We start from the raw sequence: 142734 nt of genomic DNA on the forward strand, positions 1-142734 counted from the left end.
AAAAAATCTTCAACTTGAGGAAGCCGATCTCTTTAGATGGTCTTTAGGAGTGCATGGCTCAACAAGCTTTTTCTTCAAGGAGTATGATTGCACCATAGTCGTACTTGAACAGGAGGTCTCCATCCTTTTTGAGTGAGATATCCTTGCATCAAATACTCGTTAGATATATGGCAAAACATATCCAGTCATTATATAACATTTTTCAAGAAGACATATTATCATATCATATGAAATCAAATAAGACAGTGTATCATATTATGTGACATCAAAACAGAGTTTCTCAACAAAAACAATTTTCCTAATCTTGGAATTTGAGATCAGAAGGTAATTTGGAAACTCATGAATTGGATTTGGAAAATTCTTGAAAGTTCTTGGAAAATTGAAAGGGATTTTGAGAAATTGATTTCTAAATATTCTTGAGAATATATATTTTCTGAGAATTCCAACTTTGAAAATCAGTTTTAAACTTTGGAAAATAGTTGAAAATTCTTGGAAAAAACCCCTTTTGAGAATGAAGAATTTAAATTCCTGGAAAGTTTTGAAGGAAGGGTATCCTTGAGAAATCGATTTTCTTTGAAAAAGATTTTATTGAGAAAATCAGAATGCACATAATTTCATGATATGACGTAACTTAAATGGATGAATGCACTTTTATGAAAATATTCATGAAAATTTTGAGGGATTCACTGGAAAATGTGCATTTTGGAGTTAAGTCAAGGTAAATCCTTCACATATTCCGACTATGGCCGTAAATATGTTTGGAATTTAACTTAATTAAATCCAAAACATTTTGAAAATTGGGAAATATGCTATGACTTTTAAAGGTAGCCTAATAGTGTAGGCTCAGTGTGACTAATAGGAAGATGCTGAATCTGGGTCTCATCCATATTCTGACTATGGCCGTAAATATGGACTTCACCGAGTTCATCAACTCCCTAAGAGTTGGTGCACGTGCCATTCATGTTCATTCATGGTGGTTTTCAAAGGAAAGTGCATGATTCACATATCAAGATATTACAGAAAAATAAACTATATGATATGCATCATATTCTAAGCATAAAAATAACTCTTATTCCAATATTTGTTTTACATTTACATTACTAAAAATAAAAGGAATAAAATGAGAAATACAACTCCTCTTTTTGAATATCCCTGCAAAACTGGAAGTTGGATTAGTATAGCCATATAGGTTTTTCCAGAATTTTCCAATAATATCCAAAAATTATCGGATTTACCTAGATATAAACCCAATCTGATGCTTCCTTGATATACATATGATTTGAAATCAGGAAAATGTTAGAAAATAGGGTAGTAAAGATTGAAAATTCAGAATTGTGGTCAAAATGACCAAAATGCCCATAATAACGAGGTTATATCTTTTGAAATCAGGATTTTTGAAGGGATTTTTGATAAAATTTGGGGATTCTGAAATTCAGATTGAACCAAACGATGATGAAATGAAGGCAGAGATATGATGGCATGCTGCTAAACATGATGGGACTATAAAATCAGAAATAAACTCAAAAAATTGGCCATAATAGTGAATTTCACTTGTTTTTGCCTAGGTCAGAGTCCTACGAGAGCCCTGTTCTGATGATACGGTTAAACCGAGTATCAAATGATTTTCAAATCATGCCAAATTCGACATGGAACATCCCTTTACTCTTAAGAACAGAATGGAATAAAAAAATGCATGAAATGGTATCATCTAAATGCATAAAGTCCTAAAACTTGCAAATTTCGCTTGCGGGTGTGAACCAAATATGATATTCAAATATAAAAGCAAAAAAATCCATCATAGAAATGTCTGATATTTTGCAAGCTGCTGACAGACATAAAAATGAACAACTTTAGCTTTTACAGCCCCTAGATTTGACCTATAATGAGTTTGGTAGCAGGGATCTAATTCTGGTAGGCATGAAATTAATAGGATCCTATATAAAAATAAATAAGAGATAGTAAGATGCCACCAAAATTTCTGAAATTTTAAGAGGATACTCCTAACATTCATATAAACAACTTTCATGTTCACATATTTGGCATTTGACTTGCTGATAGAAATTTTAAATACGATAAGAAGTACATAAATCAGAGAGACAGGTATAAGCACCCAAACAATAGACTGACATTAAAATTATAGAAAGAACATCAAAGCTATTCCAAAAATTACGAAAATTCAGACTCAAATAGTAGACATCCCTAACATGAAATTCCTTTTTTATAGACCTAGATTTCAAGTTATACCCAGAGAGCAACAGTTGACTCAAGTTGATCCAGAGTCTCAGAAGCTTCTATCAGGCTATGACACATGTCCTGTGGTATCGAATTTTTTACAGGCAATGAAATATTTTGGAAAAAATAATAAAATCAAATTAAATACTAAATTCAATTCTAAGCCTACTGAATTTTTTGAATCAGGAATCGGATCTCCCATGATGGAGATCTCGATTTTATAAATCGGGTTTGGTTTTATTCAGCGTTTTTCTGACTCTAAAACACAATTCGAAATTTCAGACTTTTAAAAAAGCTAACATTTTCGAATGGTTCTGATTTTTTTGCAGAATATCAGGAACAACTATCCTCATAATATATGATTTTTTTAGGATTTTTAGAATAAAATACAAGCGTGAGATAATGAGTGGACTGACTGCTAAAAACAGAGAGCTACAGAAATGAAACAGAAGTATGTAAAATGCATGATACATCAAATTAAATCATGAAGAACTATTACTAACGAAATGAAATATGCATCTAACCTAAAAATGTATGCTTATAATGAGATTCTATAGAAATTGAATCAAGAAAGTTGATTGACCCTTTGCTATGTGCCATTTATGAGAAGGATTTGATCCATCGATCGAACAAATTGTTTCTTTAAAATGGTGATATAATACGATTACATGGCATTCTCAGAATCATAATACAAATATAAACATGATTTCACCTTGTATATAAGATTTCAAATGACATGATAAAGCTAGTTCATGTAAAGACCCACCTTGTAATCTTCTGACGATTCTGGAGCTCTGGGACTTGCAATTTTGAGGATGCTACGAAGTGGCTTCACTTGATCCTTGAGTGGCTCCTCGAGAACGTGGCTGGAGGTGCAGGGTGAAGGATGAAAGATGAGGGAACCAAGGATGTATGGCGCAGATAGATGGACTGAGGGAGAGAGTGAGAGAAAAATAGGGTACTTCAGAGAGGCGTAGAGGAGAAGGCTTCAGAAAGGGAGTCGACGGATGTTCAAGTGGGGCGTCTGGAGAGTCTTCAAACTTAGAGTACTTGCCTCCCTAGGTGGCGTGTGAGGTGAGTTTTTAAAGAGAGAGACTTGAGGGTTAGGAAAAGCAAGAGGCAATCTTGCTTTTCTTATTTTTTAGGAAAAACAAAGGGGGACGTCTCTTAGGTTGGAAGGCATTTCAAAAAATTTCAAAATGTTGTTTTGTTTTTTCCAAAATGGGGTCCAAATGTGGCGCCACCTCATGGTGGGCCACATCTGGTTATTTTACAAAATGAAAATAAAAAAATAAAGTAAAAAAGGGGAAGGCTCTGAATGGCGCCACCTTAGAGGGGAGTTTGAAATTTTTTGAAAGTTTGGTTATGTTCTTTTCCTAAAATCAAGCCACAGTGCCTACTCTTGAGGACCTTCCAGAGTGGCGCCACCTCAGGGTGGGACGCCCCTCCTTCTTCCTAGGTGATTTGAAATTCAAATGCATTTGCTTTTTCTGCAAGGAGGCATATGTGGCGCCACCTCAAGGTGGCCCCACTTTGCCACGTGGCTAATGAAGGAGAGAAAGCACCAGATGGCGCCACCTTAGGGGCAAGGCTATTTTTTTTATTTTCAAAAAGCTTAAATAAAATAAATGTTTCATTTTTGTGTGGCGCCACCTCAGAGTGGACCCCACGTGAATAATAAAAAAAAGAAAATAAAAATAAATTCATGTGTGGTGCCACCTCAGGGTGGACCCCACATCACTTTTTATTGAATAAAAGGCAAAATTGAAGTCTTAAAAGTGAAAAAGTAAAACCTCTTTTTGGAATTTTTATAAAACCTATACTAACTGGTAAATAAAAAATAAAACTTGGCCTAATTATGAAAATTTTGCAAGGAAGGTGGCCCTTCAGAGCAATTTTGTGAAAACGATATTGAAATTTGTTGATAAAAGGGTAAAATAAGGAGACTTTGTAAAATTCAAAGTCTTTTTGTAGAATTTCTAAATTTGAAGCTTCGTCCCCTTCTTCAGGTAGAGCCGGTCCAGCTGACTAAATTTGAAAATCAATATTGGAAACTATCCAGATTGTTTTCCAGAGAAAACTTTTTGAAATCTAGGGTCCTGAGGGTTAAAATGAGAGAAATTGCCAATTTGAAGACCCAGGGTTTGAAATCAATTTCAAAAGAGTTAAAATTTGAATCTGGATTGAGAATTTTGAAAATCAAGAATTCTGGACCTCGAAATGACATGTGCAGTGAAATGATATGAAATGCTCTATGATGCTATGCAATGACATGTCTCGAGAAATGCAATTTTGAACCAAGAATTGGAGATTCCTGTTTCCTGTTATGAATAAGACTTTGAAAATTCTCAACTGGAAGTGAAGATTTGAGCCAAAACTGAGAAATTTTGAGAATTGTAGGTGAGATTTGAACTTTTACAGGGTCCAAACTCAGAAATTGACCATTTTGCCCTTTAAAGATTTCAGAGGACAAGTTGTGGTGACTGCTGGAAGTATTGTGGAGGTGAGTGAAAATTTGGGGTGTTTATAGTTACAGGGTGAACAACATAAAGAAACATATTATTTATTACAAATTGATACATGAGGAATATACATCATTTTCCTTTTCAAAAGACCACTGCCAAGATCTCCAGTTCTAGAGTGTGGGTTCAGTCCTCCACCGCACATCGAGCTCCATCGCACCACTAGGAGCCCAACACCTATATTCCCATAAAATGGGGTCAGTACTCTTGTGAGTTGGTGAGATAAACCATCCATACATTATCATTTTTAAGGAAAAGCTTACAGTATAAAGCATAAAGCATGATACAGATATGACATACTTGAAAACTACAAGTAACAGGCTATAACTATCATGATGGAACAATTAGAAACATTTAATCACAGTACATATGCATGTGGTCGGTGAGTGCACGTGCTACAAGTTTAAACAACAGTTAAAGTAGCAAGTACAACGAGGTAACTAGTAAAAACAAAGAACTGAGCTAAACAACTGTTGAACAATAAGTAACTAAGGAACCACGAGTAAGACAAGTAAAAGAACGGTACTAACACCAGCAGTGAAGTAAAGATAATGCTAAGTGATAAACGATAATGTCAAGCGTTAACACACTTAGACAATAATATCCAGTATCTAAGCAAGTGAGCCAGGTAGATATAACTCTAGCATCATGCTCCAAGGTAAGCAGTACTATCATGATCAAATGATTAGCAGGATTATGGAATTAGCATTTGCATTCGAGGGCAACGATGAATGTTTCATCAATTATATATCCCAAACACACAGGATATACTACAAAGGAAGATATGTGTAACCACACGTTTTCAACGCAAGTGAGCTCAACTCACGAAATGGATCTATAGCCCACACAAACTCGCCATGGAGTTTCTAGCATCCAATCTAGTCTTAGAGACAAGCATGCATTTCTACAAGGTGCTTCAAGTCTTCTTTTTGTACTTACGGGACAGATCAAGTGGCAAGGGTAAATCGTGTGCCCAATGAAAACGTACATGAAACTAATTCGTATTTAAGCAGTAAAGCAAATTAGTAATGGAGCAATTACGATGATAAAACTCATCGCATTTATTAATCAACAGTTAACCTTAATCAGGCATATCTACTCACAATTCCTCCTTCCGAGGTACTTAGGTCCATCCTGCCTTATGTTCCCCGCAGGGCAACACAAGCAAAGATGTCAAGGTCGCGCTCGAACATTTACGTGCTCCAGCACAACAAGCATAGAGAAGGACCTTACCAACGAAGGCGATAACAATACGTTAACAATCAGGGATGCGACATACTTAAACATGTGAGTTTGACTCATGAGCGTGGGGCAATCGCCCAACGCAACTCGTATGGAGTTCAACAATATCGATTGAAAAAATGTGCCAATATCTTAACGTGGTGTTTGATCCCAAACCTTTGTCGGGACATGTCAGATACGAAATGTGCGACTTGCATTAGTGTAATGCCAAGAGGTGAATTACCGCATATATATATGTGTACCGATGTCGCATACGATCCATAGGACATTCGTGTCAATAGGTGTAAGAGCAAAGTATAATTGCTCAACCCTCAAACGTAAATGTTAATATTTACGTATCTCATTTCTATTCACGTGTGAACACGTGCAAGTGCTAAGTGAGATCGGTCAACCATATCAATAACAAGTGCTTGTGCCCTTTTTACGATACTTGCAATTATGACAGTTTAAGCATATTAACACGTGCCTCTTTGCACGAACCTAAACTTTGCATAGATGTTTAGATATAAATGCTTCGTGGTCCCTGCAGGTACGCAACGAGGTCTTAGCCGTTTCATTCACGTGCTCGGCATCACATGACCCAAGAAAGAGCACATTGCTGATAAAGGTGATCTAACACCATTTCCAATTTCATTTCTAGGGTATTACAATATGTGAGCTCTCTCTCACGAACATGGGCCAACAACAGGTAACACTCAACAAACCAAAACCAGTGACATACGTGTCAAGATGTGCCAACGTGTACGTGTGAAACAAAGAAAGCCACAAAGTCTCAACATTCACACAAGTATCAAGCAAGAGCAACGATACAAACATATATTTATAAAATAGCACAATTCACTTTTTTTGAGCGATACGAGGCTCAATATGCATATTCAAATCACGATTGAGTGTCCAAGGCTTTGAATGTAAATTTTCCAAGTACGCGTATTCCAAATGTCGTACCACGGCAAGTTTCGCATAGCGAAACCATTTGCAAAGGGACTTCGCGAAATCAAAACTCACAAGTGTCAAGAATGAAACATAACTTATTTCCATTCTTATGGGAATTACATTCGCATTTCCAAAACGTGTCGTCGCACTTTGTCAACACTATCGGGGCACGAACGATGCCATCCACCGAAGTGTCTAACGAAGGTGGGAAAGTACATGTAAGTGTATAGCATAACACTTGCCATGAGCCTAACACATCGTTGCCACAATGGGACAGCGGGGCATAGGCATCCGATGCCCAAGATCGCAACTATCTCATTGTTCACTAGTTAATTTTTGTCGTTTTATAACTAGTTACTTCGCTTTGCAGGTTGGCAGCAACGAGGGGGAAGTTGCGGCAGTCTGCTGAGCTTCCAAAGGATGCTCAACTAAGTCTGGTCTCAGTGGGATCAGACCCAGCTAGGCTCACTAATCTACCTTGGTCTGAACCCAAGGTGGTTCGGATCAAACGGGTGCCACCAAAGGGAACCGGTTGGTGGTGCCCCAACCGACCCAATGGCAAGACCGTAGGGTCTGGTCTTTTGGACCAGATCTCGCGTGGTCAAAAGGACACATGTTTGAGCCCAAGAATGGCTCAGACCATGGGCTGCTAGGGGTACAACTCAGCCCCATTGGTTGCTAAAGGGGGCAGCAAGGTTGCCCGGGGCCCTTAGCACCCGGTGCCATCTTGGCGCCAAGAGGGAGGTTAAGGCCCAATGTGGGGCCTACCACAAGGCCCGAATCCACCATGGTCTGCACCCTAAGTGCAGACCAGGTGCTACCATGCTGCAGCACCAGCCATGGGGCTGAAACCCTAGCTCACTCGGGTGCACTAGCACCCAGCTAAGCATAGGCGAGCTCCCAATATGGGGGCTCGGCTGGGAAAAACACCCAAGTGGGCAGGGCTAAAAACCACACCAACAGGGTCTGGTCCGGTAGTGAGCAGACCCAGCTGGGTCACAAGAGGAGCCCCTGGTCTGAACCCAGGGGGTTCAGACCAGCGGTAGCAGGCCTAGCCTACTCCCAAAGGGGGGGGGGTAGCCCAAAGACCCCCACTATGGTGGGTCGAGCAATGACAGCATGGTCTGCACCCTGTGGGTCGAGAACCTGTTGTGTCAAAAGAGGTGGGGAGTGGCACTGGGGTATATACCTCTGGTCTGACCCAGAAAAGAGGTCCAGACCAAGGCCACGGGTTGTGGCCAGCACCCCAAAAGTGGGTGCACCAAAGACATGAACCTGGGTGTTGTGTGCACCCGGTTCAGCGTTGCTGCACAACCACCAAAGAGGAAGGGTTCCCAATGGTGACTCCACTAAGTGAGTGGGTAACTCAGGTAGGTTTGGGTCCCGTAATGGCCTAGACCAACCTGCTACAACCAGGAGGCTGTAGCAGCCCAACTGGGGTTGTTGCAATCACATGCTCAAAACGCACAAAGGGGCATTAAGGAGGAGCCCGGACTGACCGACACTTGGTCAGTCCGGGGGCTTACTGTAGAGGTTGCAGCAACCTTCAATAGGGCCATGGAGCCCAAAATGAAGCAATACAAAGGCTTAGGCTGGCTGCAATGGGGTCCAGCTAGGGGTGGCAATCGGGTCGGGTTGGCAGGTCAGCATACCTCAACCTGAACTCAACCCGTTTATTAAACGGGTCGGTTGTGGCAAACACGAACCTGACCCGTTTATTAAATGGGTAACCCGACATGACCCTCTAACCCGCTTAATAAACTGGTTGGGTCGGGTAAACGGGTTGGCAGGTTGGCGGGTTGGCAGGTCGGGTTGGCGGGTCGGCGGGTTGGCAGACGAGTTGGCAGGTTGACCCGCCCGCCTAACCCGTTTATTAAATGGGTCAGCCGGGTTGGCGGGTTGGCATACCCCTAACACGAACCCGACCCGTTTAATAAACGGGTTAGGCGGGTCGACCCATTTATTAAACGGGTTCATTTTTGCCCAACCTGAACCCGCCTAAGAGACGGGTTGGCGGGTCATGTCAGGTTTTGCCACCCCCAGCCCGGGTGCCAACATGCTCAACCCGGCTAAGGGCATTTCCACCGAAGATAAAAGAAAACGAAGAGGCATTGCAAGGGAGCATAAAAAAATCATGCTATAACGTAAATGGAGCAATAATGAGAGAAGAAAAGGGAAACAAAATGTTTACACTCAGCATGCTCATGGCTTGAAGTCATTACGAATCGATTTGCACCTTACAAGTGCAAACTGATCTTGAGACTCAATGCTTGCAACCCATATTTTTCCAAAAAAAGAATTATGTGTGGGAGGTAGCTCACCTTGGGGGATGAAGAGAGTATCCTTCTTCAGCTGGGGAAAGTTCTTGATGCCACACACACACACACACAGCACAAGAGAACCAAAAACAAAAAATAAAAGATGGGGGAGAAGAGAGAAGAAGGAGAGAGGTGAGGAGAAAGAATCTGTTTTCTTTCTCTCTCCTCTCCTTCTCTTAGTCTTATAGAGGGGGACCAAAGAGAGATAAGATGAAGGGCTGAGAAGCATGGAGGGAGAGATGGAGGGTTCTCCATCTCCACGACCCCCCCCCCCCGCTTTCAAGCCTAAGGTCAAAGGCTGGCCCCAACCACTCCCACCAACCCTCCCCTAAATCACTCGTTGATTTAGGGGGGGTGTCTTTTGACTTGTCAAAGGCAAGCCTCTCTAAAAAAAATGACTTCTTCTTTTGAATTGATTCTTTTTATTTTTATTATTTTTTTTTAATCTCATTAAATGCAGCTTGGGCTACCCCCTAAGGGGCACCCAAGCTCCCTTAGAAGTCGGTGGCCTATGCCAACCACTTCTAAAAATGCCAAAACAAACCCCAAAATTTTGTTTTTTCATACTTTTCAAAAACCCTTTATGAAATGCATTTTTTTGAATTTTGTTTTTAATTTAAATCAAGGTAGCATGGGATGGTGTAGGCCCCATGCTAACCACTATTTAAATATTCTCAAAACAAGCGCTCTTTTTTAAACTTTTGAAAAAACCTCACTTAGGTTTTGTAAAAAATACAATTTACTTATTTAAAAACCCTAATTGTTTTTTATTTTAAAGTTAGTTTTTAAATGGTTTAAATGCTTTATTTTAAACTTATATTTTATGAAATATAATCTAAGTTTTAGAATCATTACTTAGATTTTCAATTTCGATGAAATTTGTTCTCGTTATGACTCATACCTTGTCGTTATTCATTTTTTGCCAATTCACATGCAATAACATGGTATTTTCTTCATTTAGGTTCTAAATTCGAGCAGTGACTAATTAGATATATTATAAATCTAATCTAAGAATATCATAATTTAATTTATCATGGTTTGCCCTTAATCACTTCGTACATCAAAATTTATGTGATTTAGGACCTCATATAATTATATAGGCATAATTACGAAAAATTTTCTCGATAATACAAGACATTATCAACACTGAAACACATTACATATAAAATTATCTTAGAAATATCGTGGGCCTTACAACCCCTGCGTGTGAGACTTCTCGTTTGGTATGGTTCTCTTTGTCTTAGGAGACATCTATAGTTTGATAAGGATTTACCCCATCAAAAGTTGAAATCATACTTATAGTGCGATATCGCAAACATGACAGATCTTGAACCAGGTTTCTCAGATACAAGCTCTGATACCAATTTTGTAATGCACCGAATTTCCAAAACAAAGCTAAGTTAAAAATTTCATAGATTTCTTTTTTTTTTTACAACAGAACTTAGAAAAGGTTTTAGCAGTGAAAATAGACGATAATGAGTCATTAGTTTTAGAAAATACTGAGCAAGTCACAGGTGTGTGACCAAGCACTCATTGACTACCAAAGTGTTCTATTATCAAAATAACTTGTTTATTACAAGCATCACTGCTTGAAAAAACAGTATTAGTTTTATAAAAGAAGCGGTGCAACACTATCTAGAGAAACCCTAGAACTCGATGTCGCCTTCCTCCGCATATCGCATCGTAGGTTTAACACTTGTAATTTCAATTAAACGGGGTCAGAACCATTGCTGGTCTAGTAGAAAAGCATTCATTCACGCATTCAATCAAGTATCAACTCATAGAAATACACAGACTACTCAGGGTCATAATTTGTAACAACGATGCTCAAGTCTCTACGACTTAGTGTATATCATGAAAGCCTCCTCAAGTCTACGAGTTGAACATTTTGCTTAAATCTCCAAGGCTTGGCGTGAGCCTCTTAAGGTCCATAATTGGAACATCGAGCTCAAGTCTCCACGATTGGGCACATACATATCCCATGAATCGAAGTGCGAGCTCCTCGAGCTTAGCTTAGTCGTGCGAATAAAACACGGGTCTTTGCCCTATAGGTCCAGTAGTATACCGAATCTTGACACCTTTCTAAAGGTTATGCAGGACTTGTCAAAATAACAAGCATTCATTCATACATTCATACATTGTTGAACCTAGAACTAATGCATCATTTCGATATTAACTGTTCACCCATTGGTACACAGAAAAAACTTGAACTTCAGCATCAACGCGATGTTCTGGGGGTTTATTATTCTATGTATTTTAGATACCCCAAGGGCTTGTTGACTATGTCCATGATAGGATGGTAGAACTCATACTGGGATAACCCTACCAGGTCAGTTCAGATGCATCATCTACTGCAGTAGTTGGGTTCAATCCTTAGATCTTAAAGATAACTTTGACCTCCAAACCTCTTGAGTGACGGGAGGTCCCTTGAACTATTTGGTTCATAATCAAATACATGTCACTCATAGTTGTACCATCATTGTATGCCACGGTGAGCAATAGTCCTAAAGGGGTCTAGCAGTCTAACCATTACTTGTCGGATATTTGAATGTCACTTGGGCAAACTAGTATATCTCGCACTAAGAAAATATGTACATTGACCTCATTCAGTATTTAGAAGCACGGTCCAACTGTGTGGTCCCAAAGACCTCTAAGTTTTATTCATATGCATGTTTGACTCTGCTCTTGGCATCTACGGCCATCATGAGCATTTCACCTCTTTCGGGTGGACATAGAACTCTGGCTCTCCAGCTCTTATGAGTCTAGTTGTGTAATAATATTTTCTATAAACATACATATGACACGATCTCAATGGATCGATTGCTCGACGTATATAACCACAACGAGCACTTGGCCTAATCAAGGCGCAACCACTACTTTGGCTCTTTGGCCCTTACGAGTAAGGTGCCCTTACAGGTAACCAGAGGAACAGACCATTTTGGTAGTGTTCCGACAATAAGGCATCCTCGTGCCATTCAACCATTTCTGACAATTTTTTGCCAACCATTCCGACAACACTTCCTATGCTTTGACGACAGAAGTGTGATGACCCTTTCTATTTTATAAAAAGTACTTGACAGAATTTTGGCAGCATCTCCTCTGTATGACGGAGTAACATGCTACACTCTTTCTAAGCTTTTGTAGAGCTTCTTTAGAAAATTCAGCAACACTTTCTCTCTTTGACTAAGAAAGTGTGTATTTTCTTTAAGCTCGGTGAGCATCTTTTCAAAAATTTTGGCAACATTTCTCCTCTTTGATGAAAAAATTGCTACATTTTAACTCGAAGATTGATGCACATCATTATGCATATGTCGCATTCATCGAAGTTCATTGGAACCTTGGGCCTTAGCCAGGTCATGCACAAGTGACTTATATTTTTATGAAAAGTAGTTTTGCATAAAAGCAAAGCCTTTCCAATAGGAGCTTCTTTTGTCGAGTAAAATATTGAATGAGGAGCGACATATGGAATCACATTGGTGATTTAAAGTTGATCTTTATTTGAACACTTATTTATGTGAAACTATATGTAATATAAGTAGGAGCCTGTGCTTTATAGTGCGACGGCGTAAATGAAGATACATTTAATGTTTGGTGAGAAAAACTTAACTAAATAACTTGCAGAAAGTAAATACATATATATTTACAGAAAGTAGGAGTCTTGGCATCATTCGACATGATGACAATCTTAAATGCATAATGTAAATTACAGAAATAAAGAATCTTGGCATCGTTCGATGCAACAATAATCTTAAAAGCATAATGTAAATTATAGAAAGTAGGAGCTTTAGCATCGTTCGACGTGATGATAATCTCAAATATATATATATATATATATATATATATATATATATATATATATATATATATATATATATATATATATATATATATATATATATGCTGCAATACGCAGGAGCTTTTATCATAAAATATTTAACGATAGTCACAAGAAGACGCGCGTTAACATCAAAGTATCCCATAAAGCGTAAACCAAGGACTAGGGTCAGATACTACTTTTAGAACGTATATGATATATATCATAACACAAAAATCAATAAATACTTAAGAGAGAGTGATCGGCGAATCAAATTTACTAAGATATGTGGTAGTGCTCCAACGAGGTGGTTGATGCACTCCTAAGTCATGGCCAGCACATCCTGTATATCTGGTACGGTCATAACTAAGAGTGTCTCTTGCAACTTTCAACAAAACGATGATCCAACGAACTCTAGACCAATAACTGGTTTGGACCTAGCTTAGGTCCAACTAGGTTTGAACCTACCTCAACTAGGTTAGGTTTCTCAACTAGGTTAGGTTTAGTCAGATGTGTTAGGTTTAGGCAAGGAAAGGGTTTAGAAGATCAAGCCGACAGGACCAAGAAGTCATGTCCAAACTAGGTTCAAACTGGGTTAAGTAGGTCTAAGCCCACCCTAACTAGGCTAAGTCTAGGTCAAGTGAGTTTGACGTAGGCTAAGACCAAAACCAAAGAGGAGAAAAAAAAGCTAACCTAGTAGGTCAAGTGGGTCTTGACCAACTAGGCTCAGTCTGGGTTAAGCAGGTCCAAGCTTAATACCAATGGGCTCAGGTGGGCTAGGCTAGGTAGGAGAGGTTTTAGAGAGAGAAAAAGGAGAGAGAGGGAGGGCTGAAATTTTTGTAAAAAGGAGAAGGTCTCTTATTTATAGGCAAAAATGTGGATCATGGATCTATATAGGGTCTGGGTCTGATCCAAAACCCCTTACTTGATCCAACACCCAAACTTAGGGCTAAAGTAACAAAATAACTTGTATATCTATGTGAGGCCCACCTAATTAATTCTATGAGATATTTTGTGGGTCTCGCAAAAGTTTTGAGTTTTTGATTTTTTTTTTTGAAAATTTCTGAGTACAACATTTTCTTTATATCGACGAAACTAAGAAAGTTAGCTCGTACAAATCTCTTGATTTTACTCACGGAGGAAGTTATGGCTCCGTGACTGTTTGAGAATATATTCACGAGGATACATATATCCTAAGTATAAATGGTTTATTGAAATCTATTTATTTCGCATTTCGGGTTCATATGCTATTTTTACATAAAAAATACCTCATAAATTTATTCAAAATTTTTACTAAAAAATTATAGATCTTACAATAAATTAGCATATGGTTGTGTATGGATGCATATTATGATGTTCAATGCCTATGAATGAATGCATATGTGAAAATGAAATATGTCACAATTATCATGCAAGACACGAAAGCATTTTTTATATCGAATCATGCATCTATATGCCCAAATTGAAGGCTCGAATCTTAGTGATATAGATTCATTATGTATGTGCATAAAAAATAATAAAATTAATATAATTAAAAGAATATAATGTGAACATTAATTCTATTGAGGCTTATAATGAGTGGTAAGTAGTTCTTCGGGCTTCATGGAACAAGTTTTTAAGTACGGATGGTTGTTTTATTCCTAACCACGAAGATAGGGAAAGCCTTCGCATTAGCTGGAGGGTGACAGGTTAAGGAACTCATGAGTGAAGTCTGATACATCATGATGGTGGTGTTGGGAGCTCTCTCTCGACTAAGTCATCCCTCATCTAGTACTGGTGGTATCCAGCTAGGTTTAAATCACAAATTGTTTGAATATACCCCTCCTAAGTCGTCGTCCTGATTCAGGTTAAGCTTATGTAGTACTCACATGGCTAAGAAATGAAACCCTAAGTATGTGTGCATTTATATAGCCATGATATGCATCACACAAAAAATAAAAACTTAAATAAAAGTAATTAGTGTTACTCATGCATGAAAGATCTCTTGTTTTGCAATGGTAAGTGCATGCATTATCTATCTACTCACACATAGAGTTGGTATTTACCTATAAATTGATTTATACTATGCAATTGTGATCATGCATCATTTTAGTATTCATTTATGAATCAATTTGTGATATACAATATGGGTTGAAAGCATGAGTAGAATAATTGTCTGCCTGAATGATTGGTTGTAAGCGAATGAAGCATATTCATGTATATTGATTTGGTTTACCTGTATCACGAGGATATATAAATTATATCACGAGAATTTTCTTCACTGATATTTATATTTTAAACAATTTTTTTTAATTTTTTTTTATTTTTTGCGATGGATTAGCGACGAATTTTATCCGTCGCTAATTAGTATCGGCCTCCAATTTAGCGACGGATTAGGGGCAAATATTTCACTGTCGCAAAACTGAATCAACTGATGTTATGCGATGGATTTTAATCCATCGCAATTTCGTTGCTACAATAGCGACAGATTCATATCTGTCGCAAACTCAAATCTCTGCAGATTAACGATGGCCTTGCGATGAATCATAGCATTCGCTAATTCATCGCAATTTAGCGACGAAAGTAGCGACAAATATGTTTTGTCGCTAATTAGCGACTAAATATTTATGATGAAAGTTAGCCGTCGCTAAGCTCTACAGCGATGGATTGGCAACGGATTAGCGATGGATTTCTTGTAGTGAAGCAAATGAAGTATATTCATGTATATTGATTCAGTTTACCTGTATTGGTATTCCTTATTAGGCTTTCATGAGTCTGACCCGTTTTATGGGTTTTTAGGTAAAGTATGATGTATAGCTGCGAAGAAGATGTAAAATGATTTGGCGGCATCGAGGGCCAATCTTTTTTCTTTTTCGCGGATAGTTTTGAAAAAATATTTATTATTATTTTGGATTGAAAATACTTTCATATGAATTTTTAATTATTAGGACCAGATTAAATTTTAATAGTGAATGTTATTTACATTTTAATTCGGTTATAATGATTATTTGTTCTATAATTCGCCTAGAATGTTTAACTCAAAGAAAAAAGTTATTTCTGTTTATTTTAAAAGAAAAATAAATCATGATTTTGTTTTGGATTAAAATTTTGGAGCATTATAGGGTGTCAATGGGTCGGGTTTAGTTCAGACTCAGGTGAAACCAGACTTGGACTAAATTTTTTGGTATGGTACTGAGTCCCGAACCCAAGTTTAATCGTGTCTAATGTAAGAAAAAACATACCTACACCCGATAAGAATTACATGAACCAAACCCGGTAAAACCATATTTTTTTATCATTTTTACATTGAAAAATGTGGGTCTTAATCGGAATACGGGTCAGTCTGGGTTTGGTATAAAATTTCACAAACTATACCTGGGTCCATGTATTAATTGGACCTTCATTTTCGGACCCATGTCTTAATTGGGTCTTCTTATTTATCACGACCCTATAGGGATTGGTTCCGATAGGGTCCCGTTAAATCAGGCTCGTTGACACCCTGATTCCACAACACGTCACAATCCATGTAGGTCATACCCTTAAGTTTTTTTTCTTTTTCCGTGATATGTAATAAGCAAGCTGCAGGATACTATTATTATGCGACCTTATAACCATTCTGCTATTTCATTCGGCCCTTTGCTCTTGGGCTTGATATGTAAAAGGGACAAGGTAACGTGGAAATACTTTATTCGGGACCACAAAAATAAATAAATAAATAATATATATATATATATTAATGGTTGAAAATTTTCATAACTTTTAAAGTCCATAAAATCATATGTTTTCATAAAAAAACATACAATCCGACTGCCGATTCTTAACAAATGAATTATGTTGACCATATTTGTAGGGTCTTATTTATAAAACATGGTGTGAAACTTGGACAATACCGCTTTGTTTGGATGTATTTTTACTCATTGCTTATAAAAATAAATTAAAACACATTTTATAAGAAAAAACTTGACCTCATTTTTTATTAAATAAATGCAAATTATAATGATAAAAAAAAGAAAATTGAGTAGTGATGGTGATGGTGGATGGCAGTGGTGGTAATGCTGTGATGGCAGCAGTGGTGGTGTTGGTAGTAATAATAGTAATGGTGGTAAGGACAATGGTGATAATGGTAATGGTAGTGATAACAATGGTGACGGTTGTTGTGGTGATGGGTGACATTAGTAGTGGTAGTGGATGGTGGTGACGGTGAAGTAAAGGTGTTAATGGTGGTAGTGGTGGTGATGATTTGAATGAAAATGATAGAAAGTAAGTACTTGTTAAAAAATAAAATTATAAAATTATAAAATATCATAAAAATGTAAAATATAAATAATTTAAACACCAAAACTTTAAATTTAAATAAGCATCAATGGTAAGCAACAATTAATAAAGTGTTCCCGGGGTAAGAGAAATAAAATTTTATTTATTTATTTGTGTGTATGTGCGCTTATATTTTCATGCAATCTTCGCTCTTTCGGCTGAATTATAATTATTTTTAGCATAAGGAAACGCTACAAAGTCAAAAGCCAAGAAATGCCCGACCCCTCTTTGAAAAGCTTTTTCTAGAATGATGAGGGTGATACCATGGGGCTATCCAGATCACCCAGCTTGCCTACCAAAAATAAAAAAATGTTGATGGAGATGTTAAAAATAATGATGACATTGGCGATTGGATGAAAGGATTCCGGATGGGGTGCAATATGATCAGTGGCGTAGCTAGGATTCATGGGGGGGGGGCAAACAGGGGTGTAGCAAAAAAAATATATTTGTGTGATAGTCGGGGGTTCGGGGGCAGCGCCCTTGATTTTTTTTTTTTTTTTTTGAGATAAAATAAAAAATGGCTACAATTATTAATAAAAATCTATTTCATATGGACAAATCAAACTATTTGCTGCAGTCAGCGCTGGGCTGGGCTACAAAAATGGATAAAAATCTATTTCATATGGAATCAGGGCCGGGTTAGGACTGGGCTTTTAAAAAAAAAATAACTGTTTCGGGAGACAGGACTGGGCTACAGCTATGCCTTTGAATATGATTGCACAAAAATCTGTGGATTAAGCGCTCCATCTGGTCTGACAGGCCCTGTCCTTAAGATGGAGGTTGATTTGGTGCTTAATGAACAAATATTTGTGCAATTATAATGCACCTGATATTTTCATGGATGAGAGGAGAGGGTGTTGCGTGTTCTCCTCCAAACACGCTTAGCATGGCAATCAGTCGGGTGTATGAAACCCTTACACCCGTAGTTGAATGTACGGGAGATCCTGTGCACCCAACTGAGCGCTACATGGTGCTCAGCCTGCCCCCGGAATCCGGATGAGAGTGTGTGCGCTCATTGTACCTGGATGAAGCCTATATGTCACAAGAGAGCGCAGTGTCAAGAGCAGCTTTGACTGTATGCTGTCAGAGCGGTTCATCTAGGTGATGATAGGCAGTGAATGGATTGATTGTTTCTTATATGGGTTTCACAATTCAAGTTTTAGATGAACTGCATCTGCACACAAAAATAAACATGATGGTATTTAATGTCACCAAAATCGTTTTTTTATTAGAATTCACGTATGAGGTATGTGTAGCAAACTAAAAGATCCACAAGTGAAGATTTTGAATTCATGATGCAATTGATTCTTATTCAAGAGAATCGTAAAAGCACACAACCTTGCATAACCGAATCCACAACTCTCAAATTAAATCACCCACAACCTTGCAGAACCGACTCCGACTCCACAACTCTCAAATTAAATCACATATATGAATGGCATCCATGGAACCTGATGTGCACTCCAATTTCGAGTGACACACGTTGCATTCACCGTGCAAAGCATTTCTCTTCGAGCCATGACCAAGAAAAAAGTTGATGAAATCGATCTAGGTTAAGAACAAGCATCCACATCACCAATTTACATGAGGTGCTTCCTGCTGCTCATGCAATCACAATTATTTATTTATTATTATATTAATTTTAATGATAGGTAGGCCTCGGAGCCCTATATTTAAAAATTCAACATTTCCATGCATGCGTTAGGCACCCACAGTGTTGAACCATGGTTTTGGTAAAGAAAATGGCTGTACAAGATACTAGTGTTTTGTTATTAGTAAATGTGGGGTACGACCCTATTGGTTCACGAACCATGCCAGCGCGTCGCGTCGCGTCGGCTCTTCGGTTGTCGATACGACGCCATCAATTATTTTACGTGGGGACCGTGCTCATCAAATCTGGCTGGGAATATGGGCGAAAAATCGGACGGTCTTGGCTCATCGGTTTTGTCCGGGATCAGGGTTGCCAACTTTTGAATCTTTGGGAACATCATCCACAAATACGTACCTTGAATCTCGAAGTCGGTAGTCGGTCCTCAGCTGTAAGGACCGAAAAGATATCGTGTACTACTAATGCCCGTGTTTTACTAACCAAACGCTACAAATGTGACCATGAGAGTATTTATATAATTTTTTGAATATATACATACGATAATATATTGGTTATGCTTATGTAACCCTAACTCACCCATCTTTTTCTTTATTTCTCCTTTTGTTCTTTTTCTTTTCTCCTCCCACTACCTTCCCCTCTCACCCCATCTACCACCCGCCACCCCACTGGATGGCCTCCCGCTGCCTCAAACACCACCTCCACCACCCACTGACCTCTAGCCACTAGTCTCCTTTGCTGCCTCATCGCCGGATGACCTCTCTCTCTCTCTCTCTCTCTCTCTCTCTCTCTCAGCATCGGCGGGTTGGGGGTTACACATGAGCCGTTCAATCTTGAGATCAGACAGTTGGTTCAACCAGTATACATATTTAACTTGTTTACATATTTCAGTTATATATATATATATCTTAACATCGGACGCCCTTCTCATACAATGTCAGTCTGATGTGCCTTCGATCTTTTTTTAGGTGTTATGAGCCTTTAGCGACGGTCTTGACTGCCGCTAAAGCATTGGTAAGAAAAACAGACTTTAGCAGTGATCCAAAAACTCCGTTAAAAGCACTTTTTCTCAATTTTAACGATGTTCTGCGTTAATCTTGCACAATTAGTGGCGAAAAAGTGTATGCTGATACACTAATGGTAATACATTTGTGCTAAATGAGTTTTTTATTTTTTCATTATTTTTTTCACAGTTTCGACCCCATAAATGTGTAAAGTTTGGTTGATTTACTAAGAATCCACACCTTGATAATGTATTTGTGATGCAAAAAATGATATTTATAGCCTAAAAATTTCATGAATATTTTAGACCGTTGATTTTCCAAACCTTATAAAAACTCACCCATGTATCAGAATCAAGAACTGATACTTATAAAATCAAGTACATATATAGACCACATCTGTATGATTAAAATTTAAAAGTAAAATAAAAAAAGCCAAAAAAACTCATTTAGCATGTATTTAGATAGGATGTACAGTATTACCTTAATATATATATATATATATATATATATATATATATATATATATATATATATATATATATATATATATATATATATAAACGTTTGCTACAATCAATTGTAAGTATTTACAATTGACTTAGCAATGCCCAGTTTTTTTTTTTTTTTAAATACATCTAACACCATATATGAAAATGCTTAAATTGAAGCGAAATGGCTTTAACTAGCAAGTCAATTTGTGAAAAAATGGTATAGATGGTGAAAACGCGTCGGCTTTCATCTTATTGAATTTGTTCTTGTTAAATATTTACATCATTTCCCGTACATCTCATTTGGAACGAGAGGGATGACCGTTGGTTTGTAATACATTGTATTATGTATCCCGTATAAAAAAGTCAAAACATCATCTCTATCCCTGTATATGTTTCCCCGCAACTAAAGTTATTGATTCTAGGCATAGGGGGTAAGGGGGAGCATGGGAGGTTGTAATAGAGTGGCATCCGCTTGTCTGGCAGGAGCAGTTAGTGCACGTCACCTTATGTTGGGACGTTACAAGTTCGAACCCCAAATGATACCTAACCCCAGCTTTCTCTATCCAAAAGAAGAAAGAGTGGGGCCCACAAACAGACCTGGTTTTCCCAATAGAAAAGGATAGGGACAAGGCAAGAAGATAAGAGGAAAGACACTCAGCCTTTGGACAGCTATGGTGGGTTCATCTTTTCTGTTGATGCATTGAACCCAATTAAGGTCACATTTAAGTACTTTGACCACATTATGATCAAGTCTTTTCTTGCTCGGCCATGACATATCAACTGTCTAGATATGGCCCTCATGCACCAGCGAGATTCGAACTTTGGCCTTCAGATTGACACAACCCCGATGACCACATGGGTAACCATCGCAGTGTTATGGGGGTGACCGCACACTGTTTTTTTCTGTGGAACATGATCAGAAGCCATTTTGGCACATTTTTTACGATGAGCCTATTTCCCCTTGTTTAAATGCTCCCATTCAGAAACCGTTTGGTGCATCTTTTGCCTTGCATCAAGCTAGTGCATGAGGCCGCGAGAAAATAGCTTAGACCTAGCAGTAAAGCCATTCATGTGAACATGGAAATTAGTACAGCTTAGGGCTGGGAAACAAGCCGATCTGTGAGCTAGGCTGGTCTAGTTATGAACATGAGCCGAGCCCGAGCTGAGTTAAATGAGAAACGAGTCGAACCTGAACAAGATGGTCTTGACTCGTTTACCAGCCCTAGTTTCACCTGCTCAATATAGGTCTCAAAAATCATTTCTGCATAAATGTGGCTTCTATTGTATCACTTTTTCTAATGGCAATGGCCATCCTCTCTATACTCATCAAGGTTTTAGTACCATTTTAGTTGAACTTTTACTGAAAAAAAAGAAGAGACATTTACAAAACCCACTCAACTTCTTATCTATTTACATTTACAGTCTAACCTCTAATGTTTTACAGATACCGACCTAATTTAGCAAAATATTTCTCAAATACACACTTCCCATAACTCAAGTGGGCTTACCCCTGGTTAGGTAACATAAAAAATTACTTGATTACCCTTCTCTCTCTCTCTCTCTCTCTCTCTCTCTCTCTCTCTCTCTCTCTCTCTCTCTCTCTCTCTCTCTCTCTCTCTCTTACCATGCATTTACAAATGATATGGCCAAAGCAAAGGGTCTCTCCCTCTTGCAGATCGACTGCGGAGCTTGAGTCCTCTCCCTTCCTATCATCAAAGCTGTTTGTCAAAACACCAGGTTGCTCTCTCTCTCCCCCCATCCTCTTCTTACTCAAGGAAAAGTTTTCAAGTGCCGAAAAGCGATCAATATTATTTAAAAGTGAAACTCAACAAAACGTTGAGTCCCACAAGCGCAAACACAACATCAACATGAGAACACCATTAACACAAAAACAAAAAAACCCGAACACAAACAGAAAACTCATCAAAGACCACAGACATTTAGATGGGGATTGGTAGGTGGCAGCGGTAGGTCTTTGAAGTATATGTGGAGGATAGAATACACATCAGCCAAGACCCTATGAGTCAGACGGTTAAGGTAAAGGGACATCTCGAAAAGTAGCATCATTTCTAGTCATCCATATGAACCACTACACTTCCAAACTCTCTAAATAGTTCACTTTTTTTTGTGTCTAATTATAGCAGGGCCGAAGATAAGATCCACCGCAATGCGACCCTCCCACACAACTGATGGAGTCCTCCAAGTCTTAGAAAACTATTTTCGATGATGTGTAGTTTCTTTAGCCTGGCACACACCAACTGGAACTGAAAACCCATCAATGAATCAGGATGGTAATGGACTAATAGAAAATTAAGCTTGATCTTTACTTGTGAATATTCATCAATGAATCAAGAGAATAGGCCCTTCTTGTTCTTAAAAGGCGATAGCAAGGGGGCTAGGCCCGTTATGGAACATTCGTCATCATTAATTATCATTTGTAGTTTGTTTGATGGTGTTTGGTTCATGTACGCCTGTATCAAACAGTCCCAAAAGAAAGACATAGGACATTGTCACCAAAAGAAAAACTTAATCTCCTTGCCCAAATGGAACTCAAATTTAATCCACGGAAACAAAAGGTTTCTTATTAATGGAAAAAAATTTGTGTGTGTGTGCGAGAGAGAGAGAGAGAGAGCTTTTTTTGATTGGGGAATACTATACGACATGCCCAACTGCCCAAACCAATCGAACACAAAGAGCTCCCCATCTTGGCATTGTGTGTGTGTGTGTGTGTGTGTGAGAGAGAGAGAGAGAGAGAGAGAGAGAGAGAGAGAGAGAGAGAGAATGGTCTTCAGATACTCTAGCCACCGACAGGGAGACAATTAAGTCTTCGGTGATTGATTTGTTGGTGGAACTCATATAACCGTTAAAAGAGAGAAAGAGTAGGGGGCGGAGTTTGAGAATTATTTTACTAACTCAGCAGGGAAAATGTAAAATTTTAAAAAGTATGCAGTTTTTGTAAATACATCAAATTTATTTGGGTTTTTGAATATTTTTCAAAAAAGAAAGCCATGTCATTGAATATTCATAAAACCTTGATCAATTGTCTTAAACGAGGCAATCACGAACCTGTCCTAAGACTTGACAATTATGCTAACGTATGCAAGACGCGATGTGTCCAAAGTGCATGTGAGATCCAGATTAAGTTATAATCTGAGGAGCAGTTGACAAGTTCTGCCTTGTGGAGTATATTAGTATCGGTTTTGGGGTTGGGGCCCCGCTTCAATTCATAGCTTATGAAAAAATTAAACTTTTCTTGTAACAACCCTGCTGGCCGCTATAACTTTACTACTTTAATGTTTCTATTGATTTTTATTTGTTGGTTTAAATTAATACCTCTACTAAATAGAAATGAGTCAATTACCAATCACATTGTAACAACCCTGCTGGCCGCTATAACCAAGTGGTAGTTATTGTTACTTGTTCGGGCTGACAATGATTCAAGTGGGGCGGAGGCTAACTGGACGGCCACTCAGGTTGGGTTGAACTCGATCCAATCCAATCAAAGGTCAGGGCCGTTCGGGTTTGAGCTCATATTTGACTTGAATTTAGCCAATTTATTGGGTATCGGACTTCCGGTTCTATAATGGAGGGTCCGAAGGAAATAGAAGAAATAGTTTAGTTTTTCTTGGTTAATTTCTTTCTGCAGCATGACAGTTGGGTGATTCAAACATGTTCTTTTACTAAGCAAACCACGTATCTATATATATATATATATATATATATATATATATATATATATATATACAGAGAGAGAGAGAGAGAGAGCTTGATCGATAAAATATTCACAAAATATAATAAAACCAGTGGTTTCTATCACAAAGTACGGTGTTAATTCCAGTAGCTAGGGTTGCAAATGATTCGGATATGGGACGATGATTTTGCAAATTTTGGCTGTCTTGGATCCGAACCGAACTGACTCCCAAGTGTATTTTCTGATCTGAAGTCCGAACTGTTTGCAACCCGATCAGTAGCAAATATTTTTCCATATATTTCAGACATGGACCACCGACAATCATAACGAGTCCCCTGTTTTTGTTATGGTACGTTTTTGTGGTCTTTCGCTTGTACTGCATGACGGGCTCGTAAATTATCTTAGTTCACACGGATCTGTGAATACACGAATTCCACAATCATATTTTGAACATTCACAGGAACCACAAGATTCTAAAATATTTGAAGGCCAAACGAAGTCTCATCTGATTCACCCACCACCACAATCAAAATATGACGGGCACTTCTCAGAAATAAATTAACAATCTAACAAAAGTTGGTGATCCCCAACACCAGCCACACAAGTATTTTGCAAAACATGCTAATATACAACAGCCTGGTCATTCTCAAGGTGAAACTTGGTTACCCCTTTGACCCTGTAGATCAGTAGAGGGCTATGGCATTTTTTTTTTCTCCATAAGCAAGGAAAACCACCTTAGTCACCGAGTTCACTGGTGTAAAAATCCCAGATCCCCCTTGCCCACCAGGGATTATACCCAGCTTCGGCCTTTCAGCAAGGGACACACACCTGTGGGTTTCGAACTCGTGATTCAACAGTTCCCTTCAGAAATTTGTGGACCCTCCATGATCTGCCTTAATGATGGTATACACCCCTGCTCAGTTTGTGACACCCAGTGGAACATAAAAAAGAGTATGTACCATTGCACAATACAGAAATTGCAATTTGACAGGACTAGTCTGAAACTAACTATAGCATTCCTACAATGACTACTGTACCCGGGACTTTTTGTTAGAGCAGCCAGGGCATTTGTACTGCTTGATATGCTGGGCCTTGGCTGGGGTAATTCTCACACACTTGCCATGGAACCATCTTTCACATATATCACAACAGATCCAGAATTGGTCTGAAGTATTATTCATGCCACACGCACCACAAAGAGCATCCTTATGTTCATCTTCTTCATCATCACCATCACCATCCTTATCATCGTGATCTACTCGTGCCGGTCCTCTTGATGCTTTTGCAGTGCTCTCTCTCTGTATGTATCAAAGCTCAACCAAGAAGCACACAATACATATTAATGCTTAAGAAACCAGCTATATATAAAAGCGTGTTATCTCCTGAACCGTTCTAAAATGGTTTTAAAGGGCAAAGTTTTGGGCCTCTGCTGCTTAATCTAAACTTACAGAAGTATTATCTAGAGATTGCTTAGCAGAAAACATGTATAGATTGGTCAATTTTCATGTTTAGATCTGTTTTTAGAGCAATGAAAAAAATCAATGGCTCAATACTAAAACTAGATGAAACAAAAATCAATTTTTTTCATTAAATTGATTTGATCCAAAGCATGAGTTTTGTTAAATAAGCAATGACAGCTATGTTTTTTAAAAGTGTTCACAATTTTTAGAACAAAAAACTGTTTTAGGAGCTACTCTGCACACACACACACACACACACACACACACACACACACACACACATATATATATATATATATATATATATATATATATATATATATATATATATATATATATTGGGTAATATTTTTAGAAAATGCAATAACCCTTAATTATCAATTCATAAAGAAATTATTACTGCAAACAAGTAGTTATTTCTTGAGAAGATGGACTGAGAACAGGAGGAACAAAGGTTTCATGCTTACCTTCCTGTTACTGTTGCCATTATTTGTAACACTAGATACTTCTTGTGCTTCCTTTTTTCCTGTAACGAACTCATAAATAGATGGAAGACTATTGATCATATTAAATAGCCTTCTCCTGCAATCACAAACATATACAAAACCAACAGTTTCGAATTAGAAAACGTTCAACTTTATTAAACACTGGCCAACAGGCTCAGATATAGAAAAAATAATAAAATCCCCCCCTGAAAGCTCACTTATTGAAGCCACAAACTTCCACTTCAAATTGTGAGTACTATTAACTTTATCGAGTGCACTTGGGACTTAAAGTTGTTGCAAGTCGCTTGCTGAGTTAACTTGAATTGCGGCAGATCACAGAAGTCATCCAAAGTGACTTCTTGCTTTATGTTCTCAAGCATCTTAGCCTACATAAGCTTTACGGCTGCGAAAGATGAGTCAAAGATGCAATAGGCTAAATCTGCAAAAGTTGCAAAATCCAATACCTTTGCATACAGTTCCATGCAGAGTCAGATGGAAATTACACACACATTTCAGGTTCGAAATATAATGAAAGAGAATTGGTTTAGCAAAAACTTGATCTCAAGTAGGACTGTTGAAGAGAACAAACATAGCTTCAGAAATTTTATTATCTAATGAGAAAACCTCATAATGGAGTCTTAACTTTTTCTTACATCAGACTGTTTATAGTTTCAGAAACCCAGGAAATGATAAAGGGGTTATTGAAATTAAATCTGTTTTAAAGAAAAATTTTGATATATGTCTAACTTGGGTTTTTGAGATATTTTTTAGGCATTGAGGTTGCTTACTCACCTAGAGGATATATTCTCTCCCAGATGAAATTGGCTATTGACATATGAAGTTTCTAATGAAAAGAAGGTAGAGACCCCAAAAGTTATAAATGTCAAATTAAGACTTGAAGATGGTGTATTACTCGAAGATCCTACTTTATATCACCAATTGATTGGATCTCTCACCTACCTCTCTATCACCCGACCTGATATCGCTCATGACCGCAAGACAATTTCACCATGCTCCTACCATAGTACACATAAGTGCAGTTATGAGAATTATTTGATATATTAAAAATACAAACTCAAAACGGCTTTTCTTATTCTCCTATTTATCTTTAGATGTAACTGCTTACACCGATGCTGATTGGGGTGGTAACCTCTTATTTATAGGCACGGAGGAGTGAGAGAGAGAGGGAGAAAAGTAAGAGAGAGAGACCACATTGGGAGGCCCAACGACTCCTAGTTGGGACCCCCAATGTGAATGCATTAAATGCATTTAGGAAAAAGAAAACAAAAAAATAAAAAGAAAAAGAAAAAAAAAGACTACAATGCCCCTATTGGGCAGAATTACAGGAAAACCCTTATCGGGTATGATTGAATATATATATATATATATATATATATATATATATATATATATATATATATATATTGATTACATGTATTTTAACACCCCCCCTCAAGCTTTACGGGTATATAACCAAAAGCTTGTTGAGGAGGAACATAAAACGAGGAGCAACAAGGGCTTTAGTGAAGAAGTTCGTCAACTGGTACTCGAATGTAATGTAAGGCAGTGTTATGGTTCCTCTTAGGTATTCATCACGAACGTAGTGGCAGTCCATCTTGATTGTTTAGTACGCTCATGGAAGGTGTGATTGCTTGCGATATAAATTGCGCTTTTGTTGTCACAATACATCTTCGAAGGAGTAGAGATGACTATGCCCCCATATCACTGAGAAGACTTCTAAGCCACATAAGCTCCATGGTTGTAGTGGTCATTGCATGATACTCCGCTTCTGTTGAGGACAATGATACTTTGTATTGCTTCTTGCATCTCCAAGAAATCATAGTTACCTAAGAAAACACAAAAATCAATAGTTGACACTCTATCATTGGGATTTCCTCCCTAATCAGCATCAATATAAGCAATTAAATCAAGTGATGACGAAGAGGAAAGAAAAACTCCCTTAGTCATGGTGTTTTTGATGTATCTGTCTATCCTTAAGATTGCACTCATGTGCACAATCGTAGGTGCATGTTGAAACTGACTGATTGAGTGAACTGCATGAGCTATGTCTGGACGAGTGATGGATAAGTAGGTCAGAGACCCAGCAAGTTGGCAGTAAGGAGTAGGATCGTCGAGGAGTGTTCCATCTTCCAACATTAACTTTGCATTGATAACTTCAGGGGTTTTTGTCTTCTTATCATCGGAGATGCCAGACTTGAAACAAATGTCAACAACAAGTTTCATCTGAGAGAGAATGTACCCTCGGGGATAGTATGTTACTTCAATTCCTAAAAAATATCTTAAGAAACCAAGGTCAAACATGTCAAAATTCTCTTTTAAAACTTTCTTAATATCATTGATTCCTTGTTCATCACTTCCAGTGATGATCATATCATCAACATAAAGTAGTAGAATAACTACTGAAGACCCTGCACTTTTCACAAACAAAGCAGTGTCAGTATAGCATGAGTGAAAATTCAAACTTGTCATTACATTGCTAAATCTATCATGCCAAGCCTTTGGAGCTTGCTTTAAACCATATAATGCCTTTTTAAGTTTGAGAATTTTATTTTCACCAATAGATACTCCTGGTGGAGGATCTATGTAAACCTCTTCATTAAATTCATCATTTAAGAATGCATTCTTAACATCTAATTGATAAATAGGTCATTTTTTAACTGACGCAACTGCAATAAGAGTCCTAACACTAGTCATCCTAGGTACGAGAGCGAAGGTTTCTTCATCGTCTATACCGTATTCTTGAGTGTATCATTTTGCTACCAACCGAGCTTTATAGTGTTCTAATGACCTATCAATTTTAGTTTTAATTTTGAAGACCCATCTACATCCAATAGATCTCTTTCCAGTGGGTAATGAGGTTATTTCCCAAGTTTTTGCTTTTTCAAGGGCACTGAGTTCTAAGTTCATAGCTTCAACCAATTGGGGAATATTTTTGGCTTCATTATAATGTGAAGGTTCATGAAAAGAATGTAACACAATTAGACACGCTCTATACTTTGGTGTTAGAGACTCATAGGAAACAAACCTATTAGGAGGATTGGAGATTCAGCCGGATCTCCTTAAAGAGGTTTCTTCTATGTTGGAGCCTTGAGAGTATTTTTCTAAGGCACTCATGGGAACTTGTTGACCACGCCTAACATAGGTTTGGATGGGTCTATCACTTTCATTTTCAACATTGTTAAGAAGAATATTCTCTAGATCATTCAACAAATCATTTGAGATTTCTTCTTCTTGAGGAGTCACATCTTCTTGAGAGAGAAGATCAAATAAGAAAGCATATTCATTTTCGTCAATATCTTTAGTTTTCTCAAAACCATTTTCATTTTCTAAAAAGGCTACATCTTTAGATACATATAGTTTGTTATTTTTAAGGTCAAAGCATCTAAAACCCTTTTGATTTTCTCTATATCCTAAGAAAACACATTCAATAGCTTTAGGAGATAATTTATCTCTTTTATTTGTAAGGACAAAACATTTACACCCAAGAATTCTTAATCTATTAAAATTGAGTATTCCTTCAAATAATTTTTTATATGGAGATGTATTTTGTAAAGATGAAGATATCATTCTATTTATCAAGTAAGTTGAAGTTAAGGCGGCTTCGACCCAAAAACTTTTTGAAATTTCTTTGGAAATAAGAAGTGTCCTACTGGTTTCCAAAATGTGTCTATGCTTTCTTTCGGCTAGACCATTTTGTTGAGGAGTCCTAGGAGATGATCTTTGATGACATATTTCATTTGTTTTCAAATAATTTTGAAATTCATTTGATAGATACTCTTCACCCGAATCGGATTTAAGAATAGAGATATTACTTGAAAATTGATTTTTAACTATCATATGAAATTTCTTGAAGAAGTCAAAGACTTCCGATTTTAAATTGAGAAAATAGATCCACACATATCTAGTGTAGTCATCAATGAAAGTAACATAATAGGAGTATCCTCCTTTCGATATGACCGTAAAAGGGCCCCAAACGTCCGAATGAACTAACTCAAAAAGTCTTTTGGACACAAAAGTTCTATTTGGAAAAAGAGTGGATTTCATTTTTCCAAAAATACAATTCTTGCAAACAAAATGTTTCTCATTACAAATTTTTTTTCCAAAAGGAAAGGAGTACATTTTTGAGAAACTTGGATGTCCAAGTCTTTGGTGCCAAGTTTCAATATTTTTATCTTGGACATGATTACAAAAAGAGTTAGTGGGAAGTTTTCAGTTGCTCATGTAATAGAGATCTTCCCTCCTATGGCCTTACCTAATCTGCTTCCCGGACCGGAGATCCTGTATAGAGCAATCCTTAGTTGAGAAGGAGATTTCACATCCATGATCACATATTTGAGAAACAGAAAGGAGATTTAAATTAAGTTGAGGTACTACTCTTACGTTTGGCACAAAGAAATCTTTGAAAAAATTTAAAGTTCCAAAACTTTTTACTTGTAAAGATATACCATCGACGGTTGAAACATAAGAGTTTTTAGAGTTATTACACAAATCGAAAAGCCCATTTTCAAGAGGGGTCATATGAAAAGAAGCTTCAGAATCAAGAATCTAAGAAGACATACCTGAAGGAGAAGAAGAAGTTATGGCGGCACCCGAAGTTGATGGTGATTTGAGTAGAATTTGAAGTGCTTCCGATAGTTGAGCAAGAGAGAAGGACTCCTTCCCTTTGATAGTCTCCTCCTCCTTTTGAGTAATTTCTTCAACAGAGGCAACCTTACTTTTTAGTGCTTCATTTAGCTTAGGCAATTAGGTCTTATATGACCCGGTTCTTGGCAATGATGGCAAATGGCTTTTCTATAGTTGCCATTATAGTTATTTTGCTTTCCAAAGTGTGGAGGCTTATAGGCTTTCACATGATTGTCGGGTTTAGACACGGTCAAAACTTCATCTCCTTCCTTAATCATGCCAAGACGAGTTTCTTCTTGACATATTTCGGCTATGGCATCTTTCAAAGAAAGAGGCTTAGATCTATGAAGTAGGGAAGATCTAACTTGTTCATAATCGGGCCTAAGCCTATGTAGAAATTGGAAAAAGTGTTCTTTTTTCATGTGTTCTGTTCTTAGTTCCACAACTTCACTAGAAACCCACTTTGATTCTAGTAGAGATAGCTCATCCCATAAGGGTCCAAGGGTGCTAAAGTAATCTCTTACACCCATTTCCCCTTGCTTAATAGTTCGGATTTTTTCTTGTAGAAAGAATTGACGAGCAAGGTCTTTTTTAGTATACATACCTTTCATAAAGAACCATGCTTCATTTGCCATCCGAAATTTAGCAATGTTGGAGCAAATTTTAAGCTTCACATTGTTCATGAACCAAGCAAGAATTTTTGCATGCTTGTTTTCCCAATCTTCCACTTTAGATTGGTGATCTTCAATGGCCTTCATGTGGGCATTTCCTTCAAGAGCTTTTTCTTGATCACCATCCATCTTGGTGAGTTGGAGTTGCGGTTCTGGAATAGTGTCCATGACGTATCCCCAAAGTTTTTTACCCTTGAGGTTGTTCTCTATAGCGTCGGCCCACATCATGTAGTTGGAACCATTAAGTTTGAAGGAAAGATCAATATTTTGTTCTCCTTCCATTTTAAGCTCAAACAAGACAAACCAAGAAAGAGAAATACAAAAATGAAAAATATAACTAGTCAACTAGCTATATCAAGAATCAAGAGCATACACTCGGCTTTGATACCATGTAATGAAATATGCGGAAATAAAAACAATGTCCTATAATGGACATTCACATATAGAAAGCAAAGAACAAGTCCAAAAAGGACATACACAAAAGCCAACAATGGCTTGCAAACATAAATTCTTATAAATGCAAGAAAGGGCTTCAAGAAGCCAATACTTTACAAAGGGAGAGACCCCACTTATTTATAGGCAAGGAGGAGTGAGAGAGAGGGAGAAAAGTAAGAGAGAGAGACCACATTGAGAGGCCCAACAAGGTGTCATTGGGACCCCCAATGTGAATGCATTAAATGCATTTAGGAAAAAGAAAACAAAAAAATAAAAAGAAAAAGGAAAATAAAAACAAAAACAAAAATAAAAAAGACTGCAATGCCCCTATTTGGCAGAATTACAAGAATACACTTATCGGGTATGATTGAATATATATATATATATATATATATATATATATATATATATATATATATATATATATATATTGATTACATGTATTTTAACAATGATAGAATCTCAACTACTGATTTTTGTGTTTTCTTAAGAGATTCCTTAATTTCTTGGAGGTGCAAGAAACAACAGAAAATCTCATTGTCTTCAACTGAAGCAGAATATCAAGCTATGACTACAACTACTATTGAGCTAGTATGGTAAGGACTCTTCTCCAAGACATGAGAGTTTCCATCTCCAAACCTTTGAAGATGCGTTGTGACAACAAAAGTGTAATTTATATTGCAAGTAATTACACCTTCTATGAAAGAACAAATCATATTGAGATGGACTACCACTGTGTACGTGATGAGTATCTAAAAGAAATTACTGAGTTGTCGTACGTTACCTCAGAGTACCAGCTTGCAGATTTTTTCACCAAAGCTCTTTCTGCATTTCGGTTTATCTTTCTCCTTAACAAACTTTCGGTGATCTCATCCTAAGTTTAAGGGAAGGCGTTAAAATGTATGATTATATATATATATATATATATATATACATTGTCATAACCCACAAGGGTATTTTTGTTTTTTTGTCACATGTAATTAGAATAGTCCACTAAGGGCTATTTTGTATTTTTCTTCCTTTTATTTTTTTATTTCTTTTATTGAATTGACCAAGGGCTTTTTGGTCCTTCCATAGAACCATTGGGACTCTCCCCAACGATCATAAATATGACCATTGAGTAGCTCCCAACGGCATTATGGGAGCCCCCCCTTGGTCTCCTTTGGTGTATAATAAGAGGGATTAGTCCCCTCTCCTCTTGAATGCTTTTTAGCATTTTATGAATAAAATATTATTTATTTTTATGTGTTCTTGATTGTGATCTTGTGCTTAAGCACTGGCGTTCTTTGTATCTTGCCCATTAGTGGCTTCATTTTTGTGTGGTTGAGATCTCTCTATAGCTTCTTGTGGCATTCCTCTTGTGAGCTTGTATTTCATTGCAATACCTTCACAAGTTCATGAAATTCCTTCCAATCACCAGCCACATTTATGTTCACAATAAAAGCATTTTCCAGCTAATTTTGCATGGATATTTTTGTGACACTATCATGTACTGTGTGTGTCTAATCCATAAACTCCTCAAAGTACAACATAGCTTGAAACTGTTCTAGAGATCTGAGTGGAAGCAACACAAGAACTTAATAGATTATATGCTAAGCAACAGAAAGCTGGAAGATAACTGTATGTATGCACCAGAATAGGCAACAGACATCATTTATTTTGGTCACGAACATCTGAACACTTCTGTTCACCAACTGGGAAAGTGGACCACTAGTGCTGATCATGGAACCAGTACTGTAGTAGGCATACTTACCTTGTAGTGTTGTTTTCCCGTGTTCACTATCTCAATCAATTTCTTACCTGCATCATCGTGTACAAGGGAAATAAGAGGTTCATTTTGCCCTTCCCTAATTATAATTGAATTTACACTTGGGAGGAAATAAGGCAATATCACCCAAAGATAGGTGATATACTTGGCAATGTCACAATCTGTATCATATTGTATCATATGATACAATAGATTACAGTATCGTAACGATGAAACCCCCACCCCCCAAAAAAAAGAAAAAAAAGCATATTGCACCATATCACATGATCTCATATAATATCGTAAGACACAGCTACTCTTTTAGTTTTTATTTTTAGATAATTTCTTTTAGATCCTTTTTCATTTTTAATGAGACCTTTTTAAACAACACTCTATTAGAGTCAAATTCACCTACTTCATAAGCTAAGGAAAATAAAAAAAAAAAGGAAATATTTTTTGTTTGCTGTGATTAGTGAAGACAAGAAAAAAGAGAATGGTAATGGGGGAAATACTCATTATTTAATTTTTGTAATTATTATGATTAGTCCAAGTGATTAATTAAAGGCATTATGAAACTCTTTTTTAATGCTCAATATTTATCAAAACTTTGCTTTTCAAATAATTGAATACTGCTAGAACTTTTTATTTTCTTATAGTAAATATTTAAACTTTGTTTTTCAAATAATTAAATACTTGCAAAACTTTCTATGCTTTTATAGAAAATATTTGACAATAGATTATTTATTTACAATCCATAGAGTGTGACTTATTATTTTCTCTGCTTTACCTTTTAATGTTTAATATCAGACTCTTGGATAAATGTTAGAAATTTATTCATGTCTATTTCATAATTAAGTGTACTTAGTATTGCAGTTCCGCCGTTGAAATGCGTTTTATTTCTCTTTGTGGTTATCTTTTTTAATTTTTATGATTTTTCAATTTCTATTAAATTTGATTTTTCTTTTCATATATCTTATGATATGATATGGTATCAATACGATAAACCCATATTTTAGACTCTTACAATATGCTTTTTACAACATTGTTACCAAGATAAAGCAATACCCGTATAGGCTTTTGATTGATAGCCAAAAAACATACAATGAGTTGCTCTAGAGTTAAGTTTATCATAACCAAGTATGCAGCAATGAACATAACAAATGGAGTATGATACTCTACGATGAGCAGGCTGTAAAAATCTCTATAAAAAGAGATTTTGTGTATAAACACAATGCTAAAAACACGAAGTGTGCACAAAGGCACAAAGGAGAACTCTCACAAGTGCACAAAGGCAGAGATACAAATGCACAAGAGCATAAAAATTATCAACTTCAATATATTGGATCCCAAGAGGGGCTTTACAAAAGCATGAGAAAAAAGAGAAGGGGAGCACCCCCTATTTATACAATGTTGGAGTGTGTGTGTGTATGTGTGTGTGTGGTGGTGGGGGGGTGGGGGCTCCAACATATATGTTGGAGCCCCTCCAACGGTTATAAATATAACCGTTGGAGCCTCCAACGTCTATGTTGAGGGCCCCCTCATGTGACACAAAATACAAAAAGAAAAAAGAAAAGCTAAAAAGAATTGAAAGAAAGCAAAATACAGTCATATTCTCAAATGAGAATATGCGCAAAATGAGAAAAGATTGAAATACCCTTTATCGGGTTTTGAAAATATATAATATGTGTATATATATATATATATATATATATATATCATTAGATTTTAACACCCCGCCCCCCTCAAACTTAGGGTGACATAACCGAAAGTTTGCCAAGAAGGGAGTTAAATCTTGGTGAGCACAACGCTTTGGTAAAGAAGTCTGTCAGTTGGTATTCTGATGTAACATATGGGAGGTTTATAGTTCTTCTCAAGTATTCTTCACGAACATAGTGGCAGTCCATCTCAATATGCTTCGTTTGCTCATAAAATGTGTGATTTTTGGCAATGTAAATTGCACTTTTATTATCACAACACAGTTTTGTGGGCCCTTGAACTTGAACATTCATATCTTCCAGCAAGCTGCGAATCCAAAAGATCTCCATGGTAGTAGATGTCATGGCTCTATATTCGGCTTTTGTGGATGAAAGTGAGACCTTCTGTTGTATCTTACATCTCCAAGAAATTAAAGATTCTCTTAAAAAGATGTAAAATCCAGTGGTGGAGTGACGATTATTCGGATCACCTCACCAATCAAAGTCAGTATAAGCAATTAAATTCAATTTAAAAGAAGAAGATAGAAATACCCCCTTGTTTACAGTACCCTTTATGTATCTGATGATGCGGAAAATGACGCTCATATGAACTGTAGTAGGTGCATGTTGAAATTGACTAGCAACATGTACTGCATGAGAGATATCAGGCCTCGTAATGCTAAGATACGTCAAAGATCCAACCAGTTGCCTGTAAGGTGTGGGACCTTTTAGGAGAATTTCATCATCAATATGTTAGAAAGTATGCGAAAATGAATTACAAAAATGCATAATGCATTCATAAAGTCCAACATTGGACAAACACAACCCCACAATGGAGAATAACAAAATTGTCCACTAAGGGACACCACAATAAGCCTACGAAGAGGCATAAGTTGCATATGCTTTATTGAATGAGGGCCTAAAAGGCCATAGAGAATACAAGGGGAGCAACCCCTATTTATGCACAAAGAAGAGAGGAAAAGGAGAGGCCAAAAGGGGCTCCCCATAGAGACGTTGGGAGCCCCCAACGGTCACATTTGTGACCGTTGGAGGCCCCAACGAATCTATGTGGGGCCCCCACTTGCGTGAAATAAAAACAAAAAATAAAAAATATAAACTAATTCTACAAACAAATAAATAGTTGTTTTCTAAAAACAACTATGTAGCTAATACAAAATGATAGAAATACCCCTATCGGGTGTTGCACACACACACACACACATATATATATATATATATATATATAACACCCCCCCTCAAACTTTGCGGGGGGAAAAAAACCCAAAAGTTTGGAAATACAAAAAGAGTCTTGAAAAGAAGTCCAATTCTTCAAAAGTCTTCAAAAGAAATCTCCATCTTTATGACATCTCAGCAAATGCTTTCAAATGTAAGTCTTCAAAAAATGTCTTTATTGGCAATCATCCTCATAGTTCCTCCATTGATCGAATCCATGATGTATCTAAGGCATCACATCTTAACGATCCTGTAGAGAAAGAACAAACCAAGAGAAGACTCAAAGTATACAAGAAAAATAAAATATTCTAACCCAAGAATTGCAACAATAATATATTGAAAAGCAAGAGTGGTTTTAAACAAGATAGTAACAACTTTTCAAATCATTAGATAAGAGGCAGCATTCATTAAGGATGACGGTAAATCATGATTTACTAAGATGAAATATGTCTATTAAGAGACATTTCAAACAAATCCCAAAAAAAAAGGATATCTAAATGGCAGATCATAATAGGATAATTAAAAAACTATTTAATCATTTCAATACTATGTGAAAAAGTCTTCAAGAAAAACAATGTATAATGTCTTCAAAGAGACAATGCATATGAAGTGCACCAACTTCCACAAATCGTTTTGCACAAAGGCCCAATAAGTACTCAAAGAAATTTATCAATACTTGGAAGTAAGAAGTGTGCACAAAAGAACACGGATACAAGTGCCCAAAGGCATGACGAATATGAACTTCAATAAGAGGGGCTTTATAAAAGCATATTTAACATGCATAGATCAACAATAGAGTTTTTCACATCTTTAGGAAGAAGATCTATTTCAAACAAATGGACTAAGTATATTAAAAACATCCACCCAAGATTCAAGAATGAATGTTATTTAAGTAGAGAACCTTACACATTTAAGAAAATCTCACTCAAATGACAAAAAACTCATTTTGCATATCAAATACAAAAGTGGCCGAAAAACCATAAGCACTTAATATATAGATTAAATGCCAAAATATCAATTTGATTTTAAAATATGCATATCAAAAATATGATTCACTTGTATCTAAAAGAAAACAAAATATGAATGAAATTTCATAAATTTCAACAATAGTTCATCCACTACAAGCAACTACCTCATTAGTCCTCCAAAACCCACAAATCAAGTGTATAAGCAACTAGAACAAGAATATAATCATAATGTCATTAAAGGTCAAAAGACACACACAAAGGTGTGCAAAAACACCTCTTGTCTACATGTAATAATACTTGAAATGAGTGTATCCATGACAAGGACAAGAGAATACACGTCAAAATGGACCAAAAGCATCTCTTGTCTTCGTAAAAAGACATTCAAAATCAAGTATGTTCAGCTACTAGAACAAGAGTATCAAGTCAACCATGGGCTCAAACACAATATATCTTTTGTCTACATAAAATGACACTTGAAATGAGTGAAAGAAGTCAATCATGGGCATACATCTTAGCGACTAGAACAAGGACACAAATGCCAACATGGACTAAAATCACATACCATGGTGTGAATCAACGTGCCTTATCTACATATAATGACACTCAAGACAAGTGCGTTCAACTACTAGACCAAGAGAACAAAGCCAACAAAGGGCTACCAACACACAAAGGTATAATAATATGTCTTGTCTACATATGATGACACTTAGATAAGAGGTATAAAAAAAGGAAGACTTTTGAGGCAATAAGACTTGTAATGACAAACATTTAACAAATAAAACATTAATTTCAATATACTTTAAAACATTTAAGGTTTCAAACTTCATACATTCATCACAGGTGCGCATAATTAAGAGCATCCATAAAAACAATGGTCAAAAATAAACGAATGACACACTCATAATTAGAGATCACATAACAAGTCATTTTAGAGTCAAACTAGAAGTTGACAATCTAAAATGACATAACACGAGGTGCCCATAACTCACCTCAACAAACATCTCTAATATAACAATAATAAGGTCAAAAAGGATTGATGTATCATATAACAACTTGTGATGGATAAATATAAATGCCATAAAAAGGCAATGAACACTTAGGGAAATCATTTTCCAAATAGGTGACTTTACAAAGAGGGCTGATTTGAAAAAAATCAAATCAAAGGTCCAATATAATCAATCACAACAATATGCGTTATAATAACGATTTTGCATAAACACGAATTATGCTTAATCATGATCAATTCTTCAATGAAGTTAAAAAGGTTTATTATGCAACAAACACAACATGAAATATTAAGCAACATCATGTGCACAAAGGCTAAAAGCATACAAGTATAAATACTTGATAAACAAATGTTCACAAATGCACTTACACCACACTTGCACAAATATGTAAAATACAAAAAAAGTGAGCAAGCATGCACTTTTACGCAATACAAGATGTTGAATGACAATAATCCTGAATGAGCAAATAACAAATTTAGGACAGCATAGGCATTCATAAAGATGGTAAGAATATGAAGTTTGAAAATCTTATGAAAACCACTATTGTAACTTAAAAAGGATGCTCACAATCAATCTCAAAAGATCCACAAAGATTTACAATTATTAATGAATCTTTGAAGGATATTATGCAAGAGAAAGATACTCACAAACAATCTTCTCACAATAATCATGAAATCTTCATAAAGAGTATATACTCATAAGAAGATTACAAGGACCAAAAGGCTCCTCAAAGAGAGTTCAAATCATGGTTGCCAGTTGAGGAAGCGGGAGCGGGAAGCGAGGCACTTTCAAAATTTTAGGAAGCGGGGAAGCGTGGGACCACTTAGGAGCGATTCGGGAAGTGTCTCGGAAGCGACCTAGGAAGCGTCTCGGAAGCGACCTAGGAAGCGTCTCGGAAGCGAGGGGGAAGCGAAAAAAATACAACAACAACAACAACAACAACTACGCCTTCATCCCAAAACAATTGGGGTCAGCGATATGAACCAAAAAAGAAATTCATTTTGGGTCTTCCACATGAATCCTTTTCCTCCAATCATTTCTATCCAACGCCATGTCCTCGGTGAGGTTCAAAGCATTCATATCCTTTCCTATCATCTCCATCCAAGTCTTCCTAGGCCTACCCCGACCTCTTTTAACTAATATATTTTCCCATTTCTCCAACCTTCTAACTGGAGCATCATTAGGCCTTCGCCGAATATGTCCAAACCACCGTAAACGATTCTCTCGCATCTTATTTTCAATGGGTGCAACACCTACCTTCTTACGTATCTCTTCGTTCCGAATCTTATCTTTTATTGTATTTCCACACATCCATCTAAGCATCCGCATCTCAGCTACACTCATTTTTTGAATATGATGTCTCTTGGCAGCCCAACATTCCGTACCATATAGTAAAGCGGGTCTAATAGTCGTCCTATAAAACTTTCCCTTCAACCGCAATGGCATTCTACGATCGCACAGCACTCCAGTAGCACTTTTCCATTTCATCCACCCAACCTTTATCCTATGATTTACATCTCCATCAATTTCTCCATACTTTTGAATGATGGATCCCAAATATTTGAAATAATCATTCACCGGTATATCTTGCTCACCAAGCTTCACTACACTCCCATCACTACTTCGTTGCTTACTAAACCGACATTCCATATATTCAGTCTTACTCTTACTCAACTTAAAACCTCTAGCTTCCAATGTCTGTCTCCATAATTCTAACTTAGCATTAACCCCAGCTCTAGACTCATCAATCAAAACAATATCATCAGCAAACAACATACACCACGGTACATTTTCTTGAATTGATCTCGTAAGCTCATCCATCACTATTGCAAATAGGAAAGGGCTTAAAGCAGATCCTTGATGTAACCCAACCGTTATCGGGAAATTGGTTGTCACCCCTCCACAAGTGCGGACATTGGTTACTACTCCTTCATACATATCTTTAATTATACTAATGTACTTGAGAGAAACACCTTTCTTCATCATTGTCCACCAGAGAACGTCCCTAGGTACTCTATCGTATGCCTTCTCTAAATCAATAAAAACCATATGCAAATCTTTGTTCCTCTCTCTATATCTTTCAATAAGTTGTCTAAGAAGATGTATAGCTTCCATAGTTGATCTTCCAGGCATAAAACCAAATTGATTCTCCGATATCATGACAACCTTCCACAACCTAGACTCAATCACCCTCTCCCAAAGTTTCATAGTATGACTCATGAGTTTTATACCACGATAGTTTGTGCAATCTTGTATATCACCCTTATTCTTATATAAAGGCACCAAAGTACTCTTCCTCCACTCATTAGGCATCTTATTTGTTCGCCAAATCAAGTTAAAAAGATTTGTCAACCATTCTAAACCTTTCTCTCCCAAGCATTTCCAAGCCTCGATAGGTATACCATCTGGGCCAACTGCCCTTCTTGATTTCATTTTCTTCAAAGCCTCTGCAATTTCTTTCTTTTGAATCTTGCGCATGAAGTCACGATTTATCTCATGAAAAGGAATGGAGAAGTCTCCAAGATCTTGAGCATGACTATCATTAAATAGCTTATCAAAATAATCTTTCCATCTCTCCTTAATCTCCTCATCTTTGACTAAAACCCTTTGCGTTTCATCTTTGATACATCTAACCATACCCAAATCCTTCGATTTCCTATCTCTCATCTTTGCAAGCCTATAAATATCCTTCTCGCCTTCTTTGGTATCCAACTTGTCATAAACCTCCTTATATACCTTAGCCCTCGCGTTTCGAACAACTTTTTTAGCTTCCTTCTTTGCTATCATATACTTCTCCAAATTCTCATTATCACGACTCTTACTTAGATTTCTATAACACTCTCTTTTAACCTTAATAGCTAATTTGACATCCTCGTTCCACCATGATGTATCCTTACCTAGTGGTGCACCGCCTTTAGACTCACCCAATACCTCCTTAGCTACTTTTCTCATACCACCCGCTATCTTATTCCACATTGATTCTGAATCCTCCTCGAGACACCAATCAACTTCCTTAACTACCTGCTCTACAAACATTCCTTGTTTAGCTCCTTTCAGTGCCCACCACTTAATTTTAGGATCTATCCTATGTCTATCCCTTTTGCGGCATTGTCTAATTCTAAGATCTAAAATTAAGACTCTATGTTGTGTAGCTACACTTTCTCCTGGTATAACCTTACAATCGATGCAACAACCCCTATCTCTCTTTCTAAGTAGGAAAAAATCTATCTGACTCGTATTAACCCCACTTTTAAATGTTACTAGGTGAGACTCCCTCTTCCTAAACCAAGTGTTTGCTAAGATCATATCATAGGACAAACAAAAATCTAAAATCCTTTCTCCACTTTCATTTCTTTCTCCTATACCATAGCCTCCATGGATATTCTCAAATCCATCCCTACTAATGCCTACATGTCCATTAAGGTCACCGCCGATGAAAAGCTTTTCTCCATAAGATGTCTCTTGTACTACTCCATCTAAATCTTCCCAAAATTGATGCTTAATGGAATCATCTAAACCTACTTGAGGTGCATAAACACTAATAATATTAATAATATCCGTACCTAATACTAATTTAATAAGTAAAATTCTATCACCCTTCCTACGGACCTCAACTACATTATCTATAAACTGACGACTCATAACAATCCCTACTCCATTCCTATTCCTATTCCTATTTATTCCTGTATACCAAATTTTATATCCCCAAGGTTCTATCACTTTAGCTTTCTCACCTACCCATTTGGTCTCTTGAAGACATAAAATATCAATCTTTCTCCTACACATAACATCTACAAACTCTACCAACTTACCAGTTAAAGACCCTATGTTCCAAGTGGCTAACCTAATTTTATGGTCTTGGACTAACTTCTTTACCCCCACCCGTCCAACAAAGTGAGGGAACCCTTGCATATTTGACACCACACCCGGGCGCCGGTGTGACGCGTCGCTTCTGGGCGACGACCTAGCAACCCTTGCACATTTATCACTGCCTCCGGGCCTAGAGAGTACAGCGCGTCGCTCAGTAGGGAACGCCCCAACGAAATTCTCATATTGGTTCATTTTCATAGGATATGACAAAGTTTTTATGCTGGCTGTCACAAGCCTACCGCAACCCTCCTCCTTTATCCGGGCTTGGGACCGGCAGTGTATAACTACACAGGCGGAGTTGGGAAGCGAAAAAAATAAAAATAAAAAAATACAAAAAATTTGAAAAAAACAAGGGAAGCGAGGGGGAAGCGTGATGGGAAGCGCGCTTCCCATTAAAGGGAAGCGTGTCCCCCATTAAAGGGAAGTGTGCTTCCCAAAAAAGGGGGACGCTTCCCCTTTTAGCTAGGCACTTCCGGTAACCCTGGTTCAAATACAAAAAACACGCAAGATCCCCAAAGGAGGGTATACACGAAAAGAAGGAGAGGAAAAACTTCATTAAAGTGGGAGAAATCCCAACAAAGAAGAATAATAGGTTTATTAAAAAACCTTACAAAAAAATAAGATTGCACTATGGCATAAATATATAAAATCAAATATTTATTGAAAAGAAATTCAAAACTCATAAGTTTATCAAAAACATATGACTTAATAGGTTATAACCAACTCCTAATGCAATAAGTATGCAACAAGCATTAATGAAGACCATAAATTTTACAATGAGACAAACTCTTGAAATCAAATTTGAAGAATCTTTTAAGAGTATAAAGATGTAAAGAGAATAACCATATTCCATAAGACCATTTTAAAACTTAATTCAATCGATATTATAAGACGCCTTCTTAATCAAATATTGTTCATATGAAAATGACACATTAGGTAAGGGAATCAAAACTTAATAAGGAATTTTTCATAAATGATATATGTCAATCATTTTTCCAAAAAATACACGATATTATAAGAAGTCACATATAAGACTTTTTAGTGGATAAACACATACCTTCAATACGAAACAACAAATATGATGAGAGTGTAGAAAAGTATCTGATCAATACTATATATCTCACAAACATTTTAATCTTAAGACAACTTTCTTTAAAGACTTATCATTTATATAAAAGATATTCTTACAAACAAAGTTAAATATAAATTTAAAAACTTCAATGGTCATAAATTTTTACCGACCCATTAAAGCACGTTTTGAGCAATCATATATCTAATTGAAAAAGAAAACAAGTTCACCGGTTTTTGGAAATTAGCATTTAAAATTTTTCAAAGAAAAATATACGAAAAAGGTTCAATGGAGTGTCAAGTAACCCAGACTCTTATAAAAAAAGACATAATGACAAAGAGAACACATATGAAAAGCATATCTAATTCTTCATAATGCTCGACACTTAAAGAAATAGAATGCATACCAAATAACTTTAAGAAAGAAGAGAGAGAAATGAAAAATTCACAATTTTTCTTTAAAATTTCTTGAATAACACGCTTCCCGATGCACCAAAGAAAAACTCGATCCCAATCTTGCTCTGATACCATGTTAGAAAGTATGCGAAAATGAATTACAAGAATGCATAATGCATTCATAAGGTCCAACATTGGACAAACACAACCCCACAATGGGGAATAACAAAATGGTCCACTAAAGGACACCACAATAAGCCTACGAAGAGGCATAAGTTACATATGCTTTATTGAATGAGGGCCTAAAAGGCCATAGAGAATACAAGGGGAGCAACCCCTATTTATGCACAAAGAAGAGAGGAAAAGGAGAGGCCAAAAGGGGCTCCCCATAGAGACGTTGGGAGCCCCCAACGGTCACATTTGTGACAGTTGGAGGCCCCAACGAATCTATGTGGGACCCCCACTTGCGTGAAATAAAAACAAAAAATAAAAAATATAACTAATTCTACAAACAAATAAATAGTTGTTTTCTAAAAACAACTATGTAGCTAATACAAAATGACAAAAATACCCCTATCGGGTATTGCACACACACACACACACACACACATATATATATATATATATATATGTGTACGAGTACACTTATTTTAACACAATCTTCATCTTTGAACCTACTATTTCAGAAGTTTCACAGACCTTAACCTTATCATTTGTGATACCTGATCTGTCAAGAATCTCACAAGCAAGCTTAGTTTGAAACAAAAAATAACCTCTATGAGAGTATGCAACCTCAATTCCCAAAAAATATGTCAAAAATCTAAAGTCTGGCATTTCGAATTTGGAAGTCAAGATAGATTTAATACTCTTGATTCCTTTGGTATCATCACATGTTATTAACATATCATCAATATATAACAGTAATATAACAATTCCTGCATCAGATTTCTTAACAAACAATGTAGTGTCAGTATAGCATGAAGTGAAACCATTTTCAATTATTACATTGTTAAACCTATCATGCCAAGCATTGGGAGCTTGTTTCAAACCATAAAGAGCTTTGTGAAAACGATTCAAACCATAAATAGCTTTACAAAGATGAAGAACTTTATTTTTAGGAATTTCCATACCAGTTGGAACATCCATGTAGACTTCTTCATTAAGATCACCATTTAAAAAGGCATTTTTGACATTCATTTGGTAAATATTTCATTTTCTAATAGATGCAATGGTTATGAGACATCTGACAGTAACTATACGAGCTACTGGAGCAAATGTCGCTTCATAGTCAATCTCGTATTCTTGGCTATACTCTTTAGCTACTAGACGAGCTTTATACCTCTCAAGAGATAAACATTCATCGGCATCTTATAGTTTTCTTTCCATTGGAAAGCGTTTAAAATTCCCAAGTGTTGGCTTTTCTAAGCGCTTTGAGTTTACTTTCCATGTTTTCTCTCCATTTAATACAATGTTTAGCATCTTCAAAAAAATTTGGTTCAAATTATGAGTGAATGGCACTTAAACAAGCCCGATATTTAGAATAGAAATAATCAAAGGAGACGAATCTAGATGGAGTTTTTCTAGTTCTTTCGGTTCTTCTAGGATTTGAATCATGTGTGGAGATAGATTCACTAGGTTCACTATATCGTTCAATAGCACTTTTAAAGGTGTGTCTATCTCTATGAGTATAAGTGATAGAATCTCTAGATATATTTTTTTCTTGAGAGAATCTCTAGACGCAGGGTTTGGACACAGACCCGATCGCGTTAAATTAAAAGTAGGATTCAAGAATCGTGCCTAGGGCACGATTCTTGCAAATCAAGAATTTCAAGAGGGGAGCGTAACCGCCAGGGGTCGCCTCTCGTTAAAGGAGGGAGATGACCTCGCCCTTCGGAGATCACCGCTTCCGTTCTCTCCCACCCTCAGCTCTCGTATCCCTCTCTTGCCCTCTTTGCTCTGCTTTCTTTTCCCCTCTGCTCTCGTCTCCCTCTCTGCTTCACTCCCTCTGTCCCTCCATTATTCTCCCTCTCTGTCGTTCTTGCCCACGCCGGCAGGAACTCCGTCGTCAGCAAGCCTCCCGACCACCTGCTGCAAGCCATCGACGTCGACGACCCTTTTTTCTTGCAACACCGGCAACCTCCCTGCTCCCGATCTTGGTCGTCACGGCAGCACCCTCGGAGTTCGGTCGAGCATTTCTCACACAGCCAGCGTCAGCCACATTATTCTCCTCCTCCAATCGCCGGAACAAGTAGGGTTTCTGCACTTTTCTTGTTCGGTGTTGATTGCATCAGGGTGTGTTTTGGGTTAGTCAAGAAAGAAACCCTCTTTAGATGGGGTTCTTGGCTACCGAAAAACCAACGATGGTAGAATGTTGGGTTTTCCGGCGGCTGCGACCCCAGATTTGGGGGTTTCTCGTGTATAAACCTAACTCAAAGAAGGGTGGGGGTTATGGTTGCCGGAAAACCCGAGTTGGTCAATTAGGTATTCCAGCTGCCATTTTGAACCGTCTGGACCATCGGTTGCCAGAGACCTTTTTCGACAGACTGGGTATTCTGGTTACCCTGCATCCCATTGGATAGGTTGCAAGAAACTCAAATCAACAGGTTTTGGGAGGGGTTTCTGTGGATATTGCCTATGGGAAAACCCTGTTTCATAAATAATATGATCTGGACTTCGGTTGTTATGGGAAAAAAAAACAAAGCTAACTGGAAATTTGGGTGTGTGTGTGTGTGGTGGTGGTGGGGGGGGGGGGGGGGGGGGCGCTTGTATTTCGGATCTTTACATTAAAATATGTTACAATCGTGAGTGAGTGTTTTTTTAAATTCCTGTAAATAGCTTCTTTTTTTACATATATTTTGTTTGTGAATCCTGTTAAATTCTTTGTTAAATTATTGATCATGACGGAATTTGGATTTTTGGTTCTAGTAAACTACAACTCAATCGATCTTTGTAACTGCATTAGTCTGTATAATGTTAAATAATTGATAGTTTGATTCGGGTAATTTCGGTAACTGTTCCTAGCAAGAATGTGCGTATTTTCTTTGGTAACACTCCTGATCTAAGTAGTTGACATTAGATGTATAAATTGTCATTCTGATCATGCTTGAACCCTGAATAGGATATTCATTATTACCGGATGATTTTCAATTAATCTGTTCAGATATGTTCCTTTCGAATCACTCTACTTATACATATACATATATATATAAGAATATATATATATATATCAGAATAAAGGTTGACCTGTGAATTCTGTGTGAGCATTCAATATTTACTAATATGTTTGTGCATGCATGTGTAGGTGAAAGAATGAAACCCTAATCTACGATGAGAGAAGAGAAGAGAGGGAGAGAGAAAGTTTCCAGCTGAAAGGAGGGTTCAGTCCATCGTGACTGCCCTCTCATTCTATTTAACATAAAGTGTAAACATTAGGGTACGAAAATACCCTTTTACAAAATAATAATTTACAATACATGAACTGGATCTGGACCTGATCCATTATACAAATGGATCGGGTCAGACATACAATGAAGATAATAATGTCTTCTTTTCAGCCTCCCTCAAGTTGTGCATGGTGTTGGACCATGAACAACTTGTTCTTCAAAAACCAAAATCTATCCTTTGTTAACCCTTTAGTGAGGATATCAGCAACTTGTTCTTTTGTTGACACATACATGGGCTCAATCTCTTTGTCTTCAACCTTTTTCCTGATAAAATGTTGATCTATTTCAATGTGCTTTGCTCGACTATGGTGAATGGGATTGAATGACATGTTGATGGCACTTTGATTGTCACATAGCAACAGTGATCCAACAATCGGCTCTCCCATTTCAGTCAGAAGATGTCTTATCCATGTACCCTCGGCCGTGGCAGTGGCCATTGATCTGTATTCGGCCTCAGTGCTCGATCTAGCAACCGCCTTCTGTTTTCTACTGCTCCAGGATACCAAGTTTGGCCCAATGAAGCTGCAATAACCAGATACTGATCGTCGTTCGTCTGGATCCCCCGCCCAATCAGCATCAGCATAAGTAATAATCTCATGGCCCCCACCTGGATCTAATTCTTCCTTGCCTTTGTATACCAGCCCATCACCCACTGTACCCTTTAGGTAGCGAAGTATACGTTTGACTGCCTCCATATGTGACACACGAGGTTCATGCATAAACAGGGATACCTGATTAACCGAATATACTATGTCAGGTCTAGTAAAAGTCAGGTATTGCAACATGCCAACTAAACTGCGATACTTAGTGGGATCTCCATATATATCCCCTTCTTGCGAACTCAATTTCTGATGAATGACACTTGGAGTTGTTAACGGCTTACAATCTGTCATGCCTGCTCTGCCGAGAATGTCCAGCGTATATTTGTGTTGAGTAAGGGTAAGTGTATCATTCTTGTTATCAACTTCTACCCCAAGAAAATATCGCAGCTCTCCCAAATCTTTCATCTTAAATCTCTGATTTAATAACTTCTTCACCTGCCCAATGTGGCTTTTACAATTCCCTGTGATGATGATATCATCTACATATATCAACAGAAGAGTAGTAACTCCTTGTTCATTGTGAATGAATAATGAGTGATCCAGAAGAGACCTAGAAAAGCCATGCCGTTGTATTTCTAGAGAAAAACTGTTGAACCAGGAACGAGAAGCTTGTTTCAAACCATAGAGTGCTCTCTTTAATTTGCATACATATTTTTTGGCGTCTCGTTCTGCATATCCAGTGGGTTGTTCCATGTAGACCTCTTCTTTTAAATCCCCGTGCAGAAAAGCATTTTTCACATCCAGCTGGCTCAATGTCCATCCATGTTTAATGGCTAGACTCAACACAATACGAATAGTCCCCATCTTGACAACAGGACTAAAAGTTTCATCAAAGTCTTGGCCTTCCTCTTGTGTGAATCCCTTGGCTACCAGTCGAGCCTTGTACCTTTCGATGCTCCCATCTGGTTTATATTTTATCTTGTACACCCATTTTGACCCAACTACATTTCTGTTCAGTGGTCTAGGCACAATCTCCCATGTGCCACATTCATGTAAGGCCTTCATTTCTTCATTCATTGCTTCTACCCATCTTCTAGAGCTCGCAGCTTGATAGAACATAAGAGGCTCATCCTCTTTACTTATGGATGTCAAGAATAACTGAAAATCCATTGAAAAATTTTTATAACTTACCCACCTGTCAAGTGGATGTCGAATCCGTGAAGATCTTCTGATATCCGTGTTCGAACAAGAAGTGAATGAGGGCTCTTTCTCTCGCCGAGTGTACACAATTCCCTTATACCTTGTTGGCTCCAAGTCATATGTGACAGTTTCCTCCGTTTGAGTCTCATTGGCTGAATCCTCATGTGGCTCATTCTGACTGCAATTTTCTGGACATTCTACTGTACCATTGGAGAAGAGTTCTGAATTTAACCATGGGTAGTATACCTCAATGCTGGAGCTTGAGTTATCAGTATCCACCATAGTTGAATTATTATCCTGATCAACAAAGTTCATTTCATCGAAAATAACATTCCTTGATATTTTGACACGCTTACTCAGGGGATCATAACACCTGTACCCTTTGTAATCTTCGGCATATCCTATAAACCTGCATTTCAAAGCTTTATCTTGGAACTTGTGCCTGAGTGAGCTATCAATGTGCACATAACAAACAGACCCAAACACACGTAATTCATGATAATCAGGTTGTATGCCAAAAAGAGAGAAGTATGGTGACTTATTTTCTAAGATATTCATGGGCAAGTGATTTATCACATGAACTGTGGAGTGGAAGGCCTCAGTCCATAATGATGTAGGGAGATTGCTCCCGTGCATCATGCTCATTGCAGTCTCAACAATATGTCGATGCTTCCTCTCAGCAATCCCATTTTGTTGAGGTGTATGAGGGCAAGACACTCTTCTCTTTATCCCATTATGTTGAAGAAAATTAACAAAGTCACTCGAGGAGAATTCACCTCCTCCATCACACTGGAAATTAAGAATGTTGGTAGAGAAATGATTTTGAACGAAAGAGTGGAATTTCTGGAACAATCCAAAAACTTCTGATTTGTGCTTCATAAAGAATATCCAAGTATAACGTGAATAACTATCAACGAAAATAAGATAGTATTTACTGCCAGAAAAAGAAGTAATTGGAGCAGGACCCCAGACATCTGAACAAATGACCTCAAATGGCCTTGAAGCTCTTTTATTAATGGAAGCAAAAGGTAAGACATGACTCTTACATAGATGACAGCTAGAACATTTTGTATCAACGACTTCTGAACTCAGACTGGACTTAGGAATAAGATTATTCATGACAAGTTTTTCAATAAAATGGCGACCACAATGGCCAAGACGACTATGCCAAAGTCTTGGCTTATTACTTTCAGAAACATTAAATAAAAAATCAGAATCAAAGACTTGGTGAGGCTTCAAGGATGAATAGTTGGGATGAATGAAGGAAGGATCTTCTTGGAAGATGTACATGTTGCCCCATCGTTTTCCTTCAGCGAATGTCCTCCTCGTGCGAAGATCCTTGACATAAACAGAAGAGGGAGTAAATTCAACTGAAGCATTTGCATCATTAACAAGCTTTGAGACAGAAACAATGTTCTTTTGAATATTAGGAGCATGGATGACACTTGGAAGTTTAAGAGAGGACTTTGACATGTGTATAATGGCATTTCCAGTATGTGAGATGGCATGATGTGATCCATCTCCTGTGACAATGCTATTCTTTCCAACATAAGGTGTAAGAGTCAAGAGTTTACCTACATCACCTGTAACATGAGTAGCTGCTCCAGAGTCGACATACCAAGTTCCTTTGTCATTTTGTTTCATATTCAATCCTGCCAAGGCTGCCAACAACAACTCTTTTACTTTTCCATCCTTTCTAGCCCCTGCTTGTGGAGCTTTCCCTTTGTTTTGAGGATTAAACCAACAGTTCGCTTTAATGTGCCCTTTCTTGTTGCATAGGAAACAGGTGGGAATGGGTCTTTGTCCCTGAACATTGGGTGTTGGAAGTATGCCACGACCTCCATAGTTATTTCTCCCTTGTCCTCCTTTTCCTCGAAAAGAACTTCCTCTACCTCGACCATAACTCATTCCCATAGCCAGCACATCTTGTGTTCCGGAATTCCCATGAAAGGCTTCAGAGGAACCTTTCAGATTCATCTCATATTGCAACAGTTTTGCACGAAGATCTTCAAACTTTGGAAGTTCTGGTAAGCATAGTAAGGTTGTCGTCATAACATGATAATCTGGCCCCAATCCACTCAAGGTTTGTTGTACTTTATCTTTTTCACTGACAAGACACCCAATAACCGCCAACTGATCTGTGATGCCTTTCATTTTATTCAGGTATTCCATAATAGACATGGAATCTTTCTTCAGCATTTGAAATTCTCGCTTAAGAAACATAATTCTTGCCTCAGAAATTTGTGAATATGTTTGAACTAACATATCCCACAGTTCCTTTGCCGAACAATCATCAGGAAGAGCAATAAGGACCTCCTGTGAAAGAGTTGAAGTGATATATGCCACTAGCGATTGATCTCTCTTCATCCAAGCAATATATTCTAGATTCCTGTGAAGAACAACAGATTGTTCGCCTTTATCGTCCACTTTTTCTTGCGAGAGAAATTCTGGAGGCGGTGGGACCGATCCATCCAGATGACCAGAAAGGTCCTGACTTTTTATAAACGGAATAATCTGCCTTTTCCAGGTCAAGAAATTACAGTTATTCAATTTTTCAGAGACTAGTTGACCAAGAAAACTTGAGGACAGGCATGATTGCCCGTGAGTAAATTCCATTTGATGAATATGCTTGAACTGACACTTAGGTATGAAGAACAAAGAACTCGGCTAACAGAAAAAGACAGATAAGATATGACAGATGGCTAACAATGATTAGCAGTGATTAGCAGGAAAAACAGCAGAAGGGAAAAGGAAATCACAGATCAAGAGATTAACAATGGTTAGCAGGGATTAAACCACAGATCAAGAGATTAAATGTAGGAAAAACAGCAGGAAAACAGCAGGGATTAAACCTGATGAACCTGATTTCACAAAGAAGCAATCACGGCTGAAAAGAAAACACAGATTGATGCTGTAACACACGGCTGAAAGAAATCACAGATTTTCTTCACAAAGATTTTCTTCACACAGATTCACGCTAGGTATTTGAGGGCCACAATACCACACAGATTCACAGAGATTTACCACACAGATTCAAATCACGGCACACAGATTCACGCTGGGATTCACGGCTGATAAGTTCACTCTGCTGACGCTGGTGGATTCACGCTGGGATTTGCTCACGCAAACTCAGGCTGGGTTTTCTTCACGCAGACGCAGATTCACGCAGATGGACTTTCTTCACGCAGGCTGGGCTTTCTTTCTTCACGCAGGCTGAAATCACGATGATTCACGACCAGACATTCTTCACTGGGTATTTACGCTGGGTATTCACACCCAGATTCACGCAGATGGCTGATGCAGATCCACGTTGATGCAAATCCACGCTGATGCACACGCTGTGCTTTCTTCACGCAGATTCACGCAGATCCACGCCTTGCTTTCTTCACGCAGATTCACGCAGATCCACGCCCTGCTCTGATACCATGAAAGAATGAAACCCTAATCTACGATGAGAGAAGAGAAGAGAGGGAGAGAGAAAGTTTCCAGCTGAAAAGAGGGTTCAGTCCATCGTGACTGCCCTCTCATTCTATTTAACATAAAGTGTAAACATTAGGGTACGAAAATACCCTTTTACAAAATAATAATTTACAATACATGAACTGGATCTGGACCTGATCCATTATACAAATGGATCGGGTCAGACATACAATGAAGATAACAATGTCTTCTTTTCAGTAGGTACTTATGAGGCATCGGATCAAGATTTTGGATTTACTGTTCCAGGGATCGCTTGGGTTTATTGTAATTTAATTGTTCATATCATTTAAAACTCTAATATTAATTTTCATTGATAATGAAATGAAATAAATGTTTTGGGTTTTCTCTCCACTGTAATGTTCTGAAATACTTAACCTTATAGTATTTCGTGTTTCTGCTGCTATATATATAAAAAAAAAAATCCTTAAAAATATGGGTTAAAATTTCGGGGTGTTACACAAACCATTTTGTTGTGGGGTCTTAGGACACGATCTTTGATGTACAATACCATAGTCTTCAAGATATTTTTTAAATTCGTTAGAGAGATATTCTCCTCCGGAATCGGTCCTAAATATCTTTAAATTACTATTAAATTGATTTTTGATATGATTTAAAACATGAAAAAACTTCATGCTTATGTTTGAGAAAATAAATCCAACAATATCGTGAAAAATCATCCACAAAAATCACATAATAGACAAAACCTCCCTTTGATATAACGGGTGTTGATCTCCAAACATCCGAATGAACAATTTCAAAAGGCTTAGTGGTAAACATAGATCTTTGTTCAAAAGGCATACTTCTCATTTTTCCAAGAATACAATCATTACAAGAGAAAGTATTTTTACAAAGATTTTTAGTAAGTCCAAATAGAACAACTTAGTGATATTGGGATAACCAAGTCTTTTGTGCCAAACATTTATGTTTTTATGTTGGGCCACATTACAAAAAGGGGGTTTTGAAATTTGAAGAGAATCCACATAGTATAAGTCTCCCTTCCTAGAGCCTTCCTCAATCAACCTCCCAGACCAGTTATCCTATATTAAACATTTATTAGATGAGAATTGAATGTCACACCGAAGGTCCGAGAGTTGAGAGATGGAAAGTAAGTTTAAATTCAATTTTGGTATAAACCGAATTTTTGGAATAAAAAAGTTTTTAGTTTCAAAATTTTCAATTCCCTTAATTTCAAGAGAAGTGTCATCCGCGGTTGAAACAAATGATGGTGACGAACTTTCAAAATATTCGGAGAGGGAGGAAATGCTTGGAGACATGAAATGAAGCACCAAAATCTAAAAGTCAAGAAGTTTTACCTGGAGGAGACGGAGTAGACACAGCGGCACCGGAAATGGCCCCCTTAAGAAGAGGTTGAAGAGCTTCCACAATTTGATTTAGAGATAGAGCTTCATTTGTAGATTCCTCTTTTTGTGGTTGAGATGTGGTGGCCATTGCTAGCAATTTTTTTCACTTAGGACAAACCGGTTTGATATGACCCGGTTCTTTGCAAAAAGTGACACACAACTTTGCTATAGTTCCTTCTTCCGCCTTGACCACCTTGATTTTGGCTTTTAAAATGAGGTTTATATGTCCTTAAGTTGTGTTAAATTATGTATATATAAATATATATATATATATATACATATACTTATATATATATACATATATGTATTTCTATACATAATTCCTTTTTTGTTTTCTTATTTTCCAAATACCCAATAGGGATATTTTGGTAAATCCTCATGTAAACCCTCACCTCTCCTCTTTCTCTCCTTTTTTACTTTTTGCTTTTTCTTTTTTCTTTTTTTATTTTACTTTTTGTAAGACCACAAGGGGCCCCACCCTTCTTGTCGTTGGGGCCCCAACGGTCATATTTATGACCGTTGGGGCTCCCAACGACAAGATGGGAGCCCCCTTGTAGTCCCTTGTTCTTGGCTTCCTCCTCTATAAATAGAGGAGGCCTTCCCTTGTATGAGCATGGGGTTTTTTACCCTCTTCTTTCTTTCTTCAATAATATCCAACTTATGACTTTAAGTCATTTCTCCTTTTGTGGGTTTTTTTTATACACTTCTAGTGTCTGTGTTCTTGGCTCTTGTGATCACTCTTAAAGAGTGTTTTGCTTTATTGGTGCTTCCGCCCCTCTTCATTACATGGTATCAGAGCAAGGTTGGTGATCGGGCTTCTCTTTTTTTATCTTGGGACTTGTACCTCTCAAGCTTTTGAAGAAAGGAAGACTATTTGGTACCTATGGAACGCGATTCTAAAGTTGAGCTTTCTTTTAAGCTCAATGGATTCAATTATCTTATGTGGTGCTCCGCTATGGAAAATCATCTAAGAGGTAAGAAACTTTTGGGTTTTGTTATGGGAACTACTCCCGAACCCTCTCTTGTTCTCACTAAAATTGAAAATGAGGTTGAAAAAGCTTTAGATGGCGATGAGCGCATCAAAACTATCAATGACCATCAATCCAAAGTTGAGGATTGGGAAAGTAACCATGCCAAAATTATGAACAATGTGGACCTTAAAAATTGTGCCAACATTGCTAAATTTAAAAGAGCCAATGAGGCATGGTTCTTTCTTAAGGGTATATATACCCAAAAGAATCTTGCTAGACAATTTTTTTGTCAAGAAAAAATTTGTTCCTCTAGACAAGCGGATATGAGTGTTCGTGACTACTTTAGCTCTTTAACCTCTCTTTGGGATGAACTTGTTCTTCTTGAGCCTAAATGGGTGGTTCCGGAAGATATTGAGTTGAGAAGGGAACAAATTGAAAAGGAGCATTTTTTCCAATTTCTCTATGGTCTTCGACCGGAATTTGAACAAGTTAGGCATCCCTTCTCCATAGAAGTAAAGCCTTACCCATTGAGGATGCCCTTGCCGAAGTATGCCAAGAAGAAACTAGACTTGGCCTAAGTATTAAGAGTGATGAAGTTTTGGCCGTTACTAGGCCCGGATCAAATGTAAAGGCATATAGACCTCCCCACTTTAACAAAAATAATGGATCGAGAAAGGGAGTGATTTGTCACTATTGTAATGAATCGGGACATATTAGACCGGTTTGCCCAAAGCTTAAGGGAAAAGTGGTCGTGGTTGGAGAAATTTCTCCAAAGAAGGAAGAAGAAAGTGCCAAAGAGGGAGATATCAAAGAAACTCTTAATCATATCTCCGAGGTTCTCCAACATCTTCTCAAGACTTCTTCATCTTCAACATCCGGAGCCGCCATCGCCTATTCTTCATCACCTCTAGGTATGTGGATTCTAGACTCCGGTGCTTCTTTTCATATGACATCTCATAAAAACTCTCTTTCTAATGTTTTTTCCGAACCCATATCCTCTTATGTTTCAACGGCCGATGGGACATCTTTAAAAAGTGAAAGTATTGGAATACTTGATTTTAAGACCTCTCAAAACTTTTTCGTTCTTAAAGTGAGAATCGTTCCAAAAATTAATCTAAATCTTTTTTCCGTTTCTCAAATAACCGATCATGGATGCCAAGTCTCTTTCTCACCTAAAGATTGCACCGTGCAGGATCTCCAGTTAGGGAAGCTGACTGGGCAAGGCCATAGAAGGGGTGATCTTTATTTTATGGACTTTTTTACTCTTCCACCAAAGTCATTTTGCAATCTTATTGTTGAGAATAGGTGGTTTAAGTTTAAATCTTCTTAGTTTGGAGGTTATTTGAAATTTTTATTTAATAATGGACTTAGATGTAATTTATTCTTTTGGCCTCTCTCTATTTAACATAGAGAGCAACCCTAATGTGGATTAACGAGTTTTCTTGTGCAGCCGTCTCTCTCTCTCTCTCTCTCTCTCTCTCTCTCTCTCTCTCTCTCTCTCTCTCTCTCTCTCTCTCTCTCTCTCTCTCTCTCTACCTAGGGTTCGGTGTATCTAATCTTTCCTTCAACGTGGTATCAGAGTTGCCGATCGTGGGAGCGTGATCGTCGATCGTGATCAATCTTCGAATGATCTACACCAATGAAAAAAATTTATATCTTCAAATCAGGTCAGTTGTTCTTATTCTATGTAAGATCTGATAACAGATCTGGGATTGATGACCCAGATCTGTCATCAGATCTAAGGGAGCAAATGTTTTGTTCCTAACGTGATTTTCTGTTGTTTGGGAGAAGCCTTGCCGTGATTTCCTGTTATGCAAACCCTTGAGCCTGTGAGTTCCACCTGCCGTGTGTTTTTGGGTTTGGCAGCTGATAACAGATTTTAGGTGCTGCTATCTGCGATCGAGATGTGTTGCTGCCGTGATTTTTTATCGTGTCCCTTGTTAGCTGTTGTGAGATCTTGAAGAAATGAGCTTCTTTTTTGCTGTCGTGATTTACAACATCTGTCAATATGGTTTCAGCAGCAGCTGTCGTGATTTACAGTTGCCATGATTCCAGCATCTGTCGTGATTTCAGCATCTGTCGTGATTCCCTGCTGGGTCATGAAAAAAAAAATTCATGTTGTCGTGATTTGTTTTCTTTTGTTGTGAAAGAGTTTCAGTTGTGCTCATGACGTGGAAACAGCAAGCGTGTTTCTTTGCTGTGTTGAAAAATATCTTGTTTATGTGAAAGTTTTTTTTTATTGTCGTGGGATTTTGTGTTGAGTATAGATGTTGGTCGTCGGTTCTAGCTGATACGTGATTGTCACACACGTTGTTTTATGTGCTGCTAGAAGCCTGTCAAAAAAAAATTATCCCTAGTGTGGCTGCTGGGTTTATAAAACCTACTATTCAAGTGGGTAAATCTAATTTTTTTTTGGCTGAAATAGAATTAAATATTCAGTATGGGTGAAACTTCGAAATGTGATTTCAAAATTGAACATATTGGAGAGTATAAGGCTTTTGTCAATCCCTTCTCGTACGGCTCTTCTGTAAGGTTAAATGAAACTAACTATGCCAGGTGGTCCAGAACTTTTATGATGTCGGTGTCTGGACATCGTAGAAAACATATTTTGTTGGAAGACGAACCCAATGAAAAGGTGGGAAAATACGTTACTTGGGATAAAGATAATGACATAGTTATGTCATGGATCATGAATAGTGTCGAAACCCATATTGTAGATGGTTTAATTTACTATAATACAACCAAACAGATGTGGGACAATCTTAGAGATACGTATTCACAAGAGACTAATGTGAGTCGTATCCTGCAAGTCGAACAGGAGATATATAATTTACAGCAGGGAGATCAGATATTGGCCCAGTACTATGCATCAGTAAACTCAATGCTCACAGGCCTCTTTGTTGTTCGAAGCAGAAGGATCATCAAGAACAGACTATGGTTGTTCGGTTTCTTATAGGCTTAGCTTCAGAATTCTCTGTTGCAAAAGTCCAAATGTTGACTGGATCAAATGTACCTACTCTTGTTGATGCATACAATCGCCTGAGTAGACTTGCGATATCTCTTCCACAATCACAGCCTGTGACCCAATCATCTGCTCTAGTTGTCTCCTCAGGTTATGGGCGTGGAAATATTCAGAATATCAGAGGACGAGGTCATGGACGAGGTATGGGAGGCAGAGGAAAGCTTCAATGTACATTCTGTGGAAAATCTGGACATTTAGAATATCGGTGCTGGGATAAACATGGCCGGCCAACCTCTTCTTCATCAAAGTCATATGCTCTTAAAGCAAATGTTACTACTCTCGAGGCAAAAAAGGTACAGGAAAATATCTCTGCAAGTGACAGTAGTATCACCCTCAGTCGTGCTGAATATGATGAGCTGATAGCTTCTCGTCATTTGAGTTTCACCCCTCTTGTAGCTGGTGTTGCCTATTCAACCGAAAATCATCTTCATCCGATTGACAGTAAGTGGATTATTGACTCTGGTGCATCCAAACATTTGTGTGGAAATTCACTTGTTTTTTCAGATCTAAAGGATATTAATGCTCATCGAGGAGTCTCATTAGCCGATGGGAGTTCCTCCCCGGTTGTTGGTCAGAGAAATATTTCTATATCCTCCTCGTTATAGTTGCAAAATGTTCTTCATGCTCCAAACTTTCCTCAAAGTTTACTCTCTATTAGTTGTCTTATAAAAGAACAAAACTGTAGAGTAATATTTGATCCGATGGGTTGTCATTTTCAGGATTTGCTGACGGGAAAGAAGATTGGTGGAGGCTATGAAAAAAATGGAGTTTACTACCTACATCATCCAATGGAATGTTCATGCTGCAGTGGAACATTCATTCAGTCCTGTTCAGTGGCATTGTCGTCTTGGTCATCCTTCATTGTCAAAGCTTTGTTCAGTCTTTCCTCAAATTCCTTCCACCACATCATTTCAGTCTGAAGCATGTCAGCTGGGCAAGCAACATCGAAGTTCGTTCCCTTCGAGTCAGAGTCGGTCTAGTAATAAAGTTTTTGAACTTCTTCATGCAGGTGTATGGGGTCCTAGTAAGATTCCTACTAGGACTCAGTGTCGATACTATCTAGTTATTGTTGATGACTTCTCTAAGTTGTCATGGGTGTTTCTAATAAAAGAATGATCTGAAGTTCCAAGTATTATCAAATCCTTAATTCTTGAAATAAAAACTCAGTTTGAATCTATTGTCAAGATTGTTCGCACTGATAATGCTCTTGAGTTTAAATCAAAAGGTCTGCTACAATTTCACCAAGATCATGGCATTCAACCTCAAACCACCTGTGCCTATTCATCTCAACAAAATGGGGTGGCTGAGCGAAAACATAGGCACCTGCTTGATGTTGCCCGGACCATTATGATTCAATCTAATGTTCCTGCGTTATACTGGGGTGATGTGATTACCACTGCTTGTTATCTGATCAACCGCATGTCTTCTTCTTCCGTGGGTGATCAAATTCCATTACATATCCTAAAACCCAATACCCCACTCTTCTCTTTCTCGCCCAAAATATTTGGATGTGTTTGTTTTGTATACAAACTTGGCCCTGACCGTGATAAATTAGTTGCTCAAGCTACAAAATGCATATTTATAGGTTATCCCAAAAATCAAAAGGGATATCGATGTTATGATCCTATTTCTCGCCGAGAGTATGTCAGTGCGGATGTTTCTTGGAATCCACTCCATATTACTCTAGTACCCGTTCCTCGCTGCAGGTTGATCCAGCTGAGTCTTTTTCATTAACTATACCTCCTTTTCCTTTGGAATCCGTGCCCTCATTACCGAACCAAACTTCATCCTCTTCCAGATTTCATAATCCTCCATTGGTATATGTGCGTAGAGCTCCACCTCCGCAAGTGCCTTCATCTTCTGCTTCCCCTGAGGTAAGTTCTACTGACAATAGTGATCTTCAGGATGATGATAACAGGCCTATTGCTCTACGAAAGGGGACACGACAATGTACATTATATCGCATATCTCATTTTGTCTCCGATGCCAGAATTGGAAATCAGATGAAGTCTTTTATTTCAGCCTTATCTGCTGAAACTATTCCTCTGAACTATCAGCAGGCAGAGCTTGATAATCACTGGAAGCTGGCTATGCAAGAAGAAATGGATGCTTTAGTATCTCAGCATACATGGGATCTAGTTGATTCCCCAGCAGATGCTGACATTGTTGGATGTAAATGGATATATACAATAAAGTACAAATCTGATGGTTCTATTGAAAGGTACAGGGCTAGATTAGTAGCAAAAGGGTATAGTCAGACATATGGCATTGATTTCTTTGAAACCTTTTCTCCTGTTGCACGGATGGGTATCATTCGTCTTGTTCTCTCAGTAGTTGTTCAGCATGGTTGGAGCTTGCACCAATTAGATGTGAAAAATGCATTTCTATATGGGGATCTATCTGAGACCGTTTACATGCAACAACCTCCAGGATTCGAGGTTGAGGGGGAGTGTCAGAAGGTGTGTAGATTGAGAAAGGCGATTTATGGCTTGAAACAAAGTCCTCGTGCATGGTTTCAAAAGTTGTTTGAAGTAATGTCACGCTTTGGCTTTAATAGGTCAGCAGCAGATCATATACTATTTATCAAGAAAACTAGCTCTGGCATAGTTGTTATGGTGGTATATGTGGATGACATCATTCTTACAAGAGATGATGTGAAAGTTATTGAAGCCACAAAGGCTCATCTTCAAAAACACTTTGTTACAAAAGACCTTGGTTCACTCAGGTATTTTCTGGGCATAGAAGTTGCCAGGAGCCGTGAAGGGATGGTTTTGTCTCAACGGAAGTATGTTCTTGACTTATTAAAGGAAACGGGAATGTTGGGAGCTAAACCAGCAAATATTCCCATGGACCATAAAGTTCAGTTGTTTGAAAAAGGGTCAAAACCGGTTGATAGCAAAAGCTATCGCTCCCTAGTAGGAAAGTTACTGTATGTAACTGTGACCAGGCCGGATATTGCTTTAGCAGTAAGCAAAGTTAGTCAGTTTATGAACAAACCAACTGAGGTACACTGGAATGCAGCTATTATGATTCTCAGATATCTAAAATCTTCTCCTGGAAAGGGGTTATTGTTCAGGAAAGGTGGAACTCTGGAGATAGTGGCCTATTCTGATTCTGACTATGCAAGATCTGTAGTGGATAGAAAATCTACCACAGGATTCTGTGTGTTTCTGGGAGACAACTTGATTTCTTGGAGAAGTAAGAAACAAAATGTGGTTTCTAGGTCGAGTGCAGAATCAGAATATCGGGCTATGGCCCAAACAGCTGCTGAATTGATGTGGGTTCGTACTGTTCTTCATGATCTTCAGGTGAAGGTTTTCTCTCCTATGACCATGATGTGTGATAACAAGGCTGCAACATATATAGCGAACAATCCTGTCTTTCATGAGAGAACAAAGCACATTGAGGTTGATTGCCACTATGTAAGAGATATGGTTCAAGCTGGACATATCACTACCCAATATCTAAAGTCGGAAGATCAAGTTGCAGATATGTTTACAAAACCCCTTGCTAGACCAAATTTCTCAAAATGTTGTGACAAGCTGAGCATGATTGATATCTATGCTCCAGCTTGAGGGGGAGTGTTGAGAATAGGTGGTTTAAGTTTAAATCTTCTTAGTTTGGAGGTTATTTGAAATTTTTATTTAATAATGAACTTAGATGTAATTTATTCTTTTGGCCTCTCTCTATTTAACATAGAGAGCAACCTTAATGTGGATTAACGAGTTTTCTTGTGCAGTCGTCTCTCTCTCTCTCCCTTCTCTCTCTCTCTCTACCTAGGGTTCGGTGTATCTAATCTTTCCTTCAACGTTAGGACAAAAGTATTGGAATTTGGCATGAGAGACTTGGTCATCCAAATTTTGTAAAGATGTCGCTTTTTCCTTTTTTGAACAATACTTGTAAAGACAAACACATGACTTGTAAAGATTGCATTTTTGGGAAATCTAAAGCTATTTCATTCCCTCAAAGAAGTTATTTCACCACTCGACATTTTGAACTTGTTCATACCGATGTATGGGGACCTTTCCCTGATTTATCCAAAGGAGGATTTTCGTACTATGTGGTCTTTATTGATGACTTCACTCGATTTACATGGATTTACTTCTTAAGTCGCAAATCCGAAGTTTTCTCCTTTAAAGAATTTCATGCAATGATTAAAAATCAATTTTTAGGAAATCTATCAATTCTTAGATCCGATTCAGGAGGCGAATACATGTCCAATGAATTTCAAATCTATTTGAAAGAAAATGAAATTTTCCATCAACGTTCTTGTCCAAATACTCCGCAACAAAATGGTCTTGCAGAAAGAAAGCATAGACATATAATAGAAACCACAAGAACTTTATTAATTTCAAAAAATATTTCAAAATCCTTTTGGGTCGAAGCGGTTCTAACCTCAACATATCTTATCAATAGAACGCCTTCATCTTCTTTGAAAAATCTTTCTCCATTTGAAAAACTTTACAATATGTCTCCCGATTATAAAAGACTAAGAATTTTCGGATGTAAATGCTTTGTTCTAACTCACAAAAATGATAAACTTTCTCCTAAGGCAATTGAATGTATTTTCTTAGGATATGGCGAAAAACAAAAAGGTTATCGATGTTTTGACATACTAAAAAACAAACTTTATATCTCAAAAGATGTCACGTTCCTAGAAGAAGAAAATGGTTTTTCGCATAAACCAAATGAAAATTTTGACTATTCTTTTTTATTTGACTTGTTACCTCAAGAAAACATCATAGATGGTCATGTTGAATCTAGTGAATCTCTCATAGAAGATCATTTCGAACCTCCAAATGATAACCAAAGTTTAGAAGAAAATGTACCAAGACAAACACAAGTCTACTCTAGAAGGAATGAGAGTAATCCACCTTGTGCCCTTAAAAAATTCTCTCAAAATGAGTCGATTGAAGAATCCTCTCAAAGAAGATCAAATCGTATTTCTAAAATACCAAATAGATTTGTATCTTATGATTCTTTTTCTCCAAATTTCGAGCATGATAGATTTGTATCTTATGATTCTTTTTCTCCAAATTTCGAGCATGTCTGCTAGCTCTTCACTCATTTCATGAACCATCTCATTATAATGATGCTAAACAATATGTTCATTGGAATGAAGCAATGGAACTGAAACTTAATGCACTTAAAAAGGCAGAAACTTGGAAAATCATTGATCCTCCCAATGGCAAGAAACTCATTGGATGCATATGGGTTTTTAAAGTAAAAACTAAGAGTGATGGCTCATTAGAAAGATAAAGGCTAGGTTAGAGGCCAAAGGATATGCCCAAGAGTATGAGATAGATTATGATGAAACTTTTGCCCCAGTTGCTCGAATGACTAGTGTTCGAGCTCTTATTGCAATAGCCTCTATTAAAAAATGGCCAATTTTTCAACTTGATGTCAAAAACGCCTTTTTAAATGGAAATTTAAATGAAGAAGTATATATGGAACCACCTCCGGGTATGAATTTAAATGAAAAAATTTTAAAATTAAATAAGGCCTTATATGGACTTAAGCAAGCTCCTAAAGCTTGGTATGACAAGTTTAGTAATGTATTAATCAATTTAGGATTTACTTCTTGTTATACTGACACTGCTCTTTTTGTTAAGAAGACAGGTGATTTCATTGTTATTCTTCTGTTGTATGTTGATGATATGATCATCACTGGGAGTGACAAAAAGGGGGTAAATGATGTGAAGTCTATGTTGAAAGAAACTTTTGATATGTCTGACCTTGGATATTTGAGATATTTTTTAGGAATTGAACTGAGACTTGAGGACTTGAGGACGGTGTTCTTCTTGAGGATCCAACCCCCTACCGTCAATTAATTGGATCTCTCACCTATTTATCCATCACCCGTCCAGATATAGCTCATGACATTCATGCTGCAAGTCAGTTTCAGCATGCACCTACTTCAGTTCATATGGAGGCCGTAATGAGAATTATGTGATATATCAAAAATAAATACCATCTCTAAGGGACTCTTCTTATCCTCTTCATCATCTCTTGAATTAACTGCTTTTACTGATGCTGATCGGGGAGGAAATCCCAATGATCGTATCTCAACTACTAGTCTTTGCATTTTTTTAGGTGAATCTTTCATTTCGTGGAGATGCAAGATGCAGCAAAAAGTCTCACTATCATCCACTGAAGCTGAATATCGGGCCATGGCAATGACAACTATGGAAATCGTATGGCTTAGAAGTCTCCTTGGTGACATGGGCGTCCTCATTTCCTCTCCCACCAAGCTCTGTTGTGATAACAAAAGTGCGATATACATTGCAAGCAATCATACTTTTCACAAGCGGACCAAGCATATCGAAATAGATTGCCATTATGTTCGAGACGAATATCTCAGGGGAACTATCACATTACCATATGTTACTTCAGAATATCAACTGGCTGACTTCTTCACCAAAGCGCTCCCAACTCCACGATTTATGTTTCTTCTTAGCAAACTTTCGGTCTTCTCCCCGTAAAGTTTGAGGGGGCATGTTAAATTATGTATATATAAATATATATATATACTTATATATATATATACATACGTATATATATAAGTATATATATACATATATGTATATCTATACATAATTCCTTTTTTGTTTTCTTATTTTCCAAATACGCAATAGGGGTATTTTGGTAAATCCTCATATAAACCCTCACCTCTCCTCTTTCTCTCCTTTTTTACTTTTTGCTTTTTCTTTTTCTTTTTTTATTTTACTTTTTGTAAGACCACAAGGGGCCCCACCCTTCTTGTCGTTGGGGCTCCCAACGACAAGATGGGAGCCCCCTTGTGGTCCCTTGTTCTTGGCTTCCTCCTCTATAAATAGAGGAGGCCTTCCCTTGTATGAGCATGGGGTTTTTTACCCTCTTCTTTCTTTCTTCAATAATATTCAACTTATGACTTTAAGTCATTTCTCCTTTTGTGGGTTTTTTGTATACACTTCTAGTGTTTGTGTTCTTGGCTCTTGTGATCACTCTTAAAGAGTGTTTTGCTTTATTGGTGCTTCCGCCCCTCTTCATTACAAGTTGTTCCCGGGCCTAGAAACGGTATTAGCTCCATCACACTCATCTTGATTTGTAGGCATTGCAAGAACACTTGGATTTTGCTTGCTAATGTCCATACGAGTTTCTTCTCCACTTAATTTAGTAATGACGTCTTTAAAAGAGGGAGAAGTGAAGGAGGAGAGGAGAGAAGATCTAATTTGCAAAAACTCGGGCCTTAGTCTATTCAAAAAGTTGAAAAAACGATCTTCTTCAAGTTGATTATAACGAAGCTCTATGGCTTCTCCACTCCACTTAGGTTCGAGCATAGCAAGCTCATCCCAAATGGATAAAAGCTCGGCAAAATATTCCCTTATAGTCATCTCTCCTTGAAGAAGGGTTAGTGCCCTTTTTGGAGGTAATACCTATGCAACAAGTCTCTAGAAGTGTACATCTTCTCACGGTACTCCCATGCTTGAGAAGCCTTTTTAAACTTTATGATATTGGCGTTGATTCTAGTCTCAACGGATGAGAAAATTCAAGACAAAATCTTGAAGTTCTTCATATCCCACTCATGTTTTTTGCTATATTCTTCAAGAACCTTTGTTCTTTCATCTCCCTCAAGAATTTTGATTTCTCTTCTTTCAACCAAAGTAATTTTTTGCTTCGGTTCCGGAATCGAGCCTTGAACATAACCCCAAAGCCCTTTTTGTTTAATATAGGCTTCCGTATTACCGGCTCATACGTGATAATTAGAACCATTGAGCTTAAAGCCAAGAGAGAAATAGAAATCTTTTTCACCCATTAGAGAGATAAGATGAAGGAGAAAAATACGTACCACAAAGAGATTTCAACTCTTGTTGTAGTAATCTTCTAAAATATTTGATGAAGAGAAGTCTTCACGCCAATCTCGAAAAAAATTGAAGGCACGCTTTTCAAGGCACTCGATATTGTGAAGAATCACACAATTTTCCTTCCCAAGCAACCTTGTTCTGATGCCATGTAAAAATCTCTATAAAAAAAGATTCTCTGTATAAACACAATGCTAAAAACACGAAGTATGCACAAAGGCACAAAAGAGAACTCTCACAAGTGCACAAAGGCACGGATACAAATGCACAAGAGCATAAAAAATATCAACTTCAATATATTGGGTCCCAAGAGGGGCTTTACAAAAGCATGAGAAAAAAATAGAAGGGGAGCACCCCTATTTATACAATGTTGGAGGAGTGTGTGTGTGTGTGTGTGGAGGGGGCTCCAACGTCTATGTTGAGGGGCCCCCCATGTGACACAAAATACAAACAGAAAAAAGAAAAGCTAAAAAGAATTGAAAGAAAGCAAAATACAGTCATATTCTCAAATGAGAATATGCGCAAAATGAGAAAAGACTGAAATACCCTTTATCGGGTTTCGAAAATATATTAATATATATACTTAGATAGATACATATACATATATATATAATATAATATATATATATATATAAGGATCATTAGATTTTAACACAGGCAACAAGTGACCTTGGGGCTAGATAGATTGAACTGATGACCTATTACTGCGAAAAAGAAGGCATCTAACAAATAAGAAATGATAGATGTGACAATTACTGACCAAACACACCCAGAAATATTCATTTACAATGGGAGAGCTTTGGTGTGCTCTGTTTTAATAATCAGCAAAGAGAATGGAAGTATAGTGGGACATTATGCAACACTTGATCAACCAAAAAGTAGTGATGTCCACCCAGATTTTACTGACGGCAAACCAAGTTGACGTGAATGCCATAATAACCTGTGACAAACAAGCTTTGTTACTTTTCAGGCCCCCTACCCACCCACCCCGCTCTTTTTTCCTGTTGGAACCAATGTCACATGATTATACTGCAGATCACAGATTAAAATTTAAAAGAGAAAGATAGAAAAGAAGGAGTTTTGGATCTGAGGTTGCTAACTGGTACATCATTTGTTTTTGGTTGAAACTTGTGGACAAAGGAGTCTGTTATCCATCACCTTTCAAGATTGGTTAGTATGATATTTGGCTTAGAATGAAGACATAAAACATCAAAAATTGTCTTTGGTTGAAACTGCATAACGGCCTTTTCCGGATTATCTTTATTCTGATATTTTTAAAAAATTTAATCTTTATTTCTTATTGTTTTCTTTCTTTACCAAACAGCCGAAGTACCCTTGTTATTTTCTTAGATCCAGTTCTGTAACTCATACTTCAGATGCCTTTTAACAATTTGGCCAACTATTTCCACTATATAGAAGCCACCATAGTTTGGCCCTCAGAACCTCTCCCTGCCATCTCTACTCATAAAAAAAAAAAAACAGCACTACCATTTTGAGATGAAATACCTCGTGTCCAATTTATCACATACCAAACCCACCAACACCAACAGGTCCCGAGATAACCTTTTGACTTCCCAAATGTGGGGTGTCATACATCCCCTTCCATAAAAATTAGCAGCCCCTTACTCTGCAGTTTACTTTCTTGGCACGTGCAAAATAGGAGAAGACTGTATATTGGGCTGTTAAACAATTAATAATTGCAATAGTACCTACGAGAGTTGAGAGACAAATATCGCAGTCAATTGTTCAATTTTAAGCCTTAATTCTTATCCTAAACACCTAATGTGCCTCTCATGAGCATCCTTAGAACAAAAGGCATTCCAGGATATACCATTTCTTTCCAGAAGGCATAGGATGAGATTGTATAGTTTTCTGGCAAAATGGTGAACAGAAAAATGAACAAAATGAGCTTAAAAGTTCACCAAAACTGAAGCAAATTAGAATAGTTTGTGTGAACTTAACATAAACAAGAATGACAAAACAGAGAAATGTCTCTACAAGAGTAAAAGAAGAATTATGGTTAAAATAACCCAACTACCCCTAATACTAGTCTAAACACAATAGGCATGCAATGGCAGAAGAAAGATCAGAGTACACTTCTTCTAAACCTTAATTTCACATGAGGGTAGAGCAATGCCAGTGAAATTTTTTTGGAGACTCCTTATTCACACAAAAGTCCCCAGGAGATGAACCTCAATCCTACGTGGAACCTTAGAAAACCAACCCACAAGAAGACCTTGGCCAAAGATTTTAGCAATAAAATGCACATTGGAAAACAATAACAATTCCGGAAACTAACCCTAACTTTAAACCTATCCATCACCCAACATTAAAAAACCTAAATTACATATGCTCCCTTTCAGCCCATCTTTTGATGATTGGTGTGATCCAAACATCTGCCAGTAGCTTGTGCTTCAAAAAAGTCACACAGCAAAAGAACAGAGATTAAGTGTAAAACCCCATTTAAAAAAAAAATTTGTTTGGACCCGGGCCGGGTCGGGTCCGGACCCGACCCGGGCCCCTTTTTTTATTGGGGTTTTAAGTAACCCAAGCTCACCCGAGCTTTCGGGCACCGCAACCCCCCCCCCCCCCCTCTTCTCCCCCTTCGTTTTCGGGTAGATTAGGGAAACCCACCAGGGTTTCCCCTTTCATCGCCCCCCGAGCTCTTTAAGAGCATTGCAGGAGGGCGAGGGGAGGCATGCCTCCCCTCTCAAGCTTCCTCCTCCTCGTGCCGACCTGCCGTCACTGCGCCCCGCCGCCGACGCCGGCCACCGCCTCCCAGGTACGCCGCCCTCTTCTCCTCCCTCTTCTCTTCCTCACCCCCTCCCTGTCACCTCGCCGAGAGGCCGACAGGCGGCTCACAGCCCCTGCCGCGGCCTCCCACCACCCCCTGTGCCCATCGGGGGCCTGACAGGTGGCCTACGGGGCCCCTGTCGTCCCCTTCTCCCTCTGGGATTCGCCGGAGTGCCGGCAGGGGACCTGTGGCCCCTGCGACACCCCTTTTTGCTGCCCCCTTCGTGCTATCGGCAGGGGCTCAGCTCCTGCCACTTTGTGTTGTCGGCAGGGGCTCAGCCCCTGCCACTTCATGTTGTTGGCAGGGGCGCAGCCCCTGCCACTTTGTGGCTGTCGGCAGGGGCTGGCCCCCTGCCACCTCGGTGCTGTCGGGAGGGGCTCAGCCCCTGCTGCTTCGTTGCTGACGGCAGGGGCTGGACCCCTGTCGCCTCGTTGCGGTCGGCAGGGGCTGGCCCCCTGCCGCCACGCTATTTTCGACAGGGGCTCATCCCCTGTCGCCCCGCTATTGTCGGCAGGCAAGGGCTTGTCCCCTGTCGCTTGTCTGTTTTCGGCCAGCAGAGTCACACCCCTGTTGCCTCTCTCTTTTTCTATTGACAGGCTTGTTTTTCTACTTCTCCGCATGATAATTAACGTAGCACTGTTGCAGACCTCGCATCGGACCCCCGCTCTGGCTCCGCGGCCCGAGCCTCGTATCATCTACACGCATAGACGCACGCAATTGCACGACATCCCGAGGTAGGGGAAAGTCGCACGAAAAAGTTATATGAACAAAATAAAATAAGACTTCGGAGATAGAAAAGTTATTTTACATACCTGCTTATCTGAAGAAGTATTGGCTGGTCAAAGTTTTACTCATTTTGATTCTTTTGAAATTGCATGCTTAATGTAAATTCTGTGGTTAGACTCATTCTAGAAAGAATCAAGTAGTTTAATTGGCATACCTGTTTACGTGTAGGATTACTTAACTCGTGATTGTCTGTTCGGCATGCTTATTCTTTTGAAACTGCATACTTAAGGTAGACTTTGTGAATAGACTCATTTCTGGAAAGAAAACCACGGCTATTATTGTTATAACCAAACCTTAAAGCAGGTATGGTATAAATTTGACGAGAGGTCATGGAGAACCTTGAATTAGGAACTCAACACTTTATATAGATGAGTTAATGTTGGCCTCCACAGGCCAAATTTCTCAAAAGAGTAATACATGTCATTTATGAACCAAAAGAATCATAAAACTTTATATGTTGCCCTCTCATCGTAGTCGTACCTCTAGGGAGGTACAATCGTACTTTTGGACAAGTACGTCCCATGTGGGTTACGATGGTTGGAGGATGAGGTTGTAACAACCTCGATGAGTGCAATTAGCACAATGTTGAGATCACATAAATGGTGACCATTCGCCTTCACAGGCAAGATGCTCGAGTGGGTCTGATGGACCAGAGCATGTAGGATGGGGCGACGGTTAAGAAACCCCCGTCGTACCCATCCGATCTTCACGGTTCATCAAGGGAGAGGATGGATGGTACAAAGACTCTGATGGATAGGTTGTAAACAACCACCCCACAGGCAAAAGACTCGGTTTTCCCCAGTCATCGGAGTTAGGGGAATTGGGATTACCATAAATTATCCTAGGTGGTAACTCCCAAGCACTTCTGCAGAAGTTGGATGCATCCATGGGCCACGAATGCCTTTGGGGATTTACTCTCTTGGTCACTGACCGTCCCCTTAGGAGCGGACTCAGTCAGCCATCCGGGTTAATGAAAACACCTGACATAATAAACCCCCGGATCGGTCTCGGCTGTTTCTACGTTTCGCGTCTGTGCGTACCCACAGGCCAGTTAATTTCAGAACTTAAAGAATATCTTCATGAATAGTTGTAGATGACTAAGACTTACACTGCTTCAACTAACAACTCTTTGCACATATTACACTTGTTAGACTAGATTACAATTGTATTGATTGCTTAAATATCATAACTCCTTATCTCATGAATGTCCTGTTTTATTTTCATTCTACTTATCTGTTCGTGCACCTACTGGTTTGTTATGAAACTGACCCATTTCATGGGCAGGTGAGGAGTAGGACTTCACTGGCGGCCGATGGCGTGGTGCAATATGGATCAAGATTTATCTTCTTTCTGTTGGCGGCTTGACTCTGGATCTTTTTGGAGTTTTCTTTAGATTTATTGAACTTTGGGACAAAATGCTCATTTTTGTAATAAACTACAGATTTTTAATCTATTGCCTTATTTCTTAAATTCCTTTAAGTTGTTGTACATGTGAATGATGGTTTTTCAGGTAACGTACCCAGGATTGTTGACTTGTGTTCCTTTCTAAATGTCTTCCGCTGCCGTTTTTAAAAGTTAAAACTTTAAATCTTTGAAAGGTTTTTCGATAAGGTTTTTGAAATCACAAGTCGAAATTTTGGGGCGTTACATTAAGCGCACAAGAAGACACTCTTTCCACCACCCACCCCCTTGAAACATCACAATGGAGTGAAAGAGATGAATAAATATTTGAGAGGATGCAGCAACAAGCTGATGTGAAGATACATCCTTGAACACACTAATAATGAGGATAGAAACAAGGATTACCATTGCAAAAAGAACAAATTCATCATTTGAAGCTCTTTCACTATTTCAAATCGGGTTTCACATTTAGCATGGGAAAGTGAGAATCAAGCTCCATCATGTAAATATCACATCTGACAAATACTGGAAGGTATCACCATTCTGATAACTTGAAAACTTCTTCAAACCATAGAGGGCATCAAACAACAGGATAAGATGTATGGAGCAGTAGATGCTTGCAACTTGTGCAATAAGCCATAGCTACAGCAGGATGCATCAACCACAGTTCACAAGAAAAATCATGCATGACAGAACAAATCACATAATGAAACGCTTATATAAAATATTTCAACAATGCCTCAAGCGGTTCAAAGAAAACAAATAAATTGGTCCAAATTAAAACTATGCAGCATCTACCACAATCTTGCCTACTATTGCCAAAACATGGCACTAGGTATGCTAGTTGCACAAAGAAGAGGAAGAAATGGCCAGCAAGAACTAAAAAATAGGTAACAAAAATGTTGGATGAGAATTTCTAGAGAAATCTCTTTCTATTCTTTCTTTTTTCTTCTTTCCATAAAAAACACAAAACAGGAACCTGAACAAGACATACCTGTCATTTTTATCAAACCCAAATCGTAGCCCAAAATAGAAGGCAAGAGCTATCAGCCATGAATCACTGTGAACAGCCACAAGTTTAATCCAATCCTCTTCCAACATGCCATCCCTAGAAAAGTTGATGCCTAACACTGGTTCGGGAAGCTCTGGAGGTACTTCTTCTGAAGGGGGATTAACTTCCCAAGACTCATTAGGAAATCCATATAAGCACAAATTCTCCTTCTCTGCCACAATCAAAATGCTATAATTAATATAGTAACCAATATTTCAGAGAAAGAAAAGATAAAAAAAATAAATGATAATTTCTATCAGAACAAAATCGACTAGCATAAATTTCCAAGCACAAAGCCATGATATTTTCAACATATCTCTATCTTAAAAACAATGCAATATGATCATGAATCCATGATAATATTGCACTAAAAAGAACACAACTGTTTCAAGTTTTTCCTGACAGTTCCATAAGCCTGTATTTGAGTGTTTAAAAATACAAAATAAGCAAAACATTTATACATAGAAACAACTGGATGAAAATTGTTTGATTTGGTCCAAAAACCAAGTCAAATTGATGATTGTCAAAACTTGGCAAGTTTTTCAATTTTCCTATTAGAAACCTAAAAATCAAATAAAATGTCTATCAACATTCCGTAATCCAAACAGCATGAACACCCAAGCCCATTTAAGAAAACTTGCAAACATCGTAAGTGCTGAGATGTGGTTTGTCAAGGGGCAATATTTGATATTAAAAGAGAATTTTTAACTTTTGTTAAAAAAAAAATTGGGAGGCAAACTTGGAAACATGTCTCAAGGATTTATGATAGGGTCAAAAGATCCATTCTCAGGTGTTATTGGGCCTCATAGGTTTTAATGAATTCTATCCAAATGAAAAAAGCAGGAAAGAAGTAGCTGAAAGAGAGAAGGACGGACGTGGAAGAAGGAAGAAGAAGAAAGGAAGGAACTTATGAAGAGCAAGAAAAGAGAGCAAAAACACATTTTTAGGTCCATTTGTTAAATTTTCATTTTTGCAACTTCTTGAGTTCTAAAGTCCATCATGAAGATTTTTTTTTTCAAGAAAAATCACTCCTTTAAAAATCTCCCAAGAAAAATCCTCAGAGCAATCATGCACATTCTCCCAATTTGTGACCCACTGTGCAATCACTTGTATAGATAAGTACACTCATTTCTATTATGAGTAGCAATTGTATGGATACAGACAAACTGATAGCTATGGTTGTGATGCCTTCTTCAGCCTCGCTCTGATGTGTTTTATGTTTACTGTTTACAACATAATCAAACAGAATCAGATTATCATTGTTTGGATAAGAACTAATTTCATAGTTTTTATGCATGAATGTATTTGATGTATATGGATTGCATCTAAGTTGGACTCAATTGGGTAACATGAGTTTATAGAACAAAAAATTGACACGATAAAGTAATATGATCTAAACCATGATGATCAAAGTTAGAGCTCATGTTTGCTCCAATTTAAGCCCAAATATGCAATTCAAACAAACGAGATGGATCAAGATATAAGACATTGGTTACATGTAATGTTTTTAGTTATCATGAACTCTCAATAGTTTAATTATGACTTGTGACATTTTAGTATGACTTGGATGTGAACTTAATATTGTTAAGGCTTTAATTGTGTTTAAATTATATGGATGCCTACTTGCCTCTTATTTACATTGAGAAGGTTATCAATTGTATGGTTTGTTTATTCAATTGTTCATTTATTCTTTTTATTTGTCTATTGCTTATATTATGTCTATTGTTGTTAATTTTTTTGTATACATGATTTTATTTTTTGTATACTGTTTATTCACTTTGTGAGTTGTATGGTTTGGTTATTCAATTGTTCATTTATTCTTAATTTTTTTGAGAAAGTCATTAGTTGCATAGTTTGTTTATTCAATTGTTTGTTTTTCTTCTTATTTGTCTATTGTTTATATTATGTCTACTGTTGACTTGTTAATTTTTTTGTATATATGATTTTATTTTTTGTATATTGTTCATTCACATTGTTAGTTGTATGGTTTGTTTATTCAATTGTGTATTTATTTTTTATTTTTTGAGCAGATTATTTAATATAATTGTTTTACAATGTTCGACGACATGTTATGTTTTGTCTATTGCTTATTGTTGATTGATTTTATGTTGCATACATGTTTGTTATTAATTTTAGCAGCTTGTTTAGATATTTTGTATGCTTTATTTAATTTTAATTTGGGATACCGACTAGTCCAACTAGACCACAACCCCCCCCCCCTTGGCACCTTTGACAACTAAGCAATTAATTATTGTATCATGCATGAACTTGATCCAAGGTTGTCAGACAAGTCGATTTCCAACGTTCAAGAAATCAAGAGGAGTTATTTAAGTCACACTCCAGGGAAAATAAATAATTGATTAATCAGTGTATCTAATGCTTAAATTCTTTTTGGTGCAAGTGTTGAATTAAGTGCATCTGGAAAGCTATGCGTCAGTGTTGTGAAAAGCATTGAGGCGTAGCGAGGCGCTCCACCAAAATCTGAGGTGAGGCATAAGTCTCGAGGAGCAAAGTGTAAGCCTCAAATTTTTTTTATTAAAACTTAAAAAAACTATAAAAATTATCTAACATTATAAATAAATGAAAAATGCTTTATTGATGAAGCAACAACCAACAAAAAATAAAAAATCTCAAATAAATACGGAAAAAATATGAGATTAACATGTAAAAGTAATATTAATGCAACAACTTGATCTATGTAAGTATCTAAGAAATAAAATATGAGCAATTATTCAATAAAAAATTAACATTAACAACAAAATGCATATTAGCACTGACAACATCATGTCATAATTAGAAAATGCATGTTAACATTAACAATCAAATGTTAATATATTTATTTAAAACTCTTCAAAATGAAAGTGTTAACATTCATAATTACAACTCAAAGACCCAAAAAACATATAAATGGTCATAGCTCTATAATATGAATTAGGGCCTAGACTCTTCTTGTGTCTCGTCATCATCAATATCTAAGTCTTCAATGTCATTATCTGAGGAATCCATATAAATAGGTTCTCATTCATCTTCATTATCTGACTCTTCATCGTCTGCACTTTCTTCCTCCACGTCCTCGGTAACTTCCTTTGCTTTTCTTTTTCCTTCAATAAAAAAATCATGTATTAAATACTTATGTTATATAATTAAAAAAATACACTTATATTCATAACAAGGTAAAAGGAATATAGCTTTACCTCGATCTCTTGAAGACCTCTCTTGCCTAGAACCACTTTGTAAATCATGAGGTGAAGTGACTTTTTCAATAGGCACATGCTCAATGGCATTTATGTCAAAGTTTGGATCCAACCATGAATCCTCCAACTAATTGGGATCACTAGGCAACACTGGATCTTCCTTCTCCACAATCCACTCATCGTCTGAGTCTATATGATCTGGACATATAGGGTCTTTAGTAGCCCTCATTCTCATATTTCTCTCTCTTAATTTCATATTGTACATTACAAAAACCAATGCATTCATCTTCACTTGTTCAAGTCTATTCCTTCGTTTTGTATGTATCTATAATTTCAAATCATTGATAATCAATTATAAGATAATTAAACTTATAAAAATGTGTTTCAAAAATAAAATACAATGTCACAAACCAATGAGAAAGTACTTCAATTCCTCTCACAGCCCGATGCACTGCACGTCAAACTTAGAATTCGAATTGCAAAATTCATAAACTCAAGATTTTCGTGTCCAAATGAACTCCACCAATCAGTTGCATTCAAATAAAACAATAAAAAATAATAAAAACATTAAGAATGTCATAATTAACAAAAACATAAAAAAATATTGACAAATAACAACATAATTGTAAACTTACTAGGACTTTTTAATTTTCTTGTTGTAACAGTTGTCTCTCTACCAAACAACTTCTTTGCCTTTTTAAATGCATCGATTTGTGTTGTAATTTTCAACCAAATATTTGCATCAAAAACCAAATTTTCAACACAATCATAAAAGTCACTCATCACTTCTCCATCTAGGTTGAAGTTGTCAGCATAATGAAAATGTGGATTTAAATAATAGGCAGCTGCATGCAAAGGCTTATGAAGTTGCAAGTCCCATCGTCTATCAATGATATCCCAAATAGGTTTATATTTTCTTTCAACCTTTTCAAAGTTTGAAGCAATTTCTTCTTTTGCTCTATCTATTGCCTTATACAAAAATCTCATAGTAGGTTCATCTGCATCAACTAATCACAACACTTTCACAAGAGGCAGTGTAACTTTAATTGCATATGATATGGCAGCCCAAAACTTAATGATCATTAAGAACAATATAAGAAATGTTTTTAGCATCAGATTTCTTATAGTAATTAGATGATCTAAAATTTGAAGATAAGAACATCGACTTTAACTCTTTCTTATAACATCAAATACTATGAAGTGTGAGATATGTTATGGCAAAACGAGTGACGGCATGACGTAAAAGTTTTTTCTTCTTTGTGAACTTTCTCATTAAATTTAATACTCATGCATGACTATAAATGTATCTTGTAATTTTTTTTGCCTTTTCCACTGTATCTTTAAAAATTGATATCTTTCCAATATCTTCTAACATAAGATCCAAGCAATGCGCTGCACATGGTGTCCAAAAACATGTTTTTCCTGCTGTTAGCATATTCCCAGCTGCAACATAATTTGGTGCATTATCTATAATGAATTGCACCACATTACTTTCACCAACTTCTTTAACAACTTCTTCAAACAACTTACACAAATTTGCACCAGTTTTTTTCATGTCGCTTATGTCAACAAACTTCAAAAATATTGTTCCAGATGAGCTGTTCAAGAGAAAATTAATTAAGTTTCTTCATTTTTCATCTGTCCAACCATCTAACATAATGCTGCAACTAACCTTTGGACATTTTTTTTAACTCTTTTAAAATTTTGTGAGTATAATCAACCTCGTCCTTCAAAATCCATGTTTTGATCTCGTGATAAGAATGTGGTTTGAACCATCGCCCATAATTTGCAATAGCTTCTACCATTGCACCAAAATATGGATTGTTGCAAAGATTAAATGATAAGGCATTTGCATAAAAAAAATCTACCAATGGCACGACATACATTTTTTTTCATCCCTTTTGAAAGCAATGTTTATTGTGGTTTGTCGTGCTTCTTTATTCGCAAAGAGGTCTATAGGACCACCTGTGCTTGTTTTTGCATCACTACATGATCCACTGGTTTCTTTATTCACATTATCGCCGGTTGATGATCCAAAATAAACACTTCTCCTGATATCCAACTTGTTTTGTTCTTCCTCTTATTTTTTTTGTTTCTAATCCTTTAGATGATTCTAAAAAAATCTCTTCACATCAGGTGGAACTGTTTCACACATGCTTACACCATGTTTTGTGCCAGCTAAGTGATGTTTTAACCTATAGATGTCTCCCGTAGTCTGTTTATGACAGTAATTGCAAATTACATATACTACGAGTTTGGGATCTTTAGTGGGATTTGGAACTTTAACTCCATGATCTCATCCTACATCTCTTCTCATTGTTCAACTGCAAAAATACAATAAGAATCAATATATATAAATTGAAAACTAATGGAAACACAAACAAACGAAGTCAATGAGAACTAGAAAATTGTTAGTTTAATTTTTTTTTATTTAGGAACCAATTTGAATTACTTGCCACTAAAAAGAGAACACACGTGCAAAGATCAAATTCCTTCATAGCATGCAACCATGCATGACACACACAGTCACATACACAGATTTTATAAAATCAATGGCTTCCGATGGACAAATTAAAATGTAAAAAATAGCATCAAGAAAAGAAGTAAAAAGAAAGAAAGAACCCATGGAAAAGCTAAAAAGGGGAGACATAAAGTATTTATCTCCCATCTAAATTCAATATAAAAATCAACTTAAAAGATCAGAGGGAGTAACAATCTAACATGAATCAACATATTTAAATAATAAAACAGAGTAACAGAATGCAAACTTGAAACAGAGTAACAGTATGCTGATCAAGTTTCCTACAAATAAGCAAACTGATGTTTGTTTATTTGTTCTCTTACCAACATTGTAAGGAAACCTAGATATCAGGTTAGAATCTTACTTCAAGAAGTCAGTCATTTTAAAGAGCATATTTCTTCCAGCAACAACTTCTGTTGCTTCTTTTTATGTTCCCGTAGTTTTTGATATTTCAATGATTAATGTGCTTTGATAAATTCAATGGATTAAATAACCATGATTAAAAGTGTGTTTTAGAATATTTAATTAATTTCAAAATTTCGTGTTTATTTTTTATCCCTATTCTAAATCCATGTCAATTTGGTTTGTATACTCGGTGATCTTTTCCCAGTTGTGATGTCAAGCATAGATTTCAATATTTATGTACTGCAGGACTATACAAAAGTACACAGATTTTAGGCACTGCAATGTTAATTTTGTGTGTGTATGTGTCTGTGATATTTGTTGTATTCTCTTAGTTTTAGAACTCTATGAATGAGTCTATCTTCAAGATGGTTTTCATCTCTGATGCTCTCTCATGTTTGTTTGTTTTGTTTTAGGGGAAACACAGACAATTGAGTGGGCTATGCGCCTACGAGTTGCTCTTTATATGGCTGAGGCTTTGGACTATTGTAGTAGTGAAGGTCATCCATTGTATCATGATCTCAATGCATACAGAGTTCTCTTTGATCAGGTAATAATGTATGCTTGTCTCAAGTGCAGCAAGAATCCTGTATTAGAAAAGTTTGTTGGCCCCATTTAGTCTTAGTTGTTTAATTGAGAGAACGTGCCCTTCTCTCAACTGGAAGAGGCTGGAAATAGCTGAAAATTTTGGACTTTGTTTATAGCTTGCAGAGTCCCTGTACAGCATCATTGATTTGTTCGCAATTTTTTTCTCTAAGAGAAGTGAATTTTAAAATCTCCCTAAGAAATTCTTGAGACCAGTGGAGCATGCACAGGGGAACAGACAGCTTCACGACTGTAATGAAGTATGCGGAAGAATCCAAGAATGCCAATACATTCACTATGTCCAACACGGACAAACGAAACAAGCATAAGAGAGGAAATCCATCAAGGGATATACGAAGGGCCTTATAACAAGGCTACACACATAAAAAGAATATCCCTTTTATTGGAGAGGAGCTCTCTAAAAGCAATTCAAGATACAAGGGGGTTCCCCCTATTTATAAGCAAAGGGAGACCAAAGGAGGCTCCCAATAGAGTCGTTGGGAGCCCCCAACGGTCACAATTGTGACTGTTGGGGGCCCCAACGACTCCATTGTGGGGCCCCTTTGGTATCCCAATAAACATTTTAGAAAATAAAAAAACAAAAAATAAAAAACAGAAAAATAAAAGAAATAAAAGAAGTACCCCTATTGGGTACTTGTGAAAAGACCATAATACCCCTATCGGGTATTATGGTGAATACATTTATATTTATATATATAGATGTATTATTACATATGTCTTAACACCCCCCCTCAAACTTTACGGGGAGATGACCGAAAGTTTGCCAAGAAGGAACAAGAAGCGAGGAGCAGGAAGTGCTTTGGTAAAGAAATCTGCAAGTTGATATTCCGAAGTGACATATGGCAGTGTAACTGTCCCACGAAGATATTCATCACGTACATAGTGACAGTCCATTTCAATATGTTTAGTCCTCTCATGAAAGGTGTGGTTGCTGGCAATATAGATTGCACTTTTGTTGTCGCAACAAAGCTTCGAAGCACCGGTAATTTCGACTCCCATATCTTGAAGAAGACTTCGAAGCCACACAAGCTCCATTGTAGTAGTTGCCATAGCCCTGTATTCTGCTTCAGTAGAAGACAATGAGACTTTCTGTTGTTTGTTGTATCTCCAAGCAATTAGCGAATCTCCTAAGAAAACACAAAAGCCAATAGTTGAGACTCGATCATTTGGGTTTCCTCCCCAGTCAGCATCAGTATAAGCGAGTAAATGTAAGGAAGAGAGTAAGGATAGGAATAGCCCTTTAGTCAAAGTATTTTTGATGTATCGAATGATCCGAAGCACAGCACTCATATGCACAGATGTAGAGGCATGCTGAAATTGGCTTGCAGAGTGCACAACATGAGCAATATCAGGCCTGGTGATAGTCAGATAGGTGAGGGAGCCAATGAGTTGCCTGTAGGGCGTAGGATCATCCAGCAGAACTCCATCCTCCAGTCGTAGTTTAGCATTGATAACCTCGGGAATCTCCACCTTTTTGTCATCTGAAATCTCAGATTTGGAACATATGTCTGCAGCAAGCTTCATCTGTGACAAAATATACCCTCGAGGAGAGTATGCTACTTCTATACCAAGAAAGTACCTGAGAAAACCCAAATCAGACGTATCAAAATTATGTTTTAACATATTTTTAACATTAAGAATACCACTTTCATCATTGCCAGTGATGATCATATCATCAACATAAAGCAGAAGGATGATGATATTATTACCTGCACGTTTAACAAAAAGAGCAGTGTTAGTATAACATGAACGAAATCCCAATTGTAACATGATAGCACTAAATCTATCATACCAAGCCTTAGGGGCTTGTTTAAGGCCATATAAAGCTTTTAATAAACGAAGAGTTTGACTTTGGTTAACACTAATTCTCGGTGGAGGGTCCATATATACTTCTTCATTCAACTGACCATTAAGAAAGGCATTTTTAACATCTAATTGAAATATAGGTCATTTCTTAGATGATGCTACAGCAATTAGAGTTCTAACGCTTGTCATGCGAGCCACGGGGGCAAAAGTTTCCTCATAATCGATGTCATATTCTTGTGAATATCCCTTAGCAACTAATCTAGCTTTATAACGTTCTAGGGAACCATCACTTTTTGTTTTGACTTTGTAGACCCACCGACATCCTATAGCTTTTTTATTTGGAGGAAGTTGAACTATTTCCCAAGTTTTAGCCTTATTTAAAGCATCTAGTTCAACTTTCATTGCTTCAACCCAATGAGGAATATTTTTTGCTTGATTATAATGGGAAGGTTCATAGTAAGAATGCAAGGCTATTAGACAAGCTATATAGTTAGGTGAGAGAGTTTCATATGAGACAAACCTATTAGGTGGAATTGATTCTCTAGAAGATCGCCTAAGGGAGGTTTCTTCTAGGGGTTCATTAAGCCGCAAGAATTTTTCTAAAGCACTAATAGGTTGTGCTTCCTCACGCCGAGTGTATACTTGGAGATTGTCACCATTAGTTGGTGATACATCATTATCATGAGAATCATTATTACGAGTATTTTCTAAAAATTCTGGATGACTCAAAGAGTCATCATTTGAATCTTCTAAAAGATCATTGATAAACATATAATCAATTTCATTTGGTTTTTCCAATATTTCAAATTCATTTTCATCTTCTAAAAAGGTCACATCTTTGGAGACAAATAACTTATTTTTTTTATAGTCAAAGCATCTATAGCCCTTTTGATTTTCACCATATCCTAAAAATATGCATTTTATTGCTTTAGGTGACAATTTATCTCTTTTATGTAAAAGAACAAAGCATTTACACCCAAAAATACGAAGACGATTGTAATCGGGTGTCATATTGAAAAGCTTTTCATAAGAAGAGATATTGTTCAATTTTGAAGATGGCATTCTATTGATTAAATAGGTGGAGGTTAACACGGCTTCGGCCCAAAAACTTTTAGGAATATTTTTAGAAATGAGTAATGATCTAGTGGTTTCTAAAATATGTCTATGTTTTCTTTCCGCTAGGCCATTTTGTTGAGGAGTTCTTGGACAAGATTTTTGATGACAAATGCCATGTTGTTTTAAATATGATTGGAACTCATTTGATAAGTATTCTCCACCTGAATCGGATCTAAGAATGGATATGTGACTTTGAAATTGATTTTGAACTTTTGCATGAAATTCTTTGAAGAAGTTAAAAACTTCTGATTTAAGGTTAAGAAAATAAATCCATACATATCTAGTATAATCATCAATAAAGGTAACATAATATGAATAACCACCTTTGGATAGAACCGGAGATGGTCCCCATACATCGGAATGCACCAATTCAAAAGGTCTTGTTGTCACAAAGGTTCTAACAGGAAAAGAAATAGACTTCATTTTCCAAAAATGCAATCTTTGCAATTAATATCTTTTTCTTTACAAAACTTGTTTCCAAAAGGAAAAAGATATATTTTAGAGTAACTTGGGTGTCCAAGCCTTTTATGACAAGTTTCAATATTTTTGTCTTGGACATAAGGACAAAATGAGGTATTTGGAAGCATTAAGTTATCCATAAAATAAAGATCTTCCTTCCTATGGCCTTGCCCAATCCGCTTCCCGGACCGAAGATCCTGCACAAAGCACCCTTGGGATGAGAAAGATATTTCACATCCATGGTCGGCAATTTGGGAAACGGAAAAGAGGTTAAGATTTAATTTAGGAACTATTCTAACTTTTGGAACAAGAAAATTTTGAACATTTTTAGAATCGAGAGTTCCAATACCATTTATTTTGAGAAAAGTTCCATCGGCCGTAGAGACACAAGATATTTTTGAATTGGTGTGCACGTTGGTTAATGCATTTTCATGAGGAGTCATGTGAAAAGAGGCTCCGGAATCTAAAATCCAAGAGTACGTACCGGGAGGTGATGATGAGGCAATGGCGGCACCGGAGGTGGAAGAAGTAGCCTTTAGAATTTGTTGGAGAGCCAAGGAAATTTGACCAAGAGTATCTTTGAGATCCCCGTTCTTGCCTTCATCTTCTTTGGTGGAGGATTCTTCAACGGAAGCCGCCTTTGGCTTGAATGCCCCATTTAGCTTTGGGCAAACGGGTTTAATATGTCCCGGCTCATAACAATGATGACATATAATCATTTTTCTTCCACCACTCCTTTGCTTACCAAAATGAGGTGGCTTGTATGTTTTAACATGATTGTCGGGTTTAGATACGGCAAGAACTTCGTCTATGCTTTTACCCATGCTATGCCTAATCTCTTCTTAAGTAATTTCGGCAATAGCCTCTTCTAAAGGAGGAAACGTAGATCTATGGAGAAGTGAGGATCTAACTTGTTCAAATTCGGGACGAAGCCCAAATAAAAATTGAAATAATTTATCTTGTTCGATTTGTTTTTGTCTTAGTTTCACATCCTCCGTAGCCACCCATTTAGACTCTAAAAGAGCCAATTTATCCCAAAAAGGATTTAGAGCACTATAATAGTCTTGTATGCTCATGTCGCCTTGTTTTGTGGTTCTCACTTTTTCTTGCAAAAATAAGCTCTTGCAAGATCCTTTTGGGTATACATACCCTTCATAAAAAACCAAGCTTCATTTGCCTGGCGGAATTTTGCAATATTTGCACATACCTTAAGTTCGACATTATTCATAAACCATGCTAGGATTTTTGCATGGTTGCTCTCTCAATCTTCCATTTGGTGATGATAATCTTCAATGGCCTTGAGACGAGCATCACCTTCAAGTGCTTTCTCTCTTGACTTCCATTGCTACAAAATGAAGATGTGAAAAAGAAAGGAAGTAGAGAGAGACACGATTTTACCTTAGAAGATCGTATGGCTTTGATACCATGTAATGAAGTATGCGGAAGAATCCAAGAATGTCAATGCATTCACTATGTCCAACACGGACAAACAAAACAAGCATAAGAGAGGAAATCCACCAAGGGATATACGAAGGGCCTTATAATAAGGCTACACACATAAAAAGAATATCCCTTTTATTGGAGAGGAGCTCTCTAAAAGCAATTCAAGATACAAGGGGGTTCCCCCTATTTATAAGCAAAGGGAGACCAAAGGGGGCTTCCAATAGAGTCGTTGGGAGCCCCCAACGGTCACAATTGTGACCGTTGGTGGCCCCAACGACTCCATTGTGGGGCCCCTTTGGTATCCCAATAAACATTTTAGAAAATAAAAAAACAAAAAATAAAAAACAGAAAAATAAAAGAAATAAAACAAGTACCCCTATTGGGTACTTGTGAAAAGACCATAATACCCTTATCGGGTATTATGGTGAATACATCTATATTTATATATATATATAGATGTATTATTACATATGTCTTAACAACGACTTGCTCACAATATTTTCCAGGAGAAATGAGTTTTATCCCTAAATACTCGCCTGTCAAAAATTTCCTGAGAACATTAGTGGGGCATGTACACATGCACGCACACATGGCTGTGGTTGTGTTTCAGCTTATATTCTTATTTGTACTTGCAGGATGGTGATCCAAGACTTTCTTGCTTTGGTCTTATGAAAAACAGCAGAGATGGAAGGAGTTATAGCACGAACCTTGCTTATACACCGCCAGAATATTTACGAACTGGTAGTTGATTTCTTGGCATGGGGCTGTCTAATTGTTGGTTGCTTGCCAACATTTTTCTCAGAATTCATAATTGTTTCTGTAATGCTGCCTAGTGGTTATCATCATTATGTTGGCATATCGTAGATTTTTTTTGTGAGAGACGAGAGAGAGACAACGTACCGATTTTCTGGGCTCAACCACGAGAAAGAGCCTGCGTGTGAACGACGAGAGAGAGAAGTTGCGTGATACACACAGTCACATACATGAGAGACGAGAGAGAACGTACCTATTTTCTGGGCTCAACCACGAGAGAGAGTCTGCGTGTGAACGACGAGAGAGAGAGAGAGAAGTTGCGTGAGAGAGAGAGAAACAGAATGCAAAAATAAAACCCTAATTAGGGTCGGGCGCTCTTTGTTTATACCCCAACTTTTAGTCAAATCTGGGCTTTGACCCTAATTTGACCAAAAGCAGTAAAGGCGTATACGCCTCATTTTGAGGCGCGCCTCGCCTCAAGGCGTATGAGGTGCACGCCTTGGAGTTTCTGCATTTTATTCATGCGCCTCAAGGCATAAAGCCCCTCGCCTTGAGGTGAGGCACGCTTTTTGTGCCTTGAGGCATGCTTTTTGCGCCTTGAGGCACGCTTTTTGCGCCTTGAGGCGCATTTTTAATAACACTGCTATGCGTGCATGAAAATCTTTCCTCCCCTGTGTCGTTCTTCATTACACTTCTAGGGGGGAAATTGTACCAATGTCCAACCGTGTTGAACACCAGCACTGACAGAGGTGGACACTAGTTGGACACTTAGCACAATAAAGTGTCCAACACTGTTGAACACAGTAGATGCCTTATGCAGCATGTCAAACACTCTTAACTGTTGGCTTCCAGCATGATTAACAGTACTTCATTTCATGTTCAAGTTCATGAAGTGTTGATCTCTCTCTCTCTCTCTCTCTCTCTCTCTCTCTCTCTCTCTCTCTCTCTCTCTCTCTCTCTCTCTCTCTCTCTCCTTTATGGCCAATACCGACACTTATATATGACAAAAAGACAACAGTTTAACTGCTCAATTTAACCTTCTAATTTCTAAATTATTTAAATGCCTTTTTTGTTAAGAACCAAAAGTCCATTTATGTTATGTCCTTTTTCTTTCTAGGAAATGGCAGATGGAGTTTCCTGGAACACTCACAGAATCCCTTCTCATGAGTTGAAGACTTGAAGTCTATGCGGCCTTCTTAGGCAGTCACCTAAAACCCTAGCAAAGACAAGGATGCTCATGACATTTCCATATTGAATGCTAATGACTTGGTAGAAAAGTTGTTCTACTTGTTTAAACTTAAAGTTCAAGATTAGAACATAAATATACAGACATGTACGTACAAGCTGTTAATGCTAAAATTTACTAGGAATATTGTTTGTTATCTTGTTTAGCTTTGTCGCAGGGGCAGCCACTTTGGTTGTGTGTCCCCATGACAATAAACTAACATGCTATGACATGCTGACAGAGACACTGACACATATGAATATTATTTTAATGTTATTTAATAAGTATTTAATACTTTTAATTAATATTTCAATAAAATATAATTTTTCAATAGTACAACAACAACTACGCCTTCATCCCAAAAGTAATTTTTCAATAGTAAAATATAAAAAAATATTTCTTATTGATTAAAAAATTAAAAACCCGTTTGCTCGTGTCTTATTTTGCAAAAGATTTTTAACTCATAATGCAAGTTGGTGACTATCCTACCTACTAGCTAATAGGGTGTGGAAAAATACAATGTGTCAAGATATGTCACATGGGTGCGGGTGCGGCACTTCCAAAAAACCCGGGTGCAGGGGTGCGGCAGGGGCAAAAATGTAAATATATATATAAGGGGGTCCGGGGGTTCCCCCGACGCGGGTGGGGGGTTATAGGGGGGATGCGCCCCCACCCCCCAAGAATTTTTTTAAAATTTCGCAGCCCATTTCATAGGGCAAATTTTTTTTAAAAAAAATCCAAAAAAATGAACCGAAATGACCCGGGGTGCGGTCAACGCACCCAGGGACAGGTTGACCGCACCTGGTGCCGCACCAGCATCTCGACGCAGGTGCGGCACCCTGCTAGCCGAATCCCTGTTACATAGGTGTCAAGGACCCCCCAGTTCTACATCCAAAGTGCTCATCCAAGGAGGAAACCCACGCTATCAAAAATGAACCTTTAAGTTCATGAACGACTATCATTATGACATAGCTGTTTGTGTGAAGAATCCTTGCAAACAATCAAGTTTTCAAATAACTTGATAATTCAAATACTCAAGACACAAAATAAATGCTCAGTGTTTATAAGCTTTACATCACAAAAGAAATGCAATAAATGTAGAGTGTTTATAAGCTTTACACCACAAAAGAAGCTTATGGAGACAACTCCTTACTGAAATTCACCCTTTACAATGGGCTTACAGTCCTTATTTATAAGCTTTAGCAACTCATAAGAGTTGTTGGGTTGATTCCCAACAGCTCTAATTAGAGCCGTTGGGAGTCAGCCCAACGCCTCTTATTCTTACCTGTGTACAACAGTCAGTGACCTATTGTTGTACACTGTACACAGTCACCTACTGACTGTGTACAGAAATAGTACATAAAAAAAGGATAAAATAAAAAGAAAAAGTTACAAAAATAAGAAAAATTAAAAGGAAGAATTGCAATCATATTCAACGACATGAATATGTGTAAAATGACTAAAATACCCCTATAGCTAATACACAAAAGAAATATATATTATATATATAAGTAGATAGATACATGTACATATATATGAAATATATATGTATATGTATCTTCTTTTATATATATAAAATATATATTATAAAATACATTGTCTTATGGATTACAATTTAACACCCCCCCCTCAAACTTAGGGCATAATGACTGAAAGTTTGCCAAAAAGGAAGTTGAATCGCGGAGAGTACAACGATTTGGTGAAGAAATCTGTCAGCTGATATTCTGAAGTTACATATGGAAGATCTATGACTCCTTTTAGATATACTTCTCGAACATAGTGGCAGTCCATCTCGATGCGTTTGGTCCGCTCATGAAATGTGTGGTTTTTGGCAATATAAATTGCACTCTTGTTATCACAGCATAGCTTGGTGGGTCCTTCTACATTAATCCTCATATCTTCATCTTCTAGTAGCTGATGAATCCATACAATCTCCATGGTAGTAGTCGTCATGGCACGATATTCAGCTTATGTTGAGGATATTGCTTCTTAAATCTCCATGAAATCAACGAGTCTCTTAAAAACACACAAAAAACAGTGGTGGAGTGACGGATATTTGGGTCATCTCCTCAATCAGAGTGAGTATAAACAATTAATTTTAATTCAAAAGAAGAGGATAAGAATACTCCCTTGTTTAGTGTGCCTTTTATGTATCTCACAATCCGCAAGATAGCACTCATGTGAACTGATGTTGGTGCATGTTGGAACTGACTTGCAGTATGAACTGCATAGAGATATTTGGTCTAATAATACTCAGATACATCAAAGATCCCACAAGCTGTTTGTAGGGGGTGGGATCGGAGAGAGGAATACCATCATCAATCTTCATTTTGGCTCCTACTATAGCAGAAGTTTCACAAACCTTATCATCCATAATACCTGACCTGTCAAAAATCTCAGAGGCAAGCTTAGTTTGAGATAAAAAATACCCTCTATGAGAGTATGCTACTTCAATACCCAAAAAATAAGATAGAAATCCCAAATCAGACATTTCAAACCTATCCTTCAAAATTGATTTTATGCTTTTAACCCATTTAGAATCACTTCTCGTTATAAGCATATCATCCACATATAAGAGCAGAATGACAATCCCTGCATTGGTTTTTCTAACAAATAAGGTAGTGTCAGTGAAATAGGAAGAAAAAACATTTTCTAACATTACGGAGTTAAATCTATCGTATCAAGCCTTGGGGGCTTATTTTAAACCATAAAGTGCTTTTCGAAGACGGAGCACTTTCCCTTTGGGAGTCTCCATTCCTAGTAGAGCATCTATATATACCTCTTTATTCAGATCACCATTTAGGAAGGCATTTTTAACATCCATTTGATAGATGTTTCATTTGTTGATTGAGGCAACGGTAATGAGACATTGAACAGTAACTATTCGGGCCAAAGGGGCAAAAGTTTTTTCATAGTCAATCCCATATTTTTGACTATATCCCTTTGCAACTAATCAAGCCTTATATCTCTCAAGAGATCCATCGCTCTTAGTTTTTACCTTAAATACCCAACTACACCATATTGTTTTTTTACCCTTAGGAAGATCTTGGAACTCCCAAGTCTTTGCTCTGTTGAGAGCAGAAAGCTCGCATTCCATTGCTTTCAGCCATTCATCATTCTTTTTGGCTTCTTCGAAGTTTCTGGGTTCTATATAGGAATGAATGGCGCTAAGGCATGCTCTATGTTTAGGAGTAAACGAATCATATGAAATAAACCTACAAGGCATCTTTCTACTTCTCTCAGATCTTCATAGGTTTTCATCATTTATTGAATTGGACCCACTAGGTTCACTGAATTTTTCAATTGCACTCCTAAAATTGTTTCTATCTCTATGGGTATATGATATAGGATCTCTCAATGCTCCTTCATTTCTATGTTGATAGATATGTGGATGGGAAGAGCAATTTTCTTTGTCATTGACATCATTATGAATGAAATCGTCATCACTATGATCACTATCATCATCATATTCTAACATTTCAAATAAAAAAGAGTAATCCATGTTTTCTTCAAAGGGTTCACTCCTTTCAAAACCATTAACATTTTCCAGAAAACTCACATTTGTGGAAACATATAGCTTGTCATTCTTAATATCAAAACAACGAAACCCTTTTTAGGTTTCAGAATATCCAAGAAAAGCGCAGGCAATGGCTTTTGGTGAAAGCTTGTCGTTCTTGTCAGTAAGAACGAAGCATTTACAACCGAAAATTCTCAACCGACTATAGTCGAGTTCTTTAGTATACAATTTTTCAAAAGACGAGATATTGTTCAAGTTTTTAGAAGGTAGCTGATTTATAAGATAGACAGATGCTAAAGCCGCTTCAGCCCAAAAAACTTTTGGGATGTTTTGAGAAACAAGTAATGTTCGAGTTGTCTCTATTATATGTCTATGCGGAATTTGGCTAATCCATTTTGTTGAGGGGTTTTCGGACAAGATCTTTGGTGAAGAATACCATGACTTTCAAGATAATTTTTTAATTCACTTGAAACGTATTCTCCACCAGAGTCAGCTCTAAAAATTTTTAGATTCTCATTAAATTGATTTTTAATCATCATATGATAGGTTTTAAAAATTGAGAAAACTTCATATTTGTGTTTAAGAAAATAAATCCAACAATATCTCGTGTAGTCGTCAACAAAAATGACATAATATGCAAAGTCTCCTTTTGATAGGACGGGTGTCGGTCCCCATACATCAGAATGGATAATTTCAAAAGGTCTTTTTGTAAACATAGATCTATGACAAAAAGGCAATTTTTTTATTTTCCCAAGAATACAGTCGTTACAAGTGAAATCACTTTTACATACACTTTTAACAAAAGGTAAATGAGAAATTTTTGCAATATTTGGATGTCCAAGTCTCTTGTGCCACACATTAATATCCTTTTGTTGGACAACATTACAAAACGGGTTCTTTGGAATTTGAAGAGAATCGATATAGTATAGATCGCCCTTCCTATAGCCTTCCCCAATCAATCTCCCGGACCGGCGATCCTGTATTCAACATTTGTAAGATGAAAACTTTATATCACACCCATGATCCGAGAGTTGAGAAACTGAAAGCAAATTTAAGTTTAATTTGGGTATAAATCTAATTTTTGGAATAAAGAACCCTTTTTTTTCAAAATTTCTTATTTTTTTTACTTCAAGAGATGTTCCATCCGCAGTTGAAACAAAAGATGGAGAGCGATTTTTTGAGTATTCGGAAAAAGAACTAAAACTTGGGGTCATGTGAAAAGAAGCACCCGAATCTAAAAGCCAAGAGGTCTTACCGGGAGGAGAAGAGGTTGACATGGCGGCTCCGGAAATTGCCCCTTTTAGAAGAGGTTGAAGTGCATCCACGATTTGTTGCAATGAGAGAGCTTCATTTGAAGATGACGAACACTCTTTCTTTTGAGGTTGGAATGTAGTAGCCATGGCAAATAACTTTTTCCACTTTGGGCAAATAGGCTTGATATGCCCCGGTTCCTTACAAAAATGGCATAAAAGCTTGCTATAATCCTTCTTCCCTCCTTGACCACTTGAGTTTTAATTCTTGAAGTGAAGAGGTTTATAAGTCCTTAAGTTGCTCCCTGATCTTGAGAGGGCATTAACTCCTTCATTTTCTTCATTATTGGAAGGTGTAGCTAGAACACTTGGATTGTTTTTGCTTATACCCATACGAGTCTCTTCCCCACTTAGTTTAGTAATTACATTTTCAAGAGAGGGGGAAGTGAAGGCGGATAAAAGAGAAGACCGGATTTGTTCGAATTCAGGCCTAAGCCCATTCAAAAAATTAAAAAATCTATCTTCTTTCAATTGTTTATGACAAAGCTCTATGGCTTCTCCACTCCACTTGGGTTCGAGCATAGCAAGCTCATCCCAAATAGAAGAGAGTTCGGCAAAATACTCCCTTATAGTCATTTTTCCTTGATGAAGAGTTAGCGCCCTCTTTTAGAGGTAATATTTATGAGACAAGTCCCTAGAGGTGTACATCTTCTCAAGGTACTCTCACGCTTGAGAAGCCTTCTTAAACTTGATAATATTGACGTTAATTCTTGTTTCTACGGATGAGAAAATCCATGAGAGGATTTTAAAATTTCTCATCTCCCATTCTTCATGCTTTTTAGTGTAGTCTTCAAGAGCCTTGGCTCTTTCTTCGCCTTCAAGGATTTTTATTTCTCCTTTGTCCATCAAGGTTATCTTTGGCTCCGATTCGGGAATCGAGCCTTTGACATAGCCCCAAAACCCTTTTCCTTTAATATGAGCGTCCATGTTTCTGGCCCAAACGTGATAGTTGGACCCATTGAGTTTGAAGCCGAGAGAAAAATGAGAGTCTTTTTCACCCATTAGAGATGAGAGATGATGAAAAAGAATATGTACCACAAAGGATTTTTAGACCTTTCTTGATAGAAGAGTCTTCTAAAATATTGAATGAACAAGAGGATCCACTCCAATCACCAAAAAATCAAGGGCACGCTTTTTGAGGCACCCAAAAAATTGAGAATCCACACGATCTTTCTTTCTCCAACCTTGCTCTGATACCATGTGAAGAATCCTTGCAAACAATCAAGTTTTCAAATAACTTGATAATTCAAATACTCAAGACACAAAATAAATGCTCAGTGTTTATAAGCTTTACACCACAAAAGAAATGCATTAAATGCACAGTGTTTATAAGCTTTACACCACAAAAGAAGTGCAATAAATGCACAGTGTTTATAAGCTTAAGGAGACAACTCCTTACTGAAATTCCCCCTTTACAATGGGCTTACAGCCCTTATTTATAAGCTTTAGCAACTCATAAGAGTTGTTGGGCTGATTCCCAACAACTCTAATTAGAGTCGTTGGGAGTCGGCCCAACGTCTCTTATTCTCACCTGTGTACAACAGTCAGTGACTGAGTGTTGTACATTGTACACAGTCAGCTACTGACTGTGTACAGAAATAGTACATAAAAAAGGATAAAATAAAAAAAAAAGTTACAAAAATAAGAAAAATTAAAAGGAAGAATTGCAATCATATTCAACGACATGAATATGTGTAAAATGACTAAAATACCCCTACAGCTAATACACGAAAGAAATATATTATATATATATAAGTAGATGGATACATGTACATATATATGAAATATATATGTATATGTATCTTCTTTTATACATATAAAATATATATTATAAAATACATTGTCTTATGGATTACAATTTAACAGTTTGGTCTATTAAAACATGCAGGATTATGATCCTAGGTCAAAGATCATGAGTGCACAAACATGGACAACTAGTTTTGCTAAAAGATCCAACATATGAGATCCAAGGTTGTTACATGATGTGGTTCATGAGCTAGAGAACCGAATAAACATGGTCAGTACTAATGATAAATGCATTTCCAATAATTTCTGGTAAATAATGAATTTGTACATTATATTACATAATCTCTTTATTCTTAAAAATGACTCTTTATTCTTAAAAGTGCATGATAGAGAGACGTCTCTACATGAATCCACTTTTGTATTTGACCAACATTAAGACTCTTCTTGGAAGCTAGAGATTGGAGGGGAAAAGGAATTTAATGAGGGTTTAATTAATAGGATCTACTCACACAGGTGTTTGGGAAACCCGATCTGGGAGACGAGAATGGTGTTGAGAGTGGAAATGGGTCATTTTCAACTACATCCTTGTGAGGATGTAGTTGACAACTCCAGTCCCACCACCTATTTTTTTCTCCACTCCCATCCCTCTCATCTCTCAAATAGAGTCTAAAAGGACAACCTCTGCTGAAAAATACGCACTTTTTTTCTTCATCTTTTTGCACTTGGCACATCCCAAATTTTGTCAGGAGGAGTTGGTGCAAAGGTTACAATGAAGTCACTACACATCAATATGAGGGGGCCCGGCAGGGAGAATGGCTTCTGACAAATGGAGATTGTTAAACATGAACACCACAATGAGCATGCCTCCATCACATTGCGACATGGCTTCCTACAAAGGAAAGGTTCCGTGCATCTAATACGTGTAGAATATTCCAATAAAGAAATTCTCTATTTTGGAAAAGATGCAAACACACGAAGAGCTTGATTAAAATAAGTGTATATCATGTTATAAGAACTGATAAGACAGTTAAGGTCCACAATTTTTCGAATGCTAGAAAAAAAAACTTGGGTAACATGAAACTACTGAACTCCCTAAAGGACATCCAACCCTAACATCATGATATTGGGTCCAAAGTCGCCAGACGAAACCCTTAAGAAACGATATATTCAGATGAGAAACAACGCCTGTAACAGAAGAATTTTCCGCGCAGAAGCAAAACATTTGAACACTAAAGCAATAAAAGTGCGAAAATTTTCTACGCTGCATTTACAGTAAAATACATGCAACCACAAGGCTTGAAAGTAAATGAAGGGATCACAAACAGCGTTTTCCCCAAAATTCATAGTTCAATTTCCAATCAACGGAACCTTATACATCAGAATACTACCACACGTTTTAGGATTCAGAAAATAAGAGCAGAAACCAAGCACGAAAGGACACACAAAAGAGTTTAATGGAAGGGCATAAAAATTTTCAGGGGAAAAGAAGAAGAAAAAGAGAGCATTTTACCCGGATCACACTGCCGATAGAACTCACGAACATCTACAGACAAAAAAAACATTAACATTCAAAACCAAATTTCGACAAGCTCCAGACAAGAAGAAGAAAAACTCGGTGGTCCTCCGCGATTCATGAAGAAGACTCTTGACCGGCGCCAGAGATGAATGACCCAAGATAACATGACTCACGACCATTAACAGCCGAGTCAGAAGCAGGAGAGCATGAAGAAGAAAGAAAAGAGAAGAGAAAAACCTGTCGTGAGAGCCTTAATGATTCCAGTCCTTCGGCTCCTGTAATCTTTGAAGACGTCTTCAACGCTTCTCGAAGGACCATCCATTCCCCTCTCTCTCCCTTCGTTTCAGAACATCACCAAGAAGAAGAAGAATAAGAAGAGTGCAGAAAGGAACACATGGAAGAAAAAGAAGGAAATGGGGGGGAGTACCAACCAACACACAGAGAGAGCGTAATCAATTCAAAGGAAAGGAAGGGGTGATAGTGAAGACGATTCTGGCGACTGTGGATGAAGAAGAAGGAGAGGAAGATGAGGGAAGCTCAGATATGACGGTAAACTCAATATTTTACTCATGCAGACCATCCACGAGGAAAACCTCTCTCTCACTATATATATATATATATATAGGTGTGTGGTTTTTGCATCTTTTGTATATTGGCTTTTTTGCAAATTAGTCCCCTCATTTATTAGATTTTGCAAATTTGTCCTTGCCTTTTGGTTAACCCTTTCAAACTGGTCTGTTAAAGAAAGATAAATTGACGGTTCTATTTTATAAATACAGCATAAAGTAGGGACTAGTTTGCAAAAGATGTGTAAAATAACTGCTCTGCCCTTGTTGAGCATCTTTTTGCACAGTGCCCATAAGCAGGGATGGCAGTGGACCCGGGGACAACGGGGCTCTGCCTGACCTCACCTCGCCCCGTTTGGATAGAGGATGAAGGGCATGAGGCGGGGATGAAGGGCATGAAACGGGGATGAAGGTTAAAATCTATCCCCGTGCGGGGATGAAGGCAGGGACGGACTTAAGCTTTTACCTGCCCCGTCCCAGTCTCAATTCCCGCCTAGCCTCGTCCCGTCCCCAATTCTTTAAGAGATGACTATAGATTAAGGAGAAACGGAGCCCCGCCTCGCCCCCGTTTGGACTGAGGATGGAGGACATGAAACAGGGGTGGAGGTTGAAATCTATTCTCACGTGGGGATGGAGGCAGGGGTGGAGGTTGAAATCTATTCAGGTGCGGGGATGGAGGCGGGGATGAAGGTTTGGATTTTGAAATGGGGTGGAGGTGGAAACCCTATCTCCTGCCCCGGTAGCGGTCCACTGTCATCCCTACCCACAAAGAATGGACTGATTTGCAAAAGGTAAGTAAAAACATCTGTTTTGCCGTCATCAAGGACCATTTTGCAGAAAAAAAAAAACTGACTCAGCAGGAAAATGCTTATGCATATGGGAAAATTCTGTGCAGAATGTGAAAAATTAAATAGCATGCAATGTCATAGGAGTGATTTCTCTTTTTTTTTTATGATTTTTACATCCAAAGGCATGCAAACTTTCTCCACCAAAAAAGTGGAGAAATAGTGGTGAAATTTTGTCAGCCACACCTCTCATCTTCTCATGTTATTCTCCCTTCCTCCCTTTCGTGACAGCTTCCCGAGATTCATGTTTGATACCTAGGGTAGCCCATATAGAACTTTTAGCAGCTTCATCTTGATCATCAATTCTGAGTGTGTTCGGTACCAGAGACACCTTTATTGAGAATAGTTGATCATGGTCAGTGTTTAACCATGGTTAACTTTATTTTGTAATAATGGTGAGAAAGGCAAGGATGGATTTGCAAATTGTCATAAGGGGAACATTAATTTGCAAATCTTTTATAAGGCGAGGACTATTTTGCAAAAAAATACCCTGCACGTGGCCAGTTCGGTGAGTTCGTTGCTCCACGACCTAGTTTTGGTACTTTCTCTTTTTCATGTGGGGGATCATGTTCATGTAGCATTCATGTAGGAGAGAGATACTTGTTTTAGACTCTTTTCACTCAAAGGGTTCCATAGAGCCCATGTTCCATACTCTCAATCTAGATCCCATCGATAAAAATATCAGAAATCTAAAGTTCTCTTTTTGTCTCTAAAAAATCCTGGGAAAATATATATGGCTGCACATAATAAATATTAGAAATACGTGCAAATATAAAGAAAATGTAGAATTATAAGCAGCATAAAAATATGTCAAAGAGTGTCGTTTGAAATTGTGACACGAGCGCATACTTTAAAAATATGTGCTATTTTAAAAAATTTGCAATTTCCGATATTACATTTGATATAATTTAAAATTTTGACGATATTAATGACTCATTAATAGCAAAAGAAGGATCTAGCTGTAATCGATGATAATGAGCTTGATAGTCATGATGACAACTATGTGGTTATCAAGGCATCGATTGATACCACAACATTCAATAAGGTTTAGTGAAATATATGAATGTGTCTACGGGGTTTTTAATCCTTCACTTACGTCAACGGATAGACATGGTACTACATACAGTATAACCTCAAAAAAATTACGACAACTCCTTGGGTTTCATCTTTGTTATGGCAGTTTATTATTTGAAAATATTGTTTTTTAACACCAAAAAAGAAAAAGGCCCAAAGGGATTTGGCATAGTGCCATTAGTCACGTGGTTTAGGTTCAAATCTTATGGGCTGATTTCAACCCCTTGCGCAAGCTGAAGCTTTGGTGACTCCTTGGGGGCAAGGGATAAACCTATAGAGTTTTATGCTGTCAGAACAGCTATGGTAAGCAGGCAGAGCTACCACGGCGAGGTCTAGGATCCTAAGGGTGGTTTCTCCATGTAAATATAATAAAAAACAAAACAAAAAAAACTTGTTTTTACAGTGAAAAAACATGATGTCACAAGTTTTAACTCTCAGATAGCAATGGAAAAATAGAACCCTATGTAATTGGGATAAGGTTTGATGATGTTAAGACTAGTATTAAGCTATATTTGGAAGCTGAATTTTGAAGGGAGATGAGAGGGTGATGGGGATTCTTATTTCTTAGAATCCTCTGCCCCTGCGGCTGTTGTTTTTGAGCTTGAGTTCGAACGATGTAAGTAGAGATGGCTTTGCATCTCTCCATTTCAATTGCATCCTGCTCGTGAACTCCACTCTCATCATCCATTTATATCTCCATTCTCATTACCCCTCTTGCCTTAGCTCCAAGACTGGCTATCAAAAAGAGCCTTGATGGCCTTATATTGCAGGTTCTTATGAAGTAGCCAAATAAAACTCTCTCAATGGAGGAATTGGCCAACCAAGTTTTTATTAATATTTACACAGAAAAAACACCTCTATGATCAGAGCTAGATACAGATGCACTGGCTGGCTCTGCTTGCCGTACTTACTATCGCTGCCCTGACATTGTAAAACTCTGTGGGCTTAATTACCTCACCAAATTCATTCCCTTGGTATTTATTTTTTGTTTCGATAGGCAAACCCCACCTATGCAAAACAAGAAGCAAGTGGATTACATCTGATCGAATGTAGGACACCCCCCCCCCCCCCGTCACGAACCTTACATTTATGTATGTGTGAGTTTGCTAGTTCTCACTCCCTACAAGCAAAGCGGTTTCATTATCCACACATTTATTTAGTTCCATTGCCTCTCACTTTGCCTCTGTGCTATTAGATTGTGAGGATAATGCATTATTTCTTGTTTGCTTTGTGAATTTATCTTTATTGGCATTTCTACACCATCCTGTTACTTTGATTGTTAGCATGACCACCCTAGGCATTAGTAGCGGACGTCTCATATGGTATACTCCTGAAGTAACTCCATAGGAGACCATGCATGCCTTGATTTGAAATGTCCTTGAATTGGAAACATTGAAATTTTTTTGTAGTAACTGTAGCCTTGCAAGTTCAACATCAACTATTAGTTTTTTTTATTTTTGATGTTTGCACAGAGAAACCATTCCCAGGATCAGAGACCTAGTGGCGCTGGCTCTGCCTGTCGCTGTTAAAACTCCGTGGGCTTACCCCTTACCCTCAAGGAGTCATCACGCTTTGGCTAACTATTACTTGTTGCAGTTATTGAGGATGAAATTGTTAATGGAGTAGTTGATTATGCCAACAATGACAGCTTTGGCTCACATTTCAATGGCAGCGTTCTTGTAAGTCAAGCTGGTAAATGTAAATTTTGTACTGTTTCGCATCTTTGTCCCTGATTGAGCATTCGTATGCACATGCATTGAAGCCTAGACCTTGAATGTAGTCTTTGAGGTCTGGGGCTGTCAATGGGTTGGGATTGTATCAGGTACCCGACCTGACCTAGCAGACCTGAGCAATACATGACCCTAGTTTGGGTTATGATTTTTGCCAGATATCTGACCAACCCTGTTTTTTTGCCAGATATTCGGCCCAACCCGAGTGATTTATATGTACTTTTGGTAAAAACGAGCTTCTGAAATTATACAGATCCAGATTTGAGATTTCATTCTCTTGACCTAGCAAAACCGGAACCTGAACCTGAATCGGACTTGTTATTTGAGCAGGTTCAGGTACACCTTGATTTGTCATACACTTGACCCGTTGACAGCCCTAAGTCTAAAAGATTTTCAGGCATGCTCATGAAAAAACAATTCTTAAAGCCAAGAATGCTGCTGGAAGTGTGATAGAATTTGACTGCAGGATCAAAGAGAACATCACAACTAGACTAAAGAGTTTTCAAGGCAGAAATAGCTGGCAATTCTGCATGTACACTATGAAGATATGACTACTACCATGTTGGAGGATTTCATACCTTCAACCAGTTGTCTCTTGTGTTTTATATTCAATACTTTTTCTGTTTTGTTGCCTTTACCAATTTTTTGCAACCGTGCAGCAGATAGTAGAGGCATTCTATGATATTCTGTAACGATTGCATTTTCTTATAACAGAAAAACTGTTTTTTTTATTCTTGTGATATTCAATTAGAATGTCTAGATCCATGAATCTGTCATTCTTTATGAATCAATCAACATGCCACAGGGTTAATTTTTGATGTACCTTCGATACCGATGATGCAGAAAAAATCTCTAAGGTGTTCTACTCCTATGTAAGAAAATCAAAATAAGAAGGAAAATAATGAAAATTACAAAAAAATCAGGAAAAATTAATAATAAGGTTCAATTATCCATCCCTAACTCTGAAATATTCATAGAAAAACATGAGAAACTTTAGGTCTGTTTTGGATCCAAGATGGGTTCATTACATTGAAAAGATCAAAATATAAATAAAAACTTAAACTAAAACCAAATCCAAATGAATCTCTTGGACCTGGGCTAAACGATGCTTAGCACCTGCATCAATTTTGAAGCTTAACTCAAACCAACTGGTAGGATGCAATTTGAACAACCCCTTTAGGATGCAATTTTGAAGCTTTGCTCAAACCAACTGGCAGAATGATTTGCTCCTGCCTTTTACTCACATTTTATAGATGTGCTAACAAAGTTCATATTACCAACGGGTAGCAATAAAAGTGGACCCGGGGAAAACGGGGGCCCACCCTGCCTCACCTCATTTGGACCGGGGATGGAGGTGAGAATGAAGGTTTAAATCAAAACATGTGCGGGGATGGAGGCGGGAATGGACTTACGCTTTCCCCCGCTCCATCCCCAATCCCCATTAATCCCCAATCCCCATTAGTAAAATAACTAAAATATCTTTAGGGATGGCAGTGGGCCAGAGAGAAATAGGGGCCCATCCTGCCTCACCCCGTTTGGATCTAGGATGGAGGACATGAAACGGGGATGGAGGCAAGGATGAAGGTTAAAATCAAAACCCATGTGCGGATAAAAACAAGGATGGAGGGCTGAATTTTTAGACGGGGCGAGGGTGGCGACCTTGTCCCCCGCATCCGCCCCGGTCCATTGTCATCCCTACCAACAGGGCTCTGCTTGCACGTCACCATGTGTTGGGATATTGCATGTTCAAAACCCAATGATATAGTTGTACAACTGGTAGGGGTAAGCCTAACCCCAGCTTGCCTTTTAAAAAAAAAGAATAGTTATAGAATAAGGATAGTTGATGATGAGAGCCAAATAGTTCACCACATTGTTACTAAAGAAAAAAGAAAAGCAAATGATAAAAAAACCAGAACACAGGAAATATGTGGTTCGGATACGTATATCCTACGTCCACGTCTAGAGAGAAACTTGTCTTCTTAGCTTCGAATAGATGAGAGTACAAGAGTTATATATAGAAGAAAACAAAAGAAGTCAAGGCAAAGAGAAATCTCATGAATCGGTTATCACGGTTTGATAACCGACTCTCTCGATCTAGCCTTGATAATATCGATATCCCTCCTTTTAAGGCTTTTGTTAATAACCGAATTTTTCAATTGAGGTTCTATGTGCTTATTGATGAATGATCCCTTCATATGTGGAATTAAAGCCTTTATATGTGGAACTGGATCCTTGAAATGAGGCTTATCAATAGAGGATGTAGGTTCAACGACTTCTCTCATCACTTCAGGTTCAACGACTTCTTTGGATAATCGATACTCCAAAGTTGGTGAATTGCGCTTTCATATCCACATAATTTGCCACAAATGTAGCATTTGATTTAGCTTCAACCAAGTCTTTAACCATTTTCCTTCTATCCATTGGCGTGCCAACCTCCTTGTTAACGTAAATTCTTTTAGTCTCCCTCAAACTAAGCCCGCTGCTTATGCCAAGTTTCTCTCTCAAAGCTCTGAAAGAAGATTTTCTCAAGGCCTTGGTAAAAATATCTCCAAACTGTCTGTCGGATTTCATGAACTTTGTGATGAGATTCTCATGTGCTACCATCTCCCTCACATAATGAAAATCTATCTGGATGTGCTTAGACCTGCTATGAAAAATAGGGTTAATCGACATGTGAAGAGCACTAATGTTGTCACAGTAAAGAGTCGGTGGCTTCATGACAGGAACCCCAATGTCACTTAATAAGGTAAGCAACCAAGTGAGTTCAGCGACAGTGGACACCATAGCACGATATTCAACCTTAGAACTTAATCTAGCGACTTTGTTTTGCGTCTTTGCAGTCCAAGAAATACAATTGCTTTCGAGAAAGGTATAAAACCCAATAGTGGATCGCCGTGTGATCGGACAACCTACCTAATATGTGTCACAAAAAGCATATAACTCCAAGGTGCTACAAGAGAATTTTTTTATCCTGAATTTGATGGTCCCTTTAACATATCTGAGAATTCACCTTACAACTTGGAAATGTCCAATTTTTGGTGCATGCATGAACTGATTAACATAGTTAACTCCAAAAGACAGTTCAGGTCTCGTGATGATGAGATATTGTAGGTGTGGCACCCCAGACCCCGACCTTGCAAAACCTTTAAAAATTTTAAAGAGATTTTTTTTAAAATGGTTTTACGATAAACAACGGAAATTAAAGAACAGGGGTAACAAGTAACCAGGCCGCAAGTCTGAGTGAACCACAGGTAAGTACATAACCAACAAGTTTAAAATATACAACCCAAAGTTTTAGATACAAAATGAGACAAAAGTACAACCATTCTCACAGTCTCTCCAAAACAAGGGTAAATCCCCTCAAAACCCCAAAACCAACTGAACCAGAATCTGCAGTAGAGTGTAGGTCCCCCAAGCCTCCAGACCGTGCATCGTCACAACGCAACTGTGACTACTCATCACCTGCATCCCCATAAAACAAGGTCAGAACTCTTGCGAGTTGGTGAAGAACAACAACATATATTCATTTCTCAAGGAAAACGTATATATCATGAAACATGAACATGATACAAATCTACCAAACTATTATTGCTATGATGGAACAGTTAGAAACATTTAAATTAAAGTACATGTGCGTGTGTCAGGTAGGTGCACGTGTAACAAGTGCAAACTAGCTAAAGCAGTAAACAGGCCTAAACAACTATTCTATACAAGTAACTAAAAAAGTACGGGAAACAGAATATGTACAGAAGCAAGTAAACAAGTAAAGAGAACTACTATTGTACGTTAGTTATGATTGGTTAGTAATTAAGTTCTTCGAATTACTCATTCGGGTATGCGAAGAAACCTCACATCCTGTGAGTCATGCACTCGGCGTCTGTTATTCAAGTTTAAATGTGATAATCGAGGATGCTACAGACCAAGTCAACCTCATGCGGGCAGCCGCAGCTGAGAGAACCCACACATAGGTAAGGATTGCAATCCATATTACAGCAGTAGTGAGGTCCTAAAAAAGTAACCTTGACCACCCTGACTCTAAGTGACTGGAGGTCAAAGGACGCTACAGCTTCTGTCAAAACACGTGTCGTAGTAACGAAAAGTCACTCAAAGTTGTATCATCCACCCTCTCTAAGGTGAACCGTCTTATGAATGGAGCGCGACGGGTTTATCTTTCTTAGGCTCATTCGTCAATTCATACCTTCTTTCGAGGTGTTTATGCCTTGTGGTCCCCGCTGGGTACGCAAACGAAGACTTGGCCTGCCCATTCACGTGCTCAGCCTCACACGGCTAACAAGAGCACATCGCTCATGAAAGTGATCAAAACACCATATTATTCTTTTTCATTATTAGGGTATAGTCATACGTGAGCCCACTCACAAACACGGGTCATTGCCTAAAAGACTCCAACTGAGTCAAGAAATTACAACAGTGTATCAAGTATACCCTATGGTGTTCAAGTTTTGTCATTCATTACTTTCATATGTATAATGTGCACTCATCAATGCCTCTGACACGAGACCAAAGGTACCTCTCAAGGTATGTACTAGTGTCAAGTTGTGCCACGTGTACGTGCGAAGCTAAATGTTATATTTTTCTTAAGTTCTTTATATAAGTATTCAACAAAGGCAAGGCTACTTATGCATATCTACTGAAACATCGTCCAATCATAAGATAGTGTGCAAACGAAAGTACCATTCTACATTGTTACAAAATATGCAAGTTTCCAGAGCATAACATAGTCACAAGTCATAAGCTAAAACACGTAAGCATCATTCATTGATAATTTCACATTATGTAATCTTCCCCGTGGAAATTTTGCAATAATACACACAACGTCTGATAAGTGAAATTCAACAACATTCCCATCCGTATAGGAATTACATTATCATTTCCACAGTTGGTCGCCGCACTCTACGAAACAGCCATGCCAATACGATGGTTTTTGCTAAAATAGCCAAAAACTCTAAAATAAAGAAAAATATCCATGTAAGAAGGCAACCTAACGCTCGCCAACAATCCATTACGAAGCTACAAAAAGGCAACTGGGTACTATGGAGACCATTGCGGGTTCACCTCACAATAGGCGAAACTAAAATGCAAGGCATTAAGGCACGGAGTGCCGAAATGCATGAAACACCCAATTGTGGCTCTAAGGCCACTCCAAACACACACCTACTTGCACTCAGACTAAAAGGGGTTGTCGGTCAGCGAATCCAATCTCCCAAAATTGCAAACCTAGGTTCGATGTAATGACTGATTGTGGAATCTCTCGCCTTTATATTGTTCCTATATGTGTTGGTTTCCCTCTCTTCGTGAAACCGTAAACATTGCCATTATGGCGGAAACCTTGGGTCGTATCAGACCACTGGGTTCAGCCTAGTGTGCCACCTGGTTCAAGAAGCACACCCAAACACTAAATGAGATCGCCCCAGGTGTGCCATCACCCCGTACCTCAACCAGCCAAAGCAACCCAAAAGGGTTGTGGTCTGGTCCTTTGGACCAGACCCCCAAACTAAGGCAAGATCCTGGTTTGAGCCTTATGGTCAGATCCGGGACTGCGAAAGTTGGCAGCCAACGAAAAGGCACCCACATGCAGTGTGCTCAGGTGCGTTCAACACCCGGCAACACCCTGTCGCATAGGGGCCAACAACCAGGGCCTGAAACGAGTAGGTATGCTAGGAGATCTCGTCTGGACCCACGGTTCAGACCGGACACACTATTGTAAAATAGTAGGTCAAACAGGCTAACCTGGTGCGGCTAGTACTCGATGGCTACCATGGCGACAAGGCCAGAAAAAGAAAAAAATGGGTCTGGTACCCTGGACCAGACCATGCGTGTCTAAGGAGACTCTGGACTGAACCCATGGTTTAGTCCAGACATGCACGACAAAAAGGGGACAGTGGTCCTGGAACATGGTGACCCGGGTGCGCCTAGCACCCGTCGGTCCGCTATGCGCTAAGGCTAAACAGACAGGGTTGAGTCATGGGTCTGGTCCTCTTGACCAGGCCACTTGGTCCAACAAGACAACCTGGTCTGAACCCTTGGTTCAGACTAGGCATTGTCGTGTGACAGTGACCAGAACTGGGCGCTTAGCCCGACAGCCGGTGACTAGCGCTTAAGAGGAGAAGAGGGTGAAGGTGACTGGGTGCACCTGGTCGAGCCCTGCTCGGACCAGGGTGCATCTGGTCGGGTCTGTCCCGATAGGTGGACAGGCCAAACCGAACCCTACAATCTCAGAGAAACCAAAAAAAAAAAATAGGCTTGGATTGTTGCATGTTACCCCAATGGAGCAAACACCATGAAATGCAATGTAATGGCTGAATACATTGAAAGAACCCATACCGAAACTGGGGGTGTATGGACTGAATGCAAGCTCATGTGACAAAAAAAAGAAATCTAGAACGATGAGCATTTTGATGAAAGCAAAAAAAGAGAAAACAAATGTAAAGGTAAAGAAAAACATAGAGTCGATTTATTTGAAGCATCAACATTTGTTTTTGAACCCAATAGAGATTTCAGTTGGTTCTGCTTTTCCCCTTTCATGGGATGAAAGGGGAGGGAAACTTCAACATAAACTACATAAAAAAAAAAGAGAGAACTCTAAATCCACCACGAGCCATGCATGAAAGCAATGCATTCGACTCTTCTTGGTTTCATGTATCACACCATAAGCAAAACACCAAGAAAAATGAAAGCATGAGGTTGCAAATCTTCACCTTGGATTTTGGTTGAAGAAGGTGAGGAGAACGGTTGGATGCTCCACGAAAATGATGGCTAATCCACACCACACGACTAAGGGAGGAGAGAATGAGAAAGGAGAGAGAGAGCCTCTAGAAAAAAAATTGCTCTATTTAGGCTCCTTTCCTTCCAAAAAGCTTTTATATCTCTGCATGCCAAATGAATGGCTAGGATTACACCAAAGGATCCCACGGTTGGCGTGGATTTCACAACCCTCTAGGCGGTGGCAAGGATGCAATATCTTTGCATGGCCGCCCAACTCTCCCATACATGTTCTTCTTTTCAAAATCTTTAAAAGTTTTCTCAAAACCGTCACTCAAGGGCTATACAAGTGCCATAAAAGTTTTAAGGAATTTACGTGGGGATCCCCTAGGCTGCCGCCCACTCTAGTCAATGAATGTGTGCCATTTTGGCTACACATAAAGTTTTACAGGATTGCCATGGGTTCCCGCCCAGTTGGCCAATCCTTGTCTAGTTTTCAAAAATGACATTGGGGAATTACCCCCATGCCACCTCAGACTGGTCAGCCCTTGACCAGCTGGTCCTCATGGCCACAACCGTCAATAAGGAAATTCGCCCCATGGGTCTGGGTCGCCCCTGGTCGGATCCAGATCCAAAACAACGAATAGACATAATAATGTTCGTTTATATATATATATATATATATATATATATATATATATATATATATATATATACTACCACATGACATATCCCCTTTCAATTTCATAAATGTCATAGAATGTTCAAGACTCCTTTGAAACATCTCTCATTGTTTGCGAGAAATGCTCTCGTTACGATTCGTGCACTATCGGTAGGTGTTTTCCAGTAATTCACATGCATTGATGAGTTTTTTTTCCTCGTTTGAGTCTCAAATTCAGGGATAAACTAAATATATATATTATGAATTTACCCTTAAATTTTTAGAAGTTAATTTTTCACGAATTTCTCTCAATTGCTATTTATACCTTACGCGATTTTCAAACTTCGTATATCCATACAGGTAAAAAAATGAGAAATCCTCTGAATCGCATAAGAAATCTCATACATTAAAATATTTTGCATAATTTTACGTTAAAAATATTGTGGACCTTACATCCTTCCCTCCTTAAAAGGGATTTCGTCCGCGAAATCACCAACACTAGACTACAAAAAGATCAGGGTATTTTTTCCTCATACAAGCTTCTGGTTCCCATGTGCATTCTTCGATGCCATGGTGCTGCCAACGTACTTTAACTAGCAGAATAGTTTTAGTATACAAAACTTGATCTCATCGATCAACAATCTCAATGGGTCGCTCCACCATCGATAGGTCTTCTTGAACTTCTACATCTTCATACTGAATGATGTGTGATGGGTCGAGAATATATTTCCTTAGCATCGACACATGAAAAACATTGTGAATGTGGGCATACTGCTAAGGTAGCTCAACCCTATATGCCACTTCACTGATCCTTTCTAAGATCTTGAGCAGTCCAACGTATCTAGGACTCAACTTTCCTTTCTTCCCGAAATGAAAAACGCTCTTGGTCGGTGAGATTCTGACAAAGACCATGTCACCAACCTCGAATGTTAGCTCTCGCCGTCTCTTATCAGCATAGCTCTTTTGTCTATCATGCGCTGCCTTCAAATGCTCGCGGATCTTCTGCACTTGTTGAGTGTAGTGCTAAAGAATAATCGGTGCTTCATTGGACCTATCACTGATATTGTCCCAATACGATGGTGATTGGCAAGGTCTCCCATACAATGCTTCGTTCGGAGTCATCCCGATACTAGCGTAATAACTGTTATTATATGTGAACTTGACCAGACATAGGTGTGAATTTCATTCGCCTTTTTAATTGAGAACACAAGCTTGCAACATGTCCTCAAGCGTCTGAATTGTTCTCTCTGATTGACCATCAGTCTGAGGGTGAAAGGTTGTACTGAACTTCAACCTCATACCCAAAGTTGATTGCAACTGACCTTATAGTCGTGACGTGAACCTGGGATCGCGATCCGAAATGATCGACAAAGGCACACCATGCAATCGCACGATCTCTCTGACATATAAGTCAGTTAGGCTCTCAAGAGGCTGACTAATCCTGATAGGCAAGAAATGGGTAGACTTAGTGAGTCTGTCCACAATCACCCAAATCGCATCGTTCTTCCTTCTCGTTCGCGGTAATCCTACCACGAAGTCCATCGTAATGTCTTCCCACTTCCACTGAGAAATCTCAATCCTCTGTATATATTCACCAGGATGTTGATGCTCAAGCTTGATTTGCTGACAAGTCAAACACCGTGAAATGTACGCTGCTACTTCACGCTTCATATCGTTCAACCAATATTTCCTCTGTAAATCCTTGAACATCTTTGTCCCACCAGGATGAACAATATACCTTGACAAGTGAGCCTCATCAAGAATCTCCTTCTTCAACTCAGGGTTAGCTAGAACCCAAAGTCAATCTCTCATGCGAATACCACCATCATCTGCTACACGGAAAAACAAACCTTCTTGTTCCGCTAGAGCTAAAAACTTAGCATACAGGGTGTCAAGCTTCTGAGCTTCAATAATTCTCGACGAAAACTCTGAATAAATTGTCAAACCAGACAATCAGTTCGATCCACTACCATCCGCAAAAGGCTTTCAAGCCACGAAATCTTCAACCAACCTCTGGCTCTACACAAGGGTAGCCAAAATACCGCTCGACTTACGACTAGGCGCATCTGCTACGACGTTCCCCTTACCAGAATGGTAAGACAACGTGAAATAGTAATCCTTGATGAACCTGAGCCATCGATGTTGCCTCATGTTCAACTCCTTCTGAGAGAACAAATACTTGAGGCTCTTATGGTCAGAGAAGACCTCAAACGATTCTCTATACAGATAGTGTCGCCAGGATTTCAAGGCGAACACTACCGCCGCTAATTCCAAATCGTGCTTCGAGTAATTCCTCTCATGAATCTTCAACTGCCTTGAAGCATAAGCAATCACACTGTCGTGCTGCATTAGCACGCAACCCAAACCGGTTCTTGAGGCATCTGTGTACACCACGACACCACCTCTACCTGATGGTAAAGCTAACACTGGTGAGGTTGTCTGCCTGGACTTCAGGATCTGGAAACTCTCTTCACAAGCATCATTCCACACAAACTTGATGCCTTTACGCAAAAGCTTTGTCAATGGTAGTGCAATTTTAGAAAAATCCTGGATGAATCGTCGGTAGTATCCTGCTAACCCGAGGAAACTATGAATCTTTGAAACATTCTGAAGTTGCTTCTAGTCTAGCACTGCTTCAACCTTTGCTGGATCAACTGACACTCCATCCTTGGATATTACATAACCCAAAAACATGACTTGTTCAAGCCAAAACTCGCACATGGAGAACTTGGTGAACAACCTATGCTCACGAAGTACTCCCAAGATAATACACAAATGTTCTCGATGCTGCTCAGAACTCTCTAAGTAGATCAAGATGTTGTCAATAAAAACGATCATGAACGTGTCCACATATGAACGAAAAATCCGATTCATCAAATCCATGAATGCAGCTGGTGCATTTGTGAGGCCAAAAGGCATCACCACGTACTCATATAACCCATATCTTATTCGAAAAGTTGTCTTCGCAATATCTTCTTCTCTAATACGAAGCTGATAGTAACTAGATCTAAGATCTATCTTCGAGAAATTTCTTGCTCTTTGCAACTGATCGAAAAGGTCATTGATCCTTGGTAATGGGTATTTATTCTTAATCGTCATCTGGTTGAGCATTCTATAGTCAATGCACAATCTCAAAGATCTATCTTTCTTCTTCACAAACAACACTGTTGCACCCCATAGAGATGCACTAGGCCGAATAAAACCTTGCTCCAAAAGCTCTTCTAACTGACGCTTCAACTCCTCGAGTTCTGTTGGGGTCATACAATACGGCGCCTTAGAAATAGGAGTAGTTCCAGGCAACAACTCGATGCAAAACTTGATCTCGCGCTTCAGAGGTAATCTGGGCAGTACCTTAAGAAACACGTCGAAGAACTCTCGAACTACGTCCAAATTCTCGATCAGAACTAACTTAGGCTCAAGTGGGTGATACTGACCAAAAATGCAGTACCCCCATTCCACAAATACTTTTGGGCTTTAAAGGCAGAAATCAAACGACTACCTTGCAATGGTCGAGGAAGATCGATCTCCAAAACAGGATGATCAGGCTGAAAGAGAACAACCTTGCCTTCTCGACAGAAAACTTGATCATGATACTCAAATAACCAATCCATGCCTAGAATGACGTCAAACTCAGTCATATCTAGCAGGATCACGTCAGCTGGCAAGTTTTGTTCTGCCACTGACACCTCAATGCTCGCAATGTAGGAATTACAAAATGACTGATCACCCGTCAGAGTACGAACCTCCAACGGGTAATTCAAAGATTCTACGGTCAAAGACAATGTACTAACAAATCTGACGGATATAAAGAAATGGGAAGCATCATAATCAAATAACGTAAAAGTTGCATGACCATTAACTGGAATCGTACCTTGGATCAACTTGACTTTGGTCACTTGTTCTACCGTAGCTGAATAGGCACGACCCGCGATCTCCTTCTGATTGCTGACTTTGCTGAGGTGGCTGATGCGGTTGTTGTTGAGGTTGTCTCTGAGGTGCTTTTTGAGATATTATGGGGCATTTCTCCTCTGATCATCCGATTGTTTCTTCCGACAGTCTCGGATATAGTGGCCCATCTTGCCACAATATAAGCATTCGCCCGTATCATGAGGGCAAGGTCGACCCGGATGGTCAACCGAACACTTCGGACATTCCGGTGCTGAAGTGATCTGCCTCTGGGGCTGCTGGTGTTGGCGCTGCTGGTGGTGGTGCTAGGATTGTCGATGCTGATACTGCTGTTGGTTGTTGTTGTTGTTGTATCGATTCTTCTTCAAAGGTGGATGAAATTTCTTTTCACCCCGGTGCATCTGAAACTGACTGTAACACCCGAATTTTTATAACCCGAGATTGGTGGATTTTTTTTTTTAAATACATTTAAATCTTTTAGCAGTTAACAGCGGAAAAACACATTAGGCATAAAATTTGGCGTGCTACTTCAGATGAATGCTTGCAAACATACAATTATAGAATTTAAACTTTAACAACTAATTAACTATGCATGAAATAATATTTAGGTTTTACAAATATCCAAATTAATCACATTTGTCCTTGAATTGAATTAAAGTAAAAATCAGAGTTTAGAATTCATTAAGCAGAGGAAAGGTAGGCTCAGTCCCCGTCGCAACCTTCCGCCTTCGCACGTAAGTACCTACTCATTACCTGAAAAATATTAAACCATATAGGGTCAGACAACATGTCTCAGTAGAGTAAATATGCTAAACTTTTAAGACAGAATAACAAGACAAAGATTTCAATAGAAATTTCACGGTTTAACATTTAATTTAACTTAAACAATCATAGAACAACTCATGCATGTTTAGAATTTTTATATATAACAGAAAAACATAAATCCATACATTTAAAATACACCATGCATGAACAGATAATATGAATGACTTACCATATGCAGAAGCTCTTTCAATTCATGCATATTTTCTTATCTTTAGTTACATTTTCTTAATTAGATGATGCATGTGATGCCAAATTAATGCACACACCATTTAAGTTATCACTTCTTAGCCCTGCTGATACGACACAGGCATACATTCTCAGATCAGGACCATGACACAGGACGTGTTTTACATACAGGGGTGACTTTATCCTGGTCAGGTCCATTCACTAAGACGGGGTAAGGGACGTTAATACGAGAGAGATTCCCAACATCTTTCAACCCGATGCATCAGTTTTTCCTCATGAGTACAATAACCTCTACTCTGCAGTCTAATGTAGAGGTTTTCCCCCCTAAAATCGTGGGAGGGGAGGAGCAACCTTTTGTGCCCATAACAGACTTGCCTCACGAAGTTTTGTATCATTTGTTACTCTCCCAGCGAATATCTTGGGTTTTAATGTCACATGATTACTTGATTACAGTCATACTTTTTATGCAACATTAAACTTAAACCACTTTATGGTCATGGATGCATTCTTATAAAGCATTGGACAAAATCACTTAATTAAACTTGTAACAGACACTTGAACACATGCGTAGCATAAATATCTTATTCATTTTCACACATCATAAGGGATATGTATGTACATGGCCAATGCAACAAAGAGAATATATATGAACATCCATATCAATGAAACAATCATATCATAAACATACATGTAGTCAACACATTTTTAAAATTTAAAACATAAACTTGTATTCATTGGACCTTTTGATCCTAAATCTTTAATGTGTAACCTTCCATTTACAATTTATGCCATAATCATATAAGATTGCATAAAATCAGACCTGCATAATCATTCACATAATGCATACTAATTCTATAAAGAAATTGAATAAAAACATATATACTCTGCACCCTTTGAGCCTTGATTTATGAATTTACCCTAATTTTTTTCTAATTTCTTAACTTTGTTCGACTGGTACAGAGCTCATAGAAAATGTTTGGATCCATGAACAGAGCTGAAATTTTTACAGTATATAGGAATTGTTGTCATCTATCCATAGCCGCAAACCGTTTGTAAAAACTTCTTTGTATGAGGGAGTTATGCATGTTTTACTACAGACCTATCAGTTTTTGTTTCGACTTTCACAGAGACATGCTCAGTCCATGAACATAGCCCAAATTTCTACAGTAAATGCACAATGGAATTAACTTTCCAACGCAATAATCCGTTCGTTAAAACTTCTTCGGACAAGGGAGAAACAACCATTTTACTGAACGGAGGTCAAGTGGAAAACCTGGAATTTCGAGATTTGCATTTGGGTGAATCAAACCGAGTCACCCGAATCCCAAGAAAAATTAAAAGAAATAGGAAATACGCATGAAATAAAATTCCGAAAATTCTAAAATATTCACAGTAGATGGAACAATTCATAATCTATCAATCCAAACTAATATTTGCATAAAAATCATGGAATAAATCAAATACAAATATATTTTACAAATCTATTTCTAAGAAACCGATTTTTATGATAAACCCGATTTCAAAAAATGGTTTTCTTTAGGAGAAAACGTGTTTTTGCCATGGATCATTAGATCAGAGTCAAACTCACGGTTAGGAGGGTTTGATCATGATCTAAACTCATGAAAAAACATCAAAATTCATGCCAAGAACTTCGTTCTTGCAAGAAAAGCATAGAAACCCTACCTTTTGTTGAAAAAAATGTATTTCTTGATGGATGAACTGCTCTTTTTGCTCGATCCACCGATCAGCTCCTCCTTCCAGCAAGGTGAGGACCTTAGATCCCTCTCCACACCCCTTGAGGTCTGGATCTTGCACTCAAGAACCAAAAGAAACCCTAAAAAGAAGAGAATAGGGAAGGGAAAGAGAGGAGAGAGAAAAGAGGGTTTTGGGGGGAGAGAGAAGCTCTCAAATTTTTCCAGCCCAAAATGAGGGGGGTGTGGGCTATGGGAGGGTTTTATAACCCTCTCTAAGTTAGGTTATGGGCTGGAATTAATTCCATCCCTTGATCACTTTAATGAAACTCAATTTGGAGCCCTTGATCTCCACTTTGATTTTCAAGTTTTAAATAAACTTAAAATTCACTAGACTTTTAAATTTCAAAATAAATTTAAAGTAAGATGCCACATAGGATGGGAGGGCCCACCTATTGGCTCCTACTAAACTAATAAAATGGGTTTAATTTATAACAAAAATCTATTATATTAAACTATAATTAAATAACCATAGAATTCCAACAAAAATCGTTTTTGTTTTATACAACCACAAATCATATAAAATGTAAAGACATTAATTATCCACTAATTACAACTTATTAAGCATATTAATATGTATATGTTCACAAGCTACTTTTGTTAATTCACATTATTTAATTAACTTTACTTAAAGAAAACTCAACATTTTTTTTAAGAGAGACATTTTCAATAAGGCATCACTTAGGGTTTTCTCAATTATTCAAACCGTGTAGGGTTTATATTTACTACAATTCAACCTTATTAAACCCCCTAAGCCATACATATATACTCGAACATTAATTTTTTAAAGAAATTAGGGTTCTATATTGACACGAAATTCAAGACATTTCACAATGCTATAGAAAAGAACTTAGAAATTTTTGGATATTACATCCAATCCCCCTTAAAAAAAATCGTCCTCGAAATTTGGTTAACATTACGTACCAAACAAGTGTGGATATTTAGCTCTCATATTGGCCTCGGGTTCCCAAGAACACTCCTCAAGCCCATGGTGCTGCCATCGTACTTTAACAAGTGGAATTGACTTATGTCGCAACACTTGTTCTCGTCGATCTACTATCTCTATCGGTCGTTCCTCAAACATGAGATCTCTCTGAACCTCGACCTCGTCATACTGAATAACATGAGTGGGATCTGACAGATACTTTCTCAACATCGACACATGAAAAACATCATGGATGTTGGAGAACTGAAGGGGAAGTGTCAATCTATACGCAGCGTCTCCTATCCTCTCGAGGATGAAGAACGGTCCTACATACCTCAGACTCAATTTTCCTTTCTTGCCAAACCGAAATACACTCTTGGTTGGCGATACTTTAACAAACACATGATTACCAACCTCAAAAGAAACCTCTCGCCTCTTTGGATCTGCATAACTCTTCTGACGGCTTTGTGCTGTCAAAAGCTTCTTACGAATCAACTGTACTTGATCCGTATAATGCTGCAAAACTATAGGCGATTCGACAATTTGAACACCTACCTCGCTCCAACAAACAAGGGACCTACAGGGTCGCCCGTACAATGCCTCATATGGAGCCATGCCGATACTTGAATGATAATTGTTATTGTAGGCAAACTCAGCTAACTTTAGGTGCTTACTCCAGTCACCTTTCCACTCCAATGCACACGCTCGCAACATATCCTCGAGTGTCTGAATAGTCCTCTCTGACTGATCATCTGTCTGGGGGTGAAAAGTTGTGCTAAACTTAAGCTTTGTCCCCAAAGCTTTCTCAAGTTGTCCCCAAAACTTTGACGTGAATCTAGGATCCCTGTCTGAGATAATCGAAACAGGTATCCCATGTAATCTGACAATCTCGTCGACATATAAATCCGCCAAACTCTCCAAGGTTTGATTTGCCCTGGTCGGTAAGAAGTGTGCCGACTTTGTAAGGCGATCCACAATCACCCAAATGGTGTCATACTGTTGGCGTGTCTTGGGTAGACCTACCACAAAGTCCATGGTAATGTCTTCCCACTTCCACTGCGGAATCTCAATCGATTGCATCATACTGCCTGGTCTCTGGTGCTCTATCTTGACCTGCTGGCAGATTAAGCATCTCGTCACGTACTCAGCGATGTCTCTCTTCATGCCAGGCCACCAGTAATTCCTCTGAAGATCCTTATACATCTTGGTGCTCTCGGGATGTATAGTGAATCTGGTACGATGCGCCTCATCCAATAACTCTTTCCTCAACTGGGGCTCTGCGGGCACCCAAAGCCTCTGCCATACCAGATGCTTCCATCCTCCTCTAAGTGCAATGCTGACTGATCTTGCTTGCACGCTGCAATCATCTTATTGAATTCGGGATTATCCTCCTGTTGGGTGACGATCCGGTCTATGAGTTCTGTCCTCAATGTTGTACTAGCGATCTGAATCTGACCTGATTCTGCTTTAAAAGGCTTCCAATCTATCAGGTCTTCGAGTAATTTTCACTCACAGCTGATAAAACTCGCAAGGCTCCCAGCCTTTCTACTCAAAGCATTAATCACTACATTGGCTTTGCCTGGATGATAAGAAATGGAGAAGTCGTAATCTTTTAGAAATTCTAACCATCGTCTCTGCCTCATGTTCAAATCCTTCTGTTAGAAGATATATTTGAGGCTCTTATGATCTGAGAAGACCTCAAATTGCTCACCGTACAAATAATGCCGTCATACCTTTAGTGCAAAAACTACTGCAGCAAGCTCCAAGTCGTGAGTGGGGTAGTTTCGCTCATGCACCTTCAGCTGACGTGATGCGTAGGCGATTACCTTGCCATGCTGCATTAAAACGCATCCCAAACCAGTACCTGATGCATCACTATAAATCACAAAGCCTCCTTGCCCATAAGGCAATGTGAGTATAGGGGATGTAGTAAGCCTCTTCTTCAGCTCTTGAAAGCTTTCTTCGCATTGCTGAGTCTAGACAAACTTAATTCCTTTACGAAGTAGCTTCGTCATAGGTGAAGCGATCTTCGAAAAATCTTGAATGAAACGACGATAATAGCCTGCAAGCCCGAGAAAACTGTGTATCTCTGATACGCTCTTAGGCTGTCTCCAATCTATGACTGCTTCCACCTTGGCAGGGTCGATTGACACCCCATCTTTAGAGATCACGTGACCCAAGAACATAATTTGATTCAGCCAAAACTCACACTTCGAGAACTTAGCATATAGCTGATGTTGTCGAAGTGCCTCGAGGACAATCCTTAGATGCTCCTTATGATCTTCCTCGCTCTCGGAGTAAATTAAGATATCGTCTATAAATACGATCACGAAAAGGTCTAGTTAAGGTCGAAAGATCCGATTCATCAGGTCCATAAATGTCGCAGGGGCATTTGTTAACCCGAAGGGCATCACCAAAAACTTATAATGGCCGTATCGCGTCCTGAATGTTATTTTCTGCACGACGGATTCTTTGATCTTCAGTTGATGGTACCCTGATCAAAGATCAATCTTGAAGAAGACCTTGGCCTCTCGGAGTTGATCAAACAAATCATCGATCTTGGGAAGAGGATATTTGTTTTTTATTGTTACCTGATTCAACATCCTATAGTCAATGCACATACGCATTGACCCATCCTTCTTTTTGACGAACAATACTGGAGCTCCCCAAGGTGAAACACTAGGCCAAATAAAGCCTTTATCCATCAATTCTTGCAACTGCTTCTTTAGCTCCTCTAACTCTGTTGGGGCCATACGATAGGGTGTTTTAGATATCGGGGTCGTTCCAGGCACCAACTCTATCGCAAAATCCGCCTCTCTGGTAGGCGGTATGCCTGACAGATCATTTGGAAAAACGTCTGAAAAATCTCGAACTACGTCCAAGTCTTCTAGTGGTGTAGTATTGGGGTCTATCAAAGAAACACTGGCCAAAAAGGCCTCACACCCCTTTTCTACACAACGATGTGCCTTTAATGCCGAGATAAGTCATCATTTGCTCTCCTTTTTACATGCCTTGTACTCGAGTACAGGCTGATCAGGGCGAGCAAATTGAATGTGTCGCTCACGACAAAGCATATAAGCGTAATGCTCATACATCCAATCTATGCCAAGAATTACATCATAACCGGCCATATCCAATAGGATAAGATTCGCAGGGAGGTTCTGCCCTTCAATCATAACCTCTACTGTAGATAGATAGGTACGAGCGATAGAGCTACCGCTCGAAGGTGTGATAACTTCCAGAATATATCCCAACGAAGTCGGCATGACACCAATCAAATTCGCAAAATGTACGGATACGAAGGAATGCGTAGCACCAGTGTCAAAAAGAACTTTAGCATCGAACTTTGCAATAGGGATTGTACCTTCAATGATGTTGGCATCTTCTTGCAACTCCTCTACAGAAGTCGCATACACGCGTCTAGTAGTTTTCTTCTGACCTTGCAGCTCGGACTACTGGGGTCGCTGCTGCTGTGGTCCTCTAGGAATAGGGGCAATCCCCTCCTGAGCTGGCCTCATAGGGCAGTCTTTGATGAAGTGACCCTGTTTTCCACATCTTAGACATGCACCTGAGACTCTGTAGCAGACTCCAGGGTGCCTCTTATTGCAGTGCTTACATAGTGCATAAGACTGCGGTGCTTGAGTGTCGCCCTATTATCCCTTGGCCTTCTTTGCGGGCAGCGCCTTACTACTCTCCGCTATTGGTCGAGGGGCCTTATTCGCATTTCCCTTCGACTTGTCGAAACGGCTAGGCTGAGTCTTCTTAGAAGACTCTCAGTCATCCTGCGTCACAAAGACATAGTTATGATCTATCGAGATTGTTTTTGAAAAAAACCAAAAAGTTGGTTCTAGTTTTCCCCACCTGAAGTATTGTGGCCATCTCGATGGTCTGGTTGAGGTTTTGAGGATGGCTGGTCAGCACTCTCGTCCTCAGACCATCACGTAAACCCTGCACATACTTATTAGCCCGTGCCTCATCAGTGGTATAAGTATGCGGACAGTACTTCTCTAAATGTCAGAAACGTGTAGTGTACTCTGCCACCTTCATGGACCCCTGTCGAAGATCTAAAAACTCTTGTTTCTTACGATAGCGCGCGTACTGGGGAAAGTAGGTGTCCATGAATACCGCTGTAAACTCCTCCCATGTGAGGGCACGTCGCTCATCAGACGTATAGCGTACTTCGCGTGTCGTCTCCCACCAGCTCTTGGCATCCCCTTGGAGCCGATAAGTGGCAAAAGAAACCTGCCTTTTAGCGGGAACCTCGAAAATCTCGAAAATCTCGCTTATGGCGCGAACCCATTCCTCCGCTGCATCCGGATCTTCCTTACCAGTGAAAGCAGGAGGGCTCAACTCCATGAAGCGCTTGTATGATGCTCCATTGGTTGCAACAACTGGTGCCGCTATGTGACCATCATGCTGATGACCTGCACCATTGCCATTACCCCCGTTGTCGGCCTGGTTCTCACAATAGGCCGTCAGATTCGCGAGGGCTTCAAAAATGAATTCCCTCTGAGCAGTTTAACCTAGGGGCTGTTTTCCGACCATCTACAAACACACACATGGATTCAGATTACTTATAAGTTGGACATAAATCCAAAAATTCTCATTCATGTGACCCTATTAGATCTACGTTCTGATTCTTGCCGCATATATCAACAGAAATAATTACAGACATACAATTTTCATAAGTCATCAAAACAAATAAAATGGAAGCATACTTACAGCAATGGTGGTCGGTTGGATAAGCTTTGAGCCATACTTTCCTTATGCTCTAATACCATGTTTGTAACACCCCAATTTTTATAACCCGAGATTGGTGGATTTTTTTTTTTTAAATTCATTTAAATCTTTTAGCAGTTAACAACGGAAAAACACATTGGGCATAAAACTTGGCGTGCTACTTCAGATGAATGCTTGCAAACATACAATTATAGAATTTAAACTTTAACAACTAATTAACTATGCATGAAATAATATTTAGGTTTCACAAATATCCAAATTAATCACATTTGTCCTTGAATTGAATTAAAGTAAAAAATCAGAGTTCAGAATTCATGAAGCAGAGGAAAGGTAAGCTCAGTCTCTGTCGCAACCTTCCGCCTTTGCACGTAAGTACCTACTCATTACCTGAAAAATATTAAACCATATAGGGTCAGACAACATGTCTCAGTAGAGTAAATATGCTAAACTTGTAAGACATAATAACAAGACAAAGATTTCAATAAAAATTTCACGGTTTAATATTTAATTTAACTTAAACAATCATACAACAACTCATGCATGTTTAGAATTTTCATATATAACAGAAAAACATAAATCCATACATTTAAAATACACCATGCATCAACAGATAATATGAATGACTTACCATATGCAGAAGCTCTTTCAATGCATGCATATTTTCTTATCTTTAGTTACATTTTCTTAATTAGATGATGCATGCGATGCCAAATTAATGCACACACCATTTAAATTATCACTTCTTAGCCCAGCTCATATGACACAGGCAGACATTCTCAGATCAGGACCATGACACAAGACGTGTTTTACATACAGGGGTGACTTTAGCCTGGTCAGGTCCATTCACTAAGACGGGGTGAGGGACGTTAATACGAGAGAGTTTCTCAACACCTTTCAACTCGATGCATCAGTTTTTCCTCATGAGTACAATAACCTCTACGCTGCAGTCTAATGTAGAGGTTTTCACCCTAAAATCGTGGGAGGAGAGGAGCAACCTTCCATGCCCATAACAGACTTGCCCCACGAAGTTTTGTATCATTTGCTACTCTCCCAGCAAATATCTTGAGTTTTAATGTCACATGATTATTTGATTACAGTCATACTTTTTATGCAACATTAAACTTAAACCACTTTATGGTCATGGATGCATTCTTATAAAGCATTAGACAAAATCACTTAATTAAACTTGTAACAGACACTTAAATACATGCGTAGCATAAATATCTTATTCATTTTCACACATCATAAGGCATATGCATGTACATGGCCAATGCAACAAAGAGAATATATATGAACATCCATATCAATGAAACAATCATATCATCACGATATCATGAACATACATGTAGTCAACACATTTTTAGAATTTAAAACATAAACTTGTATTCATTGGACCTTTTGATCCTAAATCTTTAATGTGTAACCTTCCATTTACAATTCATGCCATAATCATATAAGATTGCATAAAATCAGACCTGCATAATCATTCACATAATGCATACTAATTCTATAAAGAAATTGAATAAAAACATATATACTATGCATCCTTTGAGCCTTGATTTATGAATTTACCTAATTTTTTTCCAATTTCTTAACTTTGTCCGACTGGTATAGAGCTCACAGAAAATTTTTGGATCCATGAACAGAGCTGAAATTTTTACAGTATATAGGAATTGTTGTCATCTATCTATATCCGCAAACCGTTTGTAAAAACTCCTTTGTATGAGGGAGTTATGCATATTTTACTACAGACCTATCAGTTTTTGTTTCGACTGTCACAGAGACGTGCTCGGTCCATGAACAAAGCCCAAATTTCTACAGTAGATGCACAATGGAGTTAACTTTTCAACGCAATAATCCGTTCATTAAAACTCCTCCGGACAACGGAGAAACAACCATTTTACTGAACGAAGGTCAAGTGGAAAACCTGGAATTTCGAGATTTGCATTTGGGTGAATCAAACCGAGTCACCCGAATCCCAAGAAAAATTAAAAGAAATACGATATACGCATGAAATAAAATTCCAAAAATTCTAAAATATTCACAGTAGATGGAACAATTCATAATCTATCAATCCAAACTAATATTTGCATAAAAATCATGGAATAAATCAAATACAAATATATTTTACAAATCTATTTCTATGAAACTGATTTTTATGATAAACCCGATTTCAAAAAATGGTTTTCTTTAGGGGAAAATGTGCTTTTGCCATGGATCATTAGATCTGAGTCAAACCCATGGTTAGGAGGGTTTGATCATGATCTAAACTCATGAAAAAGCATCAAAATTCATGCCAAGAAGTTTGTTCTTGCAAGAAAAGCATAGAAACCCTACCTTCTGTTGAAAAAAATGTATTTCTTGATGGATGAACGGCTCTTTTTGCTCGATCCACCGATCAGTTCCTCCTTCCAGCAAGGTGAGGACCTTAGGTCCCTCTCCACACCCCTTGAGGTCTGGATCTTGCACTCAAAAACCAAAAGAAACCTTAAAAAGAAGAGAATAGGGAAGGGAAAGAGAGAAGAGAGAGAAGAGGGTTTTTGGGGGAGAGAGAAGCTCTCAAATTTTTCCAGCCTAAAATGAGGGGGCGTGGGCTATGGGTGGGTTTTATAACCCTCTCTAAGTTAGGTTATGGGCTGGAATTAATTCCAGTCCTTGATCACTTTAATGAAACTCAATTTGGAGCCCTTGATCTCCACTTTGATTTTCAAGTTTTAAATAAACTTAAAATTCACTAGACTTTTAAATTTCAAAATAAATTTAAAGTAAGATACCACATAGGATGGGACGGCTCACCTATTGGCTCCTACTAAACTAATAAAATGGGTTTAATTTATAACAAAAATCTATTTTATTAAACTATAATTAAATAACCATAGAATTCCAACAAAAATCGTTTTTGTTTTATACAACCACAAATCATATAAAATGTAAAGACATTAATTTTCCACTAATTACAACTTATTAAGCATATTAATATGTATATGTTCACAGACTACTTTTGTTAATTCACATTATTTAATTAACTTTACTTAAAGAAAATTCAACATTTTCTTTTTAAGAAAGACATTGTCAATTAGGCGTCACTTAGGGTTTTCTCAATTATTCAAACCGTGTAGGGTTTATATTTACTACAATTCAACCTTATTAAACCCCCTAAGCCTTACAAATATACTCGAACATTAATTTTTTAAAGAAATTAGGGTTTTATATTAGCACGAAATTCAAGACATTTCACAATGCTATAGAAAAGAACTTAGAAATTTTCGGATATTACACTGACGCTTTTTAGGCCAACTCTTTTGGCCTTGCTGTTGCTGTTGCGGACCTCTGAAAGATCGTGTCCCTTGCGATTCAGACCAATCTTGCTCCAACAATAAAGTTGTCTCTAAAGCCTCGTCAACTGTCGTCGGGGCACGAGTGTATACTTTTGTGCGTAGAACAGGCTTCAGTCCTCGAGCGAACACCAACGCTCGGTCCTTCTCAATGGCGTAAAGGTTAGGACAGTATCTCTCAAGACTGCGGAAACGAGTAACGTACTCTGCCAACGTAGAATTTCCTTGTTGTAGATCAAGGAATTCTTGCATCTTTTTGCTCTTCTCATGAGTCGAAAAATAAGCTACAAAGAAGGTCTCTACGAACTCCTCTCAAGTGACAGGCTGGTTCTCGAACTTGATCTCTTAGGTGGTAGCCCACCACCTCTATGCATCCTTTCGGAGATGGTATGTCCCAAAATCAACTTTTCTGTCGTCACTCACTTGTAGTACTCAGAAGATTCGCTCGATTTCTCGTATCCAATCTTATGTTGCTTTCGGTGTCGATCTCCCGTCAAAAGAAGGAGGGTTCATACCCATGAACTATTTATAAGGAACCGTAGTAGCTGGAACTGGAGTTGGAACGGGTGCTGGTGCCTCTTGACCTTGAGTGGTCTGTCGCATAAGGTCACCAATGTTTCGCATAGTCTCGGCCTGACGACCAAACACCTCAGTGAGGTTGTTGAGCAATGCCATCAAATCATTGCAATGAGCACGCCACACCATCTTAAACATAGAAGCAACATATAAGCAACAACTCGATTTCTCAAAAGCAAGGTTTCATTACTTAATCAAATAAAAAGTTTATAAAGTACAATTCGATAACACCCCTGTGTCTCAGACAGGGCCAACAAAACAACTAGTCACATAAATAAAGTAAAAAATGGAGCATTGACTCAGTGTCCACAAAACAACAGAACATCATCATGGCTTGCTGGTGTAAAAGTCCCGGTAATCCTTTCGACTACCACATTGTTGCGGCCTGATGCGAGGAGGAGAAGCAGGAGTTCTCAAGGGCGTATCCGATATTTCTTGTACATCCATCAATACTGAAGGAACAAGAGGATCTAACATGAACTCCGAGGAAACTGCGTACGGGTAAGATTCTGGTGAATATTGAGGAGAGTTTGGTGACCCACTCCTATTTTCTTCTTGACTGTCTACTTCCACAATTTTGGGTCCAGTGATCGATATCACATCCTCGAGATCGCTCGCGTTATTTTTTCAGAGTTCATCACGAAGCTTCATCTGTCATTCTTCCTCGATATTCCCCTTATATAATCTTCCCCGTGGAAATTCCGCAATAATACACACAACGTGTGATAAGTGAAATTCAACAACATTCCCATCCGTATGGGAATTACATTATCATTTCCACAGTTGGTTGCCGCACTCTGCGAAACAGCCACGCCAATAAGATGGTTTTTGCTAAAATAGCCAAAAACTCTAAAATGAAGGAAAATATCAGCGTAAGAAGGCAACCTAACGCTCGCCAACAATCCATTACGAAGCTACAAAAAGGCAACTGGGTACTACGGAGACCATTGCGGGCTCACCTCACAATAGGCGAAACTAAAATGCAAGGCATTAAGGCACAGAGTGAACACCCAATTGTGGATCTGAGGCCACTCCGAACACACACCTACTTGCACTGAGGCTAAAAGGGGTTGTCAGTCAGCGAATCCAATCTCCCAAACTTGCAAACCTAGGTTCGATGTAATGACTGATTGTGAAATCTCTCTGCTATACTGTACCTATACGTGTTGGTTTCCCTCTCTTCGTGAAACCCTAAATATTGCCATTAGGGAGGGAACCTTGGGTTGTATCTGACCACTGGGTTCAGCCTAGTGTGCCACCTGGTTCAAGAAGCACACCCAAACACTAAATGAGACCGCCCCGGGTGCACCATCACTCGGTACCTCAACCGGCCAAAGCAACCCAAAAGGGTTGTGGTCTGGTCCTTTGGACCAGACCCCCAAATTAAGGCAAGATCCTGGCTTGAGCCTTATGGTCAGACTCGGGACTGCCAAAGTTGACAACCAACAGAAAGGCACCCACATGCAGTGTGCTCGGGTGCGTTCAACACCCGGCAACACCCTGCCGCATAGGGGCCAACAACCAGAGCTGAAACGAGAAGGTCTGCTAGGAGATTTGGTCTGGACCCATGGTCCAGACCAGACACACTGTTGTAAAACAGTGGGTCAAACAGGCTAACTTGGTGCGGCAAGTACTCGGTGGCCACCATGGCGCCAAGGCCAGAAAAAGAAAAAAATGGGTCTGGTCCCCAGGACCAGACCATGCATGTCTAAGGAGGCTCTAGATTGAACCCATGGTTAAGTCCAGACATGCAAGACAAAAAGGGGACAGTGGTCCCGAAACATGGTGACCCAGGTGTGCCAACCACCCATCGGTCCGCTATGCGCTAAGGCTAAATGGATAGGGCTGGGTCATGGGTCTGGTCCTCTGAACCAAGCCACTCGGTCCAACAAGACAATCTGGTTTGAACCCTTGGTTCAGACCAGGCACTGTCGTGTGACAGTGACCAGAACTGGGCGCTTAGCCCGACTGGGCTACCCGAGTGTGTCCAACAGCCGGTGACTAGCGCGCCAGAGGAGAAGAGGGCGAAGGTGACTGGGTGCACCTGGTTGAGCCCTGCTCGGACTAGGGTGCACCTGGTCGGGTCTGTCCCGACAGATGGACAGGCCAAACTGAACCCTACAATCTCAGAGAAACCAAAAAAAAATAAAACAGGCTTGGATTATTGCATGTTACCCCAACGGAGCAAACACCATGAAATGCAACGTAATGGCTGAATACATTGTAAGAACCCATACCGAAACTGGGGGTGTATGGATTAAATGCAAGCTCATGTGACAAAAAAAAGAAATCTAGAACGATGAGCATTTGGATGAAAGCAAAAAGAGAGAAAACAAATGTAAAGGAAAAGAAAAACATAGAGTCGATTTATTTGAAGCATCAACATTTTTTTTTGAACCCAATAGATATTTCAGTTGGTTCTGCTCTTCCCCTTTCATGGGATGAAAGAGGAGGGAAACTCCAACATAAACTACATAAAAAAAGAGAAAGAACTCTGAATCCACCATGAGCCATGCATGCAAGCAATGCATTCGGCTCTTCTTGGTTTCATGTATCACACCATAAGCAAAACGCCAAGAAAAACGAAAACATGAGGTTGCAAATCTTCACCTTGGATTTCGGTTGGAGAAGGTGAGGAGAACAATTGGATGCTCCACAAAAATGGTGGCTAATCCACACCACACGGCTAATGGGGGAGAGAATGAGAAAGGAGAGAGAGAGCCTTTAGAAAAAAAATCGCCCTATTTGGGCTCCTTTCCTTCCAAAAAGCTTTTATATCTCTGCATGCCAAATGAATGTCCAGGATTACACCAAAGGATCCCATGGCTGGGGTGGATTTCACACCCCTCTAGGCAGTGGCAAGGATGCAATATCCTTGCATGGCCGCCCAACTCTCCCATACATGTTTTTCTTTTCAAAATCTTTAAAAGTTTTCTCAAAAATGCCACTCAAGGGCTATACAAATGCCATAAAAGTTTTAAGGAATTTACGTGGGGAGCCCCTAGGCTGCCGCCCACTCTAGCCAACGAATGTGTGCCATTTTGGCTACACATAAAGTTTTACAGGATTGCCATGGGTTGCCGCCTAGTTGGCCAATCCTTGTCTAGTTTTCAAAAATGACATTGGGGAATTACCCCCATGCCACCGCCCAGACTGGTCAGCCCTTGACCAGCTGGTCCTCATGGCCACAACCGTCCATAAGGAAACTCGCCTCATGGGTCTGAGTCGCCCCTGGTCGGATCCATATCCAAAACAACGAATGGACATAACAATATTCATATATATATATATATATATATATATACTACTACTACTACTACTACTACTACTACCACATGACATATCCCGTTTCAATTTCACAAATGTCATAGAATGTTCAAGGCTCCTTTGAAACATCTCTTATCATTTGCGAGAAATGCTCTCATTACGATTCATGTACTATCTATAGGTGTTTTCCAGTAATTCACATGCACTGACAAGGTTTTTTCCTTGTTTGGGTCTCAAATTCAAGGATAAACTAAATATATATATATTATGAATTTACCCTTAAATTTTTAGAAGTTAATTCCTCACGGATTTCCCTCAGTTGTTGTTTGTATTTTACTTACGCGATTTTCAAACTTCGTATATCCATACAAGTACAAAAATGAGAAATCCTCTTAATCGCATAAGAAATCTCATACATTAAAACATTTCACATAATATTACCTTAAAAATATCATGGACCTTACAGTAGGGAACCAAGAATGCTTCTGTACAGAGTTGGATCTTCAAAATTTTGATAACTTTCCCTGTTCTCTTATCCCTTGGATATCATGGGTGTGTTCATAGGCTTGTAATCAAGCATTTTTTACCATTCCAAAATTTCTCTAGCATATTTTGTTTGACAAAGAAACATACCATCTTCACTATAGACCACTTCGATGCCAAGAGAATAATGGAGGTTACCAAGGTCTTTGACAGGAAACTCCTTTGTAGTTCACCAAAAAAATCGTTAAGAAGATTATTGTTGTTACCTGTCAAAATCATGTCATTGACGTAAATCAATAAAATCATGATGTCCTGTTTGGAGTGAAAAGTGAACATAGAAGGGTCTAACACACAGCTTAAAAGATTGTAGGTAAACAAGAGATTTCTAAGTCTCTCAAACTAGGCGCAAAAAGCTTGACGCATGCCATATAAAGCTTTCTTGAGTTCACAGACATGCTTGGGATATTTTTCATTTTCAAACCCAGGTGATTGTTTTATGTAAACAACTTCATTCAAGGCACCATGAAGGAAGGCATTTTTGGCATCTAGCTATTTAATAGCCCAGTGTTTGATCGTTGCCACGGTGAGGACAACTCTAATACTGGCAGGTTGAATAACAAGAGAAAAAGTCTCTTGAAAATTAATTCCTTCTATTTGATTAAAACCATGTGCAACCAAACGTGCTTTAAGTCCATCCAAACTGTTGTTTGCCTTTAGTTTGGTTTTAAAAACCCATTTTGAGCCGACTATATTCATGGACGGTTTTTATTTGACCAAATCTCAAGTGTGGTTAGCAACTAACGCTGTGATTTCTTCATCCATGGCAAGTTTTCATCCCGGATGAGTTAAAGCCTCTTTGATGGACTTTGGCTCACAAAGAATAGTGTCATACAAAACATGAAGATTAAGGTATTTGGGATTGGGCTTGATAATATCTGCCATACTTCAGGTTACCATGTGATGTGAAGGCTAAGTTTGCTCCGGAATAGGCAAGGTAAAAATCGTACAATTAGCTGATTCATCTTCACCTGTATGGATTGGCGCATCCATTTCAACAGGTAACTCCTCAATAGTAGGGACATTGGTTCCATCAACGAGACTCTCAGAACTGCTAATAAGAGTTTTGTCAGAGTCGATCTCCGCTCTGGTGCCATCATGACCCTGCACATTCTTAGAAATTTGATTATAACAAGTAGCATTGCGAGGGTCAATGATAGGTATATCTTCAACAGTATCAGGAGAATCACTATTGGTTTCCCAGTGTTCAAATGATCCTTCTGGATTTCATTTATTAATAAGGAAAAAAACTTCAAAAACAATTTCATCTTTATATAACGAAGCTGGGTTTTGATAAGGCACATTATACTCATCAAAGACAACAAGTCTTGACATGTATATGTGCCCAGTAGCAGGATGAAGACACTTGTATCCCTTGTATTAGACACTATAACGAAGAAAAACACAAGGAAGAGATTTTGGATCAAATTTTATTTTTCTCATAGTCTCTCAAATAAGGAAAGCATCATGATTCAAAAACCCAAGGCTCAAATAATCTGGATGTGACCCAAACATATGCTAAAATGGGGAGTCCATGTTCAAACCGGATGAAGGAAGACGATTAATCAAAAAAACAGCCGTAAAAAAAGCTTCAACCCAATTTGTTTGGGCACAGAACTATGAAAAATCATAGTAAGTCCCAATTCAGTGATGTTGTGGTGCTTTCTCTCCGTAACATCATTTTGCTGAGGTGTCATGGGACATGATAGTTGGCATTTCATACCAATATCATCAAGATACTTACCAAATTTGTGACTGACAAACTCACAACCACCATCTGATTGAAACACTTTAATTTTTTTTCAAATTAGTTTTCAACATATTGAAATGAACAAAACTCTCATAGAAATGTGCATTTATCTTCAAGGAATATATCCACGTGAATCTGGTATAATCATCGATGAAAATCACATAATATCGATAGTTATCATGAGACAACACTGGTGTGGGTCCCCATATATCATAATACACCTTTTTAAAAGGTTGAAGAGTTCTATTATCGAAGTCCAAAAACGGTAGGCGATAAGCCTTGCCAAGTTGATAACTAGCATAAATGGTAGATTTATTACTAGGACAATATCAATAAGTTTATTCTTGTTCAAAAATCGCACGATACTCATTTGAGGATGCCTGAGCTGTTCATGCCATTTTTCTTCTGAAACCTTTCTGAATCGGGTAGAGAAGAACGCCTCTAGACTTCCACCAAGAGTATATAGATAGTCTTTTCTACTCCCCTTGGCTACTATTTTTTATGTTTTTTTGTTCTTTATCACACATTTAGATGAAGAAAATTCAAAAACATATGGAAAGTCCCTTGTTAGCTAACTGATGGCATTTCCAATGTAAGTGATGAGTATTTTTTCACCATTACCTACCATCACAAGATCAGAACCAGTATAAAGTTTCATGTTAAGCAATTTACCTGAATTTCTTGACATATGTGCTGAGGCCCCTGTATCAGCAAACCATTCATTATCATGCCTTTCTTTTATTGTCATAGCAACCAAAGCTTGAGGCACATCTTCAGGCTGAAAAGTATGATTGAAACAATTAAAGCATCTTAAAGCAGAGTGATTTTTCTTATTGCAAATTTGGCAAATGACACCTGCCTCTTTTCCTTTCTTTTTATCATTTTGAGGTTCGCCAGTCTTCTTAGAATCATTACAATTTTTATTGTGAAAAAAATGCCTCTTAGAGTTGAACTTAAAATTATTATTTTGATGCATTTTTTCTTTGTTCGCTACATGTTGTCTGTAGAAGGCCATTTGTGCATCTTGTTTCTCTCTTCTCGACCTTGTAAGAGAGGAATAATTTTCTTATACGAAGGGACTGGTGGCTTCAACATGGTCGTTACGAACGACTCATATTCAGGACGAAGCCCTTGCAACAACCAGAAAACCTTTTTTGTCATCTTCAACAAGTTTGTCAATGGCTGCAAGGTCGTCACAAATGGATTTAAACTTCTGAATATAAGAGTTGATCGTACCTTTTCTATAATGGTCATCATGTGCATAAGGTGAAACTCCCTTTCTTGAGACTCCTGAGCGAAAGTGTCGACCACTGTTACCCATATTTCCTTTGATGTCTCTAATCCGACAACTAGTCTGAGAACACTTTCGGACAAAGTTCCAAAAGGCGGTTTGACTTCTCCCAAGCCAAGTACTGGGGATTTAGAACGTCCTTCAATTCAGGATTAGCATCAGTGCTAATATGAATCATAATAAGGAGCATGGGTGTCTCATTAGAGAGAAAACCCTGCATGTCTTTGTCTTGGCTTTTGATCAAAGCCATGATTTGGGTTCTTCACAAAAGAAAATTAGAATGAGACAACTTTAAAGAAACGAAGTTTGACACATTCAGTGTTGCAGGATACGGGATACCATAAAAAAAAAAGGAAAGAATAAAAAAACCAAAAAACAGGAAATACGTGGTTCTGATATGTGTATCCTACATCCACAGCAAGAGAAACCAATCTTCTTAGCTTCAGATAGAAGAGAGTACAAAGTTATATATTAGAAGAAAACAAAAAAAGTCAAGGCAAAGAGAAAGCTCATGAATCGGTTATCACTTTTGATAACCGACTCTCTCGATCTAGCTTTGATAATATCGATATCTCTCCTTTTAAGACTTTTGTTAATAACCTCAATTTTTCAGTTGAGGTTCTATGTGCTTATTGATGAATGATCCCTTCATATATAGAATTAAAGCCTATATTATGCGTGGAACTGGTTCCTTGAAATGATGCTTATCAATAGAGGAGGTAGGTTCAACGACTTCTTTTGGATAATCGATACTCTAAATATCCACATAATCTGCCACAAATGTAGCATTTGATTTAGCTTCAGCCAAGTCTTTAACCATTTTCCTTCTATCCATTGACATGCCAACCTCTAAATTGTTTTAGTTATGACACTTGTTAAACTATTGAATTGGGTGGGTGTTTGGAAGATTTTTTTAATGCTAAATAGAGAAAAAGAAAAGGTCGTGGGTCAGTTGCATTCTAACATTCAAATGGATCTATGAATGATGAGGTGTGGATCGTTCTTCGTGGCATCTTTACCGTCTTCCAAGCATAGTGACAAAAATTAAAAATAACAAAATATTAGCAGCCAAAAACTCATAATTTTATTTTTAAATCGTGCATTTTGGCAAATTCTCGATAATAAAAAATCTATTAGAAGTATAAAAATTATTTTTTATAAGAAAATATAAATACAAAATATTTAAAAATAAAAACCATACGATTTTTTATGATAAATAACTGATAAAAACATAAATATCATATTTAAAATATAATATTTGTGTTTTTGAGGAAAAATTCGTGAGAAATTGAAAATATAGTAAAATTTTACCTTTTTTTAAACTTTGGGGCGATCGAGATGTGTCACTATGCCTCAAGTAGACAAAGTAATCCTTATGGGTACTTCCCATAAATGTTGCGCCATTTTAGTGGTTTGTAAATAGCGACATCAACAAATATTATTTTAATATATTTTAATAAAATTTAAATATTTTTAACAATATTTAAATATTTCAATAAATTGTTACTAAAATTTTGAAAAATTATGTCACATATGTTATTTTTTGAAAAAAAAAAGTTAAGTGTCGAATCAGTGTCACGAATAAAATGGTACGCGTATATTTGTGACATAATTTCTATCATGGATGCGAGTATCTAGGCCCACCACTTGCATTTCCAAAGCAGGGGAGTCAAGGTCCACGTTTCTTCCTTTTTATTCATTTATATCCTTATATATACTTTCTTCCCTCTGACTATGATACCCACTTGATAAAAATCATTTGAATTTTCTTTTGGGAAATGACGTGTACGGATGATGTAGCGCGAGAGTTCATGTGACGTGGGAAATTAAAGTCCAAAGCAATCATTGCGTTGCTTGAGAGAGAGAGAGAGACTGAAAACGGATCGGATATCTGAGTTTAATATGTTATTTTTTGAATTTGGATTCTTTTAAGTAAAATCCCCATATGCATTTAGATATAATTCAAATCTGTTTAACTAGATCACTTTTGGATTCGAACCAATTGCATTTTTTTTACATATAAATAGTTTGTTTGTTTTTATTTTTTTACCGACTCTTTAGATTGGGATACAACTTTACCTCAATGGATCTGATTTAAATTCATATTACTATTTATATAATCTAACAAGAACTGTCCTGATTCCGAGGGAAAAAACAAGGTAAAGAAAAGAGAAACATGGATGTAGCACTCAAATTTTGAGATCTTTTCTTTTGAAAACCACGCAGTTGGTCTGATACAGAAAAGTGTTGTGGTAAGGAAAAAGCAGGAACTTCCCCCAAAGCTAAGCCGCAACGTAACCTGTGAACATCACCAAGTTGATTGATCGATAGCAACGACTCCAAAACTCACAACAAACGGGGTGAGGCCTTGGCTGCTAGACAGGCAGTCAAGGTTTGATTCCCATGACGGGGAGGTAGGGTTGGCTCAGATATTTTAACAAATCATAGAATAAAAAATCGACCCTGCATTAATTATTTTGGTTGTATCTTTGTATTATTGGTTCATATGATCTCTGAATATGCATTTGAGTACATTCCATCGCATTCCTTGTACGCTTCTCTTCAAGTACAACCACGCGTGTAGAAGAAAAGGTAGGATAAGTTAGGAATTCGGATATCGCATTGTGGAGTGCACTACAATGCCCCCCAAATATCTCAGTGATCATGATAAGTGACCACTCAGTAGGTAACACCATTTTCTTGTGGATCTTACCTTTTTCTCCAATATTTCAGGTCAGGATCATCATACCCAGGTTCAACCTTTACTTGACAGTTGACACCAATAATGCTTTAGTTTCACCGGTTGTGGACCTAATTCCTAGCGCTCCGCATCTGCTCTAGTTCTCCACTCACACCGGATCTGGATTCAAATCCAGATCCAGACCCATAATGCGAGTCCCACACAATGAGAGAGAGAGATGCACGTGGTGAGAACCAAGTAGATCTGAAAATGCAAAGGGGGATTACTGCAACGCTTTTTATTTTCATGCAAAGTGCAGCAAGATTTATATATATATATATATATATATATATATATATATATATATATATATATATATATATATATATTCAACATGAAACAAGCAAAAGGAGAGAGAGAGAGAGTCAGCAGATTGGTTGCCTGGGAGAGGGAGGGGTGGTGGGGGGGGAGGAGAAGGGAGAGTGATGTCTTCCTTTTGAGCTCGAAGAGCAACGCCCGGTTTGTTGGAATAAAGTAAAGATATATGCAGCAACACTATAAAATATTAACTTAACAATGGAGTAAAATATTGAAAATCTTTAACACAAAGTAAAAACAAAAGGAGAGAGATTACACATCTCGTACAACCTCCAAGACCTCTATTTATAGCTAAAAAGGTAAACCTATAACTGTCACTTCCTCATTAATAGCCACTACTCATGACCCATTTATAACTTATGAATTACATAACTTACTCCTTAAGTTTAAGAACCACAACACAATCGTGGATTCTAAAACGTCTCTAACGCATACCCACTAACCCATGACTTATGGTTACCCATTCACGTAACCCCCTTTTGCATCATATTCTATCACTCCCCCTTGATGCAAAACTCGATACACCTAAAGTGGATCTGAATTTCACAAACTTTGAATAGCTAAGTGCTTTTGTAAATCCATCTGCAATTTGGTCATTTGTAGAGCAATATTTCATTGCTACAGCTCCATCTGCAACAGTTTCTCTGATAAAATGATGACGTAACTCAATATGCTTGGTTCGTCCATGGAACACAAGATTCTTTGTCATGGCAATGGTTGCTTGATTGTCACAATAGAGTTCTGTTGCATTCACTTGTTCTTGATGCAAGTCCGCCAAAATTCTTCTTATCCAAATAGCTTGACATACAGTTGCATTTGCAGCAACATACTCTGCTTCTGAAGATGAAAGTGTCACTGTTGCTTGCTTCTTTGACATCCATGACACGGCTCCTGATCCAAGATTAAAGATGAATCCACTTGTGCTTTTCCTGTCATCTACAAAACCAGCCCAATCACTGTCAGTAAATCCAGTTAATTTAAACTTAGGATTTGATTTGTACCAAATCCCATAATTAGTGGTAGCTCGAATATAACGAAGGATCCGTTTTGCTGCTCCAAGTTGATGTATCGTTGGACACTGCATAAACCTTGAAATTAGGCCAACAGGAAATACAATATCTGGACGAGTCTGTGTAAGATACATTAGCCTTCCAACCAAACTTCTATACAACCGTTCATCAGCCTTCATAGTACCATCATGTACTGATAATTTCTCATTAGTATTCATGGGAGTGGAACACGGCTTGCATGACACCATGTTAAACTTTTCAAGTAAGTCTAAAGCATATTTTTCTTGAGAAATAAAAATACCATCAACACTTTGTTGAACTTGAAGTCCAAGAAAATAGTGTAACAACCCTAAATCTGACATTTCAAATTCATGCATCATGTCCTCTTTAAATTCTTCAAAAAGTGTACTTGACGAGCCTGTATAAATTATGTCATCTACATAAACGCAGACAATAAGAAAGTCAGTACCTGATCCTTTTACATATAAAGTGTGTTCACTCTCACTTCTGTGAAATCCTCTTTGCATTAGATATGAGTCCAATCTCCCATACCAGGCTTGTGGTGCCTGTTTAAGGCCATAAAGCGCCTTTTTCAACCTGTACACCTTCTCTTCCTTCTCTTTAACAATAAATACTTGAGGCTGGCAAACATATACCTCTTCTTCCAAGAACCCATTCAAAAATGCTGATTTTACATCAAATTGAAAAACTGACCATTTCATATGAGCTGCTAATGCCAAAATAATTCTAACAGTTTCAAAACGTGCAATAGGAGAAAAAGTTTCTGAAAAATCTACTCCAAATTCTTGAGCATACCCCTTAACGACTAACCTTGCTTTATATTTTTGCACGCTCCTATCTGCATTATATTTAACCTTGTAAACCCATTTCACACCAATAGCATTTTGACCTGTGGGTAAATCTACAAGTTCCCAGGTATCATTTTTCTGAATGGCTACCATTTCTTCTTCCATGGATTTTACCCATTCTTGTTTCTCACTAGCATCCTCGTAGCACATAGGTTCTTCAACCAACAAGGCAAAAGTACATGATTCATAAATCTCTTTTATGGATCTTACCTTTTTAGGTGGTGAGTCTATGTCCTCATTATCACCATTGTTTTGAGACATACTTGTTGAAGCTTCCAATGTCTTATCAGATGCAAGGGGAATGACCTCCATTTTTGACTTATCTGCATCTTGATTCCAAGTCCAAGAGCTTAATTCATCAAAAATAACATCACGACGAATGATTAAACTCTTAGATGTTGGATTATATAATTGATACCCCTTTGTTGTGTCACTATAACCAACAAAAATGCATTTTTCACTTTTCTTATCCATCTTGCTACGATCACTATAATCGATCAAGGAATAAGCAACACAACCAAAAATTCTTAAATTACTTACATTTGGCTTCCGCTGCCACCACGCCTCATATGGAGTCATGTTACGCACAACTTTTGTTGGAGATATATTGAGTAAGTATACTGCTGTGTTCACGGCTTCAGCCCAAAATTCATTCGGGAGTTGTTTTTCAGTCAACATGCTCCTTACCATTTCTACAACTGTACGGTTTTTCCGCTTAGCTACACCATTTTGTTCTGGTGTTTTTCTTACTGTTAGCTGCCTGCGAATTCCATTCCTTTTGCAAAACTCTTCAAAATCATTAGACAAAAATTCTCCCCCTCTATCTGTGCGTAGACACTTTATGACATGCTCACTATCCTTTTCTGCAAAAGCCTTGAACTCTTGAAATTTTTTAAATGCTTCTGATTTTTGAGAGAGAAAAAACACCCAACTCATGCGAGTAAAGTCATCAGTAAGCAATAAAAAATATCTACTATTATTTAAGGATGGAGTATTCATGGGACCACAAAGATCTGCATGAACTAACTCAAGAGGCTTTCTAGCTCTCCACGCCTTTCCGATGGGAAATGATAAACGATGTTGCTTCCCATATATGCACCCTTCACAAATTCCATCATTACACGTTATACTAGGCAATCCCAAAACCATGTTTTTGGTTCTTAGTATTTTTAGCCCATTATAATGTAAATGGTCATATCGTAAATGCCAAAGATGTGATGGCTCATCCTCTTTACCAATTAAGGCAACATCATTCACGTGTGTAAATTCAAGAGGAAACATTCTATTAGGTGCCATCTTGACTCTTATAAGAGGTTCAGTGTCCATTCTCCTTTTTCTAATTTCACATATTCCATCATAAAAGTTAAGTACATACCCATTCTCAATTAATTGTCCAACACTCAATAAATTGTATGATAAACCAGGTATATAATAAACATTATGAATCATTTTTTTATTACCTGATTTAACATCAACTTCAATAGTTCCCTTGCCTTCACTTTGTACCTCTTTGTTGTTTCCAAGACGAACATTCATTCTCATGGACTCATCAATATTGTGAAAAAGTCTTTTTTCACCTGTCATGTGGTTACTACACCCACTATCTAGAAACCACATATTATTAACCTTGGTTTCAAATTGTGCAAGGAAAAGATTACCTTGTTCTTGTTCTTCAGCAACATTAACCTGCTTTTTTTATTTCTCCCAACACCTTGCTTCCACGTGCCCATACTTCCTGCAATAATGACATTGTTTGTCTTTATAATTTGGCCTTTGATTGCTTCCATTGTGCCGACCCATTTCAAATCTTTCACGACCACGACCACGGTCACGATATCCTCCTCTACCTCTTCCTCTTCCTGGATATTTATTCTCTAAGGTACCTTCGCCACTTGTTTGCTTGTTGGAAATTTCTACCTTGGCCTGAAATGCATGTACAATGCTTTTTTCAGTTGACCTGTTCAATCTAGCTTCATGTGTCAAAAGAGAACCCATTAATTCGTTAATCGAATAATTATTCATGTCCTTAGATTCCTCTATAGCTGTGACGACATGATCAAACTTTGGTGGCATGCTTCGTAGGATTTTTTCTACTACCTTTTTATCATCAATTATTTCTCCGAATGTTCTCATTTGATTTACAGTAGTAGACATTCTAGAAAAGAAATCTTGCACAGGCTCATTTTCTTTCATTAGCAGGGTCTCAAAATCTCTACGAAGTGTTTGGAGTTTTACAATAGTTACCTTACTATCTCCATGATAGGCTTCCTTCAAAATAGTCCATGCTTCATTCGACTTGGTGGCTGCCGCAATTCGAGGAAAAATATTTTCAGTCACGGCTTGCTGCAAAACGAGAAGAGCCTTGGCATCTCTCTTACGCAACTCCTTTACTTCACTTGCTGCCTTTTCTATTGCTTTTGAGCTTTGTGTCTCTACAAAACTATTTTCAACTAGATCCCAAAGATCTTGAGAAATGAAAAACGTCTTCATCTTAATACTCCAAAATTCATAATTTTCTCCATTAAAAATGGGTACCAAGGCATGTGAGAGATTTATAGAGTTCAGATTTGTACCGTTAGACATCGTGAATTACACCACGTAATTACCAACCAACTTGAAGATCCAGCTTCGACAATGATCTTCGCAATGCTCAAACACACCCAGCTTAATCGAACTTGGGGCTCTGATACCAAACTTGTTGGAATAAAGTAAAGATATATGCAGCAACACTATAAAATATTAACTTAACAATGGAGTAAAATATTGAAAATCTTTAACACAAAGTAAAAACAAAAGGAGAGAGATTACACATCTCGTACAACCTCCAAGACCTCTATTTATAGCTAAAAAGGTAAACCTATAACTGTCACTTCCTCATTAATAGCCACTACTCATGACCCATTTATAACTTATGAATTACATAACTTACTCCTTAAGTTTAAGAACCACAACACAATCGTGGATTCTAAAACGTCTCTAACGCATACCCACTAACCCATGACTTATGGTTACCCATTCACGTAACCCCCTTTTGCATCATATTCTATCACGGTTTTCCTGGTTGAGGAGGAGGGCCTTTTGCCGCAGCCGCTCGTTCTCCTCCATGATGCACCTGTTCCTCACCAACAGCTTCAGGTTCCTCAGTTGCATCTCCCAAGCCCCTCTCCACCTCCTCCTCCTCCTCCTCCTATTCATGCACACAAGAAAAGAAGAAGAAAAAGAAAAAAGAAAAAAGAAAAACTTATGACAAAAAAAAAAAAACAGACCTCAGAGTTAGGGGATACCTCTCCAAGTGGATCCGACTCATGGATAGCCGGAATCTCAGGCGGAAAAGAGAGGAGCAGCGGAACATCGGAGCCATGATTCCGTCGGCGACGTTGTTGAAAGACGGAGTAGGAGAAGGCACGATATTTATCCAGGGAAGGGTCGTGGAAGATGGCAATCCGCAATGATGAAATGCATTGGACGACGGCAACACCCTTCATCATTACGTCCACGGATTCATCGACGCTCCTCTCTCTCTCTCTCTCTTTCTCTCTCGCTTTTGGCGGTCAGGAAGAATCAGGGTCGAGACGACTTCTCTCTCTCTCGCACGGGCCCTGGTTTTCAAGGGGTCGGCTCCTTTGCGTAAAGGCCCCTCACCTTTTCCGCATAGGACGGATCCCTCCCTTCCCTTGCCTCTCTTTTCTCTAAATGACTCAACTGCCCTTTCGTCGAACCAAGTTATGGAAATGTTAGACTCTTGTCTTTATTGTGGTTTTAAATTAATCCACAAATGCCTCTCTCAAGACGACTGACTGGCCAGGTGCAGCGGTGACTTGGACAAGTCAAGTTTTTTTCTCAGGTGTGCTATTCTTTTTATCTTTTCTTTTTTTAACTTTTTTTGTTTTTGTCCTACACGTTCCGAACACCACTGCTCCAAAGGAAAGGGTGGAACACGGCGAGACACCTAAAAGATGTCCCTTTAAATGCACGGGATGCCATGTTGCAGGCATCCTGTATGTCCCATGTTTGCATCAAGCGCTGCTGTCTGTACAATCAAACACCCCCTAAGGTTGATATTCATCCAATATAAACTACTTTTGAATTTTTTACATCTTTATATATTTCTTATTGCACACTTTTTCATATTCTTTGATAATTTACATTTGGTGACACGTAATATGTTATAGGTTTTCACAAAAAACAAAAAAATTTAACAGCTTGAAAATTTTTTCTTGCTAAAAGAAAACAAATCCTCGATTACTGAGATTTGTGGGCTGCAGGTAACTCCGGCTTGAGTGACCGTTTGTGAATGGGGTAATTCGGGAACCCTCTCTCTACTGGTTAAAGGGTCATTCCGAGGGACTGGGTTGTCTCTTTTGCAAGTTTTACCAAATAATGTTTGCTTGGTACAGTCCGCTTGTTTGGCAGGAGCGTGCACGTCACCTTGTGTTGGCACGTTGCAAGTTCGAACCCCAAATGATATGTTTGTATAACTGGAAGGAGGTCTGCCTAACCTCAGCTGTCTCTGTAAAAAAAAATATATATATATATTTGCTTGGGTAATTGGGCCCTTACAGCTTGATACGAAAAGTCACTCCCTATTTATTGCGTTTGAGAGAAAAAGGGTTGTATTGTGCATGAGAAGTCGCTTTGTTAGGTTACGTTCTTTTCTTCATGCAAACTTTAGCTTTATCCCTCCCTCTTCACGGACACGGACACCCTTCATCCTCTCCCCCCCCCAACCCCCTTTATGTCAGAGACCACGTCACTGGGTCCCACTGCTACCCAAACTCATCATGTTGTTCACCCGTGGGCTCCACCATGATCGAGCCGACTGTCCTACTAACTCACCTCACCAGGTCTGGTTGTTTGGGTTTGGGTGCTAGGCTGTGGGCCAAACTGCTGGTTGGACTCATGTGATTCATGAGAAATGGTCAATTCCATGGTCCAATTTTCTCATTGATGTCTCATGGGGGCCCTAAAGACATCATTCGTCTGTGTGATGGGTCATGTGTGGTCCGTTTCTCAATTCATGTTTTATATGCAGCAGCCTTTGGAGATCATTACCCTAGTTTGAATGTGGAAAGATCAAGAGGAGTTTGGGTTTTGATGTTAATGATAATACTCGTTTGAATTCAATTAATTTTTACCTGGCACCCGTATGTACCTGTGTGATTTATTCTTTATATCATTTTTTCCCCTCTTTAATGTGGTGTTGGTTTTATTATGTTCACCAATATTTGGACGGTACAAGGGTTGATTGTTTAAGATGAACATATTTGAGTTATGAACTAAATTAACCCCAAATGGGGTTAGCGATGATGAGGAAAGTTTTCTCTCTAGTCTGCTTTGCTTCAACTACGAAACAAAAATTGGATATGTAAGTGTGGTACATATCCAAAAGGGGTTTGGCGTAGTGGGATGGGGCCTAATCTGCTAGGCAACTAGAGATGGCAGTGGACCGGGGCGGGGCGGGGGACAAGGTCTCCACCCCCGCCCCGTCTCAACATTCTAATCCCCACCCCCGCCCCGTCCCTGTCCCCATCCCCGTCCCCGCCCCGTCCCATCCCCGTCCCCATTTGTCAAATTGCATCACTCTTTGATATTCTACAAAGTCTGTCCTAAGCAATATTACACTCTATCATAATAATGTTTATTTTCATGAGTGGCAGTGCGACATTACCAAGGTTTTGAGTGCGACATTACCAAGGTTTTGAATGGATCACGAAAGGTAACCTTCTTAACCATAAGCATCTCATAGGATTCCAATTAAACTAAAAGACCTTATTGTGGATTCAAAATATATGATATCCAACAGGGGTATCATGTGTTGGATTGGACTTCCACCTAAACCGTGATCCATTGAATTCTCATTTACAAGAATCCTCATCTCAAAATCCAAATGCACCCTGCGAAAAATCCATATGAGGATTTCCTTCCCCAACAATTCATCAAGCAAAGCTCTGTTATCACAACTATTCAACATTAATTGGAAATCTAACCAGTGTCATTCATAATTTTCAACATACATGAATGAATAGGATATCGTTTAGTCTGAGCTAAGCCAATATCAGAGTAAAATAAAAGTTCTACCTTTCCATATCCCAGCATCCTCTTCATTCTTCTGGTTTTGGTAAACCGAGAGCAGACCATACAAAATAACCACCCGGACGCAATACTCAATTCAGCTCCAGCAAAAGTGCACCACCTGTAGGTACATGCAATCAAGTTTTTGTTTTGGTAGGTTAGAGAGAAGGCAAGTGCAAGACTGCAAGTATTCAGTGTGCCACAATGATACATTGCTTCTTTCAAAAAATAGACCAAAAAGAAAGAAAAACTTTCATTGAAAAACAAACAGCAGGAGGCTGACAAGTATACAGCAAGTCTTAGAAATTGGGATGTAAACAGTTCAGATTCGGGTCGGATGTAGCCAATGCCAAATCCAACTAACCAGGAATTGGCTAATGTGAGTTGGATTTGGATTTAGATGGAGAAAAGGTAATATCGATTCTGATTGAATACATGTATTAGGATTCAGATATCCATAAAATTCAGTTAAGAAATTCTATACTGAATTAAAATCCAGTTATTAATCAGATTCAGTCTTCTTTACCAAATCTGACTAATTGGTGCCAAAATCGGGTTGGATGTTGGATAGCATCAGACCCATTGGCATCCCTACTTAGAAATCATTCACGTTAATATTCCAGTTAATGATAAATGAATTCATCCACATGGAAAACAAGAAGCTGATAAGATAGGGGTGGATCTTGCACTTTGTATGTGGAACTGGTCCAAATAGTTTTAGAGATAAGTCACATGAAGGCATTAGCTAAGAAAAATGAATTTATCTGCATGACAAATAGAATGCTGAGAAGATTGGGGCAGTTCTTGCACTTTGTAAGATTCCAACAAGTATGCAAATATGTTGCACGATACAGAACTTTGCAATTCGATGTTGTAGTCATACAACAGTCAAACTAAACAAGAAATATGAGCTTGAATATTCACATCTATTTGCATGATGTTGCTGCAATCATTAATGATGTTGAACATGTTGTCTCCACTGATGATACATAACCACATTACCCAAGAACAATGGACCAAAATTGTCATTCTCATCACCTAAGCATGTTGTGGTCAGTACTTGCTTTAAAATAACATGACATCTTCAAAATATTCTCAATGTTTGTTATTATAGGTCTGCACCATCAGTTTTTCATAATCACCATACTTTAAAATATCATTATCACAGTTAGAGAATGGCAGCAATCTAGATCTAGTCAAGAACGATCCTACACTGAACGGTGTTCTACAATCTATATTGCTATATTTTCAATGGTAGCTAGTCATCAAATCTCATTGTGATTTCATCTTTCATCCTGGCCTTTCCACTAATTTCATATGTAGCCATTAAAAATATAGCCATTTTGTAACTTGTTTAAATGAAAGCAGACTAATAAAGTCAACAAGAAAGAAAATAGACCAAATAAATTGCACTAGCAATGTATTTGTTCCAAACATAGTGTCTTCCTCTCATTCAAACTGAAAGAAAGAAAGAAAAAACAAAAACCATATATTCTAAGTTAGTATCTGAGACTTAATATATATCCTAATCTTCATTATCTACTGTAAAACATGATTGGTGTAACTTTTGAAGTTATTTGAGAATTTCATGCCCAAGAGGCTTTAGCAGAGACTGCAGGGAGGTTTTGTGCTTGATAATGCCAATGTCATGTGAGCATGATATGTTGGAGGTATCCTATTGTGATCATGTGCAATTATGCCTAGGCAGTCAGGGTTTGAATAATGGTAGCAAAGCTTGTGATGTGGATATTTTCAGAGTTCTTAGAAGATATCCAAACAATCTTGGAAAGCTATGTCAAAAATAATTTTATGAATGTTTGAAAATGTTCTCATATTTATGAATATAAGTGAGAAAGTTTGATAAATATAAATGTGATTCTTGAATATAACAGTAGATAGAATGATTCTTGTAATAAATATATTTTCAATTTATTAGAATGTTGCAACAGAATTACATGAACGAGTGTGATCAAGTATTACATTACCTGCATTGAGCAGCAATCTTCCCTTTCCCCATCTTCAAGTCATTTCTTACAACCAAGACCCGTGGAATAGTCAAATGCACTATATCATTAGCTGCAATACAACATTAAGTGATTTTGTTGAACATCAAAGAATTACCATTAGCTCATTAAACTCTAAATATTATCAACATTGATAGCATTTGTATCTTCTACTTCACTTTCCTATGAACCAAACAAAATAGATTTTGTTAACAAGTAATAGTAGCAGATAAAAGAAGTGAGTAAAAGAATAAAATTTACCACATCCATGTCTTCTAAGAATGTGTAACATTGTGGATCCTTCGATGATGATGTACCTATAAATAAAAAAATAATGCATTAGTTATACATTATAACATAAGCATTCACTAATTATAAAAAAATGAACTTTCATTACCTCGTGCTTCAGCCCACAACCAATTTTGAGAGCACATCAAAGCCTCTACTGTAGTTGGAATATGTTTACTATGATGTGGACTGATCACCCTTCCGCCTGTACTAAAAGCAGACTCTGAAGCAACTGAGGAGACAGGAATGACAAATATATCCTTTGCAATCATTTGTAGAAGAGGATACTTGGGACCACTTGACTTCCAAAATGATAGTATATCAAAATCTGGAGTTCTTGGCATCATCCCATCTTCTAAGTAATGTTCCAATTCCGATCTTCCACATGCTTTTTCAATATCTTTAGATTGTATAAACTTATCAAAGTCAGAAAGATCATCAATTAGTGAACATTTGGATCCAATACTTGATTGAGGAGGAAGAGGAAAAAGTTCAGGTTCATTGGAGTTGTTTTCTTGTTTTTTATATTCACTAATCAACTCCACACAAAGATTCTTAATCCTCATAATTTCATTTAAAGCCTCATTGTCTCCATAAATTTTCTTGTAATAATATTCCAACATGCTCAACTTGTATCTTGGATCTAAAACAGTGGTCACTCCCATAATACCATGGATCACACTCCAATACTTATTAAATTTTTCTAGCATTCTAAGCGCCATGTTTTTCACCACATCTTTTGGATCAATTAGACACTTAGTCATCTCAAATCTAATCCCACAAATAGTTGGAAAGTAGGCATTTGTTGTAGGATACTTTGTACCTGAAAATAATTCTGTTGCACGATGAAATAACTCTAATTTCTCACAATTGTCTTGTGCCACCTCCCAATCCTCTTCTGTCGGACGACGTTTGTAGTGGAGATCTCGATATGTCAAACAAGTAAAAACATCTTTATAAAGCAACGCAGTTTGAAGCATGATAAAAGTTTAGTTCCATCGAGTTTTAACATCAAGAGCAAGTTTTTTGGTAATTGAAATATGCATTTGATGAGCATACTCTTCAAATCTTTGTATTCTCATGGGAGATGATGTCCAATAAGCAACACTATCACGAATTCCTTCAATTCTTTCCTCAATCACAGTCAAACCATCTTGGACAATCAAGTTGAGAATATAGGCACAACAACGCATATGAAACAACCGTCCATGTAATATTAATGAATCAAATGGATGTTTATCCAATAAAATATCTACAACTGCATCATTAGTGGTGCAATTATCCATCGTCAAACTTATCAACTTTCTATCAAGGTTCCACTCAAACAAACAATCCATCAAACACTCAGCAAGAACTTCTTTGGTATGTCGATAAGGTACATATAAAAACCTGAACATAATTTAATAAGGTGATTAA

The 142734-nt window shown here is 38.1% G+C and overlaps 2 protein-coding genes across 2 annotated transcripts; both read right to left on the reverse strand.

Moving 5' to 3' along the window:
* Window positions 1-24680: 24680 nt before the first annotated feature.
* Window positions 24681-93912, reverse strand: LOC149840206 (PHD finger protein ALFIN-LIKE 8-like). Its single transcript, XM_090003069.1, has 6 exons — window positions 93762-93912; window positions 93568-93666; window positions 93325-93357; window positions 71660-71888; window positions 26074-26188; window positions 24681-25444 (listed from the first exon to the last, which is right to left on the reverse strand). The coding sequence occupies exons 2-6, from the start codon at window positions 93650-93652 to the stop codon at window positions 25175-25177; spliced, it is 732 nt and encodes a 243-aa protein (XP_089859195.1). The 5' UTR covers window positions 93653-93666; window positions 93762-93912; the 3' UTR covers window positions 24681-25174.
* Window positions 93913-105700: 11788 nt separating this feature from the next.
* On the reverse strand, window positions 105701-120846 carry LOC149840207 (uncharacterized). Its single transcript, XM_090005022.1, has 8 exons — window positions 120537-120846; window positions 116766-117009; window positions 108426-108721; window positions 107849-108306; window positions 106969-107089; window positions 106777-106854; window positions 106457-106713; window positions 105701-105949 (listed from the first exon to the last, which is right to left on the reverse strand). Exons 1-8 carry the CDS (start codon window positions 120844-120846, stop codon window positions 105701-105703), a joined length of 2013 nt encoding a protein of 670 aa, XP_089861148.1.
* Between the last annotated feature and the right edge of the window lie 21888 nt (window positions 120847-142734).

The sequence above is a fragment of the Nuphar pumila genome, chromosome 4 (assembly GCF_984573655.1).
Source record: "Nuphar pumila chromosome 4, dmNupPumi1.hap1.1, whole genome shotgun sequence".
Lineage (NCBI taxonomy): Eukaryota > Viridiplantae > Streptophyta > Magnoliopsida > Nymphaeales > Nymphaeaceae > Nuphar > Nuphar pumila.

Bases quoted from the DNA above. Each gene is read 5' to 3' on its own strand.
- LOC149840207 (XM_090005022.1), bottom strand. From the start codon at position 120,846: ATGCAAGAATTCCTTGATCTACAACAAGGAAATTCTACGTTGGCAGAG. The intron at 107,090-107,848 runs GTGATGCCTTTT...TTGTTCTCTCAG, and splicing joins ATGGGTTATATGAGTACGTG to AAGGAGTTGAACATGAGGCA. The intron at 105,950-106,456 runs GTAGGATTACCG...ATTATTCTTTAG, and splicing joins ACATTACGATGGACTTCGTG to CACTACACTCAACAAGTGCA.
- LOC149840206 (XM_090003069.1), bottom strand. From the start codon at position 93,652: ATGGATGGTCCTTCGAGAAGCGTTGAAGACGTCTTCAAAGATTACAGG. The intron at 26,189-71,659 runs GTATGTCTTGTT...TTGTGATTGCAG, and splicing joins GGGTTTGATAAAAATGACAG to GAGAAGGCTATTTAATATGA. The intron at 25,445-26,073 runs GTAAGCATGAAA...TGATACATACAG, and splicing joins ATGGCAACAGTAACAGGAAG to AGAGAGAGCACTGCAAAAGC.